We start from the raw sequence: 134441 nt of genomic DNA on the forward strand, positions 1-134441 counted from the left end.
TTTGGGCCTCGCTCGCAGCCGGCACAGAAGTTGCACAATACAACATAGTCCAGCACAAGCCCGGTAAACAGTTCGATGACGGTTCCCACACCAATGTGGGATGTGTGGCCGCGTGTCATCCAAGTGCCGTCGTATGATACTGCAATATTGCCGGGGTTCCCAAGGTCCAATTCATTATAAAGTTCTCGAACCTACCGCGCACACTCTTGTGCAACTTCTTCGGCTGCACGAGCTGCTGCAGGTGTCAACTTTTTTTTCACATAGTCTTGCCACGTTTTATTGTGGAGACCGCGGTGCAAAACGTTCAGCGATGAAAAAATGTCATTTAGAGCTGTCTGCTGGTTGCCAGTGCTCCGCATTGCACGAGCAGCGAGCACATTCACCACAAAAGGGTTGATCTTCTGATCGCCACGTACCCGCGGCGAACTCCATGTAGACGATGCGTCTCCACAGCTCGCACATTGAAGAGAAAGTTTAACGGCAAGGCCGTATTCTCGCTCATCTTTTACGAAGCTCAAGTCATTGCCGCCACACGTTTTACACTTCACAAGTTTCAACAAACTGTTGAGCGATTCCAAACAAACGATCGTGAAGCTTGCCTCGTCGAGCAGACAGTCCGACGCGCTGCCGTCACGTAAACAACGAGACTTCCGCTCCGTTGCTGGAGTTGAGGCGAGTTCTCGCAGTTTTTGTTCAGTCTTCGTCTTATTTTGGAGCACATCTGAGGGCTCCAGCATCACTGTATCACGGCGGATGCGGGCGCTGCCGCTTACAGCTTCCCGTGCTGCGGAGCGCGTTAGGCCTACCTGCGCGGCCTCGCCGACACGATCGTTCAGCGCAGGAGTTTCATCATTGTCGGGGCGCACAGCAGGGCGTCTCTTGAGGTTATCGACCAGCGACTTCTTCCTTTTCTTGCCGAATTTATGCCTTGAGTGCACCTTGCGCGCTGAACCAGGCATCGCTGCGCGTTTCTTGCACTGCACGGTCCGGCACAAAGAGTCGCGTCTCCCCGCGGCTCGGGCGCGTCAAGCAGACGTTGCCAGCCCGCTCCACCAATCGGATGACGACCTGCTGTCACGTGATCCGCGGCAGCCAATAGGATTTTGAATACTACCTTTTCTTTTTTGCTATTTTCTCACCAACCAATGGGCGAACGGAAGTCGTAGTGGCGGGAAATTGAAGGCGAAAGGCGGCTTTTTCAAATGAGACCAAGATGGCTGCGGTGCCGCGCATGAAACGGGAGCTACGCTTTGCGAAATACTGCTGTTTCGGCGCCGATTTCAGCTCAAATTCGGGCGACATGGATTATATAAATTGGTATTGTGAGTAAAATACTGACCTTAGAGGCGAGAAATTTAACAGAAAGGTAGATAAATGGCTGCTGATTTCGAAAATAACATTTTCTAAAAACTGATTTTTTCGAGATTTTTCGGCCCGAAAGACCCGTGTCCCCCCTTAACCGGAAGTTCGAATTAAGCGATTTCGAATTAACGAGGTTTTACTGTAGAAGCTTCCCAACTCGCCCGTGCGGTCAAAGGATCACTGGCGTCATATGAAGCGGAGCAGGAGAGAGACCAATTTTCGTCACTCTAAGAACTAAAGGCGCGCCTGCAAGTGGCCTCAGTGTCAGTGCAGTGGACTGCGATTCATAAAGAAAAGTGTACGATGTTTCCGAACATCACCAAGGATAGCGAACCTTGGTTGAAGGCGTCATTGACAGTGTTCGAAAACCTCCAAGTCTCAGCCTGCTACCAAGGATCTGCGATCAAGAATCTTGATGGCCCTGTCGTACCAGGCTCGGTTTGCAAAGCAAGCTCCTTGTTGGAAATTTTGAACAACCTGTGCATGCTGTCTGACGAGTCTGGCGATCGTTGTAGTTCTCGCCACCTGTCGCTTGCAGTAAATTCCCTTCTATACAAATTGGAAGCAAGCATTAATGAAAACAAGAAAGGGGCTGTGAAATTTTTAAAGGAACAGCTAACACTGCTCTCTGCAGAGCGTATTCAGTACAGCACATAGGTAATGGTGTTTGCATGCATTCTCCACACAATATCGCCGCATGCCTACAAGTATTTGAGAAAAATTACACTAGCTTTGCCCCATCCGAGCACTATTAGGAAAGTGCGCTCATCTGTACAAATAGTAAAAAAAACTTACCGTATTTACTCGAATCTAACGCGCACCTTTTTTCCGATATATCGGGTCCAAAAATTGGGTGCGCGTTAGAATCGAGTACGACACTAAATCTCCGATATCATATCGCCATCGGCATTTCAAAATGGCCGCCTCGTACGCACTTCGAGCCTAGCTGTCTATGCCTAGCCAGCATAGCTGCAGTAGCGTCCTCCTCGTGCTTAGTCTACCCGTTTTCTGCGTTTGATCTACCAGCATGGACGTGCCGACAGCGAAGATACGTCGAGTTCATCATGATGCCGCATTTAAAAGGAAAGTCATCATGCGTGCAGAGACTGACGGAAATCGGGCCGCATCACGCGCACTCGGAGTTCCAGAAACGTGCGTGCGGGACTGGCGCAAGCAGAAGGAAAAGATTTTCGCCAGCAAGGCTACACGAAAGGGTTTCAGTGGACCGAAGCAGGGCCGGTTCGCCGAAATAGAAGAGCGGCTCGCAGAATACGTGCAAGAGCAGCGAGTGGCGCAGCGGCCAGTGACGACTGATCTGCTCAAGGTCCGGGCGATGCAGTTAGCCCTACAAACGGGGCTCACGCGGAGCGACTTCAAAGCGAGCAGGTGCTGGCTGTCAAATTTTATGAAGAGAAAAGGGTTTTCTCTTCGAAGGCGGACGGGGATATGCCAGAAGTTGCCCGAGGAGTTTGAAGAAAAGCTGCACAGTTTTCAGCGGTACGTTTTGAATTTGCGCCGCAGGAACGGCTACCATCTCGGCCAGATTGGAAATGCCGATCAGACACCGCTCTACTTCGACATGCCTGCCACCACAACTGTTGAAAAGAAGGGGGCGAAGCAAGTGCGCGTGTTGTCTTCCGGCCACGAAAAAGCACGCGTCACCGCAATGCTTTGTTGCATCGCGGATGGACACAAGCTGCCCCCGTATCTTATATTCAGATGCAAGACGCTCCCGAAAGATATCGTTTTTCCGAGTGGCGTGATTGTGCGCGCAAATGAAAACGGTTGGATGACGACGGACTTGGTCGCCAACTGGATCGATCATGTCTGGCGCAAGAGACCCGGCGGCAGTTTGGGCCTGCGTGCGATGCTTGTGCTTGACGCGTTCAGGTGCCATCTCGACGAACGCATCAAGGACCAGCTCGCTGCATGCAACACCGACCTTGTCGTGATACCCGGCGGCATGACATCCCAGCTCCAGCCGCTCGATGTTTGTTTAAACAAGCCAGTTAAAGACAGGATTCGGGCGCTCTACACCGAATGGCTTGTGAATGGCAGCCATGAATTCACTCCCAGCAACAGAATTAAGCGTCCCTCGCTGCAAGACTTCATTGGATGGGCGATAGATGCGTGGTGCACGATACCGTCTGCCATGGTCAGCAAGGCCTTTAAAAAATGTGGTATATCGAATGCCATGGACGGCACCGAGGATGAAACACTTTGGTCCGTCGACAGTGATAAGGAGTTGTCTGACAGCCACGACGAGTGAAAACAATCTTGGCAAGATTGGCCATTTCCTTTTGTGTGTGTGTGTGTGTTTTATTATCGCAACTTTAGCGCATCGAGATTAAACCTTTGTTTTTCCAAACGAGACAAAGTTGTATTAATGTATGAAAGCGTGAGGTGCGTGGTACTTTTTTTTTTTTTGCGAAGGAAAACGGGTACGCATCACAATCAAGGGCGCGTTAGATTCGAGTAAATACGGTAGTTTTCTTCGATGGCTGTTTCGAAAACAGCCAACTGTGATAAAAAACTGCGTGCTGCCGCAATGGTTTATGTGGACAGGAAGCTTCAGCGCCGCAACATGGTCCATTTCTGCATCAGCATTCATAATGCTCATACAGTGCCTCCAAGGTTGGGCGACACAGCAGGATTCAGCCAGGTTTAGCTAACCTTGCCTCAAGGTCCAATCTCCGAGACCATGAGTCATAACTCGCACCCATATCATCTACTGAGATATGGTGTTCATTCCCTGTCGTCACCAGTAGTGTGAGTTTATTAATGTTTATGAACATCACATGGCCATCATAGAGTCAAAGGGGCACCAAGTACAAATTGGAGTTGGCCCTTAAGAATAGATTATCATGTTCTAATAATAAAAAAGGCTACTTTCACTGAAAAAAGAGCTTTTTTAAGTTAAAAGGCTTAGTTACAGATTTCAGTGCCATTGGTCATTTTCTTGGGAAAGTTGTGGTACCATCAAGACTGTTATTGCCGCAGATCCGCCATTAAGAAGTGAACAGCAGACACTGCCATTGATTTAAGAAGCCCACCAGATTGAATAAAGTGGCAGGAAAAAAATTGTTTCATTTTGAAATTAATTTTAGTGCAATAAATGCAACTTCTGCCACTGAACAAACACAAGTGTAGCCAAAAGTGCTACACAGCCGATTTTTATTAAGAACAAAAATTGTCCACAAGTGTCACTTTAATATTCTGTGTTACATCCCCCTACTGGAGACCAGAGTTGTCTTTTGCAAGCTTTAGCTAAAACTTCGTAGGCAATACGCCACCGCTAGTGCTTCACGGTTTACATTTGCATGCTGCAAGTCAAATCAGTAAAATATTCACTAAATATAATTCATATTTAATTCATATTTGATGAATTTAATTTCCTATTCTATTCATATTTGATTTGGCAGCAAAGCTATGCTATTTGTTTTTGATTTGGTACTGGAAAAAGAATTATCTACATGCCCCTCATTGAGTCTGACCATGTATCATATTTTTTGTTTCCAGATGTGCATTTCTTAGTTCTAGTTTAAGAAATTTCACAGCCATCTTTTGAACCTTTGAACTTGCACATGTATTGTGTGTTGTTCTTCTGGATCAGGATGAAACAAGGAGCTCGTATAAACCAGAATGCACACTCCACATGTCTACCTGGGCCATGTTATCAGCTGGCATGATTCACGTTCTAACTTCAGAGTTCATGTCTAATACTCATTAAGTATTACTGTTTCATCATGGCTATTGTTCCAAAACAAATCAAATGATATTGTTCTTAGATGTGGCACCAGTGTTTGCTTACTTGACTTAGTATACTGCAGTTGACCCAATAAGGTCTTCAATTACTGCGCCGCCACGGTGGCTCAGTGGTTATGGCACTCGGCTGCTGACCCGAAATGCGCAGGTTTGATCCCGGCCGCGGCGGTCGAATTGCAATGGAGGCGAAATTCTAGAGGCCTGTGTACTGTGTGGTGTCACTGCACGCAGCGGTGGTCCAAGCAGTTAAGGTATTAAAGTGCTAGAGAAATTTTCACACCCAGAGGCAGTTCTGCAGCTGCAAAAGAAGTTTTCTGCCTCTGCTGGTAGTAAAAGCTTCACAAAATGCAGATCACAGTAGCTGCTTTGAGTAATGAGGAATTAGTCAAGGAAACAGTTGAATATTCTGCAGTAGCCTGAATAAAGTCCGCTGGAACAACTCGGGCATCTTAAATTCTGTTTTTGTTAAACGAATTGCAGAAAACTCAAGTTAACATTAGAACCCATGGCCGACGTCAAAAAATTTTTGGCAAGAAAACAAGCTAGACAAATTTTTGACATTCAGCTGCAAATCCATCTTTTAAGGGGAGACGCGGGCCGAAAAATGGCGATTTTCAGTAAAAAAATCACGTGTTTTTGACTGCTTTAGTAAACTTGAACATTCCTCTTTCATATATGCAAAAATCAGAGCCATAAGTCATCTGGAAATTATCGAAAAGCCCTGTTAATGTACTCGCGGTGGCTAGAAAAGGTGCGGATCTGACCCATTTTCAAGCGCGTGAGGCGTCAATTCGGGGAATCGTACTGCCCTGGGCTTGCGTTAGCAGCTAGGCCTATGCTTTTTCTCCCGGAGGCGGGCTTTGCCGCTGCGCAAAATGCCAAGAAATAATAAAAACAGCATTTTCAACCGACAAAACCGAGAGATTCCACATCATGTGGTTCGATCGTGGCCACGCCATTGGCTCCTAGCTCACAAAGCGGCACTACGGCGTCTGATCTTCTACGACGCGCACCTCTCCCTACGTGCTCCGCAAGCTATTCCAAATATTTCTGCTTATCGTTAGTATGGATGCCGAGAAGAAAAGTGTCAAGTTTCGGACGAAGCATAAATTCAAGGGAACCCACAGGAAAGTGAAGCGGCGCGCGACGGAGATGCCCGCGGCAGCTAAGCCTAACCTCAGCCGAGGCGACGCTTCTGACGCTTCGGAGCCGGCTGCATGTTCGAACTTCATCGAAAGCGTTCACAATTTTGTTAGCGCGTCGGAAAAGAAGATAGGGTTCTTCGAAAATGAAGGTAGGGGTGGTGAAGAGCCAGCGAGTACTTTTATCTGCGAGATCGGTGCCGTGAATGACCTTGTGAGCGGCGCAGCGCGCCCGGAGTGCGGACGATGCGAGCTTACGATCAACGAGCTGGCTGGGAAGCGGAAAGGACTCGCGTCGTTTCTGGAGTTGCGTTGCAGCAATGAAGCATGTCCCGCATCCGTTGTTTCGTCGACGTATTCATCGCGGCACGCAACTCCGGCGGGCGACTGCAACGGTGAAGCGCGTCCATCTGCCAGCGCTAGGGAGAGCTTCGCCATGAACATCAAAGCCGTGGTTGCGGCGCGCTCTGTTGGAGTAGGACACAACCAACTGGTCCGATTTTGTGCAATCCTTAGATTACCAAAACCGATGCATCAGAAATCGTTCAACGCCATCACGAAGAAGGTACACCTCGCGGCTATGAAGGCAGTGGCCGAGAACTTGGAGTTGGCTCGCAAAGTGACAGCCCAGGAAGTTGGATCTACCAATATAGCTGTCATGTTTGATGGCACATGGCAAAAGAGAGGAGATAAGAGCCATAATGGTGTAGGCACAGCCATTTCTGTAGAAACAGGGCTTTGCCAATTTTGAAGTTTTATCTAATTACTGTCAGAGCTGCAGTACCCACAAGGAATTTGAAGATAAAGGGGAGGAGGAAATATGGCAAGCCTTCCACATGCCAGTGTGTGAAAAAAATGTTGATTGCTCAGCACATGCCATGGAAACAAATGCTGCTCTGAGGATATGGAATAGAACAGAGTCCTACAGCACTCCCCTGAAATTCACAACCTTCCTAAGTGACGGAGACAGCAAGGCCTTTACAGCTGTGTCAGCGCCTAGTGTGCACAACGGTGTGTGTATCACAAAAGAGGACTGTACTAACCACGTTTCCAAGCGGCTTGGGACTGCACTGCGAAAGCTCAAGATGCCAAGAGGCCAGAAGCTCACAGATGCAGTCATCCAGAAGCTGCAGACCTACTTTCAAGTAGCCATCACTGCCAACAGAGGAAGTGTGCATGGCATGTATCGTGCAATTTGGGCATCCTTCTTCCACTCATGCTCGACGGATGCAGCCAAGAGCCACAAATTTTGCCCAGATGGAGAGGACTCATGGTGCACGTTCAAGAGGGCAGAAGCATTGGGTCAGGCAGCCCCAGCACACCCCCATTCTCACCAACAGCCAGGGCAAGGCAATGCTGCCCACATACAAGAGGCTTACAGACGAACAACTGCTCTCTCGCTGTGTGAAGGGGAAAACACAAAATGCAGCCGAATCACTCAACAGTAAGATTTGGCTGTTGTGCCCCAAGACAAGGTTCGCCTCGCGCACAGTTGTGGAGATGGCAACATCACTTGCTGTCTTATGGTTTAACCAAGGACACAAGGCCTTTGAGAATGTGCTGGAGGAACTGGGTGTTCTTCCTTCAAGAGAACTTCTCACTCTGGGCAAGAATTGTGACAAGTGCAGAATTTCAAGCATGTCCACAAAGCAGACAGCTGAGGCAAGGGCTCGTCGCTGCCGTCTAGCCAAGAAGGCTTGTCTTCAGGATGCTGCTAAGAAAAGCTCTGAGGGACCAACATATGGTGCAGGCCTATTCTAAAGTTGTATGCTCTAGGAGAATGCTCTGGCCTGCATTGTCTCCAATTTTCATGCAAATATACTTAGTAGAACAGTAGTAACCGACATTTGCAACTTTCAATTGCGTTTTTCTCAACTTCTTATTTTGGACCAAAAATGGCTGTTGGATGCAACCTTTTATGTTCTTGTTGTACTCTGATCAAGACCAAATTTGGCATGCATAATCTTTTAGGTAGGTAGAATGCAAGTATCCAGGTTTCAGTACAATTGGTAATGTTTATAAGTATGAAAGGCCCCAAAATAATTATGCGCTGCCTTCTGAAAAGCAAGCATGAGCTTAAATTCCGGTAAAATGGTGCATGACACAGGTCCTTGCTTATTTCCACTTAGTGGAGTATAAGGAACAAGAAAAACTATTTTACACTGCTTTCTCGTGCTCACTGGCGTGTTCAGCAGGTGTCCTAGCAAGCACAGTTTTTCACTTGTGCATGGTACTAGGAACATGACAGCATCAAGCTATCTTGGAAATAAAAACAGATTTCGAAAGAGGAGATCAATCTCTATAACTGGTGCAATTTTCATTTATCTGGCATTAATATTAGAGAAAAAATGTTTCCGAGGAGTGCCTCCCCTTAACCATCAAGTTTATATTGTGTTCTGTACCACTGCTGCTGTTTGTTTATTTTCACTAGTTCCAAGATTAATAGGCTCTAAAAACCACCATTCATACACCATGATAATAGCTCTAAAACAGACAACCTATGATCGTGCTGCGACACTGGTATCGCGGAGCCTCAACCAAAAGACAGGAACATAAGCTGCCAACTAAAACAGCTACCAACAAAGAAAGAAACAAATTCTTCCAAAAAGGTTACTCATTTATGCAAACACAGGCTCTGACTTTTGTGCAATGTAGCAGTTTTCACTGATTTATGTCTCTGGCCACAATCCAACACTGATGAACACATATGATCAAAATATGATAACTGCTGAAGTTGAACCACCACTGCATGCAAGCAAAACTAGAATAGGTGGTACAGCAGCATGTCTAAAAGCCATGGTGGCATCATTAAGCTTAAATATTTAGCTATGCTAATTTAAAGGCATCATATGAAACAGTGCTGTGAAGATAATGTTCAGACACAAGAACTGCTGCACCAACTTGTGTCACCTGATGCTTTGTCGGAACATGATTGAATGAGTTATTTTAAACAGTAAAATTGAGTCTGTAAACAAAGAGCTACAGGTCTTTGGTGGCACCCAAACAGTGGCATTTTCCCTCAGCCAACTATTAGAACCTTCACTCTTTGCTGCTGATATACATTCAAAAGAACACAGTACGGACACACTTCTGCCAAGAATTTGTCAAATGCCTTGAGCTTTCACCCAACCAGGAAAGCGAGAACCACATGGCTACTTCCTGTGCACGCAAGCAAGCGCCCCTTGTGAGCAAGACATTCTGACCAGCAACACTGGTTGTCCTCACTGCTTGGACTTGGAGTGGCGGCTCCCCCGCAGGGCTGACTTGAGGCTGCCCTTAAGGCTGGCCCGGATGGGGGCAGACGAAGTGGTCGGGGCAGCATCGGGGGGCCGGAAGGAGGTACGCTGGTCCTCAATGTGGCCTGCCTCTACGCGCAGGATGAGCGAGAAGTCCTCGTCGGGCACCGTGGGGGTCGATCGCAACTTGGCACCACAGGGGCACTTGGGGCACGCTGCAGAGTGGGCATGCTGCTGCGCTGGTCCTCCAGCCGGCTGCCCTGTAAGCAACAACGCCATCAGCAAGCACCAGGGACATGCACTCTTGTGTGAGTCGCATATTATGCCATTTCTTAGCAAATTAAACTGCTTAGGAAGGCATTCACGCAAAAGACCTCCTACAACATCTTTGCACGAATGATAGGATGACGTATGTTCACGCACAAATGATATGTGACCTAACTGGAGCACTAGTGCTTATCTGCTTACGCACCCGCCATGCCCAGTCAACTGTGCCATGGCATATGCTGCCAGTCATGCTGCACTTTGGATCCAATCCGCACGTAAAAAATGGATATGCCAAAATAGCACAGCTCATAATGGGCCGCAACCTTTCTTTTTGTGGGGACATTACCACATGCTGACCTTTGCCGCATGTTCGCAAATGACCTGACATGAGAAGAGCCAGTTCACTGATGTGGCAAGTGCATGACTATGATGTGATGAGTGCAACACAGTGAGTGAAGTTCAGAACTGCCATATATACTTGGCAGTTCCAAGCTGAAAACACATTCTAAAACTGTTACTCAGAGTTTTTAGGTATTCAAAAACTCAAATACTTTGAACAGTGAAGTTGTGGTGCAAACCGAATTGAATAGAAACACTATTCAGCAATTTTTCCACACCACTGCGCACAAGCCCTAGCCTCCAATGCACTACAGTTTTCATCAGACCCCGCGCGACTCGTGCAAGCGTGCCGGTGATCTGAATTACATCACGTTTACAGGCGTTGCAAGAAGTTGGCCAAGAGAAAAAACACAGCGAAAAAAGACCCAGGAACAGAAGACACACACAGACTGTCACCGGAAAGAAGTTGGTGGCCAGGCTTTTATGAAGCAGCGGTACACAACGTTTCGGCGCAATTTACTTTTTTTATTGCCACTTGCACCTACACAAAAGATATGCACGCGCATGCACCTATGCAAAACATACGTATCAGTCGAGATTTGGTTTTTGTGTTACCCTGGTAGGAAGTGAAAGGTCCATACTGGGTTAACGAAATTTCCGGCTTGCAGGCGCCGCCATGTCACTTCTCTATTAGCTTCTTATCAGGTGGTGGCGCCAGTTTTCTCTTCTGTAGTCTGTAGTTCACAACAATTTCGGAATAGGTTTGCGCGGGCGCGCTCGTCCAGGATCCGACAGTGCGGCGGTTCCACGGTTACCTGGAAGCAGAGAATATGGGAATGCGCCGACTCCCCCGGAGTCGACGCAGATATTGATAACAGAGAAAGCTGGGAAGCCCTGCTGCGCAGCGCAGAAGAACCCGCTCGGCAGAAACAAGCCAATCCGCCTTGCGGCTGATGCCGCGAAGAGATAAAATCTCTTTGTTAGCCTTTAGTCATGACGGCTCCGGCCCCCGCTCTCCCGGCCTGCATGCCGGGGGCGGTGAGTAGTAAAAGGTCTCCATTTCCAGTGGAAATAAAAGCTGTCATCCACCCATCCATCCAGTCGAAATTTCCAACACGTGAAGATGTCGCGACTTGACTTTTGCTGCCGGCGCACTCCACGGCGTCGTTGGTTCCGCCGCTTTCTGAAGCTGCTAATGGCTCGAACATGCATGGCGAAAGTCCAAACTGTTCAACACTGCTTGAATTACCCGTAATTTCCGAAATGTACTCCTTAAAAGCCAGCTGCAGCAACGCGCTACGAAGCAGCGCCATTGGTGCCGGCCGGAGATCGCCGTGGATGACGTCATGACGGTCCCGACTAATCGCGGGCAAGAGCGGCGTTCGCTCGGCGCCCCGAGGCGATGGGGCGCGTTTTCATCTAAAAAACAGCTTTTTCATTTATTACCGCTATTTTTTAATGAGATATTCTTTTTCAGCGGACTAAAAGCTATAAAATGACGTAGAGAACTCATTTTTTTGAAAAAGCACTTCAGCTTCCCTTTAACACAGGAAGGCACCTGCGTCGCAGCGACACTAGCGCCAGAGATGGCGTGAATGCTGCGTCCGTGGGGGAGAACTTTCTCTTTGGGACCTCAGGAACTCGTCCGGTCCAAACGTTTCGACGCGGCACTGTGCTCTCTGCAGTGGCGTGAGGCTTCTCGGGCACGAATCCTGCGAGCTCGTCCTGGCCAGCCTCACCATTTCTTCCCTGCTCTTGTGTCGGTGAACATTCGCTCATAACCTTGCTGGTGAGTCAGACCACCCCAATCCCCTAGTGTATTTTGTTGCTAGCTGGCATTATTGTTGTTGCAGTAATAAATGCCTTTTTGGTGCCAACCCGTGTTCCTTCAGGGCAAGGTCTGCCGTGGACAGTTTGAACTGTCAGCCGCAGTGAAGCGTGGAAGACGCTTTTATTCTCCTATTTGAGCCCCACAACATACATGGATCACCCCGTGATATTCGTCTATGACCGCTAAATAATTTATAACTGAATTCCTTGACGATGTTTTCGTTTCATCAACTGAACAATGGCTGTAATGTGTAGTAGACCTCTAGGTCACGTGAGGCACGAAAAAAACGGCAATGTAACTGCTGACACGTCGTTTGTGGTCATTCCAGCTCTTAAGGTAGGCTGGTTTAAGAGTTGTAGTTAATTAAAACTACACAATAGCGTTTATATTTCAGGTTTTTTTCATGTCTCACGTAACTTAAAGGTACACTACACGTCACAGTCATCGTTCGGATGACGAAACTGAAACCGAAGCAACATGAGAAGAAATGCAATTACAAATTATTTAGCACTTGTTGGCGAATACCACATGGTGACCGATGTATTCTAATGTCAACACATCATTTAAGAAAAGAAAATATGTAACTAAGGTTAGGTGACTATAGTCCTTTAAGCTCGGCAGTGCCTGCTATACACGCTCACTCACCTGGCACCATACAATCATGTCAAAGAAGTCATCCTCGGGCACAGATCCCACGGACGTACGGTGATGGTGATGGAGGCTGTTGTTATGGTTGTTACGGCGCAGACCTGGCAGCTGAGGCAGGCTGGTGCGTTGCTCGTCCATGCGTCTGCTTTGCATGCCTACTATAAGGTCCAGTAGTTCATCCCGCGCACTGGCATTGTCCTCAGCGCCTGAAACAATAAATGAAATAGGCTCAACCCAAGGTGCAGAGCATGCTGCATTGTAATTGACCCACTAAGTACCTATTCCTGCCCTAGCCCCATTGTGGTGAGTTCAGCACAAAAGCCATCTTTACCTGACTCCTTAAAGGGGCCCCGAAACACATTTTCAGTGCATTGTTTTGCCTGTTGGTTGCATAGAATGAGTTATAGTGATGCTATTAGCATCGGTCGTACCGCATATACTGTGGTTTTTAATGTTTTAATTAGCTCGCAAAAACAAATTCGTGGTGCTGACAGTGTCACAGTGTCACCATACAGTGGCGGTTTTTAGCAGCTGATATGACATCACTTTGTGCGAGCTTGATGACTGGACAAAGACTAAATATGCTGCAAATTGGGTTAATAACCAGAGATAAGTTTTGTCAAGTTTTTGTGTTTTATATTACATTAACAAAACCAGCTAGTTTGCCCTAGATGAAAGCACTGCAAATCAAGCAAAACAAAAACACGCCACCAGAGGCACTGGCTACTTTTTGCATCCAAGGACTTTGCGCCTCTCTGTAAACATCCTACGACCAAGCACTAAACACTTATGGCTACTCTCTATGTATCTGAGAGTGGCTTTGCGGAATCGATCCGATCGAGCCATTGCACTCTATAAGCGTTCGTTTCGATTTCAAGGAAGGATGCGTTGGTTTCACATTTAGCAGGCAGTGCGCATCGTCAGTTTGTGGAGAATCACCGGGCGGTGGCGCCAGAATCTGGCGCCACGTTCCCGTCGACAGCGCGCGCTCCTTGCTCGCCGTGGCCAACCAGAGCGCTAAGAGCGACGGGCGATGGTTGGCGGTAAGCAGTAGCAGTACGTACTATGCTAAATGTGTCTGATATCTTGCGCAGACTGTCACACCGTCGAAGTCTATCGCGCTCGAGTTCGGATCCATAAGTAAGAGAACGTCACTGATCAGTGTTCCCTTCTGCGCCGTCGACGTCATGGTGAAGCATCGCTGGGTCAGTTGGGCGTTCACATGGTTGTTCTAACCATGCAAATGGCGCTGCCAGCCTTGGCATGAACGAGTTACAGAGAACAGGCAACCATGGAGTGCAAACTTCCGCCACGTGCTAAGATAGGCTGTTTTGATTGGTCGCCCTCAGTGTCGTCATTGGGAGAGTGAAATGGGGATGGGAAGCTACACGAAAATCGAGTTGAGGGCAGCATTTTGTTTGCTTGTATTTTGAAATTTCTTGTTTGAATAACTCATGTTTCTATGCATAGATTCTCGTAATTCTTTGAGTCAGCATCTGTGTGACATGAAGAATCTATTTGAAGCATAACCGGCATCCGTTCAAGCGGTGTTTCGCAGCCCCTTTAGAGGGCAACCCGCATGAAGCTAACCTTCACGGTGAACTTCGCGCAGCAAGCACAATGAAACGCCGACGTACCGTTGGCATGCCGCACCAAATACAGCAAAAAACAGGTGGCTGCCACTGACCGCTCCTGCCATGATTTCGGTGTTGCTAGAAACGGCGCGATTCTATATACTCAGTAAAATTCTGAAAAGAACAGCTTTGCGTTGACACTTAAACCATTATTATTTACTCGGCGACAACGAGAATGAGTTATCCTTTGTGACCTCTTTCTGGACCAAAATCGTTAACATGTTTGAACCTCCTGTGCTTTCCGACATTAAACGATGCGTACTGGCTAAGTCTAACAGCTTTGAAATTCTATAAGCAATCAGAAAATTTGGCGCACTTCACCGCTAAAATTTTGTGCTGCGGGCATCTTCAGACAAAGCAAAACCTTAGTGCGCCTTTTGTTTGCCGTGAACATGAGGCACTGTAACAGCAACGACGAGCTGGTAGTGAAGTGAGAGGCACCGCTTCAGCGGGTGCCGTCATTTTGTAGACGCGGGCGGAGGTCAGACGTAGTCGGCCCTGATTGGTCTGCGCTTCTCAATCCACGCCGGGCAGCCGTTCACCACTTTTTAACAAAAAAAAAAATCGCCTCATGCGGGCTGGCCTTAAGAGGGAAAGTGGGGATCAGATCGCAAAAATCACCAAAAGTCATTTTTGAGAGGTACAGTTTTTGGCATCTACAACACCCTTTCTATGTTGTACTGAAAATACCTCACCCAAAAACAAACTCCAAGTGATTCAAAACAATATATTTGTCGGCATCTACACACAACACGGATAGTATGTGCTAGTTTGAATTTTCAGGATTTTCTTCTCAAAAGTTTGTTGCCAGCTTATCACCTTGTTCATGTAAAGCATACCACAGCAATTGGTGTATTGCTTTCTATACTGTTTATTTTGTTATAACTGCTCAAATGTGGTTTGCATCAAGACACTCAGATTTACAGTTTAGGATCATGTTTTTACTACACGATAATTAGATCATGATATATTCTAACCATAAATAGAGGGTGCACACTGTGTTCTTCAAAAAAAAGAGCACATAAATTTTTTTAGTTAAGAGAGTCTTGATTTACACCACACTTCTTAACAAATATTAAAGTATTTACAGACCCGCAGCCCATTTTGTTGTCATGCTTAGCTTTCCACGAGAAAGTATCATGTGAACAACATGCTATAAATAATGATAAAACAGAACCTACTGAAGATATCATTGTGAAACTATTTCCAACTGTTTGATGCCATTTCAGCCAGTCTGCCAAATTTCATCGCTCAAAGTCGAAAAAGAGAAAAGTTCACCTTCGATCCCCTCTTCCCCCGTCAAGGGTCTGCAGAGAAGTACTGCAGAGAAGCCACTATAGCAGGTTGCTGCCGCCCCAGCTTATGTCGTGTGTCCCTGTATTCAGCCCACTTTTATTTTGCACATGTGCGGTTGTTCATTAAATGTATTACATGACAAGAATTTGTGGAAATTTTAATTGTAGCAGCCGGGAAATCATGTTATCTGGAAATGTGCTAACCAGGAGAAAAATAGTGCAATTTTATGGGACATTTTCAATGTCCGAGATTCTGAGCTCATGAAGCGGGAAATTGTAGAAACCAGCAACGCATGAACCCGGTTTTACTGCAGTAGTTCAGTAAAATATCATAAAAAAACTGCAGTAGTTCAGTAAAATATGACATGAAAAACCTACTCAGAAAAATATGTGCATTTTTATTCCTGCAAGAAGCAGCCGAAAAGCAAGTGCTTAATATTTATTGTGAAAAAAAAAAAAGGAGCATTAAAAAGAAACAGGTACCATGAACTTTTTGTAATATGGGTGATCTCTGGATTGACAATCTCAAAATTAACGGAAGAAAACAAATTGGCAAGAAATGCAAATGTTGACTTAGCATGTCAAAAATCCATCAGACATGGACCCTTGCGGTAATGTGAAATGCCAATGCCGGTCGGAGTTTTTAGACCCCCTGGATAGGGGTGTGGGATGTTTGTTGCATTTATTTCGCTACACTTGTGTTAGCTCCATGGGCAGGCTCTAGTAAATACTTTTTGATAAGAGTTTTAGAGTAACCGGGTGCCGCAACTAGTCGTAGGGTATAGGCTTTTTATTGGTGGAAAGGTGGGTGCACTTGTGCGGGATGCGTGGCTACTTTCTATTTAGCCAGTTTCTCTCACTGCACCTGCCATGGCGATGATGAACGACATATTGTGTTAGATGAGGCTGGCGTACGGCATGCAAGAACACCCACACCAGCACCGCCGCCGTGATTTCGCCGAACGTGCCATTTACAGTTGTCACCTTAAAATGAGCGTGTCTATATGGATAAGAATTTTCTCCTTGCAATTCGCATAAAAATAAAAGGCAAGCACATTTTCTTTCAGCATCTGCAACATCAGAAACACGAAGGTGCCAGTGAAAAGTGCAGCATCAAAATTCCGCTGAGTTTCTTCTGCTGGAGGAGAACGCGGGCGTCGTACGGCGCAGCGTTTATGACTACATGTCAGCCGAGAAGGCAACAAGTGGCTACAACTTCTCACCTTGCTCACCTTCTCCCTGCAACACTTGTAACCGTTTTTGCAATTTTGAACAAAACACCTCGGTCCCATCTTAGTCGAGCAAATTCTGAAGGAGGCCGCACTGCACGTAGCAGCGCTGTTAGTATTACGGCCCTCGAACAGACACCGACAAGAACTGTTGCTGTTTGGCTTAAGGGCGCAGAAATACGTCACGCCGTGCCCGCTGCAGCAAACACCCGTATCGTCTGCTTGTCGTCTGCATTGAGCGCACGCAGCCGGAGAGCACGCCAAAGCCGCCTGCCCGGGCGGCATTTTTTTTTTTGCGCTGCGGCCTGTACGACGCGCCGCATGGCGCCGCCACTGCATACAGCCTCGTCGGCGCATACAATTGTGACTCCATCGCCTGCGCTCGCTTGCGCTGACGGGAGTTTCACTTCCTAAATAGTCTTGCTCCGTGACTTCAGCCCACGCTCCGAATGCATGCCCACTTTACGTGTAGAAGAGATCAGTTGCATACATGGCTGAGTTGAGGGATCACAAGGAAGCCGAGCGGCGAGGACGTGCGTCGCATGCGCTCCCGCTAAGAAGCTGTTTTTCGGCATTCAACTTGGGCCTGTGGGCCGAAAACCACCACGAAAGGATCCGGTTTCGTCACTCCGTGCAAGAGGACACCGGAGTTTGGCCAATCAGTGGGCTATTTCGAATTTCATCGAACCTTTCAGTTTTCGAACGTGTGGAAGCTAGATAGGCCTAACGGCCTGACTTAGCGTAGCCTACCCTGCATCAATGGGAGCCGGAATCTGGACTGGCCCCGAGACCACCACGATGAAAAACGTCGTCGACGGACACGAACTGGACCCTTCGGAATTCGAGAACGGTGAGTGGGAGACTGTTCTCGGCATGCACGACCGCATGAGGGAAAAGGAGGGGAAACCTGCGGACAAAGGGAAGGCCGGAGAGCACAGCGCCGGGGCCAAGAAATCTAATAACAATCAGAAAAACAGGCAGGACCTGAACATCCGCAAAAGGGCACCGATGCCGAAGCTTCCGGAGAGTGACTATAAAATAATCTTGAGGCCCAGAGGCCGGAATTTGAACAACTACGTGCCACGTCACCTACTGCAGGCCGTGTGCACGGCCGCAAACCTACCATACGCCACGACGAAGACATTTCAAGAATCAACTCTGGTAACAACACGTACACGATCAGCACACCGAATCGTCAACGCGCGAGCACTTACATGAGGATCAAGGCAATAGTTATCGGGGAAAAGACCCTCGGCATGGCACCCTACGTCGCGGCTCCCAACGACGCCATTAAGGGCATGGTATACGACGCCTACGACATCGGAACCCCGGAAGAAGTCCGTCAAGGCTTCAATAAGCGCAACCCAAACATCGCCGTGCTCAACGCCCGGAGAATCGGAAAGTGAATATCTATTTTGATCGCCTTCGGACAGAAAAAGCTCCCAGACAAGTCTTCTACTGGGGATTAGTATTCATCGTCTACCCGTACAGAGAGCGGGTAGAGACCTGCTACAGTTGCAGAAAGATGGGACACAGGATGGATGTATGCTACAAGCCACGGCTAAAGCATTCCCACAGATGCGGCGAAGACCACCCGGACCAACCAGAGGGAGAACTACCGACATGCAAGCCCAAATGCATTGTATGCGGGGGGCCACTAAACACCGGCAGCCGGAATTGCAAGTACAGGCTGGCCAAGAAAGTACCCTACAGACCCAAGAATGACCCGGGGCAACATGACTACGACCACCAACCAAGATTGAGGACCAGGGACGACAGCGGAAACCGCCAAGGCTAGCGGGGACCGGAGACAGAAGTGGCAGCTCGGGTCTGGGCAGAGGCAGAAGCTCGAGCAAAGGAAGAGGTTCAAGCAAGAGCAGAGACACAGGCAAAAAGGTGGGCTGGCCAGGTAAGACCTTCCTTTGGGAAACCGCTCGGGAGAAGGAACTGGTAGAGCAGCTCACTAAGAGAGACAGAGAGCTCGATAACATAAAGAAGGAAATGGCGGAGATGAGGAAACTTAATGGTAACACACAACAGCCGAAGGTGATCGAAAAGCCACCTTTGCAGCAGTCACAATACACGAGTCAGGCGCCTCCACATAACACAAACAAAGGGGGAGATAAAGAAAACGCAATGGATATGGACACCCGAGTTCCTGCAAAAAGACCTCTACCCAGAGAGGAAAACACTGAAGACAGTAAGCCCAAAAAACAGCAGATAGTCCAATCGACGACGCATCGACCAGAACTTACAGTAAGCTTAGGTCGGACATGAACACGCTCATGAAGCGGGTTTAAGCTCAAGACGCTAGAATAGATGCCGTTACGGCTAGGGTTTACAAACTAACCGAACGTGTCGATAATCTGACTGCAGAATTTGTCATGGTCAGAGAACAAACCATGGCTTGCTTCCAGCAAATTATGGAACAACTAACAAACATAGAAGCCAGGCTTCTCCTTGTTGCCGGCAGCACCCTCTCCCAGCTGCAACCGCAACAACAGCCCTAGGACATCATGGCCCCTCGGCAACAAATTACAATCTGGCAGTGGAACTGCAGAGGCTTCCATTCGAAGAGAGGGAACCTGCAGGCACGCATTCAAAAAAGCGAGAACACACTGGACATAATCACGCTACAAGAGGCAAGCGGCACGGTTAAATTAACCGGATACGCCGCGCCGCGTACACCCCGCTAGAAACACAAGGGGAGCACAAACCCAAGTCGTTCACGGCCACGTTGGTGCAGGGATAGGTCTGCAATACAACATGAATTCGAAAACACGTGCGAAGACTACGTGATGATAGAACTAATCCCAAACACAAAAGGTTTGGTTTAGGTTTATGGGGGTTTAACGTCCCAAAGCGACTCAGGCTATGAGAGACGCCGTAGTGAAGGGCTCCAGAAATTTCGACCACCTGGGGTTCTTTAACATGCACTGACATCACACAGTACACGGGCCTCTAGGATTTCACCTCCATCGAAATTCGACTGCCGCCAAACACAAAAGGGGACAACAGCCTCTTTATTCTGAATACATATAATTCACCCAGAAACCGCTTGACAGGGAGGAACTCACTCACTATTAAACCGCTTCCAAAAAACATGCACCCTGCTTTTCACGAAGGCAGGAGGCAAGCACGAGCAGAGGCCCTTGAAGCCAAGTTAGAAGGCTCGGAATACACTGCCTACGTAGACGCTCGGCAGAATACGGGGAAGGCGACTCCTTTGTGGTCGTGGGCGTGAACGACTCGGTTGAAACCTTAATGGCCGGTTCGGTTAAAACAAAGAACTCAGGACAACGGAGGAGGTGGCTATCGCCATGGCAATGGTCAACACCAAAGCAGTCACCATAATTAGAGACTCCAAAGTCGCTATAAACAATTTCGCGAGTGGTTTGATCTCCACGGAGACAGAACGAATCCTAAGGCATAAAGATTGGAACCAGAGAGAGGTGGAACTAATATGGGTGCCGGCACACTCGGGAAACAGGGGAAACGAGTTGGCTCACAGTATAGCTCGAGGTTATGTCAGCCGATCAGTGAGCCAAGTTGAATCCCCCAATTTCACGAGAGATACATTCATATCCTTTCACGACTACACTAATCACTTTTAAACTGGAAAGGAGGATATATCCGGAACCAGACAAGAAGCTTGACAAAAGGCAGGAGGTAATGTGGCATCGGCTCCAGACGCAAGCCTTCTTTAGCCCGTCAAAACTAGCTCACATGTACCCAACACAATACAATGCAACTTGCGAAGAATGCGGCGAGATAGCCGGATACGATCACATTCTATGGATGGATGGATACGGCTGAACCCTTTAAATCGGGCGGTGGCTCAAGCCACCTAGCCATGTCTTGTGAAATTTTACTCCCGTCTTGCTTTTAGCCACCAATCAGATAACCTTCGCTTGGTTACTTCTAACCTCTTAAAATCCACTTTCCCTTCACTATCCCTAAATCCCAATGCCTTGGGTAAGCCAGCCCCGCTGCTTTCCACTGTAGGGTGAAGCCCTTTACAGAAAAGTATCAAGTGTTCCGCCGTTTCCTCCTCCTCTCCGCACGCAATGCACAAAGTGTCTATCTCATGGTACCTGACTATATGTCTTAGTCCGCAAAACTCCAGTCCTGGCCTCAAACAACAAAGAGCTTCCCCTACAATTATCATAGATATTTTCTCTGACAATTTCCAGTTTAAAGGTCCGGTATGTTCCCAGTGCCGATTTCGTCGGCATCCCTGTTTTCCTCAGAACTCTGTTTCTTTAACCTTTTTCTTAACCGATAATTGCTGATTTGCCCCCTTACTGCTATCCAAATATTTGCTTGTCAATTTTCTAGTTCGCTTTCTCCATTTCGTGTCAACATTCTTTATATACAGGTATCTGAAAACTTTCCTAGCCCACTGCTTTTCCTCCATCTTTCTCAATCGTTCCTCAAATGCTATCTTACTGCTAGCCTCTCTGCTCTCGAAAGACGCCCATCCCATATCACCCTGTACCCCGATTTGGTGTATTGCCATGTGCTCCCAAAGCTAACCTCCCTACTCCCCGTTGTTTAATTTCTAGCCTTGCTTGAACATCTGGCCTCATACACAGGACATTACCGAAGGTCAGGCTAGGGACCATCACCCCTTTCCAGATCCCTCTTACCATCTCATACCTATTGTAATTCCACAGTGCCCTATTTTTCATGACAGCTGCATTCCTACTAGCTTTATTCATTACATATTTTTCATGCTCTGTCAGATACTCAGCACTGTTATTTATCCACACCCCAAGATACTTGTACTCATTCACTACATTTAGCACGAACTCCTGTATTCTATGCTTCGTCGCCGTCTTCATTAAATATCATGACTGCAGATTTTTCCTTACTATACTTGAAGCCTAATCTATCTCCCTCTGTACTGCATATGTCTAACAACTTCTGCAGTCCTTCCTTGTTGTCAGCCATTATCACTATATCGTCCGCGTATATTAGTCCCAGTAATGTCTGTTTAATCCATTCCCCTTGCTTGAAAAAAGATAGGTTGAAGCCTAGTCCGCTCCCCTCTAGCTTGGTCTCCAACCCTTGCAAGTACAACATGAACAACAAAGGGGACAGAGGACATCCTTGCCTAAGCCCCCGCTGTATCTCTACAGGCCCTGATACATTTTATTCCCATTTTATGAGCACTCTGTTACCTCTATATATATCTTATAAAAGATTAATTATTCCATTTTCCACATCCAATGTGCCCAGTATGTCCCACAAATGCTCCTGAGTAACGTCATAGGCTCCCCTAATATCCAGATATGCTAGCCATAAAGGCCTGTGTTCCTTTTCCGCAATTTCTATACACTGTGTCAATGAAAATAGATTGTCCTCCAACCTCCTTTGTTTCCGGAACCCATTCTGTAGTTCCCCTAACACCCCCTCGTTCTCCACCCAAGCCTGCAGTCTATCCTTTATAATCTGCATCACCATCCTGTAAACAACATATGTCACTTTTATGGGACGATAGTTACTTACGTCTGCTTTGTCCCCCTTTCCCTTATATATCATGTTCATTCTACTTAATCGCCATTCATCGGGGACTTTCTCATCCACTATCATTTTGTTCACTACCTGTATTAATGTTTGCTTGGATTTTGGTCCTAACTTCTTTATCAACATAATCGGGATACCATCTGGTCCTGTTGATGTGCCACTAGGAACCTTCTTCTCTACCCTGCTCAAGTGAAGCTATTGCTGTAACCGGTCTATCCTCCTTCGATAAATTATGTACCACGTGCTTTGCTGAGAATTTTTCCGTCATCCTTGTTCCTATGTGTTTTATTGCTTCATCCCCTTCTAGTAGAATACCCTCATCTGTAACAACAAACCTTTGTTCTAGCCTAGTCTTATTACTCATTGCATTTAGATGTTTCCAGAATTTTTGGGCTGCTTTTCTACCCTTTTTATTTACTTTTGACATCCATTGGGCACCCTTTCTTCTAATTTTCTCATTAATCAAATAGGACGCGTCCCTTCTACACTTTATGAAGGTATCCCATTTTCTGTCTACTTCGGGTTTTGGTTCCCCCCTCTTCTTGGAATATCTGTGTTCCCTGGATGCTTCCTGGCACTTCTCTATTGCCCTCTTGACCTCATCATCCCACCAATTCTTGGGTTTGCATCTTTTCCCTTTTAACTCTACTCGCACCTTAGCTAGCTCTAGCTCCAGTAATCGAGTTAATTTGGTATAAGTCCATTCTGTTTCACTATCCTCAAAGATTACTTTCCCGATTTGTTTGGCTGCTGCTTCCAATTGCTTTTCTGAGTAAAAATTGCCCTCTGATTGTTCATCGCGCTTCAGTCCTACATTGGTTTCTCTTCTGAAGCTCAACTTGATACGCTTGGGGTCACTACCTAGACTTCTGGAACCATCTTCATCTATGTCATTACCCCTGATCTATAATACATCCTCTGTGACATTAGTGCATAATCTATCGTCGAGTGCAGACTCCCTGCCTCCCATGTTATGAGCCCTTCACACTTCTCGGTGCTGTTGCATACAACTAAATCATGCCTGTCACCCATGTCCTGCAGCATGCTTCCTGTCGAATCCGTGTACCCATCCAGGTCTTCTATGTGTGCATTCATGTCGCCTAATATAATTATCTCGCCCTGTCCTCCTAGCTCATCAATGTCGCTTGCAATACATTCTAACATTTTCCTGTTTTCCTCTTTGGCAATAGCTCCTGTCTGCAGGTAAAGCCAAGGAGTGTTTGCTCCCCCGCCACTTTTCCTTTTAGCCATAAATGTTCCTTGCATCCCAGTTTAACCCTTTGAAAATTCTCACTTTTATGAATGAATTCCCCAATTCCACCCCCCTTTCTGCTGCCCTCTGTTTTATTGCAATATTCCCATGCGTAATCTGGATTACAGGGTGGTTGCTCCATGTCTCTAAGATGCGTTTCCACTGAACCATGTACCATTAATTCCTCCTGCCTTAATAGACCCCTTGCAAAAATACGTCACCTGCCGGTGAATTTCGGTTCCGGTTTCGGTTCGAAAAGCACACTGGGAAGACATACGCCATCTTAGGGGAAGCCGCCTCTCCGCCACAAGCTGACTACTGCTGTGATTCTCTGTAGCCTGACTGCCTTTGTTCCGTTGGCGTGGGCACGCACCACTTGCTAAGCTGCGATTTTGCTGCTGTAGTGCTGAGCCACCGTTGGTACAGAGGCATTGTTTGAACGGAAATGAGTGATATCGTGTATCCGGTGCGTTTATGGGAGAGCGACTTGACCAAGTTGCCGCCGCTTCGGAGGGCACACATCGATGCATACGTGTCGCGGTTGACAGCGACCACGAAATGTCAGCGGAAAGCATACAAGCTCGTCACCGAAAGCTACGTCGTCACGTCATCTGTGTTAGCGAATTATTCCTGCGCAACGTAAGTAGCCATACTTCGTTTGGGCGCTTAAATGTTGTTAAACCGAACTGATTAAGCGCAAGCGGAGTGACGGAGAAAGGCGCCCGATGTGATGTGCTCGCTTTGTTTTACACTGCCGGGTTGACGTGTAGGTCTGCCCCATTAAACTGATTTGCCTATTTTTATTTGTACGCGCTGCTTCGAAAGATCGAATTAAGTACGCGTGCAATAAAGAACGCACGTTAGAATCTTGTGTTGACGTCTCGTGTTGCTCGTATTCGTGCTATCCTGTTTTGTGCATGTGTTCGCATCGCGCACAGTGGCTTCGCAGTATTCCTTTCACTACGTAGATAAGACCTACTACTGCAGAGCGTTGCAACACCCAGATATTTATTCATTATAAAGTAAGACGGCGGTACTATTTCAGGTTTGCATACATTGCAGTACACGGGATAAATCAACCCGACAAGATGAGGGCGAAGTGACAGTGTTACGAAGCGCAGTGTCGCTTCTTCGTTTTCATCCTGCTATGCTGTTCTCTCCCCTTAAAGACCCTTGGGGACGAGACTGCAGTGGTCATGCAACAAATGCTGATGCCAGTACTTTTGTCTTTATTTCAGCGACAATATGGTATTTGTGAAGGCTAACTGCCTCAGAAGCCAGAGGAAGACGAAGCCACCATATGCAGTTTCAGTGGCCTTGTCTCTGCAAGGTGACGTGCTTGGCGGACAATGTGAATGTGCTGCTGGAAAGTATGTGTGTAACCACTTACAAGCAGTGCTAAGGATTGTCGCGCTGCTTCAGGAAAAAGGATTCTCTGAGGCACCAGCTCATATGTCATCCACTGACTTGCCTCAGCGGTGGCGGTGGAAAGCCCGCAATTCTTAGCCTCTGAACCTGCTGATTAAAACTTGTGCTGATACCATGCACGCATGACTTGGCAATGGCAGCACCTAGGCAAGAAAGAACCTGCAATGCCACATTTAACCACCTTCGAATGCGCCGAACGAAAACTGAGCAAAGGCTTTTCTGATCTCTGTAGGAAGGACCAGCACACGTGATCTGGCTTCGTTGCCAATCTTATATCTAAAAATTGTAACTCATTCCCTTGAGGTTTTTCACAGGTGAAAGTTAGGCTGTGTCCGCTTTCGTCAAAAATCTTTAACACCTTATCGACCTGCCTATTGAAGTCGTGTTCCACAAAAACAAGATAATCATCCACATATCTGAAGATGCGTTTTGTATTGGCACCCAAATTACTCTTAACAGCTTTATCTACATAACTGAGAAAGATGTTACTTAGTACAGGAGCCACTTTTGAACCAATGCACACCCCCTGTTTTTGAGTGTACAACCTCCCCTCCCATTCAACAAAGGTGGACTTAAGATAAAACGATAAAGGCTCCAAAAAGGCCCCCACAGAGATCCCGCATTTTGAAATGAAATCGCTTTCATCATTCTCATCTTCTATACACTTGCGAACATATCGTAGCAGACTATTGTGCGGAAGTGAATAAAATAAGTCCTGAACATCTATGCTGAACATACTGCACGAACCCGGATTATGACACTTCAAATAGTCGACAACAGCCAGGGAATTAGACACAAGAAACGGACCATCAATTGTTAGTGAACCAAGGTTTTTCTGTAAGAAACTTGAAACCTCATATTGCCATGTTGCACGCTCTGTAACAATACAGCGGAAAGGAACATCGGGCTTATGCGTTTTTGCTGAAAAAAATATGTCCAGACAGTCTTCTTTAGCATTCTTAACAGACGAGTGGAGCCATTGTAGATTCATTTCGCCCAGTAACCTCAAGGCTTCTCGCTTTTGCTGTTTAACATTGGCAGGCAATGGTTTAAAGTTCTTTGCGATGGCTACTTGGGCTTTTTCAGTAAACAGTTTCTCCGGGAGAATGACAAAATGCCCCTCTTTATCTGAGACAGTCAGCCTCAACTTTTCAGATAGCAGGAAATTAATCAAGGGCGCGAAGTTACAACTTTTCCCCCGCCCATCCTGAGTTCTTTTCAAGGCATCAACACATTCAATGACGCACCTAGGCCGCTCCTCTTGACGGACATGACGCGAGATGGACCTTCCAAGAGCCAATTTTTCCTCTTTGTCAAGCGTCGGCTGGATGCAAAACTTCGGCCCGAACTTCAGCACTCCCTGGAACCTCTCTGGCACTCGCTGCTCACCCAACACCAGTAGCTTCCCTTCAGGATTTGTGGGCTTCTTCTTCCTAGGCAACCAAGGGCGGGACGAGTACCAAAGGAAATCCGTGTGCCTGTTTGCCACTTCACACCACTCACGGAAACGTCGGCCGTGAAGCACATCCTGGCCGCATGCTACCCAAAGGCAGTCCTTGTAAAAGCGATGCTGTCGCCACCACTCCGAAGATATTATCCGGCACATCCTGCGGCTGTGGCCTTTTGAAGGAAGCATCCCTCCGCACAACACCTGAATCTCAACTGGGCACAGCGCACGTCTTGCATGCCAAGAGGCTAGCCGTGCCTTGAAAGCACACAGAGCGATTAGTGAAGCCAAAGCGGCCGGGTTTGACGATTTTTGATTTTTGACGAAAGCGGACACGGCCTAACTTTCACCTGTGAAAAACCTCAAGGGAATGAGTTACAATTTTTAGATATAAGATTGGCAACGAAGCCAGATCACGTGTGCTGGTCCTTCCTACAGAGATCAGAAAAGCCTTTGCTCAGTTTTCGTTCGGCGCATTCGAAGGTGGTTAAATGTGGCATTGCAGGTTCTTGCCTAGGTGCTGCCATTGCCAAGTCATGCGTGCATGGTATCAGCACAAGTTTTAATCAGCAGGTTCAGAGGCTAAGAATTGCGGGCTTTCCAGATGATGTCTTAGTACTTGCTTGTAGTAAGATAATTAAAAAGTCAAAAGGGGAGAATCTCAGGATCATTCGCAAAAAGATAAAAAGAAAATTGCTGTTCTTCCGTACATTCATCAAACTTCACACCGTTTGAAGCAAGTGGGCAGCAGGTATGGAGTTGATGTTTTATTTTCTGCACCTAACAAGCTCGGCAAATTGTGTGCCATTGTAGAAAGAAAGGCCAGGGAAGAGGAAAAGAAACGAAGAAAAACAAAAAGAGGGTGCCAGATAAAGCATGGCCTGAGGTTTGTCCCTTGTGCTGAAGGGGTTGTGTATGAAGTGCCGTTCACGTGCGGGAAGACCTACATAGGTCAAACAGGAAGGTGCTTAAATACCCGCCTACGAGACCACAACACTTCTCTGAAAGGGGCTCCGTCCTCAAATCTGGCTTTACATTATAGGAACTGTCCCCGGAATAACCAGTCTTCTGAAAAATCATGTACACCCATCTTTAATAAAACTAGAATCCTGTACAAACACAAAGATAAACTAACAAGAGAAATCAGTGAAGCGTTTCATATTCATAAAAACATTGACTCATGCGTGAGCACCCCCTCTGTAACAGTTCATGACTGTGAACTAATGTATCTGGATTTAAGTGATTGATTTATCACTGTGGCTTTTGGTGTTGCGCACGCGCCCGTGGTTGTCAAATGAGTATATTTTGCGTGTTTTTTCTAATAAACTTTCAGTTGTTAGTCAGCGCCGGTCCTGTCGTCTTCTTTCTTTGTCCCTCGTCTACGCGCTGTTATTCCCAGCAGTTTTTATACACCTTTTAGGGGATAGTTGTTACACCTGCTGAAGCCCAACAACTGGAGAGGGCCTCCAGAAAACAAAGGAACAGCACAGCCTGGTTTCACGCCCACAGCCATCGATTGACGGCGTCCCACTTTGGCGTAGTCATGAGCCGCAAAAAATGGACGGAGAAAGGGCTAGCAAACCTAACAGCTATGAAGGACCTTTCCCGTGTGAGGGCTATCAGGTATGTGTATTTGCTACTGACACAGATACATCTCCGAAAAAAAACAAAAAACTCATTCCTAACGTTACCCCCCCCCCCCCCCCCCTTTTTTCAGATATGGAATTGCGAATGAAAGTGATGCAATCCTGCGATATAAGGACACCATGATCGCTGCAGGCCATCCTGTTGAAATAATTAACTGTGGAATCTTTGTGAACCCCACAAAACCATGGCTGGGTGCATCACCAGATGCAATTGCCTTTGACCCCTGTGAGCCCTTCCAGTGGGGTACCGTGGAAGTGAAGTGCCCCTATTCTCTGAAGGATGCTACAAAAGAAGACCTTCTGTCTCAAGACTTTTTCGTCGAGTTTGACAAGAACTGCCTGTCAACACTCAAGAAGGACCATGAACACTATATGCAGGTGCTCGGCCAGATGGGCGTTACCCAGACACAGTGGGCAGACTTCGTAGTGTTCGGGCCGCACTTCCTCATTGTCCAGAGGTTGCGTTTCTGTGAAGAAGAATGGAGCAACATGGAAGCCGTATTGAACAGCTTTTATTTCAACACACTGTTGCCTTTTATGGTGAAGCAGCTCAAGGACAATGAAATGTTAGGCTTGATTCAGCAGACCACACAAGTTGAAAAATGTTTCTATTCGGATTCTAGAATTAAAGGGCTTTGCATGTTGCTGAGCACTGCACAGACTGACCTATCTGGTTAATAAGCGGGCCAAGAGACAGTGGTATGGGGCGGTCAAAGATGTGATAGCACTTGATGCGTTGTATTCGTCGCTCTACATGGATTCGACAAGATGCGATATCTTGCGTTTCCTGCACGTCCTCTTTTTCGAACTGGTCCTGTCTGAGAAATAGTGGCATGTTGAGGCCAACTTTTTTTTTCTTCAAGCAGGTCCCTGATTTTGAAACCCTTGTCAGCCATGACAGTGTCTCCAGAAGAAAATGTCTGGTTTAGAAATCCACTTCGAATCACAATTTCTCTGTCGGAGAGTGACCCCATGAAAAGTTCTGAAGCGAAAGTCAGCAGACCATCTGGTGATACACCAACAAGTGCCTTGAAAGTGTTGGCTGATTTATAATTTGAATATGTACCTGACTGCATTACAAGAGAGCTAGGTACCTCGCACCTTATCTCTGTGGCATCAATAATCACTCTTGTGGAGGGGTAGAGCTCTCGGAACACAGCAGGCATATTGCGGTTGATCACACTTCTGGGCGCCCACCACAAAGGTAGTTTCCCTAGCTGGACATACATAAAGCTCACCCAACTAGAGAATATCCTTGACACCGTACTAGGCGAGATACCAAAAATGTGGCCAAGGTGCGGGTGAAAGAATCCTGTTCTGAGCTTAACCAGTGTCAGAAATAGCTCTTCCTCTTGTGAAAGCTTGCGAGGTCGACCTCTGGCATCATCATTGGGCAGGCAGTGTTTCTTGCTATACACATTACATGCATTTTCACCTGGTTTTAACAGCAGCAGCAGCTTCTGGAAATCCTGGTAGTTGAGCAGCCCTGTGTAAAACTGCATGCTGCTATCGTCATTCTTGAATTTGTCTAGTGAGAACACTCTCTGTTGCTGTTTTTCATTAACAGCTTGTGCTTCTTGCAGCTGCTGAGTGGTCACTGCAAGCTGTTGCTGGAGATTTCCATTATGTGCTGCAAGCTCGGCATTCTTCTGTTTTTCTACTTCAAGGTCATCTTTTACCTTCTGTACAGAACTTCTCAGATTTGTTACATAAGTATAGAGGCCTTTAAGTTCCTCATATTTGGCCTGAAGCTCTGCCTTCACGTTAGTGCACACAGAACAATCTTGAAGCTCAAATTGCTTCTCAGTAGGAGAGTCTGGTTGGTCTGCCAAGTCTGCGGGCTGGTAGTCGCAAACTGCAATGTTGGGGCTTGCAGGAGGCTCGTCATCTTGAGTGCTGCATTGGTGAGATGTTTCTTCAGACCCTGCTGTGCTTGTGTTGGTTGTTGGAGTCCTGTTGATGCAGTGTGTTAGTCTCTGCTTTGGTGGTCGACGTTTGGTCACCGGTTTCGAAAATGGGAACTGTGACGGAACAGCATTTTCTTTGAGGAAACGTCTTCCACTTGCTACATTGCTGACGAAGTCATCTAGCTTGAAATGTTTGCTGCATACTTTATTTGATTGGTCAATTACAAAATTAGGACCTGGGTCTCTCTTTATAGCAATAATTCACTTCTTGAGCTGTAGACTATCTCTGGGAAACTTGTGATAAAACACCTGCAAAAGATGTAATTGGCATTGACAGCATGATGACTGTTTTTTTCCTACTTTCTAGTCTGTTATCCTAAATGTAAAAATGGTTACTCTACTGATTGAGTTGATCAACGTCACAAATAAAATTTTACATAAACTCACTCCCTGTGTTTTTTTTTTTTTAGTCAGTGAGTACTTCAATAAAAAGGTGGTTTTCTGTGTTATATTCTCCAGTGCTTTGGTTTTAAAAAGGTTCGCTGTGTTACAAGCGAACCAAATGAAATCGCTCGCGCGAGCACATGTGTCGTAGCGGTGTTTTGGTCAAAGCACACTGCTGCAGATGGCGAGGTGGCCTGTATTATACTTCGTCTGGTGACCGAATTTATAAGCGAGAACGACGCAAACAAGCGTGTTGTGTGATGCTAGTGAGAAACTGTATTCTAAGCTTTGGTCTAAATGTATCACCAACAGGGAATCTCTTGCTTCTCTCATGCAGCTCCGGGGCACTAAATCATAGGCAATACGAAAGCTCACATCCTACCATAGCGCATACTCGTGCAGCCAACGAATGCAAAGTGCACGAGTAGGTGTGCGCACACAGCTTAGATTCGACCGACTTCATCAACACCGTCGTTCACTTCGGCTGCACAAGCACAAGCGAACGACGCATTTCGTCAGCGCATTTTACACAAAATCGCAACTATCTATCAAGCTGGGAGGCTGTCGGTATTCACCACATCGTTTCTTTCTAAAAGATAACGTTCCTGCGTAGTCGGGTTATCGTGTGCTGCGGCGCCTTCGCGGAGCAGGCGCAGTAGACTGAGCATTTCGTCTGCATGCGATAAACTGTGCGTCCTTTTCGAAATACATACTTCAGGAACAAAATACAGTCGATTAGGAAAAAAAAAGTTGAATTCATGGTCCGCGACAAAGCGCGTACCAGAAAACTTGCATCCACTGCGGACGTACTGCTTACAGTACGTACTTAAGTACATACCTTTCTGCCATTCGCGTCGCGATATCCGTGTTGGTGGCATTGTGGAACACAGCAGGAGTTCACCATCCTGAAGTGCTTCAGATGACGTCAGAATCAGTACTGCCAGTGTTTTAGGCAGGCTAGTACGGCGTACCGCGGTAAATTCGTGCGGCGACCGAATCGGGTGTCTTTGCGGTCTTCCCCCAACATGGCGCCGGCGCGCTATGGTTCCGGTGGTCTCCCAAAGGTGGCGTATTTTTGCAAGGGGCTCATTGTCCTATTTCCTCCCATTTCAGTCTAACCTTGCATGGTAATGAAACCTATGTCTGAATTAACTGGGCCCTGGCGCTTGTGTCTATTTCTTCTCCTATGGTTATATCGTCCCTTTGATCTTGGTTCTTCCTCCTCTACACTGATTCCGTCAGAGCTCTTGGTACCCCCAAAAAAGCTTTTGCCTGGCAGCCTATCCTACTACCCACCCTCTTGCCAGTGGCACCATCGTAGTGAATGTCATCCTGTGCAAAAGGGTGGGGCCTGACCTCGTACACTTCCCTGATAACTTCCATTACCCCGTATCTTAGTCGTCGACTCAATAGCCTAATTACACGGTTAGCCTCAACGACCCTCCATTCTGTTTCGCTGGCCTGCCTCTGGACCTCTGGGATTGTGCACATGGTCACATGCACACTCTCAGAGGCCTCTCTAAGCCTACGCATCCCCACCTCCAACTGCGTCTCAAGATTCTGGCTCCTCCCCTGCAGCACATCATTGAGACCAGCATGGATAATGACAAGGTGTTCGCCATCCATGCTGCCCACCACCACCTCCCGGGCTTTGGCCATTGCATCCACCATGCACTTCCCCGACTGAGCCTCCACCTGCACCCGCCTGTCTGCCTTCACTGCCGTCAGAACGCCTCCCTCAACCCTCGCTACATTCGAGTCCCCGACCACCAGAACCCTCCTGCGCCCTAACCGTTCGCTTCCTAACTCCATCTGTTGGCCTCCGGATCGCTCTAGCTGACTCTCCTGCCGCTGTACGCTATTGTCGCGAGTCTCCATGCCCGCTTTAACCTCTTTCATCTTTCTCATTTTTCTCACTCAATGCTCGCTGCGCTACAGCACTGTAGGATCGACGAGCCTCGTCCTCCACCTGACACTTCTCCGAACTGGGGTGCCCAGCCGGCCGCGACCTGAGCGCTTCAACCTGTTTTTCTAGCTAAGTCCGCTTTTCCCGCTCTTCTTTCATCTCGCCCACAATTCGCTTCAACAAGGCGGCATCATCCTCCTTTTTAATCAAATCGGCGACCTGAGCCAGTGTTTTAGGCAGGCTAGTACGGCTAGTACAGCTTAATCCGTGCCTCTCGTTCTACCTTCAGGTCCGCACTAAGTGCATTAAACCCAGCTTCCCATTCCCCTTTTAACGTATGAACGGCGTCCTCAAACCGCTTACACATCTTACACGCGAAGCTAGCCTCATCCGCCTCGGCTAAGCTCCTGAACCCAGTCTCATCTAAATAACACCAACGCTCGCACTCCTGGCACTGTACTAACTCCCCGTCCCCGTCCACCTTAACCAGTGCTGCCAACCTCGAAAGCCACTTCTCCCCCAAATTTTCACTCAAACTTCCCTAGATTTCCCTAGATCAGAAAAAAATATTCAGGCATGGAAAAAAGGTGCGTAGTTGAATTGTGAACTCTTTTATTTCGCAGAGACCCTCTTACCACACTTTGGTAGCAACTTTGAATACAATAACACATTAATTTCCCATGCAAACTCGCGTACCACGTGATCACGGGTAAAGAAACATTAGTTAATATCAAAGCCTAATAAATCCTGGCCTAAGCCCTGAAATGACCGAAAATCTCGCAGTGAACACTTACGCTCACCGGCTGCAGTCAAAGAGCTAGGGAAAATCCACTTTGTGCCCAAATGTTGGTGTGAACAAACAAACGCTAAAACATAGGACACGTCATTCGGGTGGCATCCCGACTGAGTTTCACTCCTGCATATACATTTCTTTTTCATGAGGCCAATTAAGCGTTCTTTCACTGCAAAGTCATAACAGTTGGTCCCTCTTAGAACCCGCTTGGCGTGAAGCGTAGCTGCCAGGGTTTGCGTCACCAAGCTGTTTCTGGTCTTTGTTTTCATCAGGTTGATCTGAGAGAAAACTCTCTCTACTGTTGCACTGGAGTGCGGCAAACAGAGAAGCTTGTAGACGAAGTCGCTCAAGAGAGGGAACATTGGGCTCCCATCTCCTTGCCTGGCGTCTCACTCGTTTCCAAAAGCGTTGAACGCTCGCATCTGCCGGCAGGTCCATTTCTCTATTGCGGAGCAGTCTCCATTCTGCGTCAATTTTGTTCATTTCTCTTTCTGGCACCAGAGAAGGGAATGATGTGGCAAGTGGGGCTATTGAAGAAATCCGCTTTTCGATGACAACTTGCGGGTCGATTGCCTCCAGTCTGTTCATCTGGACGCTGTCCAATGGGATTCTGGTTAATATCTGGCTTACCGCTTCAATATAAAATTCCAAACATCTGAGGCGAAAGTTATGAGTAATGGTTCGGTCTATGCCGTGAGGTTCCGACAGTGCCGACATCACTTTTCCGCCGAGGTATATCTCCTCAAGAGGTATGAAGTTCTTTGGGTCTCTGTACGGTACACGCTCCAACGGTACATCCCGCAAACAGATCGGCTTTATGTCACGCTGAGTCGAGGGCATCTCCTTTGTGACCGAGACCGCTACCCCCACACGCTCTAAGGGTGTCCGGGAGTGCACGCAAAAGTGCGCGAAGTGGTGACACACGCCTGCGAGACTTCATATGAAGTCGCCTAAGCTGTTGTGAAAGAGCAACGACTCTTTCTGCTTGCATCCGGGTCGAGTTGGTCCTCAAAAAGACTAACCACTTCACCTTCAACTGGCGAGTCACGGGGACTGGTTCTAAGGAGACTCGTCACGAATTTTTCGAAGGAATTTCACCGGAACCCAGCCAAGAGAGTCCAACCTAGACCAGCCCTTCCAACAAGCAGCTCACCCTTAGTTTGAAGTGCTGGAACAATTCGTTTGTAGTTTCCTCTCTCTGCTCGATTGAATTTTTTTAACTGTTATAATTGTGTTCTCAGTTGATGTTACTGCTTGTATCATTGTCCTAATTGCCCTCTTTGTATGTTTATATATGTTTTACTAGATCTGTTTTTTTTTCAACCTCTTTGGCTTTGTTCTTGGATTTTCCTATGTACGAAGCCCTCCCCTCCTTATGTAATACCCTGTGAAGGGGCGGGGCCTTAAGGGAAAAATAAATGATGATGATGATGATGATGACGACGTGGTGACGAAGAATGTGCGGTGCAGAATGACTGGAGTAGCAAAGTCAGTCTGCTCCTCTGAAGCGGAGAAAAAAGCAGAATCCACCGTTCTCGCCGGCCTACAGAAGAATGGCTACACACGTGGCTTTATTGAGCGCGTTGGTCGCCAGTCAAGCTCAGAGGACAGGGGGACCAGCTAACAATGAGACAACGAAACGCGCGCGTTGTGCTTCTATATGTGAGAGGAACCAGCGAGGCACTCGCACGCATTCTGAGAAAACATTGAATCTACATAGGCTCACGAACCTGTTTCGACAACAAGCCTCTTCTAGCCACGACCGAAAAACCGCGTCTCAGAGAAAAACAACCAGGTGTCGTTTACAAAATCTTATGCTCAAAGTGCCCGGCACCATACATTGGCGAAGCAAAAAACCTCCACCAAAGAATAAGGCAACACAAAAATGACATCCGGCAAATGAATTCAGAATCTAACTCCCTCGCCGAACACTGCGAGCGCGCCGACCACAGGATAGCCTTCGAGGAGGTGAGCGTCTTGGCCGTGGAGCCAAACCGGTTCAAGAGGCGACTGCGGAGTCACGGCACATCCGGCTCACAAAGGTGTCGATGAATAGCAGTCCAGCAACACTCTCCTCCGCGTACGTTAGTGCATGGACTGCGCACGCGCTAACAAACGGAGAGCGAAGGCAGCAACCCGCTGCTGCTGGCACACTTTAGTCACCCCTGAAGAAGAGACCGCGTTGGTCCAGAAACCTTGGCTTAAAGTTAAAAATATTGGTTGGCGTCAGTTTCCTCTAAACACACCCAACTACCTTTAGCCGTGATTTCGAGGAATCGTGCTTCTTGGACAGCGTGCTTTTGGTACTGCTAAAGCTAGACTGTTCCAGGAACCGACCAGGAAATTCGAAGCAAAGGAAGCGTCCCAACTTTTGCCTGGGCAGATGCGCCATCTACTCTGTTCAAGGGTGGTGGCCAGACTTATTTCTTAACGGGTAAAGAAGGCGGGAACCGCAGGCAAACCCTATTTCAGGGCGCCCGTCCGCCTTACCCATCGACTCTCTACCAGCGCTTCCCTCATCAACTCTGTACAGTCCGTGCATTTCCTTCGCCATGTAAATAGAATGTCTTGTTGTCCCCCCAAAGTCTCCCTGAGTCCCGTCATCCTCGTACCTCCTCCCGGCCAGACCACGCCACCCCGATCTCAAAAACGCTTTCCCCTCGTGCACATGGCGCATAGCCAGATTCTCAAAATCAAGGTGGTGAAGAAACAGTCAATAAGGAACCGATTCACATCGGAAAATAAAAAAGACCCATGCGGAAAGTAAAATTTCCCTAGATTGCAACAAATATCTCTTTTCCCCTAAACAAAGTTCAAATTCTCTAGATCTAGGGGAAAATCCCTAGGGTTGGCAGCACTGACCTTAACTTTCCTAGCTTGCCGACCCATCGTCCGGCCGACTACGCCTTGTGAAAGCCCGCCAAAATTCCTATGCAGATAGCCCTCGGCACTGCGCAACGTAAAAGCCCGCCAAAAATTATTCTCACACCTCCGCTGGCCTCCCTACCCTTAACTCGGTCTAAAACTACCGCCCGACAGCATGTATACAAGCGCAAATACCAAAGGCACTTACCTTCGGACGTAGTCGCTGCAGCTCCCAGAAAAGCGTCCACCTCCGACGGCCATGTCCACCCACCTGCATGTCCACCCACCCGGCTGCAAAAGGGCGCCGCCACCGGCGGTCCTACCGCCTTGCAATCTGCAGCAAACACGTTTTCCGCCCTGGACGCGGCCATCTTCCTAGCCAACAGCACCAACAAGGCAACCAACAAAGCAAGTTCTGCCAAATTTAGCGGAATAACAACAGGCAGTTTTGAAACAACCAATTTGCAAAAAAATGCACGCAAAGTAGTGCCTTATTTTGTGAAATGAGTATAAAATAAAAATAAAATACTTTACAAAAATGTTGTGCCAGTCTTTTGTCGATCTCGAAATTGGCAGGGCAGCAGCATCGTGATTGCCACGAAGTCAGATGGGCTACTGCTCGGTGCTGCGTGAAGTTGTCTAAATTGATTCGATTCCGTCTTTATTTTTTCGAAGGTATTCAGTATGTAAGTTAATGAAACGCTTACGCATACCACGCTTTGACCCTCGGCAACTGGAATCAGCGAGTCGAGCTACGTAGGCTCGATGTGCCCCACACAGCGCTGTTCAAAGAATACCGTCACTGCAAGAGGTGGCCAGAACGAAGCGTAGTTCTTCGCTTCGAACGATATTTGAGTGTCATCGCCGGAACGCCGCGACAGCTTTCATAAACCTCAAACCGCAGTTCATGACCAACTTGGGTGCACTCGTCCGGTGACAACGCTGCGGCAATAACCCAACCAGCGAAAAGGTAAGCTATCAGAAAACCCAAAACATTAGCGTGTGGAAATCTAAAGTATTAAATTTCCTGCAAACTGGGAAGCGTTTCTTACAACGTTAAAAACTTAAATATACGGTGTCTCTTCAACAATGGGTGCCAACTAAGTGGGACAGTCATAACTTGCACGTCAGAAATAAGATGTTGAAGCACTAGCTGTGGCAATCGTTTGGTCGCGGATGGGATTGAAACGAAAGAATGCAAGCACTGGCCTTAAATGAATTAAGAGCTTGAGATGTTCGGCTCCCATACAGAAGCGTTGTTCACAATGATACAGCGACACGGCACAAGCGTGCGGAATGGCGCCGTTGCTTGCTACTGTGAATGTGCTGAAAAAAAATTACAAGTCAGTTTTCTTTTCGTAGCTTTGGCTTCAAAAGGGAGCAGGTGATCGGTCTCCACGGTGCATACGAACACGGCTCTTAAAGGCCTGCTGCCTCTCAGTGCTTTCCTGTCGACAATTTTGTTCATTACATCCTTCATAGCAACTCCAATTCACAGGGAATCAATTTTAGGCAACCGCAACTACACAAAGGCAGTGTACTGCTTTAACCGACATTGCCAGAAAAAAAAAAAAAAGAAGCTTATTCCTTCAGTTTCATGCGTTTCACGGCAACCTTATTGTGTCGCAGTTGTTTGGTACGGATGTTTTACACTTGCAGTCCATTCTCATCTCAAACAAAAACCCGTCTCTTTGTTCCCATTGCAATTACAAAAATGTGAAGTGAATGGCAATAATTTTACATTTACATTTTCATTCCTTACAAGGAATGAGCAAAATGCCTGCGTAACCTACTAATGTGGTTTTGAGAACTGGCATGGGGTCACTCGATCATAAGGTGCCATACATATCTGGTACTAGTCAAAAAAGCAATATTATGATTGTTAATATTCTGCCCCATGAAACTTGAAATATTCTTCAGCAGCCGTTCGGAACAATAAGATATATTGCCTCCTCTATTACCACTTGCTTGACCAACATACGCTGCTGATAGACTAGCAGTTGCTGTGCCTGGTATAACGCCAGCATTCTCTAAATAAAATTCAGTGCTCCTTGTGAACACGCCGCAAAAAATAAAAGCGATTTGATACACATCTCTACGGCAATTTAGCTCAAGCCTATAATGTTGACCAACTGACCTTTTAAGTAGTTTATTACCTCTGATAGTGATTTACTGCTGCTTATCTATCCACTAAATTTCTGACAAAAGGTATTCCCTATTCAGATGTACTCTTTAGCAGCAGCACTATCACTGCCTCGTCCGCCATGCCATACTGCCGCTGCACCTCCTGTAAAAGGTGCAACGACCGAATACTGAACTTTGACATCACAGTCATTGATCACCTGTTGAAGCTGAAAATGAAATAATGTGAAAGCAGAAATAGGATTGTAAATTATTCAGCAGTTGTACGCAAATACCACATGGCAATTCATGTATATTATTGTCTTATGTATTATTACAAAGAAGAAAACATGCAACCAGGATTTGGTGTCTATAGTCATTGAACTTCTGCACAGGCGTAATTGATGGCTCATTGCCCTAAAGCATAGATGTAAGCCAGCGACTTGCTGTACATGAGGCGCAGTCACGTGCTACTTGATGGAAGGGCTACTCTCCAATTGCGCAAGGCATGTTTGCTTTTCTTGTGACTTGTCGTGTTAGCTTTCATGTCTTGTGCATATTGCATATGCATTTTTCTAAAGGGGGAGGGGGGGGGGGATGAGCCAACAACTTATCTTTTTGGGAGACCAGCTGGGTGGTGCTTAAAGGGACCCTGAAATGATTTCAGTGGTCATATTCTAGTGCAGCAGATCTGCAGAGGTGGTCTTTGTGGGTATTCGAGTCAAATTTGAAAGCTCTGCGTGGACCCTACAATTTAGAAATCATTTTAAAAAATCACTACTCGCAGTAGCTTGCAAACCGATTAGGGTGACATATCAACCCGCGCATGTCCCCTACCCCTATTTATTACATCAGTGGGCAGTCTGGGCTAGCTGGTTTGCCCACACTGTGAACGATTGTTTCAAGGTGAGTGACCCTTTGTTGGCACTGCATGATTCTGCCATTTGCACTCGCAGGCACACTCACACTGACGCAGCAGTCCACAGTCACTTTGCAGCTGGGACGTTGTCCTCCACACTGCAGCACAGCGAGTAACTGCGCTTGGCCTTCTTTGATGGCCTGCCTGGGGGGACACGTTTTGAACCTTTGTTCAGGCCAGGTCGTCTCCTTGAGATGCTTTTTGGCTGCACACTTATCTTGCCTCGGCACCTTGAAACCCTGCTGACTGCAGCTGACATGTTTATCATTGCCGTGACAAAACTTTGCTTGCTTGGAAGGCTTTTCAGTTTTTTTGCCAGTCTGGCTGTATGCTTCATGCATGTCGGGTCATTTCCAACTTCAGCCTTCAGATGTTGAAAGGCTTCTATGAGGGCTTCGAAAGGGTCCTCCGCCAGTTCCTAAAGCAAACACACACAAAAAAGACTCTGTGCTTAAATGCTGCTGTTGGCCTACCGATGGGCTGCTTGTCTCAATCTGTTCTATGCGAAGAGAAAACTGAGCTCTATGAACCTGATGCTCGTCAAAGGTACAGCACGGCAGGCTTCGTTAAACTTCCTCCCATTGAAAATGAGCCAAGTTTTTTGATGCACATGTGGCTAAAATGTAAGAAGGAAAAGTGAGGAGAAGCACCATGTATCCCAGACGTATTTTGAAAAAAGTGGCAGAACTAACATATTATTCCTAAGCCTACTTTACGCTTCAGAATCATGGTTGCTAAGAGGCAGAATGCCAGTCGGCATGTGCAGGCTGTTGCTGCTGTGGGCAACAGAGAGGCATGATTCAGTAAAACGAGCTCTTGGGCGTGTTGGTTACTTGTCTTAGGCACAGTAGTAGCGTAAAAAAACACACAAAAGAAGAACTAAACACGCAGCGTCTGTGCGTGTCTCTTGGTGTCTAGTTCTTCTTTTGTGTGTGTTTTTTTGCACTGCTACTGTGCCTAAGAGAGGAATGAGAGGAGGATGATGCGTCATGCATATGGGGAGAGCGCATTTTCTGATCGTGGGGCGGCTCCTCTGCTCTCCTCTATATTTAAATTTACTTCCTCCATGGTCTAAAATATGCATGAACCGTTGTTAGGTCTTCTTGCTTTTGGGGGAAAATTGCATAATTAAGCATTTCTGCAGAATTCTTGTTAGGAACGACAATTTCGTTTTTTGTTATTACAGACACCAATCAGAGTGTGAGAGTAATAAAAGTGAGACTGGTTTGTTTTGAATTCTCATAAAAGTCAGCATATTGTTACACAGTTTTGTTGATGCCTTGATATGCTTAACCTCTCCATCTATATAAGCAAGTGAACGTCTCGAGCTTGGCGGCTGCAGTAACAGTGCATTCACATTCTTTCAGAGGAAAAGCCACGATACTGTCATATTTTGAAAGGAGCCTTAATGGTAGTGACGAAGTTTCTAGTTTTGAATAACGCTCAGCATCCAATCATGGGTTTTTATCTTTTATGGTACCAGGCTGTCCAGGAATGAATGAGTGACAGTCCGATGCCAGACTAATATATGGCTTTGTCCGGCTTGCATGCATGGCCACGACAGCAGGTGCAGGATTGCGTACCATGGCACTGGGAGTCATTGTCTTACCAGCACCTTCCTTCAAGTGAAGGGAATACCAAGTATTGCCTGATGCTGAACTGCAACCAGCACATGCTGCTTTACTGAAGGTACATTTGGAGTATGTCTCAGAAATAAGCATGTATTTATTTTATGTGCGTTATGGTTTCTGCAAAATGTTGCATATTTTTCTTTATGAATTCGCAGCATTTTAAATTCTCCACCACAGAAAATAATGGGCCTTAGTCATCATAGGGTGCCTATTGTCACTGACTATGGTTTATAATGACTATGGTTTATAATGACTGCAGCCAACATAGAGTTGCTGTAATTCATCTTATTAATGTATAGCACCATAACTTACCTGGTTCATTAGTTGAGCAGTGGAAGTTTCCCTACTTTCTGGAGGACTGTACTGGGTCGTTGGAGCTGTTGAAGTGGAGGGAGTGTCCCAACAGTCTAGAGCATCGGTGGGAGCCTTGCTGCACGCAGCATTTTGCAGCACTTGTGTCTCGTGGAGGCCTTCAAAGAAATCAATGCCAGGACAGTTGTCTCCGAGCGCAAGCTTTCCAAGGTTGTAGCGAGCTTCTGTAGTCAGCAGAGGTGCATTTGGGAAGATCCCACCAAACACTTTGTGCACGAGTGCCTGGTGTTTACAAAATGCGCCCTGCTGACCAGAGCGGCAGGTGCACAGGCCGACGTCAAAGTACACAGTGTAAAGCTTGCTATCTGGACTGCTGCCACTTGGGGCGACATAATGCCCATCTCCGTTGCACCTAATGTTTTTTTTTGGTGTCTTTTGGCAGCTTCTTTAAAAGCCTCTCATAGAGGAGCATGTGCCCAGTCACACGTGAGTATGCATGGTCTGCTATTCTGTGGAAAAAATATTTCTCCCACACAACAGAGAGGAATTCAGCTAGGGCCACAACATTAAACGCTTTTGTCCTGTGCAAGATTATGTCTTTTAGGACCCTAATCGAGGCCTCTGAATAATTATTTGTGTTGTGGCCTCGTGTCTTCGCTGACAGTGGGAAGAGAAGCACCCATTCTTCTTCTCTCTCCAGTAGAGTGTCGACGTGGGGGATGAAACCCTTGTGCTTGTGGGAGTTAAGGTCTTACTTGGCGGCCTCCAGTGTGTCTTTGCTATCAGCGTACATGATCTGCAAGGTTTCCAGCAAAAAAAAAAAAAAAGAATAGCTCCAAGCAGAAGCATTTAAACACTAGTGCAATACATAAAAAAACTAAATATTTCAATTCTGAACCACGTTATATGAAGTACATTCCAAACATTTACATGTAGTCTGAGAGCTTAGCTTTGAATTAGTCAGTGTCCAAAATTTTTAGCACTGGTGCTGCCATCTCAAGAGCATCTGCTGTATTGAAGTGCAGTAGCAGGTGGAAACACTAGTATAGCTTCAACGGCATTGTAAAAATCCCCACTTAATTATGAGCTAGAACAAAGTTGCTACAACGATTTATACATATGCTGAGTTTGTCAATTCAGTCTACAGGTCCCTGGAAGAATGAGCAGGTGCGTTAATTTTGGGTGCACATTGGGAAAAGTTTCATGAAAGCCTTGGCAGTGATTAAGCAAGCATTCTTGCAGGTTTGCAAGGCCTGTATGAAATGCTGTTACCAAAATTAAACTTCTTGAATTGGTTACAGACACGGCAGCAGATTTAACTCTTGTTGTGCATCATTTTATTGCCGTATTTGTGGTTGAGATCCTGACCACTCTTCGGAACGAGGAGTGCATTGACACCTGCATGGAGCTACATAGGATTGTCGTAAATGTGCAAACATTTTGTTCCAGGTCACTGTTGCGGCTACCTGGTGTTACAATTATGACTGAAAGAAAGCAACCATCCTCCCAGGGAAGAGCCTGCACTTGTAATGAATGGTGAGACAAGTGTAAAGTCGGGTGCATGTTCAGGACTATCCTTGGCATCCATGGCATTGTGCACGAAAAGCGGACACCATAACGACAAAGGAGTCAATTCCATCTGCTACTGTACCATCTTGCAGCACCTGGAGACGTCCCCTTAATCGGCCTACAGAATGCTTTCAAGGCACCCTTTTCCAAATTTGCTGCTTTTGTTAAAAAAGAGGTGGAGCTACCTTCAGAAAAATGTATCAGGGCTATGACATTGCATCTCACATAAAGCGAACAACCTTGGCTATATCACTCTGTTACAACTAATGAGGAAGCGCTGTAAGCTCACTCCCACAGTCTCCTAGCTACTGTGATCCCCGTAAAAAAAAATGTAGCTACCCCCTCCCCTGAAATAAATAAATTAAAGTGGATTTGAAGCTTTAACTGCTGGCCAGGTTTGCTCCAACAGGCTACAACAAGGTCAGGTGGCGCTTGCGTGTGCGCCAGCCAGGTTAAGCGTCTAAAGTGGAAGCAGAAGCACGGTAAGCACTAGACAGGTGCAGCGTTGGAAGTGAACTGCTGCACACGGCTGGTGCTCAGCCAATGGCAGGAATTTGAAAAGCTTGAAAGCCAGTCACAAGGTATGCCTTGCAGGCCCACCTGGTCACGTGATGCGTCACCTGTCCAATCTGATCTCTGCCCTCTGTGCGACTGCCGTGTCCAAGAAACTCGTAAACAGCAGATTTCCTGTGTCACCCATGTTTAGAGCGCTCGAACAGTGTGCACCAATCACTGAAATATGAAATCATTAGCAGCCATTGTTTTTTCGCAAAGGGCTATTTCCCACCTGGTTTATAGGCCTACTCGACTATTCCTGTGGAAAGGTTGGTCAAGAGCCTAATAGTCACGGCAAGGTATAGCTTTATTTGAAACTCTATGCATTACTTGGAAAGTTTACAGAAGGGTCATGCATACTGTACGTTATGAGTGCACTTGTGCTGCAGTAGCTTTGCACCCTGACAACTTTGTTGAGTATTGAAGTCGAGGATAGCGACTTTCACCGGTTGCCATGGCCATGAGCACCTCATTCACGACGGTATTATTATGTCCCTGAAACGCTAAGGTCTTGGCCAGGAGCACATGACCATTCTAGAGAGCTTGGAAAGCATTTTGATAGGGTCCGCTTTGAAGAAACAGGCACACACAGCCGACCTTTTGAACAAATAACTGCCACTTTTCTCTGACTATTTTTAGGCTGTAATAGGGCAAGTCCAGTGACTACAAACTTTAGATACAACGAACCTAATCCGTGTGACCGTCAAGTTTATTATAAGTCGGCTCAACTGTTTAACCTTGTCCATGATCACGAGGTTGCGTACAGCTCTTTATCTGAACAGTATTGTCTCATTCCACAGTCGCAAATGGTTCCTTGTTATGCCTGCTTGCCGCTGACACCTGTGCTGCCCCTGCTGTGCTGCATAAGTAGTCCCACAATCTTTGTGATGATGAATTGGGAGGTGAAAACTCTCCTATGCTAGGCAGTACTTTTTACAATTATGTGTGTATGGTGCCTACAAACTGAAACACGAGCGGTCAGTGCTTTGGCTGCATCATCATGTACCAGACATGCTATAGTAGCACCCATTCTTCAACCAAATACCATAGGCCTGCACAGCACGCATACAATCTATGACTTGTGAGACATTGTCTTGTGACATAGTATCAACAGCACAATACCTGGCCTTTCCACCGCAGTGGCTCAGTGCTTATGGCGCTTGGCTGCTGACCCGAAAGACGCGGGTTCAGTCCCAACCACAGCGGTCTCATTTTGATGGAAGCGAGATGCTAGAGGCCTGTGTACTGTGCGATGTCAGTGCATGTAGAGCCCCATGGGGCCGACATTATCCAGAGACCCTCACTACGGCATCTCTCATAGCCTGAGTCGCTTTGGGTGATTAAACGCCCATAAAACATCAAAACTCTTTCTTCTGAATCGGTCGCTCATTGCTGTTTCTGCATGCATTCAGATTTTTATATCGCTGATAATGAATAAATTCCATACCTTTTGAAAAATGGCCATCAGTGACTTCCTTTCACTTGGGCTGACACCATGCTTGGCAAGCGTCAGCCACCGCCACTCAGCCTGCGCTACATGAAAGTGGCATAGCAGCTGCCTGGCTTCTGGCCAATGTTCAAGAATTGCTGCTTTCTCAGCAGCACTGTTATGAGTCATAAAAGTCTCTGGTGCCTGCAACAAGAAAAGGCCACATATTGACAGCTATGGAACAGCTGAGTTATTCCCATGACAGACATTTACGGGTGCAGGGTAACATGATTAGAACGAACCTTGGGAGGCAGTAGTTTAGCTGCATTGTATGTCAGTTCAGCTGACCTTGCTACATTACCCTGTGTTGCTATGAGGGTATTTTTCACTTCGGCTTTGATAGCATTACTTAAAGGATCCTAACACTATGCAACTATAATTTCTATCCTTGCCAAACATTGCTTGATATTTCAATGTAGAGGTGACATTTACACAGCATAGTTCAGCGTGTCAGGCAGGCTATACCAAAGAAAGCTTAACCTAACCACTTCAATTCTATAGCTTGTTCATTTGTGGTTGAAGTCTTATATATGACAGGCTGGGCATGACAGGCTGACATGACAGGCTGGGCAAGCAGGAATTTAGGAAGCATTGGGATAGGCTTGCGTTAACTCAGATTTTTTTTTTTATCAAAGTGCAGGTCATATATTTTAAAATTCGCAGATTGTCACACCGCCTCTTGCAGCAAACTGTTCAAGCTTAGAAGTTGCAGGCATGGCCTGCGGCCAATGCTGGTATTGTTAAGCAGTGGCTCTGTCTCTGCTGCTTTCAAAAAGTACAGGCTGGCGCAGATCCATATTCTGAATTAATGTTGCCTAACTCATGTATTCTAGCATTACCTGGCATTTCTTCAAACAACATGCAGTATAATTTACAATTTACATGTGCCCACCTCACAGCCTCCAAAGGAAAAGGGGTAGTTGTGCTTCAGGAGCTCGAAGCCTGCTGAGTAGCCCTCAGTAGTCTGACTGCTGTGCACAATGACTGCTATGGGTATGGCACCAGCTGATGTTGCTGTCAGCATAATTGTTATGCTGCTCCTTTTGGGGCTAGCGTTCGTTCAACGTATTCTGCCCTAGCCTTGCGTCGGTTTGCGTGGAGATTAGGGTCCATGTTCTTTGGCATAGCCCCAAAAGACAACACTGTCTACACAGACGCTGCCGTCTATCCATGCGGAGCAGAACATGCAGCCGCAATGGTGGTAGTAGACAACGAAGGAAACCTAGTGACCAGCGCCACGGCGAAAGTCGCTGGCGCAGCGGAGGCCGAGGAAATTGCCGTCGCGCTGGCGGCAGCAGAAGGCTATAGGACCGGCCGCCCCCTAAATGTTCTAACAGATTCAAAAGAAACGTGCGAAAACTACACGAAGGGCAGAATTAGCAAAACGGCCCTCAGGATACTCAGCGGGGTAGCCCTTACCGAGTTAAACAAATCCAGACACAATCTGATTTGGATCCCAGGCCACGGAGGGGTATAGGGAAACGAAAGGGCAGACAGCCTAGCTCGAGGCGAAGCAATCCGAGCAGGACAGTCTAACGCCCCGGAGTTCCATCTGCAAGCCTGCGAGAGGGGATACGCAGAACTTTTAAACTTACGCAGGGGGATCAGAATCAAATATCCACCACCACACAAAGCTCTGACAAAGGAGGCCACCATCTGGCGTAGACTACAGACAAACACCTTCTCCAACCTACACATACTCAACAAAATGTTCCCATCACAATACAGGGCCACCTGCCCGTGGTGCAGAGCCACACCCACACTTTATCACATTACTTGAGAGTGCGAACGCAACAAAGCATTCCACAAACACGAACACCCAAGTGTGGAGCAATGGGAGAGCCGTCTCACCAGCAGCGAGCTCAAGGCCCAACGGGCCTTAGTGAGGCACGCGGGCGATGCAGCACGGCTCAGTGGAGCCCTGGAATAGGGGCCCACCCATGCTGAAGAGAAGACTCCGATCGCCAGCGCCAAGAACGAAGACGACGGAGCTTTCGAATCCGCGAATCTCTTGAATCGATCAATAAAAGTTTTCACTGACTCACTCACGCTGCTCCTTGTTGAGTCACATGACGGCGTGGAATCAACGAAGATGACTTCGGAGGATGATTCCAGCTGCTGGGCACGCCTCATGATTGGAGTTACCAGGAGCACTGCCCAGCTGCCTGCCCCTCCCTCTGAGTGCACCTTCACATCAACTCCTGCATAAAAAGTTTTTCATGTTTCAGTATGGCATAACATGAAAGCATAGTTTGTGTGGCAACACAGATTATCTTATGAGGCACTGAGAACAAATTGATTCCTACATCGATTCCTACTCTTATATGGACGAAGAGCACATTTTCACTGAAAGGAATTTTTATATGGTAGGAAGGACATTAAAATGGAAGAAGGGTATCGCCATCGCTGCCCATTTTCACAGCTACATTTTAGTGATTTCAGGCGAGATTTCTTGTTCCATGCAACAAAGAACAAAGTATGATGTGCCTGCATAATGTAACTTTATGTATTGCTACTGGCAGTCCACTTTCATCTCGCCTGGGAAATGAAACAGCTAAATGTGCAAAATATAACTAAACAAACTCGCAACACAATGTCATCACTGCCATTGCAAGTTTTCATTAAAATAGGGCAAAAATATTGCAGTGTTAACTCCTAATTTTTTCAGCAAAAACATACTTATACTGTATGTTTTTCTCTGAGTTTGGTGGCTATGCAATATTCCATTCCGGCGCAAATAAGTTTTGAAGTTTGTCATTTTCGTGGCATCTGTTAAGGTGATTGCTTTAAGCAAGACTGCATTTTCGGCATCACAAGCATTCCCCATGCATTTATACTTTCTAGCTGCTTCACTAACAAAATTTTCATGCTGTTTTAGGTTATCGTAACATTTTATGAAAGGACTCATTGTTTTCAGTCGCTGCTTCAGCCATGCAAGACGAATATGCATATTTTTCAATGATGCTGTGATGGCATTTCAGCATCACGCAAAGCACGCCCCTGGCCACAGGCTGAATTTCAGGTTCGGCTTGCTGTTCTTGCTTTTTTTAAAATGGGTTCACTAAATAACTTGAAAAATGGTTTTTTTGTTGTGTAGAGTGGACTCTAAAGAAGATGTGATGCAACTGTCAACTTTAAATGTTTGATAAACCTCAGGAGTAGCACTCACTTTAGCAGTCCTTGAAGTATTACTGCTAGTCAGACCTCAGAACTTCACCAAGCTCTTTTTTTTTTCTTATTCTATTGAGTAGTCCTTTATAAGTCCTGGCCTTATGATCCACTTATTGCAAGTCCTTTATCTTCGTTGTATGCTGTTCTGTGTTTTGACGATTTCTCTAAAAATGGGATTTGGTGGGATTTTTCTTTCACTCGGAGCATAAAGTGCTTCATAGACCTGTGTTACACAAAGGGGTGCAATTCTTTCAATACATATCACATGTTAGTACCTCCGTGTGCAGATGTTTACGCTCACTGCCTGCTTGGTGGGTGTGCTACATTGTAGTTTTGTGTAGGCACAATATTTGGCTGAAAAGGGTTAGGGCATATTGCTTTCTTAGTAAGCAGAACAAATATTTGTCACTAACTTGTGTTAAGGAAAGCTATCTCCTGGCATTAGGCCTGAATAAATTTTTGGCATTACAAAGAAAGCTAAAGGTGCAGTGGGGTAGGCAACATTTTTGGTATCTTTGAGTAAACAAAGTTAAAGCTGACAAATTTTTCCCTTATTGAGTAATTTGTTCTTGGCATTGCTAAGCGAGTATCTCTCTGTCTCAATACTTGATAGCGATCATGCTTAGTGTATTGTTTCTGTTAATTGTCCACCCTCATCAGTACATTGAACAGGCTAATGAGACACATATTTGAACTTGCTTCACTTCTTCCAGAGCAATAATAATGCATTTAGCTTTAAGTATGTTACTGCTTACAACACAACCTTGCAAAATTGACGGCTTTCTCAAAACAGTTTTCTCGGTGGCAGATGGTCCAGTCTAGTGTCCATAAATATTGGTTTGCAACTCAGCTGTGCACCTGTGCATAGCGCGCGAGTTTGTGTTGAAGTGGCATAGAAAAATAGACTGCTAGAGGACATCACAACTCAGACTGTTTTTGTGGCGAGAGACTAGAGGCCATGCTGTGTTGCTGTTTTAGCAGCATTGTGCATGGATGCTTCCCTGCTGTGGTGGTCACTGAGCAAGGCAACCAGACTGGGAGCACATGCAAAAACTGGTTTAGCCTTCATACTGACATGGCTGCTTGTTAGCCACAGAACGATGTACAGAAAGGAACCCTTATGAAAGAAGTAAACTTCTGAAGGCAGTACATTTTATTCCCACTGGCAGCTCTAGCAAGTGGCAAGCAACAAAAAAAAAAAATGTTCCCTTTAACACGTTGTACAAAGGTTTGTGGCATGCACACTTAGCTGTCATCAAGCCTTTCTTTTTTTGCTTACCTTGTTCTGCATACTCGGGGATTTTCTCCTGCAGCCTCATCAGTGGTTCCGAAACTGTGCCATAATGTGTCTCCCGCCAGGCCTCGTACATATAATAAACAGTCCTTTTCGTTGGGTTTAGTGCACCACTGGCAAGTTTCAGCAGGCTTCAAGTGTCGCCTTCAACACACAAAGACCCTTCGTGCAGGCGTATCGCATCAGCCGGAGTAAGTCCATCAGCGAAGTACTGATGAAAAAGTTTTGTTTCCTCACTGCATTGCAGAAGGCGGAGAGCGGCTGCACTCTCCGTTGCATGGTTGTGCTGGGTGTGCAACTTGATCAATGCACACAGCGGAGGGTTTCTTTGGAGATACGCATCATTCTTTTGGGTGTTGTAGTTGACTTTTTTATCTTTATATCGATCATTGCATTGCAGTTTGTTGTGCGTTTGGTGTTTTTTTTGTTGTTGTTGAGGCAGTGGAGGTGGCACCTCAAAACTTTGTGACACACCATTTGTGACACACCCCGAACTGCCTTGTCAGAGCCAACGACCTTTTCTCGCTGAAGAAATTCCTTTTCCTGTCAGCGGAGACGGCAAAGCCTATGCATGGAAGCTTCTATGGGGCATCAATGGAATGCACATGCAGCGAGCTGCGTACGCGGAACCACGCGCCCAGCACACTCCAAGACGTGCGGGGTCCACAGTGTTCAGGCCGGTGAGCCCTGGGCTCCGTCCACTTGTACATACGGTGCCATTGCACTGCTATTAGTTCAAATTGGGCAATAGCTGGTTTAGTAAAGCTCTGCCCAATTATCGAATGGGTTAAAACCCGCTGCAAACAAAGACTTAGGAGGAGCGCGCCGAGTCTCAGTCTCGACCGCTTTTAAACAGCCTTTTCGTTAAACTGCATTATTCTCACTGCCTTGTATTTCAATCCCGTCTTAAATAAATAAGTTTTGTCTTGAGAAGTTGGAATTGCTGCCCCAACCGGCAACGTGCCGCCAGACGAGCGGACGAAGGCCTGAAGGCTCTTTGTACTGCTAACCGCCGTGTATATTCGATCACCGGCCAGTGTGCCGCCATCATTCACCGCCCGCGACGTGCAACCGATCGACCAGCCCAATCCGGCCATCCCATCAAAGAAGGATTCGGATAGTTTAACTGGTACTGTGACCTGGATTGATTGGAACTTCTCAACTCATCCCATAGGTGAAAGGCGTGACATGGCCGCTTGATGCAAAGCGCGATTTTCTTTGCATCAAGCAGTCGTCTAACCCGTGCAGGAGGCTTCTACTCGAGTCGTGGCGCGTCCAACAGACACGGAAGAATGTGAATCGCTTTCTGGGGACACTTCCCTCTTCCTAAATCCATGGTTTGCGGCCACTGACCCGAGGTCTTCCACACAATCGCAAAGACGGGTTCGATCCCGGCCGCGGCGGTCGAATTTCGATGGAGGCGAAATTCTAGAGGCCTGTGTGCTGTGCGATGTCAGTGCACGTTAAAGAACCCCAGGTGGTCGAAATTATTCCGGAGCCCTCCACTGCGGCGTCCCTCATAGCCGGAGTCTCTTTGGGACGCTAAACCCCCGTAAACCATAACCTTTTCAGGCTCATTTCTGCATAAAAAGAAAAATTTCGTCTTCATTGTGCATGTGTAGGAATCCAGTGGTTGTCTTACTGCAACCCAAAACGCATAGGTCATTTATGCTAAATTTCAGTTATGGTTGGAGAGAGAGAGAAAGACAGAAAGGCAGTGAGGTTTACTAGGCAGCGCCCAGTATGCTACCCTACACGTGGGAAGGGGAACGGAGGGAGAGGGGGGATGGTTGGAAATTCTCATCTGTCAGGTGGGCTCTACCTGAGGGATTAGCGGATCTCATTAACACATAAATGTAGATATTATGGGCAATGAGCCTGCAGCCTTCACAAGTGCATCGAAAACGTGCTACAAGGTACGTAATGCTTTCGGAAATGGAAGCACATGAACGTGAAAATATGAAACGTTATTTTCATTGGCATTTACTATTAAAAACAGCGATACCTGGCAGTCAGATTTGGCAGGGGCTACCGGGCGGCGCGTTTAAACAAAAATTGCCGGAAAATTTTTCTCGTTTTACACCGTAACTATCCAGGCAGTCGTTCGTTAACAGTTGGCAAGTGCTTTAGAGAAAAAAATTACAAAGTATGCTGCGTCATTTCGACGCTATCGCTTATAAAACGTCACAATAAATGTGTGTTGCGAATGCGGGCATGCTCCCGACAGGCGCTCCAACAGCAGGGTGTTGCACCAAGTTCTCGAGGAGTCCGATGTGCTGCAGCGTGCACTACATTTACTTGTTAATGTTAGCAATCGTTCAAATTAGTCAACACAACCATACGTGAAAAGTTCAGAAACGGCGCGACCGAAAGCGAAACGCACTCGACAGCGTAGAGAACTCTAAGACGCCCCGTATGTTTGTAAGTAAACACTGATTTCTTGCTGTTTTCACCTTTGTTCTGAAAAAAAAAGTTCTCTAGCAATAGTAAAAGTAGCTTATTTGTCAACAGAAAGTGCCAATAATGCAGACGTGCACACGCGGCACAAGCTAAAGCGGTAGATGGCGCGTTATGCGGAGCCGATGTAGGCGGCGGATTGCTGTTGAGAAGTTTTAATGCAGCAGACCATTTTATTAACAGTGCATTTCAGTTTGTGCAATATGTGGTATGCTCGAACAAACGTAAGCGGCGTAATCGTTTTGTTTTGCTTGTGTTTTTGTGTTTAGTGACGTCACCGGAACTTCCGCTGCTGTACTTTTGGGTCTTTGGAAACACGCGTCGCCGACCCGCTGCCAATTAAAGGCGCCGGGCTGTTAGTGGCCTTTTGTCCGCTCTCTTCGGGACGCCGCCGTTCGGGTGTCTCCAAAGGCGCCCAGGCTTCTGTTGCCGTCTGTTTCTGCTTTGTAGCACTTTACCCAAGCTTGGCGCTTCTTTCCGGGGAACTGCTGTTTTCTGCTTCCCTGTTTCCTTGTTTCTTTACACCTCCTTCTGTCGGGAGTTCGGGAGCCACTCGCACGGCTCTTCGTGGGCACGCATAGGGCTCGATGCCCATCACGGCCGTAAGAGCGAGCAGTCGCACCTCGATGTCCGGGTTTATTACTGCTAACTATAACAGACGACAAGCAAAGAAACCCAACGCGCGCCGCAATCCAGGAAGGCGAGTTCACACTTGGACTTTCGGCGGCGAGAGCGAGCGGAATCTCGTCAGCCAATAGGAAGGCGAGTACCCGCGCCGACAAACATTGCAGCGCCCTTCGATGCAGGACGCTTCGCTTCGGACTGAATTCGTCGCTATTACTGCCTTTTTCAACGCGTTCACTGGCCATAAAAGAGCCAGCGGTCTTTCGCTTTGTCTTATCTCGCCCATAAGAAAACGTTTGAGCGATAAATTTGCTTTAATTTTTATTTCGGGTGACGATTCTTCCCCTTTTAGGCTTAAGAGGGGCGTCGGTTTGTTGAAATAATGATTCCTCTCCTAACCACCAGATGGCGCCACTAGGCGTTTAAAAAGTGAGAATGTTAGAAATAGCGTAACGTCCGACAAAATAGCTGCATTTAGCGTACGCAAGCGTGCATACGGTTTTGGTATGTAGGCAGCATCGATTAACCTCTTGCCACATCTGTGTACGCCGTGAGCAGACGACACACAGACGATCAGCGACGACGCGGTGGCCGGGAAGTGTGAACGAGACAGCATTTCGGCGGCCACGGATTCCGATCCATCTCGCCGCCGAATGTCCAAGTGTGAACGCGCCAGAAGAGAGACCGGAGAGATGCCGCCACGCCGCCGACGCTGCTGCTGGGGGGCTAGGAGCGACAACCGGAAGTTGCAAACCGAACGTCATCTGATGACGTATTCAAAGGCGGGGCCCAGTCCCAGACCTGTTTTCTTTATTTTTGTCTGGTGCTCCGCGTGTACGAGTTGAGGGGAGAGAGAGGAGGAGCGTAACTTTTAATCGTCTATACCTTAGTTGTTATGGATGCTAGCTTAAAAATCCTTGCGTTGGGGTGACGAGTGATGAAATGCCCATCTCTCGTCTGCTTTACGCAATCTCAATTAATTTATTGCATAGTTCCTTTAAGATCGGCATCGCAGTTGCTATGGCAACGAGCGATGCACAACCGCGTGCCCGTTAGGTCCGGCCTTCTATGATGGCACGAGCCACCATGCTGGCTACCTTGCTAGTGTGTCGTCATCGGCAGAGAGCACACTTTTTCTCAGTATTTACTGAAATTTCTAGCGCGCTTTAGCGCGCTTCGCCACGCTTGGCGCTTTTGCAATAAACAATCATGTTTTGTGATGAGAGCTGTTCATTGTGTGCCCCATGGCATAAAAATTTTCTGTTAAATTGGCTTGGAAAACGTTTAGTTATGTCTAAGAACACTTGCGCATATCGTTAGTCTTTTCTGCTAAACTTGGCCGGCACAACCAATTTTTCGTTGGCTTTTCAGCAGTACCTGCTGGTACTTATAGGATAATTGCCAAATTGGCATGGTGCAAGGGCGTTCAATTGGTAATTAATGCAGAGAAAACATATCGTCCTCCCACTGTTTTAACCTGAATGCACGAGCGTCGACGATGGATGGATACGGCTGAACCCTTTAAATCGGGCGGTGGCTCAAGCCACCTAGCCATGTCTTGTGAAATTTTACTCCTGTCTTAGCCACCAATCAGATAACCTTCGCTTGGTACCTTCTAACCTCTTAAAATCCACTTTCCCTTCACTATCCCTAAACCCCAATGCCTTGGGTAAGACAGCCCCGCTGCTTTCCACTGTAGGGTGAAGCCCTTTACAGAAAAGTATCAAGTGTTCAGCCGTTTCCTCCTCCTCTCCGCACGCAATGCACAAAGTGTCTATCTCATGGTACCTGACTCTCTATACGTCTTAGTCCGCAAAACTTCTGTCCTGGCCTAAAACAACAAAGAGCTTCCCCTACAATTATCATAGATATTTTCTTTGACAATTTCCTGTTTAAAGGTCCGGTATGTTCCCAGTGCCGATTTCGTCAGCATCCCTGTTTTCCACAGAGCTCTCTCTATTTCTTTAACCTTTTTCTTAACCGATAATTGCTGATTTGCCCCCTTACTGCTGTCCAGATATTTGCTTGTCAATTTTCTAGTTCGCTTTCTCCATTTCGTGTCAACATTCTTTATATACAGGTATCTGAAAACTTTCCTAGCCCACTGCTTTTCCTCCATATTTCTCAATCGTTCCTCAAATGCTATCTTACTGCTAGCCTCTCTGCTCTCGAAAGACACCCATCCCATATCACCCTGTACCCCCTGATTTGGTGTATTTCCATGTGCTCCCAAAGCTAACCTCCCTACTCCTCGTTGTTTAATTTCTAGACTTGCTTGAACATCTGGCCTCATACACAGGACCGCATTACCGAAGGTCAGGCTAGGGACCATCACCCCTTTCCAGATCCCTCTTACCATCTCATACCTATTGTAATTCCACAGTGCCCTATTTTTCATGACAGCTGCATTCCTACTAGCTTTATTCATTACATATTTTTCATGCTCTGTCAGATACTCAGCACTGTTATTTATCCACACCCCAAGATACTTGTACTCATTCACTACTTTTAGCACGAACTCCTGTATTCTATGCTTCGTCGCCGTCTTCATTAAATATCATGACTGCAGATTTTTCCTTACTATACTCGAAGCCTAATCGATCTCCCTCTGTACTGCATATGTCTAACAACTTCTGCAGGTCTTCCTTGTTGTCAGCCATTATCACTATATCGTCCGCGTATATTAGTCCCGGTAATGTCTGTTTAATCCATTCCCCTTGCTTGAAAAAAGAAAGGTTGAAGCCTAGTCCGCTCCCCTCTAGCTTGGTCTCCAACCCTTGCAGGTACAACATGAACAACAAAGGGGACAGAGGACATCCTTGCCTAAGCCCCCGCTGTATCTCTACAGGCCCTGATACATTTTATTCCCATTTTATGAGCACTCTGTTACCTCTATATATATCTTATAAAAGATTAATTATTCCATTTTCCACATCCAATGTGCCCAGTATGTCCCACAAATGCTCCTGAGTAACGTTGTCATAGGCTCCCTTAATATCCAGAAATGCGCCATAAGGGCCTGTGTTCCTTTTCCGCAATTTCTATACACTGTGTCAATGAAAATAGATTTTCCTCCAACCTCATTTGTTTCCGGAACCCATTCTGTAGTTCCCCTAACACCCCCTCGTTCTCCACCCAAGCCTGCAGTCTATCCTTTATAATCTGCATCACCATCCTGTAAACAACATATGTCACTTTTATGGGACGATAGTTACTTACGTCTGCTTTGTCCCCCTTTCCCTTATATATCATGTTCATTCTACTTAATCGCCATTCATCGGGGACTTTCTCATCCACTATCATTTTGTTCACTACCTGTATTAATGTTTGCTTGGATTTTGGTCCTAACTTCTTTATCAACATAATCGGGATACCATCTGGTCCTGTTGATGTGCCACTAGGAACCTTCTTCTCTACCCTGCTCAAGTGAAGCTATTGCTGTAACCGGTCTATCCTCCTTCGATAAATTATGTACCACGTGCTTTGCTGTAAATTTTTCCGTCATCCTTGTTCCTATGTGTTTTATTGCTTCATCCCCTTCTAGTCGAATACCCTCATCTGTAACTATAGACCTTTGTTCTAGCCTAGTCTTGTTACTCATTGCAGTTAGATGTTTCCAGTATTTTTGGGCTGCTTTTCTATCCTCTTTATTTACTTTTGACATCTATTGGGCACCCTTTCTTCTAATTTTCTCATTAATCAAATAGGATGCGTCCCTTCTACACTTTATGAAGGTATCCCATTTTCTGTCTACTTCGGGTTTTAGTTCCCCCCTCTTCTTGGAATATCTGTGTTCCCTGGACGCTTCCTGGCGCTTTTCTATTGCTCTCTTGACCTCCTCATCCCACCAACTCTTGGGTTTGCATCTTTTCCCTTTTAGCTTTTCTCGCACCTTAGTTAGCTCTATCTCCAGTAATCGAGTTAATTTGGTATAAGTCCATTCTGTTTCACTGTCCTAAAAAATTACTTTCTCGATTTGTTTGGCTGCTGCTTCCAATTGCTTTTCTGAGTAAAAATTCCCCCCTGGTTGTTCATCTCGCTTCAGTCCTACATTGCTTTTTCTTCTGAAGCTCAACTTGATACGCTTGGGGTCACTACCTAGACTTCTGGAACCATCTTCATCTATGTCATTACCCCTGATCTATAATACATCCTCTGTGACATTAGTGCATAATCTATCGTCGAGTGCAGACTCCCTGCCTCCCATGTTATGAGCCCTTCACACTTCTCGGTGCTGTTGCATACAACTAAATCATGCCTGTCACACATGTCCTGCAGCATGCTTCCCGTCGAATCCGTGTGCCCATCCAGGTCTTCTATGTGTGCATTCATGTCGCCTAATATAATTATCTCGCCCTGTCCTCCTAGCTCATCAATGTCGCTTGCAATACATTCTAACATTTTCCTGTTTTCCTCTTTGACATTAACCCCTGTCCACAGGTATACAAAGCCAAGGAGTGTTTGCTTGCCTGCCACTGTTCCTTTTAGCCATAAATGTTCCCTGCATCCCAATCTAACCCTTTGAAAATTCATACTTTTATGAATGAATGCCCCAATTCCACCTCCCTTTCTGCTGCCCTCTGTTCTATTGCAATATTCCCATGCGTAGTCTGGGTTACAGGGTGGTTGCTCCATGTCTCTTAAGATGTGTTTCCATTAAACCATATACCATTAATTCCTCCTGCCTTAACTGTTCTTCTATTTCCTCCCATTTCAGTCTATTCCTGCCACCTTGCATGTTAATGAAACCTATATCTGAATTAACTTGGCCCTGGCGCTTGCGTCTCTTCCTTCCCCTATGGTTCCATTGTCCGTTTGATCTTAATTCTTCCTTCTCTACACTGGTTCCTTCAGAGCTCTGGGTCCCCCCAAAAAAGCTGTTGCCTGGCGACCTATCCTACTACCCACCCTCTTTCCAGTGGCACCACCGTAGTGGATGCCATCCTGTGCAAAAGGGTGGAGCCTAACCTCGTACACTTCCCTGTTGACTTCCATCACCCCGTATCTTAGTCGTCAACTCAATAGCCTAATTACACGGTTAGCCTCAACGACCCTCCTTTCCGTTTCGCGAAGTGTAGAAAGCGCCCCTGGCGGGCACTGATGGTAGCAGTTATCGAGCATCAAGTTATCGAGATGTGTCAGCTGGATGTGCCGACGTACCCTCGCTCTTTGCCGCGCATCTGCTGTTAGAGCGCGCTAGCATGCAGTTTTTTCTAAAGTCACTGGAACGGGATAAGTACCGCATTCGTTTTCTCGCCGCCGCGCCGGCCGGCCGGCGCGCGGGCGTTCCCGATTCGTTCTCCGCGGTGACGCGGTCATTCCCCGCCATAAATGGTCCGCTCGCTTCTTTCTCGCGGCCGCCGGCACACAGATAATCCGGAGCATTACGCAGCACTTGCTCTTATGGGCCGAGATAAGAGTGCGCAGCAAGCGGCGCTGGACCAAATATGGCGGCTGGTTGCGGTACTTTTCCCGTTCCAGTGACTTTAGTTTTTTCCAGTTCGGCCACCGCTCGCGTGCTCCGTATTACTTTTGGGGCACCTGTACTTATCTCACCAAGTCAACCCCACAAGGTCCGATGCAAAACCTCAAAATATGTGCTCAAGGCTCTGTGCATGGAGCTGTTCGCGCCAGGCTGCTAGCCGGCGGCCTTGCGTTCTTGAGGAAATGCACGTGCAGTGGCCTGGGGTCGCATTATGGATCGCTCTCAAAAAATAATCTCAATCAGCTCGCATAATTAGGTGAGCAATGTCAACACTTTCTAGAACAAATCATAGTCGGATAATTCAGCCGTACTACGCCCGTGGTGAAACTTTCGGACATTCCTTCTTCCCCCATGTAATTGAAATGAGGAATGACGACAATGAGTGTTGTGGAACAAAGTTATCTGCATGCATTCGAGCGATCTCTGGGTAACCATCTGCTTGAAAGTGCCATTTGATGCTTGACTGAATGTACCGTTTTATGCTGATGTATAGTACGTGCTTGTGAAGAATGCTGTTTTTCTATGAAGTTTTCATACCCTCTCTGTAAGGACCCTCGCACGAGGGTCGACAGTATTGTTAAATAAATAATAACGTCAACACTTCTGGCACGTTTATGACGTCAGCCAGTGATGCAAGAGTCAATGTCTTCAAACCCAACCAGACAGGTAAATCTGTCAAAATGTTTAGTTTTCAAAAATCAATATGGCCGCCGGTCACGGCCGAGCAATAGGAGCGGGGCAATGAGAGCGTTTTTGATACCCCTGTCACACTAGCAAATTTAAGAATCGAATGTCATTCGATGCCTCGAATGTCATTCGGTGTCTTTCGGTGCTACACGCTAAAAAATAATGTCATTCGAAAATGATGCCAGTGACGATCAGCGAAGAAAAAAAATAGTACAATTCCAACACATCAACGCGCATAAAATATGTTACAAATTGTTGTGTAGTGTTTTAAAAGCGGGTGAGAACATTTCTATGCAATGTTATAAGCTTAAAGTATCATTTCTGGCCATTCTGCGGCACTTCAGCTATCAAAAGCCAAGCCAATTACAAAGTCAAACACAAATCCGAAAAATGTAAATAAACGAAATGGCTGACACGGTGGCGCGCGGCGACGCGTGGAGCGTGGAAATGACTTCTGAAAGGTGAAGTGCTCAGCGACATCTTTAAGTACTTCCGAGCTAAACGAACATGTAACGCCAACCAGAAAGAAACACGCAACCCAAAATGATCGGCGGTCGCGGGAAAGGCCCTGCTTCACGGTCGGCTGCTGCCGTTGGCTGCTGCTGGGACCGAGAGTAATAGCTATCCACGATTGCTACAAATGTGGAGAAGTTCGCACCAAAATTAACATTTTTTAGCAGAACTAAAATACAATTTCTAACTTTACAGTGCGCACACTATTTTTTCGCGTCGCTTGTTTCTGCTGCGCGTATGGTGTCCAGAGTACACATTCGGTTCGACATCGAATGCGAATGAGTTTCGTGAACTCATTCGATAGCGAATGTCATTCGAACTTAATGACATTAAATGTTCCCGTGTAGCAGCAGGTTAATCGCATTAGGTGCGAATGTCATTCGAAACGAATGACATTAAATTTGCTAGTGTGACAGGGGTTCCGTAATTCGGCCCCTGGCGGGGACGCGCATTCACCACTTGACATGCGCAGCAGGCAGCAGTGGTTGGTCGCCTCCGCTATGAATATATCTCAAGAGAAAAACGGCAAATGCCCGTCGATCTGCCGTGGGGGCTCGGTGGGTGGAGCGTTCGGCTGCCGATCGCAAGGACGCAGGATGAAATCCTGGCCACGGCGACCGCGTTTTGTACAGGGGAGACGCAAAAGACACCAGTGCGCTGTGCGATGTCTGTGCAAGAACCTCGGGTGGTCAAAATAATTCGGAGCCCTCCTAACATGCCAAAAGCGAAACGTTGCTGGTGGCTGTGTGGTTATGGCGCTCGGCTGCTGGCCCGCAATACGCGGGTTAGATTCCGGCCGCGGCAGTGCAATTTCGATGGAGGCTAAATTCCAGAGGCCCGTGTGCTGTGCAGTGTTAGTGCACATTAAAGAACAGCAGGTGGTCGAAATTTCCGGAGCCCTTCACTACGGCGTCCCTCATTGCCTGAGTCGCTTTGGGACGTTAAAACCCCATAAACCAAACCAAACTTTGCTAATGCTTGTTACCCCCAAACGTTATAAACCGCCTTGGTTTGGTTTGTGGTGGTTTAACGTACGTACCAAAGAGACTCGGGCTATGAGGGACGCCGTAGTGAAGGGCTCCAGAAATTTCAACCACCTGGGGTTCTTTAACGTGCACCGACATCACACAGTGCACGGGCCTCTAGAGTTTCGCCTCCATCGAAATTCGACCGCTGCGGTCGGGATCGAACCCATGTCTTTAACCACTGAGCCACCCCGGCGGCCGTAAACCGCCTTCCACTTGCCTGAATGCCCCTAAATGTAGGTATTGCAAGGCAGTTGACCAGGTGACCACGACGTCATCACACCATTGGCGGAGGGGTAATTTCGAAGGACTTTACCGTTTCATTAAGGTGTGTCTCGCTCATGTATGTCAAAGACCTTCTCCTTGGACTGTTGCCAAAAGGTTCAGAAACCTAGCGCTACCATTTTATGTGATTGTGCCAAGTGCACACAACAGTACATCCAGGAAGCGCTTTTTGGGAGGTTATAAAAATGTTCTCGCTGCCAGACGTTCACATTCACTACACACGTTGTTCCGTCACAGCATCGAGGTGCTCAGTGACTGCTCTGGGCTTTACGCTTCCTTAATCCTTCCCACCCTTCATTTCCCGAGCACCTGTTGCGGCAGGAGCGACACGGATGTGATGCCGGCACGCGTAGGAGATTGGTCATACTAGATTCGCTTGTCAGTATTGAGCTGAGTGCGAGCCGACAAGTCTCCAGTACAGTTGCTTGTGCAGTGCAGGGCACCAGCCCTTCGATCCTATTGGGCTCCCTTTTGTTCTTTGGAATGCGTTAAGGAAACAAGGTCACCAACTCCGTAAAAGATATATGACTCAAAGAACACCATGGGCGAGTGTTGTATGCCGCTAAGTGTGAAGCGCTGGAGGATGCCGAGCAGTGTTGGTCAGGCACCAGTGTAGTGAAGACAGTCCCGCTTCAGCCAGTGTGCGGTCACTGTGCCACATGCGCTGAACGTGGGCTTTCAAAAATTAACATGCGGATTTTGCTAACTTGAGCTTCTAGTTCTTCTAAGCTAATGCTTTGGTCAGCAACGAGGGCAACAATGAGTCACTCAAGAGTGTTCGCGTAAGGGCTTTAGCTTTGTCTTGACATGATTGAAATGTAGCAAACCATGTTTGAGATTTGATGCCATGCTCACTGCCCTGGCCCTCTCCCTATTTTACTTGTTTAGGTGCATCTAGCATGCTGACATCGACAACAGGCACTGTGCCCTCGGAGAGAGTAGGAGGATTGGGTTGGGTAAGGCATCTTTTCTTAATTTTGGTGCATGAAAACAAAAATAAACTGACTTTCTCATCTAAAATTTTAACAGCGCTGAACTGGGGACGTCAGTGCCACATATATTTGGTGTAGAACTAAAGAACTCCTTCATGGCATTACAGCTTACCATCCAGCAATGGCAGTATGCATGTTGTTTTAATGTTCGCTGCTTGTTTAGTGGCGTTAGGCCTGACACATGGTGGTGATGCTAACAATTGCCAATATGTTCACTTTTATCTGCTTGGTTCTAAAATTCACTCGCATCTGCTGCTAATGCGTGAGGTTTACTGCATGAATGCTGCCACTCCTTCAGGTCGATGCACTAGTTGTTTTTCGTTGTCATTGTTTGGAGGCAGACTTTTTTTCTTTAGTGCAAGAGGACTATTCCAATGGGTAAACCCCAAGGAACATTTCTGTTGTCCTTTGCTTATAAACTTTGCCTCACTGCTATGGAGAGGTTATGTCTCGCACTCATTAGGTTTCGGCCAGCTATGGAGAGGTTTTGTCTCGCACTCATTAGGTTTTGGCCACGTGGTTTAGTACAGTCAGTCCTGGATGTAAATCTGAGTTGAAGGGGACTGGAGGTTAGTTAGAATTAATGCGGGCCTATTTAAACCATTATTTATTTATTTAATGGCGACAATGAGAATGAGTTATCCTTTGTGACCTCTTTCTGGACCAAAATTGTTAACGTATTTGAACTTCCTGTGCTTTCCGACATCAAACGATGCGCACTGGCTAAGTCTAGCAGCTTTGAAACTCTAGAAGCAATCAGAAAATTTGGTGTACTTCATCGCTAAAATTTTGTGCTGCGGGCACCTTCAGACAAAGCAACACCATACTGCACCTTTTGTTTTCCGTGAACATGAGGCACTGTGTAGCAGCAACGACGAGCTGGTAGTGAAGCGAGAGGCCCCGCTTTAACTGGTGCCGTCATTTTGTAGACGCGGGCGGAGGTCAGACGTAGTCGGTCCTGATTGGTCCGCGCTGACAACCCACGCCGGGCAGCCGTTCACCAGTTTTTCGCAAAAAAAATTGCCTCATGCGGGTTGGCCTTAAGAGGGAAAGTGGGGATCAGATTGCGAAAATCGCCAAAAGTCATTTTTGAGAGGTACACTTTTTGGCATCTACAACACCCTTTCTACGTTGCACTAAAAATATTTCACCCCAAAAAAAGCTCCCAAGTGATTCAAATCAATATATTTGTCGGCATCTATACACAAAACAAATAGTATGTGCTAGTTTGAACTTTTTCACGATTGTTTTCTCAAAAGTTTATTTCCAGCTTATCACCTTGCTCATGTAAAGCATACCACAGCAATTGGTGTATGGCTTTTTATTCTGTTTATTTTGTTGTAACTGCTCAAATGTGGTTTGCATCAAGACAGACTCAGATTTACCGTTTAGGATCATGTTTTTACTGCATGATAATTAGATCATGATATATTCTAACCATAAATAGAAGGTGCACACTGTGTTCTTAAAAAAAAAAAGAGCAGAGAAATTTTTTTTTTAGTTAAGAGAGTCTTGATTTACAGCACACTTCTTAGTAAATACTAAAGTATTTACAGACCCGCAGCCCATTTTGTTGTCATCCTTGGCTTTCCACGAGCATCATGTGAACAACATACTATAAATAATGATAAAACAAATTGGAGTAACACGGATAATTGAGCTAATTGGTACATTTTTGAAAACTTTCGAAACCGCTGCGAATGGGGACACAAAGAAAAAGACACGAAGGATAAGGGCTACTATCAACTGAAGTTTATTGGAAAAAACACAAGGTTAAATAGCCCACACAAGGCAGCCAGCAGCGCATGTGCCTACCCCCGAAATGACAAAACGAATCACTGTGTTGAATTAAGATACCGAATTTCACAATCATGGATTACAACAGATGGTGTGCTGATGCACATGTCGGAGTTTTTGTGAATATGATATGCCTCAGATAATTCCCTTGTTTGCTGATTAGAATGCCTATACGGAATATTTGTACTATTGAACAGAGGTACACGTGCATTTTTGTCCAACGGGTTAGAATTGATAAGTTTGCAGTCTCTCTAATGCAGGGCCAATTTAGAAGTAGGAGCCCCCTTTAAAGACGAATTATGTTGGCGTAGCCGTGTGCTTATACATTTACCAGTTTGGCCTATATAACTCTTGCCGCATGTGAACGGTACATCATATACCACTCCCTCGGCACAAGGTGCAAACAGCAACTCATGTTTTATATTGCACTGTTTTTTACTTTCTCTTGACTTTTTTTTTTCTGACCTGTCTCTCCTATCGACCATAGCACAGATTTTTAGTCTTTAAAGTCTTTAAAGGGGGCTCCTACCTCTAATTTGGCCCTGCATTACAGAGACTGCGAACTTAACAATTCTAGCCCGTTGGACAAAAATGCATGTATACCTCTGTTCAATAGTATAAACATTCTGTATAGGGATTCCAATCAGCTAACAAGGGAATTATCTGAGGCATATCATATTCACAAAAACTCTGACATCTGCGTCAGCACACCATCTGTTGTAATTCATGATTGTGAAATTCGATATCTTAATTCAACACAGTGATTCGTTTTGTCATTTTGGGGGTAGGCACATGCGCTGCTGGCTGCCTTGTGTGAGCTATTTAACCTTGTGTGTTTTCCAATAAACTTCAGTTGATAGTAGCGCTTGTGCTTCGTGTCTTTCTCTTTGTGTCCCCTGTCGCAGCGCTTTCGAAAGTTTTCAATGATAAAACGAAACCTACTGAAGATATCCTTGTGAAATTTTATTTCCAACTGTTTGATGCCATTTCAGCCAGTCTGACAAATTTCATCGCTCAAAGTCGAAAAAGAGAAAAGTTCACCTTCGATCCCCTCTTCACCGTTAAGGGTCTGCAGAGAAGTACTGCAGAGAAGCCACTATAGCAGGTTGCTGTCGCCCCTGCTTATGCTGTGTGTCCCTGTATTCAGCCCACTTTTATGTTTTCACGTGTGCGATTGGTCATTAAATGTATTATATGACTATAATTTGTGGAAATTTTAAACGTAGTAGCCGGGAAATCATGTTATCTGGAAATGTGCTAACCAGGGGAAAAACTGCAATTTTATGAGACATTTTTAATGCCTGCGATTTTGAGCGCATGAACCGGGAAATTGTAGAAACCAGGAACGCATGAACGCGGTTTTACTGCAGTAGTTCAATGAAATATCACATGAAAAACCTACTCAGAAAAATATGTGCATTTTTATTCCTGCAAGAAGTTCTTAATATTTATTGTGAAAAAAAAGACATTAAAAAGAAACAGATGCCATGAACGTTTTGTAACATGGGTGATCTCTGGATTGACAATCTAAAAATTAACAGGAGAAAACAGATTGGCAAGAAATGCGAATGTTGTCTTAGCATGTCAAAAATCCATCAGACGTGTACCCTTGTGGTAATGTGAAATGCCAATGCCGGTCGGAGTTTTTAGACCCCCTGGATAGAGGCATGGGATGTTTGTTGCATTTATTTCGCTACACTTGTGTTAGATCCATGGGCAGGCTCTAGTAAATAGAGTTTTAGAGTAACCAGGTGCTGCAACTAGTTGTAGGGTATAGGCTTTTTATTGGTGGAAAGGTGGGTGCACTTGTGTGGGACGCGTGGTTGCTTTCTGTTTAGCCAGTTTCCCTCACTGCACCTGCCATGGCGATGATGAATGGCCTATTGTGTTAGATGAGGCTGGCGTACGGCATGCAAGAACACCCACACCAGCACCGCCGCAGTGATTTCGCCGAACGTGCCATTTACAGTTGTCACCTTAAAATGAGCGTGTCAGTATGCATAAGAATTTTCTCCTTGTAATTCGCATGAAAATAAAAGGCAAGCACATTTTCATTCCAGCATCTGCAACATCAGAAACACGAACGTGCCAGTGACTAGTGCGGCATCAAAATTCCGGTCATCTCACCCCCCCAATGCTGCTGCTGCACCCCTTCTCAGCACTGCAACCAGAACAATCTGCACCCCTTAGTGACACCACAGTACGTTAGTGAAGAATGACTGCAAAAGAAAGCAATGAAGAGCACAGTGAAGTATTAGGGCTTTACGTCTCCATGGTGCCAGCAATGCCAATCCAAAAAGGTGCTCAACCTCCATATTGTGATGGCAGTTATGCTGAGGATGTTTGTAGTGCGGTTTCGGTTTTGTATACAATTGTTACACACATGCTGTTTCGAGGGTTGATTTTCGTGAAAAAAATCTATGTACTATCAGAATTGGGTAAATATGGTAACTCAACAGATTACTGGTGCCCTTCAAGCCTAAATTGAGATTTGACTGTATTACGTATGCACTGACAATATGCAGACCACTTCTTCAGAAAAGAACTGCACTTTGACACAGCTCTTGCCAGTAGTGTGTTTGCAGTATTTGTGCTAACAGTGTGCTGAATGCTTCAAGTGAATTCATGTGTATATATCTTAGTGCAATTGCTTACTCGTGTATTATGTGTCATGTATCGAAATTTTCATTCTATAAAGCTGTTTAGATATGTGTTATTGTTCTTTTCACAAAATGCTGTACCCCTTTGCTTTATTTTTCTTTCTTTTTCATCTTCTGTGATCATGTTCATGTTTTCATCAGCCCCCCACCCCATGTAATGCCCTGCAGGGCCCTTAGGGTATCTGAAATAAAATAAATAAATAAAGTAACAAAAAATAAGAGCTTTGTTCACACCCGTGAAGTAATCGCAGGCCGCATGCTAATAAGGCTTTCTCTTTCTTGTTGCGTGTATTCGTACAGCCACTAAAGCTACTTTTTGTGCTCACAAAGCAATTCCGCTAAGTATCATCATGCAACTGAGTATGTAATTGCACCAGTGAATCACAAACACAGGGCGTTTGAAATTCAGATTAAACATCCTGCCATAATTTTCTGAGGCTGTTATGGATCACTCATAATGACTGCAGCTGTTGCTAGCAGAAAATTTCATGCACAGACCAACAAACTCAATTACCACATACAAGCCATGTCTAAATGACAGTAATATATTAAAACCATTTTGATTCGACTCCCGTTTAATTTGGACTATTGGTGTGGTCCCTACAAATGCCCATGTAAGTCTATGGCATCGACCACTTGTCAATTTGATAATTTGGGTGCTGCTGTCCTCTTAAGCGTGTTTATACTCCGACGTCAACGCGCGGGAGAGCGCCGGTGGTGGTCAGTCACGTCAGGTTGGTCATGCCACGCCAGGCGCAAATCCGGCCCTCTTACAGTCCGACGCGACACAGCGGCTGCACCTGGAGAAGCGCATGTGCAGATGATGCGCAGTACGCTCAACGCGCCATCTGTTGTAGATTCGCGAAGCAGTGCCGCCCCAATGAGAGGCGGAACCGGTCTGGCCGGGCCGGCGGAGGCTGACACGCTCGGCGCAAAATATACACATGCTCCAAGTTACCCCCGGTGTGGTCGGGGTGCGCCAAAGCCGCTGAACACGTCGGCGGTCAAGTGCTGTTGGAGTGTACACGGTCTCGCTTTGGCCAACATGACGTCGTCGGGCCGCGCGCGCGCATGTTACCTCAGAGTATAAACGCGCCTTTACTGGTTAATTTCGACAGGCTCCCGAAGAGGGGCTATGTCAAGGTATGACCAGCATGGCAAGTGATTGTCCGAATGTCCCTCATGAGGCCTGAAGTTCATGGCACTTGTGAACCTCTGCTGTGATGATCATCAGAGGGGCCCATTGCAAGGCCAAAAACAGTTCAGCCATATAACTTCATTTTCTGAGCTTCGCCATCAGCCCAAGGCGACGACGGCTGTCTACAACACCTGAGCCCTCTGAGCCAAGCTCAGCTGCACACATTAATTTGGGACACTGATTGGCGTGTCACTGGTCTCTCTTTTCTTTTCAGAAGGTGTCTTGCTGTTCTAGTGCAAATGTGTGTTTCCCTCACTTCCATCTGTATGTTTCTTCCGTTATTCACGCTGTTCACGTAGCAAAGCCTATGCACATGCAATGTCAATACCCTTGCCATCATAGAGCAGTTCTGCTTCGGCACTCCCGAAAGCGAGCATGCATTCAATCATTTCATGGAACTGCAAAAAACTGTTCTGTTGTGCAGTTTTCATCTCGAAAGCAGACGACCGTCGCCCAGTTTTTCACCAGATATATAATTACTGTCGGGCAGAAAGTCTTTCGCAGGTCCTTGGGTGCCATTCGTTAATCCAACCTACTCAAGCAAAGCATAACCGCTGGATCCTTCCACAACCAAGCAAAAGTTTACTCTAAAAATGGCCCTTCTAGTAAGCAACACAACAAAGTTAGTGTGTGCATTCAAGCTAATCAAACACAGTATCTTATTAGAATGCAAGTTTCAAAGTGTCACCACAGTTCTGAAACTGAGACAGCCCTTCTGTGAACACCATGCATTGTCTGCTTCAAGACATGTGCTTGGAACAGTCAGTCAGCTAGCACTCGGGCTATCATTGCACTCATACATTTTTACGTAAAAATTGGAGGGAACCCTTAAGCTCCGCCTTAATTAAGGATATGATGGGATAGCATTAATGAGTTAATGCTCATATAGTAAGTGGAATTGGTCACTCTCGACTTTACATTCATAGGTCCCTGGGAGTCCTCACACCACTCCTTCCGCAATGGTGCAGCAGTTAAGGGTTGCGCCACTGCACTGCGATGGCAGGCACTGCCACCGGTGGGGTTTGTGTGACCTAAGTTGCTCTTCCCGAGCAACCTCTCGCGATCAATCATTGATTTAACAGCCACCTGTCACGGTGGTCAGCCTGCTCACAATCTGGTGGGCAGGTTGTGGCGACACCACAAGGTCATGTGACCTAGGTGGCCCAGGTATGCCACCGTATTTTTCGCTCGCAACGCTAGCAATGCCAACGCCGGATTTTCTGGGTAATGGGGCCTTTAACGATATCGCATTAAAAACTAATCATGGCACATAACATGTGGATGCTACAAGGGCATGCATATTTCTTCCAGGTAATTGCTTATGGCGTCAGTTAACAAGCTTTTCTAAATGTACACTGGTTTGTGTACAGCAGCCATGGCTGTGGATTAAACCAATAAAGACAGCTTAAAACTCATGTCAGACTCGGGATCCAGCTTGTCTATTGGATATTAACTTGCGTTCGCAACTTTTGCAATGACGCAAAGAGGCCATAGTTTCAAATTTGACACCAACTTGTTTAGCATCTGTCTAGCTCTATAACTTGCCTAAACAGTGTCACAACAAATTGGGAGTTCCCTATATGATGTAGCTGAAATACCAACTGATATCCGCTTTCCGAGAATGACGCCTTTCATTACCATCGCGACTCACTGCTCTGGGCTTTACGCTTCCTTAATCCTTCCCACCCTTCATTTCCCGAGCACCTGTCGTGGCAGGAGCAACACGGATGTGATGCCGGCACGCGTAGGAGATTGGTCATACTAGATTCGCTTGTCAGTGTTGAGCTGAGTGCGAGCCGACAAGTCTCCAGTACAGTTGCTTGTGCAATGCAGGGCACCAGCCCTTCGATCCAATTGGGCTCCCTTTTGTTCTTTGGAATGCGTTAAGGAAACAAGGTCACCAACTCCGTAAAAGATATATGACACAAAGAACACCATGGGCTCCCATTCAGTTGGAACTAAGATTAATTCGGGCAAATTTTCTGTCTCCATTGAGTTTGAATTATGCATATTCGACTGTATTGCTGTAATGAGTGCTTACCGAGCACCAGACTCACTGTGCCAAATATAGCTGCGATTGTGTAGGAAGCCCCTTTACCAGTTTAAAAAACTGATATCCCATTTGATTAACATCTGGTTCACTACAGCCTGCACAATCTTGTCGCATTCAGGTCAGCATATAACGAGACACGATTGAACCTTAGTAAATAGCAATCTTGCTATTTGGAACCTCGGGGAATATCAACTGTTGCAGCTCCATTGCGAAGAAAGCAACGCAGACCCACCAGAGCACGTCTCAAATACAAATGTGCAGGTATGAAAAGAATGTGCAAGTTATCCATATACCATGGGTAAAGAAAAAGGGAGTGAGTTCAGTAACTTTCTCATATCAGACAACTCTTGGTGCACGAAAGTACCTTTTTATATACTTTATTTCTGCTTGTGTATGGGCAGTTTACATTTCACTTCTGAAGTACTGTTGCAATGGCTATTAAATACTAGAAATAATGAAGGCAGTTGAATACAGGTACTCACATTGTTCACACTGTAGTAGCTTGGAAGAATTTTAGTTTGGGATAATGGCAGCTCCCTCACCAGCTGACAACATAGTGTCTACAGTGTAATGACAGTTTCCAAGTAGACAATATTTCATCTTATCACTGGGAACTGCTGACAGTTGCAATAACAGCTATGGTGCAAACACATTTGCACGCACGGGCATCTGACAAATGCATTTTTCTGGATGAAAGTTCACACACTGCAGCATGTTGAAGTTCTTGAAAGAATGACATTTTCTTACACAGGAACCAACAGTTTCACTCGGCATAGCAGGCTTTCGGAACACGATTACACAGAGCAAACAACGATGATTACAACAATCATTACACACTTCTCCAATTCAAAGAAAGCAGGGAAAAAAAAAAAAGACCGAGCAATGCCCATCTTATTCACTGGCAGACGCTAGTTTATACATGAAGTAACAACATTTGTTCTAACATGAACTGTTCTCTTCATGCAACAACTGCATAACAAGCAGAAAATGCTAAACAGATGCAGTCTGCTCTAGTGTGGCTGCATGAAAAGATGATCACTAGTCTTTTTTTTGTTTGCTTTTTCTTCTAAAAAATATACTTTATGTGAAGCATGAACAATTTTACTGAGCTCCTATATGTGGCAGGGCTATATTTATATTGTATTTCGAGATACCTGTACGAGATGAACGCTAAGTGAGAATTTTTGAATAAACACAGTTCACGGCTATGACAACACAGAACATCGGGATCTAAATGCCTCCCAAGCCAATACATAGACACATATATAATATATATATATATATATATAATACACGCACACACACACAAATGCGCACACGAATCCACGCAGACCAACACGGTGTGTCGTGGTGTGACGGAACATTGGCATCAGCCTTTGGTAGGCTGATTAAAACTAGCAATGACTCTGGGTCATCATGGCTGCAACACTAGTTCGAGCCCTTAACTGCTCCAGCTTACCAACACCACCACATGCTGCACAGGTAGGTTTGCTTTTGATTTCCTTTTCCTCAAGGAAAAAAGAAACCATTTAAACCTGCACAACTTCAACACGTAAAGCACCTTAAGCACTGCATTAATCATAAGGATACGCACGCATTGCAGGTTACATGGATAAAAAAAAAATTTTTCCTTTCATGGATGCCTTCCTTGCCAAGCTGACTGCACTAAGGTAGATTCTTGTAACTGTGTGATTGTCTCACTAGTCGCAACAGGATTTTTCTACTACCAATAGACAAATCTTTCGGATATCAAACTTTGAAATAACCTTGCTGCATCTACTACAAGCATTAGTTTTCATAACTTGTGATTTTCCATCATGGTCAACTGCCCTTAGCAAACACTTTCTTGAAGAAACAGCAAAACATCTCATTCATAAATAACCTACATATTACATAGTGTATATCTGTAACTCTGTCATGCTGGTGCAGCTGGCACCTTTTCTCGAAAGGCTTCCAACAATGTCAATTGCTGCCTAAAGGGTAGGAACTGGCCAAAGGTCCTGTTTCATATTCCCAACGGATGCAGCACAGCTGGACTGGTATCGTATAACAATTCGTTTGTTTTATCTGCAATGTCGAGCGGCTAACTTTAGCGATATCAGCCGTGCGGTGTTGCTCAAACCTCTGAAGGACAAAAAGAATTAGATGGGATGGAATAGGGACAGAACTATACTACATTCTGGCCCGTGCTATATGAGTGTCACACAAATTAGTAAAGGATCATGCCAGATACAAAGCACATGACAACACAAGATAACAGGGAAAGGCGGGCTAGTTGGTTGTTCAAACTTGTATGGATATTGTAACCGCGCGAACGACAAGGGACATGTTCCTCCGTCCTGTCTGTTTCTTTCTTCATTCCTTGTCGTTTGCGTGGTTACAATATGCATACAAGACAATGTAAGCACAGAAAAAAAAATTGCAAATGCATTGTTGAAATTGCCTAAATAATTTCGTGTAGTTTACCCTGCAATGAACATAGACTATCCCAAGAGCCGAAGGGAATGACAGCAATCACAGGTGCATTTATGATGCAATGTCTGTACAACATCACTGTACAACGTATACCCTGGCCAAAAATCTGCCAGTAAATTAAAAAAATGAACACAGTGACAAACGAAACAGTTCTAATTCAATGCAGTTCCACTATGAAGTAACTGCTAACGGCATCACAACCCATCAAGGCATCGAACTCTCACAGAAGTACTGGCCAACTATAAAGTGCAAGTAGCATTGTTTGCAAGCACTTAATTTCATGCTTTTTTTTTCTTGTGCACCAGTGCTACAGCTTGCATATTGATTACTGTGGTGTTGGTCGCTCCCTACAGCAGACCTACCCTCGAGTACATGCTAATAACGGCCACTATGAGACGTGTGCCATATTTCACCAATACGTGTTCAGAACTGCAAGCTGTATGTGCACGTGTGTTGTGTGTGTGCTTCATAAATGCAAATTCGGCAACACCCACCCTGACCTTCCATAATGGCAACGGTTTCCACAACACAACGGTTAGGTACACTGAAGGACAGACAGCCACACCTTCGAGGTTAGTTAACTGGCAGAAAACACGAAAGGCAGGCATGCATTTAACATGCAGCAGGCGTCTCGTGTGGTCAATAGACGACCGGAATGTGCCAGACAAAGAAGCCTTTTCAGAGGGACGCTTTACAAACCTTAAAAGACAAGCAGTTCAGGTACCTGCTGAAGCATGCCTGGCAAGGCTGCTTCAAAGACTTGATAAGGCAGGCAACTCTGCCCTATGGCTCAGAACTACAAGCCAGGTATTCAACTGAAGTCCTGTACTTCACAAACACAATTTAGCCCTCGCCCCACCAGTCACGGACTTTCCTCGACAATTTTCACGTTGCAGCCACAATTCTGAATTTTGCTTTTAACATTTCTACATAGTAACCAGCACATTTATATAAACACAAATTAAAAGCTTTTTCTCCCACACTGCTCACTTTTTTGCACTCGGATTTTGCACAGAGATCACGTATTAAGGTCTTCATTATGTAGCACCACATGTGGCATCAATACCTGCCTTCTAAATGTTGGGGAATTAGAAAATTGCCACTCTCTGTAAACCCAGCTTCCAGAATGGTCGCTTCATTGAGCTGAGTGAATGGTGTTGCTATTTCTTCAGAAAAATGAACAAGCCTCAGAAGACTGAGCAAGCTTGCTGAAATCTCTGCAAGCTCTGTTTTTCCGAGAGAAAACAGTGACACCATTTCACTCAGCTTGGTAAGCTTGCTCCAACAATTGGGCTTGCAAAAAACAAACAAATGCAGTAATGCCAAATGTGTTACGTTACAAAGCAAACTTCAAGACACAATTTGTACGCAAAATCTGGACACAAACAAACAATCGGTACACGAGACTGACATTTTTACAGGTGGTAAGATAGATGTGCAGGCTACTTGCTGTACACAGCACAAATGCCAATATGATGAGCACGCCTTTACACTGAACACAGTCATTCCTAACAGTTCGTGCTTGTTAGTCGTGGCATCACAAACAGAAACAAGCAACGTGATTGAACTCATATGTAAACAATTAACATAAGTGTCAACGTCACTAAAGATATTACCGAACTTTTTAAAAAGCCTCATAACACCAATCAGCTACTGCAATGAGCTGCTGGTTGTTGCAGCAAAATAACCTAACAGAATAGCTTCAACATCTGATTTCTAGCTGTGAAAAAATTCCCAAACGCTCAACTATTCAATCAGTAGCAAACCTCAACCAAAAACTTCAAGCCAGTGTTCAAGAAGTGTGCACGTTTATGAGATCAAATGCAATCAGTCAAAACATTGATGTTAATTATGCCAAACTATTCAATCAGTATCTGCAATAAGATTCAAACAAGAGCTTGAAACAAAACCTCAGGGACTGCACAAATATTGTCATGTGGTCAAATATTAGTGTAAAAAAAAAAGAAAAGGTGAAGGTATGTGTATAAAGTTTTTTTTGGCGTGTGCGTCAGTTAACAACTTGCTTTCAATAATTTCAACTAGCCTTCCAAGTTTCTCTGTGTTGTCAGTAGAATCCTTGCTTGTTTGTTAAGCTTGTATAATTCAGATTTAACTTAATTTGAAAATGCAAAGCCTGCGCTTTTAGTATCTATGCTAGAAGAACCGTATGCTTCATATAACCACAAGGCATTCAAAGGATGTCGGCAATAAAAAAACTCAAAGCCATCATTTATTCAAATGTGCATATATTAAATAAAAACTGTGCTGGCATTCTGAGGCAGGAATACATAAGGAACTTCAAGCCCCAACAAATTGGCTGCAATAACACACCACTACCTTGGCCAGGCCAAAGCACGAACATAACCTTTGATAGTGCAATATTTCTTTTTGGCATACATATTTTGTTCTCTTTCTTAATGGCACACTTGTGTTAAAATGCAGGCTCAACACCCTACCAAGATTTAGACCGAGCAAGACTACGTTTAGCTGCCTAGCAATTTACAATGTCTCTTGAAGTTCTTAAATATATTTTAAAAGCATGAGCCTTCAAATTTCATTAAAACGACTACACTGCAGAAACCTCTCCTCTATTTCTTTCTTTTCTCCAGCAATTCTCTCGCCCACCCTATTCCACTATCAGTTTGCAGCCACACGCTTACATTTGCACAGCCAGAAAAGTACAGTACTATAACGAATTCCATTAAAAGATCACCAACAGCACGAGAAACCTGTATACAGTATTGACTTCATATGCAAGCATTAGGGTACTCATGACAGGAGAAATGTTATTATTAAAGGGGCAATTCTTTTCTCAGATACTAAACTTGGGCAGTGCCGCCTGCACGTTTAAAATGCTCACACAAAGATAGAAGCCTCTCCAGTGTACATTAAACATCATGCAATGCTGAAAATCTGTTACAATGACTTCCCAAAATGTTGACATTTCTGTCTTTATTCTGAAAAAAAGATACTCATTGCATTAAAAATGACCACGTTTAAAAGTGAAAATAATCTTCAATTTTGGCACAAACAAAATTAGCAGAAAGTAACCCATTGCATATTTAATGAAGATTTGCATAAAAAGCGGGTGAACAAGAATTAAGACCTAATAAATGGGTGCGCTAGCCCAGTCGGAACATTCACAGCTGGTTTTTCTCAAACTGACAGATCTATCTCCTGGCAAAGGCTCCACCGACAAATTCGAACTAGTGTTCACAGCTATGACACCGCCGTTGGCATTTGGCACCGCACTGGGAATCGTATGTGGCTTCACTTCTTCCTGAATTTTTCTGCACTCCCAGAGTGAAAGATCAGCACCTCAGTTGCAAAAGAAGACGTTTTGCGTGCCACTTTCCAAGATAGGAACACATGGTAATGCAGACTTCATGGACAGCCATGCATGCAAGGAAGTGCCAGATGAATCTACTTCCCTGGCAAGGGCACACTGACAGATCTGACAGCCAAACTTTGCAGGAAAAAGTTTCACGTCCAAAAAAGGTCTCCCTGGCAGAGGCAGCCACATTAGTCACGAGAAAATTCACACACAAAGCTGCATTTGCTGGGTTGTGCCGATGAGCCCATTCTTCCACCAACACTAGCTGTGCAAGTGCATCTCCGAAACAATGCAGTCACACAATCGTGCGATCACCTACAAGTGATACGGTCAAGTGTTTCAGCCCCTAGAAATGTGCCTCTGATACTGTGTGCACTGCCTGTCTGGAGCACTGCTATACCATTCCAGAAAACTCGGTAAACTGGCACTATTCTGTTCCAGCAACATGAAATGCAACCTGGTCTGTTCCAGAGGCATCTATGTTTGGTTTGGTTTATGGGGGTTTAACGTCCCAAAGCGACTCAGGCTATGAGGGACTACGTAGTGAAGGGCTCCAGAAATTTTGACCACCTGGGGTTCTTTAACGTGCACTGACATCGCACAGTACACGGGCCTCTAGAATTTCGCCTCCATCGAAATTCGACCGCCGCGTCTTTTGGGCCAGCAGCCAAGCGCCCTAACCACTCAGCCACAGCGGCGGCTTAGAGGCATCTATGAATAGGAATGCAAAATGCTGGTGCTGAAACTATTCGATTTTTGTGCAGGACACAACATAGAAATTCAGACTGCATTTACCGCACCAAAACGATGCAATAAAAAAAAAGTTTCTTGCTATGAAAGAGTGTTTGTTAGGGCAGACGGGTGCATGGTCATAAAATGAAAACTAGCACAAAAATACAAGACAGAATGAACAGACGAAGACGAATGATCTGATCTGGATTTCTGCAGTGGTTTCTGCTTTATGTCTTTACCTTGAATTACTTAATGCGTGTGGATACCCCCTCACCCAACTCTCCAAAAAGACAACTACAAATTACCCATGCCTCATAGTCACTTAATAACGGTTCTACATGGATGTGGCATCAGACTCATGGCTTTGCTGTGCATTACATGAGATACCAGGAAAATATGTATTTTACTGACACTAAATTTTTTTTTTTAAGTTGCTTTTTTCCACTTATATGTCCCCATTACTGCAGGTGGTTTTCCTATTAGTACATGTGACAAATATTTAAATCAGAAGAAACATAGGGATTGTGAACACAGAAAAAGGCTGAAGTTTAGTGCAACAGTGTTTTATCAAAGAGCATGAACTGCTAGTTCAGTAGTTAGTCGAGTCGCTGTCAAAACTACACACACTATGACATGCATAACTGGAAAAGTCACCAAGTCATGCACAAGGTCCCTTTTCTAATCCTGGCACCTTGAACCTCTGCAGAATACAACTGAACATCCTCTAAGCACTGGCCTATGCAGTTTAGACAGGGACTACACAAAATGGGTCACACTACACAGGTACAGCACACAACGATATAAGTCCAGTCATACCAGCACATGATTAGGGCCAGTGATGGCATGTAAATTGTCAGTACTTACAATTACACATTGCCGAAAAGCTACAACACAAATGCACAATGTTTATTCATGCACTGCAGCTTGAACAATGAAAATTGTTGCACTGTGAAATGAACAAGTGTACAGAAATCAGAACAGCTACTTAGAAGTGCCCAGCATGCAGCAGACCAAGAGGTTTGCTTAATAACACTGATGACATTGTATAAGTTTGCTGCTGCCGCAGCAGTAAACATAGCATGCAAGCAATTATTGTATCTGGAATGTCTTACACCAATTTATTTTAATAAGTTTAGTAGTTCATATGAGCCTGCACACAAAGAACACAAGTGTTTAGTGAAGAAGACAAAATAGTTAACCTGTTCCCAGTGCAGTTATGTGTCATTAATCTTTAAGCACGCGCCAGTCTATTCAAGTAGTTCTCCATGCAAAATTAATAGCAGTTTTGCTGCATTAAGCTAAAAAACAGAAGACATTCTGGCAACATATGGAAAAAAATAAATAAAAAACAGTGTGCAATGCCAAGTACATTTATATACATGGATCTTCCTGTACAAATACATAGCATTACAGGTGGTGGCACCAATGCTCAATGCAAGTGGCCAGTGCTCAAAGCTGGAACAGCTATGAATGGTACTAAAGGTGCAAGCTGCCCAAGTTGTAACCACATCAGCTGCAGCCAAATAAAGTTAGCTTAAAGTGCTGCGATTCTGCTGCAAACAGCAGCAGTGGGACCAGGCAGACTCCAGCAGGTTAAGCTTAATTGCTTAATGTTATATCAGCCATACAGCAATAGAGGCAACAGAGATACACAGAGCAGCTGTTTTAGGCATTTAATACGCTAGAGAAGGTAAAAAAATTTAGCACGGGTGTCGCCAACATGGCTTATTTTTGCCACTCACTCGGAGACATTGACCACAGAGTCCTTTACGGCCTTCACACCCTTCACACACAGGAAAGTTTTTAAGTCCAATTTTCTCAGCTATAGATACATCTTTTGCTGCCAGACAAAGATCGGCATAGCTAGAAAGAGCCACTGAGTCAGTTTTTAGTGTGGTAGCACTGCTAGGTGCATTTTTCGATTTCGGGCACACGTACGTCCCTGAAGCTTGCTGTGCGGCAGGCGGCCAACTTGCCCACCGGGTTGTGGACAACGCGCCAGGTGTGAACACCTGGCAGGCCTTCACCTGGGAGGTAAAGGCCTTTAGGGTGAAGGTCGCCATGGTAATTCCGGGTAAAGGCTTTTATGGTAAAGGCCTTTTGGGGCTTAGCCATGCTAAACCATTCACGAGGCTTTTTTTGCTGAGGATGTAAGTAGGCTGAAGTTGTCCTCCGTGTCCTGCGAGGGTATTGAATTTTGGAGATGTTGAGGAAGTGGGAGAAGGAGTAATGGACTCTGCGTGGTTCATGTGACACAAAATGCCTTTAACTTGCCGTGTCTCATCTCAGCTGAAATGTATGTTTACATTGTTTAGCATGCCTTGTGAAACTAATGCTCTGAAGAATGCTTGTCATATGGCATTATAGATGGCAAACAAGAGAGCACTTCCTTTAGATATTTTAACAGTTAATGATAGAGTTAGCAAGCTTATTGGCTAGGCTGGCTTGTCATTATAGCTAGATACAAAGTTCCCACATGTTGACAACGCAAGTTTCAAAACTGTCGTTCACCTGTGTACTCTCAAAAGAGCTGTTTGGCATGCTGTGGATAGAGATTAAAGAATCCATATATTTTTAGCAACATCGATCTGCAACAGCAGCAGCAATGGGGCTAGTTGCTGCGATCATGTCTCTGGGCATGCAGAGCATGAAAGACAAATATACTTAGGCAAGAAACGGAAGGCTGAGACAGTGGGCGGATGCCCTGTTATTTCCTGCTTTTATTTACTTTTGTATTTCGTGCAGTGTGTTCCCTAAGAAATACTAGTCTGACACGAGTAGCAGTCTCTCATGACATCCAAAGACTGCAAAGCTCTTTTTCAACTGCAATACTTTTGAGAACTAAAACATTGGCCTATTTTTATTTGTAAACTAAAGTGCTCTTCTTGAGTATTGCATGCTAGATAAATTGTGGAGATGCTGAAACAGTTTATATAATAACTGTTTGATTTGCGAGGCATCAAAGCTTCAGTGCGGCTTATGTGTGCCTTTTTGTTGCATTTGTATATCATGCTCAATTACGTGTTGTGCTGTGTGTGTAAAATTGCAATGTGGTTGCTGTCAAGCTTTCAAGCGTACCACGTCACTCTGTGGGCGACTGCAGTTTCATCCAGGGACGAAGCGGCTGGCACACACACCACTGAGAGCTGTTGCCTTGTTCGATGCAATATCTGACCTTTCTGGTGTGCAGCCAGGAAAACAACGAGGTGGCAACTTCAACAAGCCCATCGCTCATTACCAGCAAATGGTGTGTTGCACTCTCACTTCTTTGTTAGCCCTTTCGGTTTCGGTGTCGTCATACGTGCACATAACTTGTTCGGTGTCTCTCTCAGTAACTGCTGGGACAATATGTGCTGCGATTGGCCGAGTCATATATTATTTGGAGCCATTTGCGACAAGCCATAAAAAAACATCTCAAGCCAGGCATATGCAAAATGAACGCATAAGATCATTTTAAAATATGGGTGCCTGTGTGTTTTACGACAGCTGTGATATGGCTCCAATAGTGCTGTTTTTCATTTGCTTGATTTTAAAATGCAAATGCTTTAGGTTAAAATGTGCCCAGCTGTTTACATAACCTCTTATGACAGGAATGAGTTAACTAAGACCCCGAAAGTAATGTTGAGTGTTCATGTGAAGATATGAGAACCTGACAGAAATTGCACAATTAATCTCATCTGGGAGGCAGGCCATGGTGGCAATGCTGGCATTAATGATGATGATTCTAGTGATGGTTGTGATTTTATGCTTTTAAGGGTGATGAAGTCTTTGGAATGTATGTAAAATGACCGTTATTCACTACAAACTTTTTCGTGATCACTGACAGCTTGCAGCTATACCGTATGTCTAGGGGCGTGCGAATGTTCTAAATTCTCACATAGTGAACGGAAATATAACTCGTGTTTGATTCACTGAACGAATAAAACAATCCGCACTTTCAATTATTTGAAACAAATTTAACATGTTTCGAAATATTTGAATAGTTTTCAGATAATAGCAAAAAAACAAACTTAGTTTTCTTCGATGGCTGTTTCGAAAACAGCCCACTGTGATCACAAACTGCGTGCTGCCGCAATGGTTTATGTGGACAGGAAGCTTCAGCGCCGCAACATGGTCCATTTCTGCATCAGCATTCATAATGCTCATACAGGGCCTCCAAGGTTGGGCGACACAGCAGGATTCAGCCAGGATTAGCTAACCCTGCCTCAAGGTCCAATCTCTGAGACCATGAGTCATAATTCGCACCCGTATCATCTACTGAGATATGGTGTTAGTTCATTCACTGTCGTCACCAGTAGTGCAAGTTTATTAATGCTTATGAACATCACACAGCGATCATAGAGTCAAAGGGACACCAAGTACAAATTGGAGTTGGCCCTTATGGATAGATTATCATGTTCTAATAATAAAAAAGGCTACTTTCACTGAAAAGAGAGCTTTATTAAGTTAAAAAGCTTAGTTACATATTTCAGCGCCATTGGTCATTTTCTTAGGAAAGCTGTGGTACCATCAAGACTGTTATTGCTGCAGATCCGCCATTAGCAAGTGAATAGCAGACACTGCCATTGACTTAAGAAGCCCACCAGATTGAATGAAGTGGCAGGAAAAAAATTTTCATTTTGAAATTAATTTTAGTGCAATAAATGCGACTTCTGCCGCTGAACAAACACAAGTGTAGCCAAAAGTGCTACACAGCCGATTTTTATTGAGAACAAAAATTGTCCACAAGTGTCACTTTAATATTCTGTGTTACATCCCCCTACTGGAGACCAGAGTTGTCTTTTGCAAGCTTTAGCTAAAACTTCGTAGGCGATACGCCACCGCTAGTGCTTCACGGTTTACATTTGCATGCTGCAAGTCAAATCAGTTAAATATTCACTAAATATAATTCATATTTAATTCATATTTGATGAATTTAATTTCCTATTCTATTCATATTTGATTTGGCAGCAAAGCTATGCTATTTGTTTTTGATTTGGTATTGAAAAAGTATTATCTACATGCCCCTCATTGAGTCTGATCATGTATCATATATTTTTTGTTTCCAGATGTGCATTTCTTAGTTCTAGTTTAAGAAATTTCACAGCCATCTTTTGAGCCTTTGAACTTGCACATGTATTGTGTGTTGTTCTTTTGGATCAGGATGAAACAAGGAGCTCATATAAACCAGAATGCACACTCCACATTTCTACCTGGGCCATGTTATCAGCTGGCATGATTCACATTCTAACTTCAGAGTTCATGTCTAATACTCATTAAGTATTACTGTTTCATCATGGCTATTGTTCCAAAACAAAACGAATGATATTGTTCTTAGATGTGGCACCAGTGTTTGCTTACCTGACTTAATGTACTGCAGTTGACCCAATAAGGTCTTTAATTAGTGCGCCGCCACGGTGGCTCAGTGGTTATGGCACTCGGCTGCTGACCCGAAATGCGCGGGTTTTATCCCGGCCGCGGCAGTCGAATTTCAATGGAGGCAAAATTCTAGAGGCCTGTGTATTGTGTGGTGTCGTTGCACGGAGCGGTGGTCCAAACAGTTAAGGTTTTAAAGTTCTAGAGGAATTTTCACACCCAGAGGCAGTTCTGCAGCTGCAACAGAAGTTTTCAGCCTGTGCTGATAGTAAAAGCTTCACAAAATGCAGACCACGGTAGCTGTTTTGAGTAATGAGGAATTAGTCAAGGAAACAGTTGAAAATTCTGCAGCAGCCTGAAAAAAGTCCGCTGGAACAACTCAGGCATCTTAAACTCTCTTTTGTTAAATGAATTGCAGAAAACTCAAGTAAACTTTAGAAGCCATGGCCGAAGTCAACAAATTTTTGGCAAGAAAACAAGCTAGACAAATTTTTGACATTCAGCTGCAAATCCATCTTTTAACCATCAAGTTTATATTGTGTTCTATACCACTGCTGTAGTTTGTTTATTTTCACTAGTTCCAAGATTAATATGCTCTAAAAACCACCATTCATACACCATGATAATAGCTCTAAAACAGACAACCTATGATCGTGCTGCGGCACTGGTATCGCGGAGCCTCAACCAAAAGACAGGAACATAAGCTGCCAACTAAAACAGCTACCAACAAAGAAAGGAACAAATTCTTCCAAAAAGGTTACTCATTTATGCAAACACAGGCTCTGACTTTAGTGCAATGTAGCAGTTTTCACTGATTAATGTCTTTGGCCACAATTCAACACTGATGAACACACATGATCAAAATATGATAACTGCTGAAATTGAACCACCACTGCATGCAAGCAAAACTAGAATAGGTGGTACAGCAGCATGCCTAAAAGCCATGGTGGCATCATTAAGCTTAAATATTTAGCTATGCTAATTTAAAGGCATCATATGAAACAGTGCTGTGAAGATAATGTTCAGACACAAGAACTGCTGCACCAACTTGTGTCACCTGATGCTTTGTCGGAACATGATTGAATGAGTTATTTTAAACAGTAAAATTGAGTCTGTAAACAAAGAGCTACAGGTCTTTGGTGGCACCCAAACAGTGGCATTTTCCCTCAGCCAACTATTAGAACCTTCACTGTTTGCTGCTGATATACATTCAAAAGAACACAGTACGGACACACTTCTGCCAAGAATTTGTCAAATGCCTTGAGCTTTCACTCAACCAGGAAAGCCAGAACCACATGGCTACTTCCTGTGCACGCAAGCAAGCGCCCCTTGTGAGCAAGACCTTCTGACCAGCAACACTGGTTGTCCTCACTGCTTGGACTTGGAGTGGCGGCTCCCCCGCAGGGCTGACTTGAGGCTGCCCTTAAGGCTGGCCCGGACGGGGGCAGACGAAGTGGTCGGGGCGGCATCGGGGGGCCGGAAGGAGGTACGCTGGTCCTCAATGCGGCCTGCCTGTACGCGCAGGATGAGCGAGAAGAAGTCCTCGTCGGGCACCGTGGGGGCCGATCGCGAACTTGGCACCACAGGGGCGCTTGGGGCACGCTGCAGAGTGGGCATGCTGCTGCGCTGGTCCTCCAGCCGGCTGCCCTGTAAGCAACAACGCCATCAGCAAGCACCAGGGACATGCACTCTTGTGTGAGTCGCATATTATGCCATTTCTTAGCAAATTAAACTGTTTAGGAAGGCATTCAAGCAAAAGACCTCCTACAACATCTTTGCACGAATGATAGGATGACGTATGTTCACGCACAAATGATATGTGACCTAACTGGAGCACTAGTGCTTATCTGCTTACGCACCCGCCATGCCCAGTCAACTGTGCCATGGCATATGCTGCCAGTCATGCTGCACTTTGGATCCAATCCACGCGTAAAAAATGGCCATGCCAAAATAGCACAGCTCATAACGGCCCGCAACCTTTCTTTTTGTGGGGACATTACCACATGCGGACCTTTGCCACATGTTCGCAAATGACCTGACATGAGAAGAGTCAGTTCACTGATGTGGCAAGTGCATGACTATGATGTGATGAGTGCAACACAGTGAGTGAAGTTCAGAACTGCCATATATACTTGGCAGTTCCAAGCTGAAATGACATTCTAAAACTGTTACTCAGAGTTTTTAGGTATTCAAAAACTCAAATACTTTGAACAGTGAAGTTGCGGTGCAAACCGAATTGAATAGAAACACTATTCAGCAATTTTTCCACACCACTGCGCACAAGCCCTAGCCTCCAATGCACTACAGTTTTCATCAGACAGTAGCAGAGACGATGACAACCAAGGTGCCAAGAAATTGCGACTGATAAAGGCTGAGGTGGATCCTGCACTACAGCAACATTTTTCAGCGTATATCACCACAGCAAGGTAAATGGATGGAAGCCTGGGAATGTGGAAAAAAGAAGCCCAATCTGCTACCAAAAGATATTTCAAGTTAACGAAACTTTAAAAAGAAACGAGCAAATTTCGAATGCAGCCTATAATTCTGATTTTGCATCGGCCCATGCAAAATCCTGGACTAATGGAAGGCAATTGCAAACTTCTACTCAGTTAACTTCCGCAATCTTTAAGAGCGAAAGCTCTGCTACTCGAGGTACAATTGAGTTTGCCTGGCTTTGCGCATCTGACCTTGAAGGCCAACTAAGGTCAAACCAAGCATACACCTCCAAGACTAACAATGTATGACTATGTGTCTTGCTAAGCATAGCCATGATATGAATGTATGGTATGGTCATAGCTAATGACCAGCAAGCACGTGACCAATGGCCAGTGGTCGCTTGACCTCCAACATTGACTTTTGACCGCCTTTAAAGCTGAGATTTGCATCGCCAGAAGTGACATCATGCGATGATGTAGCAATGATGTCACACCATTTTTCACTATAAATACCGCCGGCTTTGCTTTCGCTTGTCTACTAGGTTCAGCCGGGCTGAACCTCAGCGAATTTTTTAAAACTATGCCTGCCTTCCTTAGGCCACCACCAATCTGCCAAAGGACTATAGATACCAATTTTTTGTGTACGTGTTTTCTTCTTTCAAATGATGCGTTCGACATTAATACATGTATTGTGGAGATTCGCCCTACTCTGTCCCCTTGGGTTTGCTTCCACGCGATGCGTCCTCCCTACTCAACACAGGAGGGCACCTGCGTCGCAGCGACACTAGCACCAGAGATGACGTGCTTGCTGCGTCCGTGGGGGAGAACTTTCTCTTTAGTACCTCAGGAACTCGTCCGGTTCAGACGTTTCGACGCGGCACTGTGCTCTCTGCAGTGGCGTGAGGCTTCTCGAGAACGAATCCTGCGAGCTTGTCCTGGCCGGCCTCACCATTTCTTCCCTGCTCTTGTGTGGGTGAACATTTGCTCATAACTTTGCTGGTGAGTCAGACCACCACAATCCCCCAGTGTATTTTGTTGCTAGCTGGTATTATTGTTGTTGCAGTAATAAATGCCTTTTTGGTGTCAGCCCGTGTTCCTTCAGGGCAAGGCCTGCCGTGGACGGTTTGAACTGCCAGCCGCAGTGAAGTGTGGAAGACGCTCTTATTCTCCTATTTGAACCCCACAACATACATGGATCACCACGTGATATTCGCCTATGACCGCTAAATAATTTATAACTGAATTTCTTCCTGATGATGTTTTCTTTTTGGTTTCATCAACTGAACAATGGCTGTAATGTGTAGTTGACCTCTAGCTGTATTGTGTAGTTGACCTCTAGGTCACGTGAGGCACGAAAGAAACGGCAATGTAACTGCTGACACGTCGTTTGTTGTCATTCCTGCTCTTGAAGTACGCTGGTTTAAGTGTTGTAGTGAATTAAAACTACACATTAGCATTTATATTGCAGGTTTTTTTCATGTCTCACGTGACTTAAAGGTCAACTACATGTCACAGTCATCGTACGGATGACAAAACTGAAACCGAAGCAGCATGAGAGAAGAAATGCAATTACAAATTATTTAGCACTTGTTGGCGAATACCACATGGTGACCGATGTATTCTAATGCCAACGCATCATTTAAGAAAAGAAAATATGTAACTAAGGTTAGCTGACTGTAGTCATTTAAGCTCGGCAGTGCCTGCTATACACACTCACTCACCTGGCACCGTACAATCATGTCAAAGAAGTCGTCCTCGGGCACAGATCCCACGGACATACGGTGATGGTGATGGAGGCTGTTGTTGTTATGGTTGTTACGGCGCAGACCTGGCAGCTGAGGCAGGCTGGTGCGTTGCTCGTCCATGCGTCTGCTTTGCATCCCTACTATAAGGTCCAGTAGTTCATCCCGCACACTGGCACTGTCCTCAGCGCCTGAAACAATAAATGAAATAGGCTCAATGCAAGGTGCAGAGCATGATGCATTGTAATTGACCCACTAAGTACCTATTCCTACCCTAACCCCATTGTGGTAGTTCAGCACAAAAGCTATCTTTATCTGATTCCTTAAAGGGCAACCCACATGAAGCAAACCTTCACGGTGAACTTCGCGCAGCAAGCACCAGCACAATGGAACGCCGACGTACCGTTGGCATGCCGCACCAAATACAGCAAAAAACGGGTGGCTGCCACTGACCGCTCCTGCCATGATTTCGGTGTTGCTAGAAACGGCGCGATTCTATATACTCAGTAAAATTCTGAAAAGAACAGTTTTGCATTTACACTTAAACCATTATTTATTTATTCAATGGCGACAATGAGAATGAGTTATCCTTTGTACCCTCTTTCTGGACCAAAATTGTTAACGTGTTTGAACCTCCTGTGCTTTCTGACATCAAACGATGCGCACTGGCTAAGTCTAGCAGCTTTGAAACTCTAGAAGCAATCAGAAAATTTGGTGTACTTCATCGCTAAAATTTTGTGCTGCGGGCACCTTCAGACAAAGTAACACCATACTGCGCCTTTTGTTTTCCGTGAACATGAGGCACTGTGTAGCAGCAACGATGAGCTGGTAGTGAAGTGAGAGGCCCCGCTTTAACTGGTGCCGTCATTTTGTAGACGCGGGCGGAGGTCAGACGTAGTCGGTCCTGATTGGTCCGCGCTGACAACCCACGCCGGGCAGCCGTTCACCAGTTTTTCACAAAAAAAAAATTGCCTCATGCGGGTTGGCCTTAAGAGGGAAAGTGGGGATCAGATTGCGAAAATCGCCAAAAGTCATTTTTGAGAGGTACACTTTTTGGCATCTACAACACCCTTTCTACGTTGTACTAAAAATATTTCACCCCAAAAAAAAGCTCCAAGTGATTCAAATCAATATATTTGTCGGCATCTATACACAAAACAAATAGTATGTGCTAGTTTGAACTTTTTCACGATTGTTTTCTCAAAAGTTTATTTCCAGCTTATCACCTTGCTCATGTAAAGCATACCACAGCAATTGGTGTATGGCTTTTTATCCTGTTTATTTTGTTGTAACTGCTCAAATGTGGTTCGCATCAAGACAGACTCAGATTTACCGTTTAGGATCATGTTTTTACTGCATGATAATTAGATCATGATATATTCTAACCATAAATAGAAGGTGCACACTGTGTTCTTAAAAAAAAAAAAAAGAGCAGAGAAATTTTTTTTTAGTTAAGAGAGTCTTGATTTACAGCACTCTTCTTAGTAAATACTAAAGTATTTACAGACCCGCAGCCCATTTTGTTGTCATGCTTGGCTTTCCACGAGCAAGCATCATGTGAACAACATACTATAAATAATGATAAAACAAATTGGAGTAACACGGATAATTGAGCTAATTGGTACATCTTTGAAAACTTTCGAAACCGCTGCGACTGGGGACAGAAAGAAAAAGACACGAAGGATAAGGGCTACTATCAACTGAAGTTTATTGGAAAAAACACAAGGTTAAATAGCTCACACAAGGCAGCCAGCAGCGCATGTGCCTACCCCCGAAATGACAAAACGAATCACTGTGTTGAATTAAGATACCGAATTTCACAATCATGGATTACAACAGATGGTGTGCTGATGCACATGTCGGAGTTTTTGTGAATATGATATGCCTCAGATAATTCCCTTGTTTGCTGATTAGAATGCCTATACGGAATATTTGTACTATTGAACAGAGGTACACGTGCATTTTTGTCCAACGGGTTAGAATTGTTAAGTTTGCAGTCTCTCTAATGCAGGGCCAATTTAGAAGTAGGAGCCCCCTTTAAAGACGAATTATGTTGGCGTAGCCATGTGCTTATACATTTACCAGTTTGGCCTATATAACTCTTGCCGCATGTGAACGGTACATCATATACCACTCCCTCGGCACAAGGTGCAAACAGCAACTCATGTTTTATATTGCACTGTTTTTTACTTTCTCTTGACTTTTTTTTTTCTGACCTGTCTCTCCTATCGACCATAGCACAGATTTTTAGTCTTTAAAATCTTTAAAGGGGGCTCCTACCTCAAATTGTCCCTGCATTACCGAGACTGCGAAGTTAACAATTCTAGCCCGTTGGACAAAAATGCATGTATACCTCTGTTCAATAGTATAAACATTCTGTATAGGCATTCCAATCAGCTAACAAGGGAATTATCCGAGGCATATCATATTCACAAAAACTCCGACATGTGCGTCAGCACACCATCTGTTGTAATTCATGATTGTGAAATTCGATATTTTAATTCAACACAGTGATTCGTTTCGTCATTTTGGGGGTAGGCACATGCGCTGCTGGCTGCCTTGTGTGAGCTATTTAACCTTGTGTGTTTTCCAATAAACTTCAGATGATAGTAGCGCTTGTCCTTCGTGTCATTCTCTTTGTGTCCCCTGTCGCAGCGCTTTCAAAAGTTTTCAATGATAAAACAAAACCTACTGAAGATATCCTTGTGAAACTTTATTTCCAACTGTTTGATGCCATTTCAGCCAGTCTGACAAATTTCATCACTCAAAGTCGAAAAAGAGAAAAGTTCACCTTCGATCCCCTCTTCCCCGTTAAGGGTCTGCAGAGAAGTACTGCAGAGAAGCCACTATAGCAGGTTGCTGTCGCCCCTGCTTATGCTGTGTGTCCCTGTATTCAGCCCACTTTTATGTTTTCACGTGTGCGATTGGTCATTAAATGTATTATATGACTATAATTTGTGGAAATTTTAAACGTAGCCGGGAAATCATGTTATCTGGAAATGTGCTAACCAGGGAAAAAACTGCAATTTTATGAGACATTTTTAATGCCTGCGATTTTGAGCGCATGAACCGGGAAATTGTAGAAACCAGGAACGCATGAACGCGGTTTTACTGCAGTAGTTCAATGAAATATCACATGAAAAACCTACTCAGAAAAATATGTGCATTTTTATTCCTGCAAGTTCTTAATATTTATTGTGAAAAAAAAAAACATTAAAAAGAAACAGACGCCATGAACGTTTTGTAACATGGGTGATCTCTGGATTGACAATCTAAAAATTAACAGGAGAAAACAGATTGGCAAGAAATGCGAATGTTGTCTTAGCATGTCAAAAATCCATCAGACATGTACCCTTGTGGTAATGTGAAATGCCAATGCCGGTCCGAGTTTTTAGACCCCCTGGATAGAGGCATGGGATGTTTGTTGCATTTATTTCGCTACACTTGTGTTAGATCCATGGGCAGGCTCTAGTAAATAGAGTTTTAGAGTAACCAGGTGCTGCAACTAGTTGTAGGGTATAGGCTTTTTATTGGTGGAAAGGTGGGTGCACTTGTGTGGGACGCGTGGTTGCTTTCTGTTTAGCCAGTTTCCCTCACTGCACCTGCCATGGCGATGATGAATGGCCTATTGTGTTAGATGAGGCTGGCGTACGGCATGCAAGAACACCCACACCAGCACCGCCGCAGTGATTTCGCCGAACGTGCGATTTACAGTTGTCACCTTAAAATGAGCGTGTCAGTATGCATAAGAATTTTCTCCTTGTAATTCGCATGAAAATAAAAGGCAAGCACATTTTCATTCCAGCATCTGCAACATCAGAAACACGAACGTGCCAGTGACTAGTGCGGCATCAAAATTCCGGTCATCTCACCCCCCCAATGCTGCTGCTGCACCCCTTCTCAGCACTGCAACCAGAACAATCTGCACCCCTTAGTGACACCACAGTACGTTAGTGAAGAATGACTGCAAAAGAAAGCAATGAAGAGCACAGTGAAGTATTAGGGCTTTACGTCTCCATGGTGCCAGCAATGCCAATCCAAAAAGGTGCTCAACCTCCATATTGTGATGGCAGTTATGCTGAGGATGTTTGTAGTGCGGTTTCAGTTTTGTATACAATTGTTACACACATGCTGTTTCGAGGCTTGATTTTCGTGAAAAAAATCTATGTACTATCAGAATTGGGTAAATATGGTAACTCAACAGATTACTGGTGCCCTTCAAGCCTAAATTGAGATTTGACTGTATTACGTATGCACTGACAATATGCAGACCACTTCTTCAGAAAAGAACTGCACTTTGACACAGCTCTTGCCAGTAGTGTGTTTGCAGTATTTGTGCCAACAGTGTGCTGAATGCTTCAAGTGAATTCATGTGTATATATCTTAGTGCAATTGCTTACTCGTGTATTATGTGTCATGTATCGAAATTTTCATTCTATAAAGCTGTTTAGATATGTGTTATTGTTCTTTTCGCAAAATGCTGTACCCCTTTGCTTTATTTTTCTTTCTTTTTCATCTTCTGTGATCATGTTCATGTTTTCATCAGCCCCCCACCCCATGTAATGCCCTGCAGGGCCCTTAGGGTATCTGAAATAAAATAAATAAATAAAATAACAAAAAATAGAGCTTTGTTCACACCCGTGAAGTAATCGCAGGCCGCATGCTAATAAGGCTTTCTCTTTCTTGTTGCGTGTATTCGTACAGCCACTAAAGCTACTTTTTGCGCTCACAAAGCAATTCCGCTAAGTATCATCATGCAACTGAGTATGTAATTGCACCAGTGAATCACAAACACAGGGCGTTTGAAATTCAGATTAAGCATCCTGCCATAATTTAAAGAGGCTGTTATGGATCACTCATAATGACTGCAGCTGTTGCTAGCAGAAAATTTCATGCACAGACCAACAAACTCAGTTACCGCTTAGAAGCCATGTCTAAATGACAGGCATATATTAAAACCATTTTGATTTGACTGCCGTTTAATTTGGACTATTGGTGTGGTCCCTACAAATGCCCATGTAAGTCTATGGCATCGAACACTTGTCAATTTGATAATTTGGGTGCTGCTGTCCTCTTAAAGCGTGTTTATACTCCGACGTCCTCAACGCGCGGGAGAGCGCTGGTGGTGGTCAGTCACGTCAGGTTGGTCATGCCACGCCAGGCGCAAATCCGGCCCTCCTACAGTCCGACGCGACACAGCGGCTGCACCTGGAGAAGCGCATGTGCAGATGATGCGCAGTACGCTCAACGCGCCATCTGTTGTAGATTCGCGAAGCAGCGCCGCCCCAATGAGAGGCGGAACTGGTCTGGCCGGGCCGGCGGAGGCTGACACGCTCGGCGCAAAATATACACATGCTCCAAGTTACCCCCGGTGTGGTAGGGGTGCGCCAAAGCCGCTGAACACGTCGGCGGTCAAGTGCTGTTGGAGTGTACAGGGTCTCGCTTTGGCCAACATGACGTCGTCGGGCCGCGCGCGCGCATGTTACCTCAGAGTATAAACGTGCCTTTACTGGTTAATTTCGACAGGCTCCCGAAGAGGGGCTATGTCAAGGTATGACCAGCATGGCAAGTGATTGTCCGAATGTCCCTCATGAGGCCTGAAGTTCAAGGCACTTGTGAACCTCTGCTGTGATGATCATCAGAGGGGCCCATTGCAAGGCCAAAAACAGTTCAGCCATATAACTTCATTTTCTGAGCTTCGCCATCAGCCCAAGGTGACGACGGCTGTCTACAACACCTGAGCCCTCTGAGCCAAGCTCAGCTGCACACATTAATTTGGGACACTGATTGGCGTGTCACTGGTCTCTTTTTTCTTTTCAGAAGGTGCCTTGCTGTTCTAGTGCAAATGTGTGTTTCCCTCACTTCCATCAGTATGTTTCTTCCGTTATTCACGCTGTTCATGTAGCAAAGCCTATGCACATGCAATGTCAATACCCTTGCCATCATAGAGCAGTTCTGCTTCGGCACTCCCGAAAGCGAGCATGCATTCAATCATTTCATGGAACTGGAAAAAACTGTTCTGTTGTGCAGTTTTCATCTCAAAAGCAGACGACCGTCGCCCAGTTTTTCACCAGATATATAATTACTGTCGGGCAGAAAGTCTTTCGCAGGTCCTTGGGTGCCATTCGTTAATGCAACCTACTCAAGCAAAGCATAACCGCTGGATCCTTCCACAACCAAGCAAAAGTTTACTCTAAAAATGGCCCTTCTAGTAAGCAACACAACAAAGTTAGTGTGTGCATTCAAGCTAATCAAACACAGTATCTTATTAGAATGCAAGTTTCAAAGTGTCACCACAGTTCTGAAACTGAGACAGCCCTTCTGTGAACACCATGCATTGTCTGCTTCAAGACATGTGCTTGGAACAGTCAGTCAGCTAGCACTCGGGCTATCATTGCACTCATACATTTTTACGTAAAAATTGGAGGGAACCCTTAAGCTCCGCCTTAATTAAGGATATGATGGGATAGCATTAATGAGTTAATGCTCATATAGTAAGTGGAATTTGTCACTCTCGACTTTACATTCATAGGTCCCTGGGAGTCCTCACACCACTCCTTCCGCAATGGTGCAGCAGTTAAGGGTTGCGCCACTGCACTGCGATGGCAGGCACTGCCACCGGTGGGGCTTGTGCGACCTAAGTTGCTCTTCCCGAGCAACCTCTCGCGATCAATCATTGATTTAACAGCCACCTGTCACGGTGGTCAGCCTGCTCACAATCTGGTGGGCAGGTTGTGGCGACACCACAAGGTCACGTGACCTAGGTGGCCCAGGTATGCCACCGTATTTTTCGCTCGCAACGCTCGCAATGCCAACGCCGGATTTTCTGGGTAATGGGGCCTTTAACGATATCGCATTAAAAACTAATCATGGCACATAACATGTGGATGCTACAAGGGCATGCATATTTCTTCCAGGTAATTGCTTACGGCGTCAGTTAACAAGCTTTTCTAAAAGTACACTGGTTTGTGTACAGCAGCCATGGCTGTGGCTTAAACCAATAAAGACAGCTTAAAACACATGTCAGACTCGGGATCCAGCTTGTCTATTGGATATTAACTTGCGTTCGCAACTTTTGCAATGATGCAAAGAGGCCATAGTTTCAAATTTGACACCAACTTGTTTAGCATCTGTCTAGCTCTATAACTTGCCTAAACAGTGTCACAACAAATTGGGAGTTCCCTATATGATGTAGCCGAAATACCAACTGATATCCGCTTTCCGAGAATGACGCCTTTCATTAGCATCGCGACTCACCAGTAATTAGAAAATAAAAGCTTAACAAAATAGCATTCCCCGAAGGCATCTTTCTTGAACTGCATAATGAATACTCTGTAGAAAAGTACCTAGTAAGCTGAGTGGTAATGGCAGGTTCAGCCTGATATGAAGGCATTTAAGGCCTGAAGCGAGCACATGGAAGCATGCAAAAAGGGAAGATACAAGAATATACAGCTGTTCAGTCACAAAAGAGCACAGTACAAAGCATTGTACAGTAAGAGACAAGAGACGAGGATTTCACACAATTCACATATCGAACAGCAGCTACAGTGTAACCACGATCTAACGAACTCGGATATTACGAATTACTGGCTATATTGAAATCTTCCTAAATATTTTTAACAAACACATGGAACTTTTAGTTTATATCGAACGCGGCTGACCGTGAAAAAGATATACCATAACCATATATACTCGCGTAATGAACCCACTTTTTTTCCAGAAAAGCTGACATCAGTTTGAGGGGAGTGTTCATTACGCAGGAAAAGAAGTTTCAAAACATTTTTTTGGAAGGGTCAAAATTTCATATCACACCGCCTTCCGTCCTTCCGTCATCAAATAACGCAAGTGGTCAGATGCGTTCGTGCCGCTGGTGTTCGGCATCGTTCACTATGATGCAATCCGACAATTCTGTGGTACCCTGCGGCACTGGCTAATTGCGATGAGATAGCGCGAACACACCAGCGGCATGAGCACCCCCCCCCCCAATTACTTCTCTGGCAGGAGCTCTCCTCAAAAGATAAACACGCAAGTGGTGATGTTATCAGCAGGCAGCATTTGAACGCGCTGCCAAGGTCTGCGCTGTGGTCGGCGCAAAAACTGAGGAACCCGCTACAAAAAGCTAGACAAAAAATAAATAAATTCTGGACAACAAAAGTGGGAGGCGGGTTCATTACGCGAGTATATACGGCATCGAACCCCCCAGCACAAAGCAATGCCCACTCAGATGGAAGGCTGCAGGCTTTGCTGCACTATACACTTGACTGATGGTGGTGCCACAAGCGTTCAAGCCAAGGTTTGCACTTTTATTGAGCACTAGTGTTCTTATCTCGCACTCGCCAACAGCACCATGAAGGATACCGCAGCGTGAAGGGTTGGTAGCCTGACCGTCAGCATGCATTCACACCTCCTGTACCCATCAGCAGCACCACGGAAGCAGCGGCATGGACAGTTGCTGCCTTGCAGTAACTATCCCCCTATCATGTCGGATGTCACAGAGGTGGTGAAAGCGATGTTACCTTTCCCTCTGATGTACCAGTTTCCATGTGACACAGCTGTAAAGCAGGGAAGCCACTCTAGCTGATGTTTGGCCTGCCACTGTTGCAAGCTGGCGGTGCTGTGTGGAGAAGCCAACCTAACCGGCACTCGTCTTTTTGCAGCCTTCGTTACCGCCGCAAGCACCTTCAAAACAGCACTAAAACTTCAGAAATAGTCTCCTGTTTTTAGTAAGGTTTGACTCAATTGTCATCCCTTCACTGACTACATTGCACTGCTCCTGCACGCGCTTCTAACGAAATTTTACATTGCGAATTTCAGCTATATCTAACTATTTTCGATTTTATCACTTCCTCACTGTAACAAGGTTTGACTGCGTTTAGTGAAAAAATATTGAGATTCGCCTTAGTTCAGTCAACCATCAGCCTAGGCTGGAAATATTGGCACACCTGAGCTTGTTGGGCTGGGGTATGGAGGAGACCCATTGGGCAGTACATTCTCTTTGTTTTCCAACGGTGTGATGGAGCAACGCTGGTCATCCATACGCTTGCTCTGGAACTCGCTTAGCAGCTCAAAGAAGGCATCTTGGTCCATGTCACTCCCAGACCGTTGCTGTTTTTGGGCATCAGTGGGCGTTTCCTGCTTTGCTGGCTCCCTGTCCTGCACAGTGTGGAAAAGAGGCAATTTGTTTCTCAAACCCTTTACCCTAGAGGCTAGTACTAAATCAGTGTAAATAAGTCAACAGTATGCGTAAATATCAAATCAGAAATAAAAACCGCTGGAAGTTACATACTGACTCCTCTTTTCTTCTTGTAATCAATGCTCCATTCGATTAACAGCCTACAAGTCAAACTAAGCAACATTTCCTCAGGCAATTTTAGTAACGGATGATTAGCACAGCAAAACGGCACATTAAAGTGTTTGCATTCTAAAACCAGAACTGCAAAATATTAGAAAACAGGAAGAAGATAGAAAGCTCACTAACATTGTTTGGGGAAAAAATGCACAAATGGGGACACTTGTATGCCTGTGTAGGCAGAAAAACAAAAAAGAAAAAGAAAAACAATTACTTAAAACAATGTCACTATACAAAATGTGATTAAATGGTAGACTAACTTTTAATAAGGCTTACATAGAAATGCTGTTTTATTTAAATGTTTTGCTCATTTTATAACTTTCTGCTACAAATTATTTCCCATCTAGTCACATAAAAAGATAAGATATAAACAGCATTCCTACCAGTTTTTATTTTGTAACATTGAGCAACATAGGAGCTGGGACCGCAGGGCTTTACAGAGAGGCACAAAACAGATATGAAGCTGCAAAGTTAGACAACTCTGGCACAAGATTCAAACAAAATGGTTACCTCAGCATTGGAAGCTGTTTGTGGTGTATTCACATCATCCATGGCACCTTTCTGAGCTTCACTAGCATCACCTGCAACATAACATCTCTTCAGACACTTGCAATGATAAGGGAAACCTGCCCTAACAACTGACTCTACCCCGGATTAGTCTTTTCAATGAATCTGCTGCTGGTATCACATAGAGTCCGTGATAAAAGTTTGTAGCATCATTGTTGTTTGTAAATTTCGTAGCATCATTGTTTGTTGCAGCATCACTACTAAGCAGTGCCCCTGCTTTGGCCACAGTTGCAGTAGACTACAACCTGCCAACAAAGACTGTGCACGTGTTTTGGAGTTATTTCTCACAGCTGCACGGTGTCAGGGGAAAGCTTCTCACCCTGGCACCCTGAACTGTTGGCAAGGCTGTATGTAAAGCTGTATAAGCATTGAATAGTACGACCAGAGTGGGACGCATTTGTAATGCTAATCATAAAACTGAAATGCATATATCTTCTTGCGAATGGCCATTGCATATAACCTAAATTTAGATCCATAAAATATTGGCGCACATTTGTCTAGGCATAAGGTTACTACAAGATAAGCAACAAAAACAACAAAATTCATCTTTGCCATGTAAACAAACGAAAAAGGAAATGAGAAAGTAACATTTCTTGTTATATGCTCAGCTTACTACTATTCACCAGTGGTAAGCATCACAATCTTCTACAGGTGTGCTAACAATTTACAAATGAGCCCTTAATGCAGAAGAAAACACCAACAGTTAAAGGAGTATAGGCGCCTAATTTTGGTGGCATGTTTTCTTCTCTACAATGATGCGGAAGAAACTACTATGCATGAATCGCCATGAGGTATTCGCCTATGACCACTAAATAATTTATAACTGAATTTTTCTGTCATGCTGTTTCGGTTTCAAAAGCCAAATGTTGGCTGTGACGTCAGTGTGGTTATATGTCACGTGAGGCATGGCAAAACTGCGATATAATCGCTGCTTCATCGTTTTAATTCACTACAGTGTTGAAGCCAGCATTCCTCAAGAGCCCGAATGACAATGACAATGCAGAAGCAGAGATTATATTGCAATTTTTTCATGCCTCACATGACCTATAACCACACCTTGATGTCACAGCCATCGTTCGGCTGTTGAAACCGAAATAGAAACAGCCCAAGAAATTCGATTATAAATTATTTAGCAGTCGCAGGAGAATAACACGTGGCAATCCATGTATAATAATGCCTTGCACATCATTACAAACAAGAAAGCAAACACCCAAAAGTTAGGTGTCTATACTCCTTGGACATTTCTTAACAAAGAGGTACTACCTTCAAGAACTTGCTTCAGGTCTGCAATGCTCATCTGTGCTGTTGCTTGGCCTACTTTGTCTCCAAGCTGTCAAATGAATAGAAGCCATTATGCTTCATAAAGTAATAAAGAGGCTGTTCATGCAGCTAACAGTAACCAGGAAGAACAAAAAGCAGAATTATTTAGCAGCACTATGCCGCAGAAGTGGCAGAACCTAATGTGCACATATACTCCCATACAAACGTAAACATAACGCAGGAGCAGTTGTCAAATTGCACTGTCATGCACTACAGCAAAAACCCATTTGAACCAGGATGGTTTGGTTTATGGGGGTTTAATGTCCCAAAGCGACTCAGGCTATGAGGGATGCCGTAGTGAAGGGCTCTGGAAATTTCGACCACCGGGGGTTCTTTAACGTGCACTGACATCGCACAATACACAGGGCTCTAGACTTTCACCTTCATCGTAATTCGACCGCCGCGGGCAGGATCGAACCTGTATCTTTCGGGTCAGCAGCTGAGCGCCATAGCCACTGAGCGACCGCTGCAGCCATTTGAACCAGGAAGCCAGGCTACATGCTTATGCACTCATGATCACACCTGGCCACTGCTCTTAAATTTGTACCATTTTCAGTCAAAATGAGAAAGTGACTATTTTTCAAATGCAAGGTATTTTTAGGCACCATAAGATTCAATTTTCCATTGCTAGAAGAGTGCAGTGGGGGGCTTGTTGGTTCAATATTCTACAAACATTCTATCAACTCATGCGCTTATTTTCTGTGTCCCATCCTTTGCAGTTTTTGCTTATAGAATCTCCATTGCTGTTTGTAGATTCCACGACACTCCTTCAACATCCTAAAAAAGCCCTGAACCACCTCTCTATCAATCACAGAAACACCTCAGAGACTGTACAGTATCTTATGTATAGAGGTTGGACTTTCCGGTTAAAAAAAAAAAACAGAGTATGCCGAACTGAATTTTTAAAATTTGGTTTTAACCAAAAGAAGTCAGTATACTTGACAAGCGTGCCGCAGCTGCTTGAACGTTGAATAGGAGTTACACTCAGTCAAAGCAGAAAATTAACGAAGTGCGGGAACCAGGGGCATGGTGCGGTGTATAACTAAATAGCACAGTTGTGCATTTTTAGGTATAGCTACGTTACCTTAGACGCCTCTTGCAGAAAGGCAGGCTCTACCCAGTCATTATACAGACTTCTAGCGCAGCATTCATAGTCTCCACAGCACGCGAGGACACTCGAAACCATGCATAGTGTCGTGAATAAGTGCCATGTTCTGGCTACCATGATGGTTAAGCAGCAGTTGTTTCACCGTCACCAACACGGAGACCACATGAGGCCCCACCTTCTCGCTCAAGCTAGCACAACCCAGATGACATGGCAACTCCCCTCTTGAAAATTAACTTGCACTTGCATTTTTGTTTAGAATTTCCACCATTTACCTTCTGTTACATTTCTTTTTGTTTACAGGCGATAGAATTTCCGTCTGCTACACAGCTATAAATGCTTTACCAGTAATAAACAACTATTTGTACATTAGTTACAGTAAATCAAATGCTCAGGCTGATAAAAAATGCCAAGATAAACTCTAAGTGACTTTTCACCGCACATGAATACCACATTACATCACCAGAAAAAAAAAAAAAAAACAGCAGTTCGTTTGTAGAACACAATATTCGCCAAAATATTGTTCTTAAATAAACACCACAGGAGTCAGCTAAATTTTCAAAAAATAAAAACCAAAAAGCTTAACGTCTACTTATAGGCAATGTCATCCCCCAAAAGTATTTAATGTGTGACAAGAACAAAGAAATTATTTGTAAAACATTTAGCTTTTGCTGTTTCTTTCAACTTGATTTCACTCCCCCCATTTTTCTTTCAGTTGCACCTCTGAAAGTCACTCTGCTTCCCAAGACCGCAGCCAGTACTACTGCTCATGACAATCTGGTGGCTCCCGCTGTTTTGAGTAGTGGCGCTGGTAACGGGGTGGATTATGTCAAGTGCTGACCCCCTTCCTTGCCCCTTCCATTAACAGTTGCAGTATTACACCATAATGATGCAAGAAGGAATTGCGTTTGGGCGAGTTGGTGATCCATTGTCAAGTGGAGATCATAGCGCAGCAAGAAACAAAAATGTGACCAGACAAGACAACGCAGGACAAGTGCTTGTCCTCTTATTTTTCATCATAATTTCATTTTGTGCACCATGATTTCCTCATAATAATGTGATTAAGAATACTTTACTTTTACTTTACTTCTGCATACTGTTTACGAGTGCTACACACTGGGTCTGACCAATGAAATTGGCTCGGAGTGGTGCAGTCTACCCATTATATGTGATAACTAATGTCATTGCTGGCTGTCAGTTCGATAGAGACAAAGCTAAATACACATGCTGGCGTTTGACAGGTGCAGAGTGTGTCATTGTGGGAACCACGACAGCACCTTCTCCATTATTAAACGCAGTGACTGCACCTGTATTTCCTGCTTGCTCTCAAAATAGGCTATTATGCCATTAGGTGGGCCCACAGCACTAAGTGGCATAATATAGCTAATCAGGAAAAAGGTCTACTCTTCGCGTGCCCCATGAATACAACACTGAAATTTTACTGCAAGTCATTAGGAATGCATGTGACAACACCAAAACCAACTTAAGATCTATCTGCTAACATGACAGCTTTCAAAGCTCAGCTGTACAAGCAAGGCAACTTACTAATTTTTCCAAGATGTACATCCGCACTTGTCAAAAGTAGCTACGATGCACAGCATCTACAGTACACAAGCTGATGCAGTACACTGCAATGACCAACCCAACCTCTCACTCCTATAAGATATCCAGCCAACTAAGAAGTGCCTGTATTGAAGCCAGTACTTCACAAGCCAAGTCATTTGAAACAGCGCATAATACAGACCAATCAAAAGAGCTAATACGTATAAGCACCATAATCACCTCTATCACTGTCACAGAAAGGCAGTGATGCAAAATCAATTCCACTCATCAGCTGACACTACTTGATGGCACAAAAGTGCATGTGTGCACTGCTCCTGTGCTCTGTTTTCTTTTTATTGCTGCCAACAACACAAAACAAAGCACTAACAACTTAGGCTTTACCTAACACTACGTTTTTTGTTTTGTGTTTTCTCATTGCACATCACAGTATATTATTTGATCTGATTACAACAGTCCGGCTTAGTTGGCAACTACAAGCCACACATCTTTCCAATGCCTTTATCTGGTTACAATGGCTCATCACAAACATCCACTGCACGCATTAGCTATAGGAAAAAAAGGCAAAGCAAAGGTTTCAGAGTCGCTTACCTCTTGGGAAACATGCAGATGCTGAACGGCATAGTGCAGAGCCTCCTTGTGATCACCCAGAGAACAATGTGCATTGCACAGGCTCCAGTATGCACGCCCTTCACCAACTCTGTCCGTGAGTTCCTGAGCAATCTGAAGGTGCCTCAAGTGGTACTCTATGGCCCGCTCAAAGTCACGTAGTAAGGTGTAAGTGTTTCCCAAGCTATAGCAGGCCTGGGCTTCCACAGCTCGATCACCCAGTTCCTTGGCCAAATGGTAGGTCTTCCTGTCAAAGGTAGCACTTACAATGCAGCTGCTCACAATAAAACACTACTCCACATGGCACTGCAGAGTATAAGCCATCTACATCTGAAATGCACTCAAGCCCACTTACAATGGCCATAATGCTCACTCACTTGCTTAATTTAATTAACAGGTTTAACGCTCATGAGTTAACACATGCTCCTCCTGAGACATGATGCCATAGTCCATATGAAAACTATAATGCTTCCAATGTCTTTATTTGTAAGAGGGGATGCTGATAAGTCTTGAGCTTTACTCAGGAAATTTACTGGCACAGGAATGAAACCTGCCAGTTATTGAATACTTTTTCCTCGAAGGTTAATGCACTTTTGACGTCTGCCCTGCAACCTCTCTAGGTCATTCAGGAAAATGGAGTATGGCTGCGCATCAAACTACCCCTTTGCAGCAGCTATGACATCTTCACGGTGGGCCCTGCAAGTGTTTCTTAAGATCTTGAAACAGATGATAGTCCCTAGGACCTCAACTCTGTGACCAAAGTGGATATTGAACTATCTGAAAAATTTAATATTGGCCGGTTCCCGATTGGCTTTGGAGGCTTTATGTGCTGGGGCACTGCCATGCAATAACAGCAGACCTTTTGACAGCTTTCCCTGACGTTTTTTGACCAGCTCCTGCCCGACTTTCCAGAACAGGGCAGTGCAATAGGCTCCTGTAACCATGACACCACGTTGTGGGCGATCTTTAAGTTTTTAATTTTTTTCTTTCTTTCTTTGATCATGGTGAACCCGGGTCTCCCCACTCCTTCCGACTGCTCTTTGGTCTCCGAATCAAACAAATAGAACCTTATTTGATTCTTTGTAAGAACCCTACCCAAGAAATGTGTTTTATCTGCCTAAAAATACTGTAGAATGGGCTAGGAAGTTGACACAAATTCATGCTTCTGCTCAGCAGTAAGCCATTCGATGATCCGCTTTGCTGAAACTTTTGTAATGTCTAGAACATCAGTTTGTATGTAACCTAGAGGCTCTTGTGAAATGTGTCAGGTCTCCGCTATGCAGTTAGCCCCGATATCCCTCTGTTTTCCAAAACACTTTCGTGAACTGTGTCCACATTTTCCCAAGAGGATGCATCCATAGGCCTCCCAGGACGTTTTTCATCTTATGCGCTGAACTAGCCTGCCTGGGATCTGGCAACCCATCATTTCACTGTGGCATAAGAACTGACGCTGTCCAGTACAGCAGCTGACAGAGTATCAAAAATATATCCCTTGCAGGCTTTCATTGAAGATTAATCATAGCAATTGACAGAAAATTAATCACAGCACACAACCAAAAAAAAGTTGGTTAGCAGGATGAAATTTGGCCCAGAATGTTATAATAGGTTTTCTCCAAGACTTATCAGCACCCACTCATAATAACTGAGCACTTTTTATACTAGTACATGGGATCGTTACAAATAAGGTCACTAGATGTGAGCTTACCTGTACTTATGATAGCTCAAGAAAACACTAGGACACAGCACTATCTCAACTCCTGCATGTTTTGCTAATTCAATGCATGGCAACCAATTCTTCACATGGCTGATATTGCTTGCATTGCTTATAGTTGCTCAAATAGGCTGCATCAAGACATATTAAACAGACCACCAAAAACAGGACAGAGAAAGGGAAACACACACAAGCGCGCCTTCTCTATCTTTTCATTTCTTTTTTACACACAATTTGCCACACCGTTGAGCTATGGAGCAGTTGAGCAGACTTGTGGAACCAGTTCTCACATGTCTGCAGCCAAATGCATAGCCCACTTCCGCTATTTTGACGGTAGCCTCTAGAATCCACAGCAGGGTAGCAACCCAACCTTATGCTATGTAATGAATCTAGCAAGTCACTACAAGAACAGCTGAAGCATGGCATGCATTTACCACTAAGCTGCAAACTAAACCTCATGCCATGCAAACAATCCCTGGACCTGTATTTTCACTGTGTCACAATGGGAAAGTGCAGATATCAAAAAACACAAGCTTCACAAGAAATGCACAAAGTAAGCTCAAAGTAAACTTTGTGCTCCATCGTGCCAATAGGGAACTAACCAACCATTCTTTGCTAACTTAGCACATACCAGTCAATGCGAGGAGTTGCAGATGAGGTTTCAAACCTTGCAATCACTGCCAACACATTGTGCAGGTATGTACAGCAGTTCAATCCTACTGGACCCGCAACTTTTTGACAACAGATTTTTTTCTTTCTGTACAAAATATTTCTGGATTCATTTTCTTCAGTCATCAAATGGAAACATAAAACTATGGTAAATTAAGATGCCAACAAGGCATCACTTTATTCTAACTCATCTGCAATTGAACTGTGGTAAATACCCCCATTAGGGCCTTCAGGATGTAACAATGAAATGACACCCAAGAGTCACACAACAAGGTATAGCTGCAGGACAAAAAGTTGGGCGAGTTGGTTCGATTCCATAGTATGGACGGGTATAGTGTGGAAGGGTATAAGCTTTGCCAATATTTTTATAAAGTTAGTAATTTAAAGTGTAGTAGTACATATGCAGAATATCTTCAAATTTAAGGTTTAAAAAGTTTCATAAAAAAAAACTCACTCCCACAAACACTGTTTTAGATGTACATGAATTATGCTCGCAGGAGGTTCCCATCAGAAATACTTGCCGTGTGAAGTACTAGGTCTATTCTTTTCAGCTTGCAATTAATTATGGATGTGTCTGCAGAACACTGTCACAGTAACGAAGCAAACCAGATGCCAAAAACCATTTCATGAAAGGAATTCTCATGGAAAGCGCATGTTTCAAGATATTTGTCGCCACTGTTACATTAATCCAGCTATTAGTGCTTTCAGTGGCATGAATGTTGCCGCACATGCACTTCCTCTACACTGATTTAGACTGTTGAATATGGCATGACTGTTTGACAAAGTGCAGTGCTGATAACAATTCTTCGCCTTCATGCCTTTGTAGCTGCATTCACACCCTTAATATGATATAAGGTGGATAGAGTGCCAACTAAGGCAATAAATATCTCGGAACACAAGCTTTCTAAATTTCAACAAGATTGTCTTGAACACAGCTGCCCACAAGTTTTCAAAACAAATAGCCAAGTTGCAAAACTTAAGTTAACAAGTTCTAATGCATTATATAGCTCACAACTATATTTATGCATATGATGTCCGCATGAGAATGTCCCCAAGGTGTAAAACCAGCATTTCTATAGTACTTGCGACTTCACAAATAAAATTTCTGACATTGTATAGCAATAGACCCTTTTACAAACAAACAGGTTCACAGGTGCCGCCATATTGGGCACTGGACTGTGCTTGTAGTACAGGAAAGAGTTGAGAATATAGCTCCCCCACGTTCTCCCCACACTCCAGAAAACCAGTTTTCCCGAGGGTCGTGAAAAGGTCTATATACTCGTGTAAGCGCTGCACTTTTTTTTTTGCGGTACTGATGGGGCGCGGCCCTTACACAGGACTGAGATTTTTCCGTTAAATTTTTCCGATTGTAGCAGAGCCCCAATTTGTGTCTCCCTTAAAAGCTGCGACATGCATTTTTAAGACAAATTAGCACTGCTTCGGCGCATCCTTGAAATACATAATGCACTGAAAGCATGGATGATAGGACGCGCAACTGATGACTAGCTCAGAACAACAGCCCGGAGTAAAACAGGTTGCTAGATTCATTTACAAACAAACGTCAAGCGTTTCTAAATTAAGATCAAGAACCTCTGAAGATGTGGCGCTCAAATGACAGTGATACTTTGGCCTACGGTTCGGTGTGGTGCTTTACGTGTGCGACCTGCAACCGTCAGTATGAGGTGGCCTTCGCCTGGCCTGCCCTCCCACGCACTTCACTGTCAAAGACTTTATGAAAATCAATTATAAGTTCAACTTAATTTCAGGTTATTGTGAGATGGTAAACTAGTAACAAGGATAGACCTTTTACGATAAACTGTGACTAGATTCAAGCCCTTTCGCTGCGACTTTGATGCAAAGCACGCTAGGCCTATCGACGGCGTGTATTCCGACGGCGGCAGAGCCTGACAAGCGCCGCGTCGCTGCAAGGAAATGCACCGTTAGCGTGGGTGCACCCCATTCTAGCTTTTGTGCAGCATAACGTTTTGCCCTTTCTAGTGCGAACGCCTATTGCAAAAGACGAATTAGCAGCCCTGAGGCACCGTGTGTTCGCAGCTCCAGGCGGAGTCAGAAGTGCGGGACGACACGTCCACGGTCGTGCCAAGTGCGGCAGGCACTTATTGTCTGTTAGCTCGCAGTGGAACATAACACATGGGCAAAATTATGCACAGATAAAACAATTCTTTTGGCTGACTTTTTATACAGGGGACAAATGGGCCGTTTCTAAAACAGATTCTGAATTACGTTCCATGCTGCGGCCAGGCAAACCTCTCCAGATTTCTTGATGGAGCATCTCCTCCTCCCTTTTGCAAGGTATTGACCAAGTGCTGCTTGGTCCAGTGGCATAGTCGAATGGTATATTTCCTACTTATGCAGGCGACAGTCATCAAAGAACAGAAAACATCATATAAAGGAAGTTTTCAAGTTCTCGTGTTTTTCTAATTCTTCAGAATTTTGTTAACATAAGTTCTTTTCCCTTGATCAACCTCTTCCCACGCTGTGTCCGTGATCTTGAAACATATGTGAGAGCAGTGAAATTTTTCATCAAAAAATCACACATGATCTATATTAAATAAACAGTTTCATTTGAAAGTCATGTACCCCATTCATGCAACAAAAGATGAGAAATAAAGCAGAGTCTCTTTGTCTTACGTGTAATGCTCAGCTGCAACACCAAACTCTCCTAGAAATATGTGCGCGTTTCCAAGATTGCTGTTCGCTCTCCTTTGTGCTGCCTTGTCTCCAAATTCTTTTGCCAACTTCAGCCTCTAGAATGTCAGTACAAGAAGAGCGATACAACATAAAACATAACTTTCACATAACACAAAATGCAGAGAACACAATTTTTGGTGCAGAGTTAAAGGACTTTAAAGACTAGAAATTCACAACCTTAATTCCTTCATAAGTGATTTTTGCAGCCAAGGTCATTTGCACAATACAACAATGCAATGCATAAAGCATCTACCTGCACCCACCTGAAGTTCTGGCACGCACCTCAATGCAGACAAAATGTACTCGGATGAGTAACACGAGACTTTAGTGCAAGTGCCAGAATATGTGCCCAAGTCACATGCGATTTAAATAATTCAATGAATTGGTAAAAAACGCTAGCAGAGTCAGTCTGCACATTGCAGTAAAATACAGTCAAACCTTGATATAACGAACAAGGATATTATGAATTACTGGCTATATCGAACTCTTTGTTAATATTTTTAACAAACACTTCTACTTTACATATTGAACACGGGTGGCTATGATACAGATATATTGAATTTCCCAGCACCAAACGGTGGCTGTTCGAATGACAGGCAGCAAGTTTTGCCGCACTACACAAGTGACAGGCGGTGATGCGGCAAGTGTTTGCACCAAGGTTTGCGCTTTTATATCACACTCGTCAACAGTGGCAGGTAGGGCTGTAGTCTGGCAGTCAGCATGCATCCACACCTCTGGCATCTGTCGACAGCTGCTTCCAAGCAGCAGTGCAGGCGGTTGCAAGCTTGCAGCAACAATCCTGCACTCATGTTGGCTGCCGCGGAGACGACGAAAAAAGCAGTAGCTTTTGTTCTGATATACCGCTTTCCATGCGACACGGCCGTGACGCGGGGAAGCCACCATAGCTGGCACTTAACCTGCGTTTGCAGTGCTGTGTGGAAAAGCCAACCTAACTCGCTCAGTTTTTTGCGGCCTCTGGAATAGCCGTGAGCGCCTTCGAAACACTGCTGAAACCTTGGAAAACATCTTTCCATTTCTCTAGTACTGACTAAATTTCGCCGCTACTGTGAGCGTTTCTGATTAAATTTTATATTATGAATTTCAGCTATATCAAACTATTTTACGATTTTTTACCTGTTCACTATAACGAGGTTTCACTGTACATTCAGAATAATCTCTCTTCCACCAAGGATTCCTTGGGGACCTCTTTTGGGTTTTATTTACTACATTTAAATTTTTCCTAGAAATGGGCCTTTGCCAATTGACCAGCATGTCTTACCACTTATACTGAATCATGAACTGTGAATTTAAAATGTGTTTAGCGCACTGGGCATGTTCAGAGCAATGACGGTCATTTCCAAAAAAAAAGAAAACTGCACATGTGCTAACAATGCATTATCACAAGGTCACATCCTCTTAAAATGGTAATGTCTGTTTCACTCTTCCTTATTTTACTCACAATCTGACGATCATAATACAATATTCAATATTTTAGTTCTAATTACAGTGGCTGTGGAGAGCTGATACATTACACAGGTCTTGCTAAGCACAGATTTGGCACAATTTGATTTCTCATTAAAATGCCACACTGGTGAAAGGTGATAAAGGGTGGTATTCTTGAAGAATCTGGCACATTTGCTGAAACACTTTAATCACTGCATCAAACTTTACAGACCATTGTAGATTAGTCAAGAAATACTCGTTATGTAAAGCATTTTTTTATTAATAGGCATAGCTTGGCAAGGCTACTAACATCTACAAGTTCTTGTTTTTTTTGTAAAGGATACAAGAATGCCAGATAAACGTTCGCAAATGAGAAAAACCAACTCTCTCCGAAATAAAGGAAAGCAGAGGGGAATATACCCATTTTCTTATGGTTGTTTTGATGAAAACGAAATAAGCACAGGCCAGTAAGTAGAGCACTGCACGTGACATGAGGAGGTCATGGGCTCAGATCCCACCTGTGGCAGCTGTCTTTTTTTCTAATTTCCATAAAATTATTTTCTACGTAAAATAATTAATTTTCTTCTTTGAATAACACAACCAAAAAGAATAGGGACATCCCCATAGGCTTCCCTTGGTTTCAAAGATTTAACTTGTCACATTCAGGTATCCTACAGAGGCTCTCATGAGCCCCTACTCGTCTGCTCAGTGATAAACATTTGTGCTGCTTCCTCCACCCTACACATTAAAAAGCCTTGAAAAATTCAAAACAAGCTAACTCACAAGTGGAAAATCACAAATTTACAAGAGCTTAGCACAAGCAAGCACAATCATGCAGCAACGTAAAGTTTCAAAATCAGCCTTAGACATGAACAAAGTTTAAACTGTGCACCTGCTCGTGGTAGGCAATAGCCTTCTTGAAGTTTCCAAGCAGGTAGTATGTATTTCCCAAGTTCCCGTAGGCTCGTCCTTGAGCTGATCGGTCACCCAGAGCCACCATTAACTTGAGGTTCTCCCTTGCAAGGAAAAACAAAATGCAATATTTAAAAAAAACTATCAAGAATATTTGTCAAGAGCAAAATCAGGCACTAACAACCTTCTGAAATGTTCTGAGTAATCAATACCTGGTCGAAATGTGCCACAATATCAGCATGCTAAGGTGTAGTCACTAGATTATGTAGCTGCCAAGGGCAATCACCCTGCAAAGGCAGTGGCCTGCTGCCGTTGGCACATAGCAAGGAACTGCTAAAGGTCTGGGCTCACTCATAGCAGTCGATTGCCTTCCGCAGGCAGTCCTGAACATCAGATGGCAGCTCTCCAGGCTCTTGTCGACTGGCACGGGCTATGTGCTTGCCCTTGGCATGGTACACATTGCCCAAGTTGTACAAGGCACGCGCCTCTCCTATCTGCAGAAACCAAGACGGGGAATGATAAGAATATTCTTTTGTGGTGTGTGCAAAAAAGACAATATAAAAGGCACCAACACTGCTGTATCACAGCAATGCTCGGAAGATCCACAAGCTGCAGTACCCATTCAAGAACAGAAGAGGAGTGCACAGGTACAACACACTTCTCTACTATTTTAAAGTATTTCCTCAGTGTACTGTAGGTGGGTCTAAAATCAGACAACTACACAGCATTCTTTTACTGCATATCTCCACCATCTGTCCCCACTATCACTCACCACTTCATCTTGACGTTGGATAACAAACCACATCTTCTTCTTACCTCTTGATTTTTTTTAACACCTTCCTTACCTTGTATGATGCCAACAGACCCCTTTCACCAACCATAAATGAATATAAAATCCAAACCCACTTCTGAAATCGCCTTCCATGAAGTCAGTAGCAAATCAGTTAACATCGATCAGACCCTCTCTCACTTTCTCCTCAGACCATGTCCACCATTATCAGCCCACTTAAATCACTGCAGGAAAAAGGCCTCCCCAGTGATCTCCAAGTTCCCCTGTCTAATGCCAGTCACAGCCTTCTCATAGTGACCATACGAAGGCCTCATTCCTCCTGCTTTCACACTATTCGAAGCATGACACCCTAACCTTAATATCCACTCAGTATTTCCAAAAGACAGTTATCTGTTGTATTAAATGCATATCCAGTCCAAGTCAATCCCTCCATATTAATTTTAGTTAGGATATATTCAATTTCCATATGCTCTCCGATCCATGCTGCTGACCTGTCGCTTGATAATACACTTATTTTCCTTTCCACAACATAATGCACTTCAATCAGTCTCATGTGAAGTTTTCACATTAGCCTGCAAACTTTAGCCCCAACATTACCTTTGGGCTATTCACATACAAGAGACACTGCACTAAGCATAACAGGAAAGCTAGCTGCACTATGTGATGCATGGAATATATATCAGGTGTTTCAGGGAAGGTGATTACTAATTTTTAAAAATGAGGTTTTTGAGGTAACAAGAAGCAATTTGCGGCATAGTAACATGAGTGCTGGCTGTTATTAACAGCCAGCTACCAGCTACAAATATCTAATTGCAATCAGGTGCCTATTGGTAATAGTTAAAAAGTTAACTATTAGAATTTAGTTAATCACTTAGCCAGTTAATATGATTCGCCTGTTTTTTGATGTCCGCCAACGCTGGCATTACTATGCCGAAAAAAGCTTCTGTTTACCTCAAAAACCCTTATTTCAAACACGAGTGATCACCTTCCCTGAAACATCTGGTATACATAATTTTTGACACAGCTTTATTAAAAAATGATAATGGTCAGGTGGATGCTGCCTTCACTGGGTGTACACAGACCTCAGTGAACACAGGACGTAGAGACAGCAGTCATAGCAACCATATGCATTACCAAAATCTGCTAATTATTTTAACAACTAGTTTTACACTTCATGTTGCAACTGCACACTGGGACACTTATTTGATTACAGACTATTCTTGTTTACAGAACTTGGCAAAGTGCAATAGGTCTAGAGATATTCATCGATCAATTCTTTTCTTTTTCCTGGGTGCTCACAGAATTCCACAAATCCTGCCCACAATAATGTGCCAGGGATAGACAAGCTTGTGGAGACAGCCATTCACGATTTACATACTAGCACTGTCACTGCTACCATCAGCAATGCACACTTATATTTCATTGCCTTGTAAGGTCACCAATGTGTGGCCCGGCAGTAATGTTTTCTTGCTAAGAAGAAAGGCGGCTGACAACACACCAGCCACATTCACATGAAAATGAAACATCATAAGCATATGCTGCACATGGTATCAATGACAGCGAAGATTTCTGCCACTCACAGCTTGCCACTACCATAAAGATGTGGGCAGGCTCAGGCAAAAAGCGAACAAATTTCGCTTGAAGACCACCCGAGCCCATGGTACATGGTATGCAACCGTGAATGGGTGTTTCGCAAGCATCAGTCACCGACACATTATTGTCAGTGGGAGCTCCAGAGATCTCTGACTCAGGTGGAGAAATCACATGCAGAATCAGGTGGGAAAAGGCAGAAAATTTACCGATGAATACTTTAAGAATTATTGCACTTTTATACGTCCTGCAAACTGGATTAGCCTCTAAACAATACAGTTTTCCAGACTAACTGCAAGAAAGTGGATAAGATCAATAATAATAAAAATTTTAAAATCTGGCTAATTGGTCAGGTAGCCATGACTGCTATATCCTTATCTTGTGTGAGCCAAGCCCACCATGCACTCAGTGAAGGCAGCAACCACCTGCCCATCATAACCATCCTTTTTCAATAAATTTGGACACCTTCCCTAAAAAATCACAATTTATACTTATCTGTTCATTAAATTCAATTTTCATCATACAACTGTGACAATATAAAAGGCCAAGGTTTTCAATCAGGTGCAGGTGAAAAGAAAAGGTAGCTGTGCATGTCTTCTACTACACAGCACTGTCTATGCACAAACACGTTACAGAGGGTAGTTAATTACAATGCTTGCAGTCCAATATCATACTTCTGTAATAGTACCCAGCATGAAGCTTACTAATAAGTGTTTCTTTCAATTTAATTACAAATGAAAAACACATGCACCCCACTGCCACAAAACTGTTTGAGGCAAAGCTAGCAAGGCTGATTGGTCGTGATACATCAGGTAAGCAATACTGATGAGCAAGCAAAAAAGCCAATTCAAACCAGTGCACTTCAATGTTAGGTTGTTTTATCAGCCCCCCTAATCAGCACAGCTGCATTTGCACCATATTCTCTTGCACAATTCTCAAGCATCACAAGGACACACACAATGTGAAAGGTAAAGATGCTACACTCTCACTCAGGCACTGTTGAAGTTATTAGCACTCCGTTCCTACAGACTGGAGTACCATAATTTAGCAGCTCGCAATAATCAGATCTGTGACACACAATGACAACTCCAATATTAAAAGAAGCTGAAGCTGAAAAAAAACAACCATATCATGCACATCTGATTTATATTTTAAGACAAGTGACATCTGAACTGAAGTGAACTTCACAACACATTCTCCAAATGCAGTGCCTGCCCAGCTTCTTAACCGGGTGCAGGTAAAAAGAAAAGGTGGTCGTGCCAGTGCTCTCGACACAATTGATGCTTGTGAAGTGCAAAACCACATGCTTGAAAAGTGTACACGAGGCAAAAAGCCCCTTGCCCAGTATGAAGTGAAAATCAACACAATTTCTTGCCTTCATACAACTTCAAGAGAAAATTAAGAAACGGATCACCACCACTGCTTTAACTATCAAGGTCTTGTAGGTGAGCTAATAAATATGATAATGGATCACAACTAACCATGCTGCAGCCAACTATACTCCTAAAGGTTAATTTCTGAGGTTTAATCCCAAATATGAACAAACCATCACCACCATACACACATGAAAAAAGGGAAGCTCTAGTTCACCTTCAAAGCCAGGTGTTACACTACGACCAAAGCCACCAACAGCACTTCTGGCCTCACCATACACTTCAGTCCATTAAAGGAATAAAGACAAAAAATTCAGGCCCCCCACCCCCCCTTTTTTTGCTGACAACGGTGCCCATGATCTTGGGAATGATGGAACTGCTGGAGAGATGCTCCAGTGTACTTTAAATGATTTACTACACCACATTTTTTTTTTTCTGCAGTTTCAGTTTTGGTTTCTGTGAGCTGCGACATAGCAAGCGTTCACACAAAACTGCTACAAGTCCTGTGCATTCACATAGCAATGCATTCGCTATTTCACTGTTTCTGCAAAGATTATGGACATGGATACCACTTTGCGTTTGTTGTTCTCGCCTGCTCACCCCGTCTTGGCTATGCAGAAATTAAGCATACAACAGAGCGGTGCCCTGCTTAGGTCAGCAATCACCGCACATGCAACAGTTCTCTGGCGTCCGCTTGCAACTACAGCGAGCACACGCCAGACATGTCCAACATTCTGGACTCCTATAAGCTTGCGCTCGCAATTAAGAGTTCAGATGAATCTAAAGCTCAGAGGATTGATGAATTCGCAAAGGCACGCCGCACAAAAGCCCGATGAGATGCACGGAAAAGCCAGACAAACCACTCATAGGCTTCAGAGCTCTTTGGTCATACCATTTGCAAAAAACACTATAGGACCCAGGCAATTTGTAGGTTAGCAGAATATCTATCACTTGTGTCATTTAGATGAGCTTCCCCAAGCTATTTAAAAGAAAAACTGCAGAGCATCACTGGTACCTGACTGCTATGATCACAGGCAGCCTCGCAATCTGCTAGCATCCAGAACCTGGCCACTGGTTCTGGACAGATTCTGATCCAGACTATCATAACTGGTAAGATTATGAAACTGTGGAAAAGCTTGCTGGATGACATCACTGCTCCTTGCTTTCCCGGCGTAACACGAAATGTATCGGCAGAGCTGCTGGCTGTTTCAAACTATAATATCAATTTAAAACAACTTTTTACGCCTCAGCTGTGACTAATACGCAGTGGAAGCAATGTTTGCATTACCAGGAACAGTACAGCAGGTTTTGCAGCAGCATCGAAATTTGATATCTCTACTCCTATAATGTGCAACTACTCCGCACCAACTAGCTTAACTGACAAGCCCTTTGTGACGTCTCTGGCCCCGAGAGCCATAATAAATAACTGATACAATCACGCTGATCATATCTTCAACACATGAATTTTCCAGGCCAATTCTGTCTGATCAACAGCATACTCTATAAAACACAAGCCAAGATGAGTTAGGTAGTCCACCACAGAAAGAATGCGGAAGCAAAGATAGAAGTGGAGGTGAATATTTGAGTGCTGTGCTGTTTGCCTACACCTCCCTCTTTACCAACTTTTTTTTTAACAACGGATGCTAACAAGCTTTCCCCATTTTCTTTTTATTATAGTTAAGCCAATCCATCGATTGAACAGCTTTAACTTTGTTACATAAGCTGAAATGCAACTAGACAACCGAGCCAGTAACTTTGCTGCCTGTACCCCGAACAGTTCATTGCTGGCCAATGGCCATCTTTTGGTTTACAAAAGCTGCAGTGCACTACACTTTTCTGTTTTATCTGCATAATCTGTGACAAACAGATCCTTACTTTGTCCAGTTTAGAATTTCAGAACACAAAACTACGGCACCAATTTCGGCACATAAGAAATAATAAACCACTCAGGACTTAATAATCTGGTCAACATTCCACCCAGGTAGCCCCCCCAGGTAGCCCTTGTGCACTGCATTAAACTGCACAAATACTGTGCTATTATCTCATAGCTTGATGTATCAGGTAAAAGTTATTTGATATGTATTTTGCAATTTCCCATAGCATCCACTTAACACTACTATCTGCAGTTAGACGCTAGTTTCAAAAGCAGATAATACTGACAATGTTGCACGATGTTTTACGGAGAAATCACTGAGGCAATTCATTTTTCTGTCCTGAATACTCTGCAAAATGTACGCAATCCGCAGAACAAAAATGCAGCTAAGAGTATGAGCATAGTTGATTTACTGCATACATCTAAACCAACTACAGTAATCAAGGTTTTTAACTGCTGCATTTCTATGGCTAGAGATTCATAAGTCCTTTTGCATTTTAAAACATTCCACGGACTATGGCAATATCCTCTAAAACGTAGAAGGTAGTGCAATATGAATTGCACAGCAACAAAAAATCCTCTAATTACAAAACCTAACCAATATTGGACAAAAGTTTCTTAAAAAATTTGCATTAAACAACATATTAAAGCCCTATGAAGGAAGCCAACTGCGCATGTTCAACCAATATTAATACAGTTTTGAAATTTCGGATGTCACTATGACAAATAACCCAAAATATGTCAAGCGATGCAGGATGCCCAGGAGGTGTCCCAATTGGCCAGACCACTGAAGACCTCCTGAGTATCCCATCACTCAGATGGGTTTAGACAGTGAATTAGTAGATTGTGAAAAAATATCTGTAGCCCCACAGTATCTGCTTGATTCAACACGGAACATAAAAAAAGAGCCCAGTAGGAGAAACATACTGTAGAAGCGTTTTAAGGCGTGCTAGTACACCAAATGCGCCACAGAAGTTATCTATAAAGTTCCGGTCTACGCTTGTGTTGTTGTGTGTGTGTGTATCCTTTGCTCTGTGGTTGTTCTTTGCGCAGTTCGAAAATGAACTTCAACCACCAACTAGCCCGGCAGAAAACGCTTCTAGAGTACATTTCCCCCATAGTATCATTTTTCTATTTTTATTTTTGTAATTAATGAGACAGGGCAAATGATAATATGCATACTTGCATTTTAGCCTTGCACTACATATATCTGGGAAAAGTTTTCTCAACTATTATTCTATTAGTATTAGTGTTATTAGTCGATGCAATAAGTTAAAAATTACTTAAAACTGAGTCGCATGTAATTTGGAGGTTTCACAATGCCTGCAAACGGAGCTTCCCTCGAAGGTTGGTTGTTACGAACTACAGTGGGGAATTGATAGCAAGTTGAAGCATAATGCTATCACAGAGGTTGCAGAATTTCGCCTCTTAATGCAGAGGCTTGTGGTGTGCATGAAAGAAGGCAGAAAAAAAAATGCCTAAGACTTAGATTTTCGTGCGTTACAAAAACGCCAGCTGGTTTACAGTCGTACCATCTCAATGTTGCTTCAGAACTAAGACATTATGTGAAGTTTATCATGGCTGAGCAGAAAAGATGGGTTCCTGGTAAATGCCAGACCACTATTTCATACGAAAGAGCCAGTGAGTACCACTGGAATTGGTCTGTCATGAAATAATCGTACTAACTCAAGCAGTTGCACCAAGGAATGCATCCCACATATTGATGCATATGCAGTGGATTAACAGAGGCCTTGACTTTTCTGAAACTGGAGCCAACCAATTACTGCTTTGATAAGAGTAGCATGCATGTGAGGCCAACAGCAGCATTCTTCAAAACAGTGCAAAGAATGTCGCCATGCATATGTGTATGTATATATACATACACAAACACCTTTTCTGTATGCAGAACTATAGTCACTTGTTGCCACCTTCAAAGTCCATCCTAAGTGAAATGCTTTTAACAAATATGCTTGACAGCGGAAAACAGTGTGCACGTACAGTGGAGTGCAATGCCTGCCCTTTACGATTTTTGCAGTAAACCATATGTAACATAGCTTAGTGCATCCAGTCCAGAGTCCACTCCCCTTTCTTCCAACTTGAAGCTATAAAAACAACCCCTTGTCATAAAGTGCAAAAGAAATAGAAACGAACACAATGCAAGCTAAAAAATGGCAAAACAAACAAGTGCCAGAATGCAGTTGCACAAATGTGATGCTTGGTGAATAAAACCACACATCACAGTTTAGTGCTGCAACACAAAAGTAATAAATAAGCAACAAAACAAGCAATACAAATAGAAACGGAACAGAAAAACGTACTCTGTCGCCTTTCTCCCTGGATATGCTTAGGTGCCTTTCGCAATTAGCGACTGCTTCATCAAACTTGCCCATCATTTTGAGTGTGTTGCCCAAATTTCCGCTCGCCTTTGCTTCCCCCAATAAGTCGCCGGCCGCCCTAGAGAAACGGAGGAGAAAGGTTCCAAACGTAGTACGAGAAATCTCTGCAGCATCCGTAAACAGTCCGCGTAACCCAAAGTAAAAACAGTTACGCTGGAACTACATCAAACGCAGAAAACAAACGAACAAGTATTTAAAGTGCAAAATTACAAATTAGCATCATGTGCGCATTCAATCACAGAAAACTAAAAAAGGCAAATAAGGCTGACACATCCGTTCACAAAACGGACGCATTTGACACCATGGTAATTTGATGCCATATTTTTCTCTAAAAGTAATAAGCGGAAGTGCGAAATAAAAATAACCTTCATTGCACTTACTTGGCTGTATTGAGATCAAGCAGGTGGTACTGAAGGGCTTTATTATAATCTCCAAGGTAAAAAGAAGCATTTCCCAGCTGACTGTATACGGCGCTAAGCACTCTCGAATCATCCGTTCCTACGTTGATCGCCGCGCTTAAATACTCGACACCCGAGTGGAAATCGCCTGCCTTGCACAAGCGTTCACCCTCAAGCGCAAGCTCTAAACATGTACTGGACTCCATGCTAAGAGTGAACCTGCAAGAGAAAGGAGAAAGCCGACTGAACGGCGCACGCCGAATGCCCACTGCCGCAGTTCCCGTGCCGCTGACCGTTGCGCCGCGCGCGCTGGCCGCCCTGCTAGCACCTACGCCACATACGCTTTGCTTTACATAATTCCCCGAGGCGATTAGTCACAAAGAACTGCCACGGTGCATAAATACTGCGCTAAAATATTTAAAGAATAGGCTATCTCTACCGTAGGCTTAATGACCAACAAAAGTTATGCAGGGCCGCTTGTGTGATAAAATCTGCTACAATACGTTGGAGGTAGATGCACAAGATTATCCGCGAAGGTGCTCCGAGACTCACTTACTGAAGGCTTGCAACGGTTAGACGTAGATCAACATTGCGATCCCACCGGGATATCAGCAGACTTTACATTAAATCCAGAAGAGGAGCGAAGATGCTGGAATTAATCTGCTGCGGTGGTCATGAGACAACGTGCTTGAGCAGGGCTCGGCACCGCGTACGTAAGTGCGGGCTTCGGCTTGCTGCGAGCGTGAAGCAAAAGGCGGAGAAAGGACGATGGGAAGGGGAGGCAGGACGCAAACCGACGCCGCTGACGCCGCCGACGCGAACCGTACGCACTGACGTAAGGCGTTGCTATAGCAACTACAGACGGGAGCGGCGCCGAATGCGCAGAAGAGAACGAAGTTCGGACAGTTCAGGCTGCGGGTACTTCGAGGTTGTTACCGCGTTCAGGCTCGGTAATGGGGTTGGATGAGGTTGGTGGGTTGCGAAACAACCTACTGGGAGATGAAATGCATTAGATAGGAAATTGAGCAGCCTACTCTTGTTCGAGTAGGGAAGCTAGGGATTACATTCGTTCTGATTACTGAATTGCGCAGCTGCGGTAAAATTCGTACACAAAACAGTAGTCAATTACGAGTGACTGATTGCGTGCATGCAATGCATTTTATATGCTGACATCAATCTGCCGCACAGGAAATTAAAATTCTTACGTTTGAGACTCGACGCAAAAAGGGTATATAAAGCAAAAATAGCAACGGCATTGGGAGACAACGCGTTTGAACCATCTGTTTACCACAGTAGTTCGAACTGTACCGGGACAATGTCACGTGACCAGAACCGGCTCTCGAAAAGTTGACGCTGCTCTCGTAGCGCCATAGGCATCATTTGCTTCTTCCAAGGGCCGTAGGATCTCTTGTAGTTGTGCCCTAATACTGACCGCTACAATTTTGCCAGCTGGTATACCACTGCAGGTAATAGCCTGCAGAATACGGGAGTGAGCTTAAGTTTCTGAAAACTGTCAGCGTGGTGAGCGTACCTGAGGCATATTGCTTGCTATTTTAGACAGTTGACATTGCCTGTGGCGTCCGCGGTCAACTACCGCGACGTTCCTGCAGTCCCTACTCCCTACAGAGACGATCCGAAACTGCGGCACTCAGCAGGACTGCAGTTGTTGCCGAGTTTGTCACTGTCGTTCGTACTGTTGTGTACTCTTGTGTTATGTACTACTTGTGTGCTGCGACTAGTACACCGACCAAAACATTTGCACTCTGTCATTATCGGTCGCTTCTTGATTATCTCCTGTACGTACGTACATGCTGAGGACAGTATACTGAATTCCAGCGTGGGTGTTTTTCGGTTCAGCGGCAAGATGCCGTGTACTGTTAAAGGTATTACGAAGGTTGAACTCGCTGTTCGAGAATGCGCTGTGTTGTGCGTACTGTGACAGTCCACCTCCGTAGATGACGTCTGTAAAGAAAGGGGCTGCACTTGTCAATCCGCACTCCGGACGGCCTAGAGGAAGACGAAGGTAAATACTTGTGTAATCCAGCGTCATTTTCGTGTTAAGCTGTCGTCGAGCGCGTTACTGTGAAAATAGCAGAATGTCGCTCGACGTGTATTTAGCTTGCGTACAGCTTAATGTTTTGTATTTCGTGACGTACGACTTGTGGTGGTGGTGGTGGCGTACGTACGACTGTATTCGCGGACGAGTGAGCAGGTTCCCGTGCTTTCTGTTGCGCTTCCTTTCTCTCCTTTGGCTTTATTAGCATTATCCGTTTTCCGGCTGCGTACAACGCGTGCGCGCGCTGTTGATTGTGTGATTTAGCAGATTTACCGACTGAATAAATGAATTTATTTGAATTTGTTTGTTAATGTTGCAACTAATGTTGCCGGGCTCGGCCTCTTCTCAAAAGCTGGAAGCGCGAGGTTTCTGTACACAAGCAGTTTTTCTTTTAGGGAGCTCGAAGTCTGGTGCGGTCCCGTTTCGTCGTGCTACTGCGGCCGCCGTAGTATAAACAAGTACGCGAGATACTTCTATTTCCTATTTTAGACTGGGGAACATATGGTCTAGCAACTCTTTCTTACCTGTGCCAGTCAAGATGTAAGCCGTGATAGTGACAGAAGATGCCGCTGAATCGGAACAGATGTTCGATTTCGCACTTTTGATTGACAGTTTATTTCGTGACGACAGCAGAATGCATTTCGTGCAGTGCCAATCCTAGATGTTGCCTCAAATTGTTTTAGTTGCATAACTAGTGTTCAGAGAATTAAACATGGGATGAAAACTTCACATGTTTATGGTGAGCCTATTGGGAGATAGAGAGAAAGGCCCATCGGGAGAAAATCAAGCATACATAATATCCAGCTGTTATGACAGGGTCGAAGGAACTACATATGTCTTTTTCAGGCCAGCATACGTGACAAACAGCAGCAGAATTTTAATGTGATAGCATTAGCTAGGAGGGCCATGAAGGTGAAAACTGTCCAGCAGCGTCTGTAGGAAGCCTCCACCTTCCAACCATGACAGGTGGTGTTTAGGGGTATTTCCCTCTCATCCTTCCCCTTTCCACTTGTAGAGGAGAGGAGGGAGACGCCAGATGAAGAATGACTCAGCAGAAATGACTATAGTCAGATACAACTCGGGCACCAAGCAGAAGATGAGGACCACCAGGCAATGGCGTCGACCGGTTTTCGTGACTCCACGGTTAGTCCAGTTAAGCAATGGTTATTCCCCTTCCACCTGCCTCCCCCTGGGATTTCCCACTAGCAGGTTTAAAGGGATCAGTGAAGGCCGGGGGAGAGGGGACGAATCGGTCGATGCCATTTCTAGAGGGGCTCTGAGGGCCGTTTGCCGCTTCGTTCTCGAGTTTCATCCGACTGTGAGAAGAAAATGACTCGGACAACAACAGGCCTACATGCAAAATAGACTGCCTCCCGAAGAACTGTCTGCAAAAATGAGGCTTGCGGGAGCTAGTCCTCGCATTGCTTGGGAAGAGCAACCGGGATCTCACAAGTAGTTACAAACCCCACCAGTGGCTTTGAAACAGCCACCTGCCGGTGCAGTGGTATGAGGACTCGCCGCGATCTAACACTGTGACACATTTGGTGTAGTTGCATTGTCGGAATTGGAATAGATTGGCGAGTGAAAGACGATGGTCTTAAAATTGGAATAGAATCATAGATTAGCAAATTAAAGAAGAATGGTCTGAATCCAATTTATCACCTCTAATTTTGTCTGATTTGTCATCTTTGCACTGCAACACAGTAAAGTACTTGTTGGCTCTCTCTGGCAGCTAGGAAAAGGCAGGCAAGCTTAATAATGCTTACCTTACTGCAGGAAAATATGGTGTCATATTGCTTGCATTAGTGCGCATAGTGTCTTGAATTTGGATCATCTCAGATAGGAAGAGAAAGAAAAAGAAATTATGCCTTACGGCCCCCAATTCTGGGGCTGGCACGTGGAATGAGGGCAGTGGAAGAGGTGTCAAGTTTGCAAGCACTGCCTCATGCTTCATATTACCCAAACACAGCAGAGTTTCATTAACTGTACTCACAAAAAAAAGAAAGACGCAATGCCAGGAGTGAAGCGTCACAGGGCAGATACACCCAACTTCTGTTCATCGACATAGGTTGTAATTAGTTTTGCAATGGCGGAAAAGGCTGTAATTGCAAACTTCAAGTGCCAGATATGGTGTAACTCATCAGTCGTTCTGAAGACATTGAATAGAAATATTTGGTTCAATGTGTGGGACCTGCACCAATAGACAGAACATTTGAACATGGCAGCCTACACGTACAGTACAAAGTGACCAACTGGGGCTGCAGTGCATTTTGCATGGCTGACTCACAACAGTTCGTCATGCTCAAGGCACTTTTTTCAGTAAATACTGAGTGCCTGTTTATGGGTGTGTGTGTGCAGATTGCTACAGATGACTATGATCACAGGATATTTCGAGCGAATTTAATTTTCTACAGATTTCAGGTGCGTGTTTTTATTCAAACATGAAATGAATAAAGCATGCAGGTGTTGAATGTACTGATGATCAGCATTTGAAACATCACAGAAAAACAACAACTGCTATTAGCATTGTAATAGGTGAAATGTGGTTTGAGTGTATTGAAAATATACCTGAACATGAGGTGGAGCGGGAAGCTGTTGAAGAAGGCAGAAGTAGTCTTCATTATGGAAGAGCAGGGAGAGGGAAGTAAATTAAAGAGATGAATAGCAAAAATAATTTTGTTATGTTGCAAATGTGCGTGCCTCACAAGTAACACGTTTTGACTCTGCTGACTTGTCATTAAAGGGATAGTAAAATAATTTTCCGCTGATATTTCTGGCCCAAATGATATAGACAAGCGTCAGGCCGTGACGTCAAAGAGATGCGGCGGCGCTGGCGTAAGCAGTGGCTTTCGTTGTGTATAGGCAAAAAGCGGGACCTTTCGCATTGGGTGCGCCACGCTTGCGTGTTTTTGGGCACAATTCACGACGTGCCAACAAATCATGGTGCGGTTGGTTGAACCGCAGTGCAGAAGAAAGGAAGTGGCATAAGTCTCCACGAGTTCATTGCAGTCAGATAGGCGCGAAAGCGACGGGCAAGGGCGCCAGGGCCGGATTAAGAAAGATGGGGGCCCTGGGCTAATGCGCATGCAGGCCCTCTTTCCCTATGGACCTCCTGCATGTTTGTAAACAAACGAGGTGGCGCTGCAGTCGCTAGCGAGCTCGTGGTAGGCAAAAGGTCGGGGAGTGGCGTCGCGGATAGGTGTTGAGCGCGGGTTTTCAAGGCTTGTAGGCGCGTTTCCAGTTTCTTTGAATCATAGCAATGGCCGATGCTTCCAACTTAGTAATTTGTTGAAGTACACGAGCTCGCGTTGGCCACGTGCGGCCTATAAAGAGATAGTTTGCCACTGTATTGTATATAATGGTTAGTAGTAAACATGTAGAAAGCGTTCCTGCCGTTTATTTATGCGCTAGGCATTGAATAAAACAAGTTTTGACACTATGCACTAGCCGGAATGATTTTACTTCGGGACAATAGTGAGGGGAAGTGCTGGCCTTGTTTCGTCGGAGCAGACATGCGCTCATCGTCTGCTCACATACGTACGTGTTGCGCTGTGCGAAAAGTGGGGACAGCGTCGTGTCCCTGATCTCCTGTCTCGCTTAGCGCTGTTTTTAGCCGCATGACCACGCACCAGCCAGGCCGATTTGTCCTCTTGTTAAGCTGGTCGATTTGGTGAAAATTTTTGATTTCTAGAATTATTTTCTTTCCTAGCCCTAAAGTCTTGTTTCGTGACGAAAAATTATAGCAAAATATTGAATACAAATTTATAAATTACGCTTTTTAGAAGTGTAGTCGTAAAAAATTGTGAGGTAATTTCTTTGATTTCAGTGCCGCATTTCTTTGACCAAAGCGAAAGCGAAGATGCCATAAACGAGGGAATAAACTTTAAGGTTCGTTTTGTGACCTCTCACATTTTCTGCGACTGGATCACTCACCTTCGTAATTCGCATGAAAATAAAATGATTCCATTTGTCGCAAACAATTCCTGAGACGTTGAGGAGCGTAATAAATCTCTCGATTTTTTCCCCTACACGTGCAGTACTGTGTTAGTTATTTCTTGTAAGAAACGTTTTCATGTAACTATGCATGCATAAGTACTGATCATATAGAAAAAGAACTAATCGCGTCATCGTACAGAACAGGGCTTTATGTACATGCTGGCATAAAAAAAAAAACTGCGCACTATATATACTCAATTATTTGAGACCTTGGGGGGACTTGGCGACGGTGTTAATTATAATTACCCAGAACTGCACCAGGTATAGCTATAAATAAAAGGAATGACTGAAACTAGCGTAGGAATTTCATATTTGCACCAAGTTTAGTTACATATCGCATGCATGAATAACGAAAACACTTTTCATTGCCGCGTCCCCTCTCAATCTCGCCACGTGTCTGTTAGTAGCACGCCTGCGGCTGCTTCTTAATTTCCAAACAAGCTTCGCGATCATGTACTACCTCATGAAACATGACACATGCATGATGCAATGAAAAAGCATATGGCGTTTAGCGCACTTAAGGTACGCTATTCTAAGCACACCAACGCGACCGCGCAAGATTGACACATCTTACCAGACTTCTTACTACTCGAATGAAATAATTACGTCGTCATATCAAGAAACAGTTTCAAGTAAGTATTAAATGTCATAAAACGCGCCATTAAAACATGGTGTGCTATTAACAAAAAAAAAACGCATTCCTTGGGGGCGAGTGAACCTGTCGGCGCCCCGTGCACTCCGGCTTAAGGTGATAAGTACGTGTGCAGCTGCATATGTCTTTTTTTTTTCCTTGAGCAATTATCAGCCTACTATCCTGAAGTTCAGGTGAATGGATGCAGTAACTTGCATGCTATTAAGTGCATTGAGTGGCAATGCCTATCGACTCCCAGACTTCGCGCTTTACTACCGCGGCCCAATGCCTGTTAGCCAGTTTCCGAATGCGGCATTTATGCGCGAGAAACCTATCGAGGCTAATTAAATATTTTTATGCTACTACGCGGATCCAGCAGTGACGCAGCTGGTCAATACATGCTGCTTCTGCAGTGCACAGGCTTGAAGCAGCCGCCGGTAGCTGCGGCAGCTGCGGTAGGCACGGGCAAGCGGAACCTGTTTTGCCTACCATGCGAAAGTCGCTGCTAACATCAGCGCCACCGCATCTTCGTGACGTCGCGGGGTGAAGGAGGTCCATACTGAACCCCCCCCGTCTCCTTCTACGCTACTGGAAATATGCCCATGTTTCATTTTCATTCCACCAAATTAAAAAGAACGAAGTGCGATCAACGGGATTATTATTGTTATTATTATAAGGAAAACAACAAAACTTGCTTGAAACGCGTGCTGTTGTAAACACCAACACACATGTTCACTTTGTGATTAATCTGCATTCTGTTTTCAGCAAAAGTTAGGCTTTAAGAAAAAGTTTAGTGCACTCAAGACGGACAAGAACGTAGAAAAGACGCTCAGATGTCGATCCTTCTGAAGCTAGGCTTTGTTTGCATCACTAAGTTTAATCCAGTGAGGAGACGCATGGTTGTATCCAAAGCATATACAGGAACACTAGTGAAACGAGAGGGCCCGCTTCGACGGACGCCGCCGTTGTTGCCTGAACGTCGAGCTTTTCTTGCACTAAGGTGCCCCCGCAGAAGCGCACTTATCACCGCCGGAGCCATGCGCTCCGTTCGTGATTTGGCAGGCGCGCTCGCGATCTGCCATTGGAATTCAACACTACTTTGCTCCGCTCGCGGCTGCAAAGGCGCTGTTTCTGCAGCGCAGGGAGAAAGTGGGGACGGGTCTGAGTCACGAAGCAAGCAACTGTTTCTGCCCGTCAACGACCGCGGATCCGGTTGCGGCCACTGCAATGCAAAACACTCCGTGCACGCTCAGAGGTATCTGGACGTCCGAGGCATGTGTCGATCGTATGGTGTAGACGGCGTACCGCGAAGCACGCTGCCTAAGCGTTCAAGGACGTGGACGTGTGTACTAAGCTGGTTTAGTCATAGTATTCAGTACATTAAATAACTATTTTTTAACCAAGCGCGATAAACAAAATTTACTCGAATTGAAATTTATATCTTACAAGCAACGAAGCTGGTGCGTATTATAAGCCATCTCGCGCATTTTTATCTGGAGGGCCTTGATCCTTAACTTAGGTCAGAATCTCAATAAAAAGTTGCTTTTCGCGAACTTTGCAACTAATTTTCTTAAAAATTACGTTGTCTAATGCTTTTAAATTCTTTTAGCATAAACTACAGCAACAGGTGAAAACATAAAAAATTACTCTGGCTGCAATGTTAACGATGTTTATGAAAAAAAATTGTTGAAACGCCTATTTTTTTTTTGCTTTTTTACTGAACCAAGAAAACGTGGAAAATTCTTTCTTGGCGTCATTGATGAAGTCAGATGAAAAACAATGCAAGCGAAATATTCTACAGTAAGATTTGTCACTGTAGCCTGTTTCGCATTTTATTAAAAAAAAAATTTAACTCCGACCAACTTTCAGCTTCTTCGCGGAAACTTCAAAGAGCGCTCGCGTGAGCAATTTTTTTTTTTTACACAAATAATTCGTTGAAACTTTATTCACATAATCGCCAGTTTTTCACAAAAGAATCGGCGGTGGTCGCTTTTGGGTACTGGGACGCTTCGCGTGGAATGACCCTGTTTGTATAATTGTGAAGCCCGTCGAACTGAGTGGCGGCAGCTCACTTGGACGCGGTCAGCGCGCACTTTTTGTTCATATTTCGCGGGCTTTCTTTAAATGCAGGAAAATGAAAGAAGACCGCGCAGGAGATATGTCACAAAGAAGTGAATCGGTTATTTCTGAACACCCGCTACAAATTAACGAAACGCACTTCACTCTAAAGTGGATATTAACAATCGAATAATTAAGTTCATTAACTAATTAAGCGGAATATAATAATGTTGCAGAAATGTGTACGCTGGTTATCTATGAAGTGCGAGAGAATTCCGCATAGCCACGACGCCTGTCAGTACAACGACGCAATTTCTTGATTTTGAGTTTTCTTTAGTCATCCATACTCTCGATGTTGTTGTCATGTTCGGTATTCTTTGGCTGTCGATGCCGAATTGCCATCCGTGCATGAGGCGTCTGATGCGCATGAAGGGGATACGCGGTGAGACAACGCTCGGTGACGTCGTTGAGCGATGGTAAATGCGTTGGCCTTTCCGGGTAAGCGAAGCCGTTACTTCGCGGGAGTCTGGGAATCTGCCCTTCCATAAGCTTCTCTTGCACGTAGAGCGAAGTACGAAGGTGCTTGCACCTGTTGAGAACGCACCCCAGCAAACCACAAAGCTACCAGCGACATCCCGATTGAGTCTAAACACCAGCCTTTCTTGAGAAAAAACTAAAATCATACGACGTCTTTCCTAGATCAGTGTTATAATATGTATAAATAATATTCAGTGACTTCCAAGCGAAGTGAGACCTCCCACACCTACCCGTTTTTCGTCAGTCATATTTTCAAGACACGACTTCGGAACTAAATCGGTTCGACCGCGTGACGTATGCCTTGATTTTTTTTTTTCATGCGCTCAAATTTCCGAACGAGAACAGCTGCTCGGAGTAGCAATTCTGAAAAAAAAAAAAAATATTAATTGGAGTTGGTTGGTGGGCAAAGCTGAGATTTTTTAAAGGGGCTCTGAAACACCTTCCGAAGAGAGCACATCAACTCGTTCAATCACTGCACTGTGTTTTCATGAAAACGAGAGCCAAATAATGCACTTCTACACGCAGCAGAGAACCCAGAATCACGCGCGAAAGTTGGCGAGTCCTTCCTGGCGACTTTTTCATGCTCGCACCCTTCTCCGTCGCTCCCACGTGCGTATACAATTTGAGAGGGGTCTATTGGTTAGATCCTTTCAGACATCAGGCAGCTTCCTTGGCCGCGGCCAATAAGCTCCGGCGGGTCAGGAAGCTACGCCCCTGGAGGCGGGGCCGGCGGAGGAGCGCCGACCTTCCAGCGCGCAAAAAGTGACAAGGGGAGAGGTAACGGTGCGAAGACCCTGAAATTCAAATTTTAACTACAGATAACTCAGCTTCTACAAAGCGCATTAAAAAAAAATTCTTGCTCGACAATACTCGTGAAGCGGCGTGCTTTAACATCCCAGGCATACCTAGACTTTATTAGAGCCCCTTTCAGAGCCCATTTAAGTTAGGCCCATACCCATACTATATTTTGCACCACTATCGATCCAAGGTACACTGCACTGATGTATATATTGATGTATATACTCGTTTATTACACAACGTTTTGCTAAGCAACGTAATCTAATCATAACTGATACTGTTAATTGATAATGAAAAGTTATCTCATGAGGACACCTACATAGCGTAATGTGAAGATGTTTTCGTATCGGGTGAGTGAAGAGATGTGTGAAGTGCTTGTGCTATAAACTATTGCAGTGTTGTTAAAGGGACACTGAGGGCAACTGTAGGATTTTTTTTGTTTTTGTAAAATCCGATAGTTCGGTATTTCGCGGCTTTGTTGACGCTTGCACGTCCGGAAGCGAAAGGTGCATTTATAGCTAAGAGATTTGGATTCCAAGTTGAAAAACTTTTGCCGGCCGTTCTGGTGCAAACCCGGGACGGACTCTCTGATGACGAAACTCGAAAAGTGACGTAAATTCGCATAAACGGGGACTCCGCGATTGCTGGTGGCGAGCGGTGCAACCTAGCAGCATCCGAAATGAAAACTGCCGTCGTCGCTTCGTTTACGTTTGCACCAGCGTTACGATGGATCCCGTTCCCGATTCCGACAACGGCACTTCAGCGACCTCAACCCCACACAACGTGCGATGCTTTTCAGGGCAGAGGCTGCGGGTCGCGCAGGAGAGTCGGCAGCGTCGCTGTCACCGCCGAGCCACCGTCACGGCAGATGAGCAGAGACTAGTACGCACGGACATGTTTAAATTCTGTAATAATAGTCCTCGTAGTGCTATCGTTATGCAGCCCAGCGTCTTGGTACGTTGACGATGCGTTTGCTAACGTGGAGGCTGGTGCAGAATTAGCTATCCACAGGTGTTTTCCTTGTCGCAGGTGCGTTCCGCAGCATGAACTTCATCCCAGGAGCCCTTAGAGGGGAATTTGCGGGTCCTCTGTTGTTCCGCACTTGTAAATCGAGGCGTGTCAAAAACGAAAACACATGGGCACGCAAAGCGCATATATCGCGAGGAGCCAAAACATACGGAAACTCAGCTAGCCGCCTGTTTCGCCGCCAAGTACAGGTTTTCTTTGGCTCCTAACATTCCGGCCGTATTTTTTTTTCGTCTTTCTCAAGTGATAAAATTTCATTAGCGGTTTCAAAACAAAACTTATCTACTTCAATATCGATCAAACGCGTAACCTTCATGCACGTTTGTCGGCCTCAGATATCCGTAGACCTGTTCGGCTACTACGTCACCGCGCTTGTACTTGCGAGATTGGGCCGGTGGAGGCGATACCCGTATTTTGGTACTTGCTGTTTTCTTTCTTACAAGAGTTTTGTTTTCATCAAGAGTGGTTTTTTTTTTTTTGTGGTTAGACGCTGCTATTCTATTGATGCAAGCCAATTGACTTCAGTTTCTCCTCAGTGTCCATTTAGAAAATGTTGCGCTGTAAAATGGCATGATGGTGAGGTTATGTACGATTCTAGGTACAGGCATTCTTATCGGGCGAGAAGGATGTTGAAACGCCTTCTCTCCGGGCTGCTGCAAACCGGTTTCGTCACCGCGGTTCAGTCCGCCACACTAGCGCGGGTTGCAGTCCAGCGAGCAATGTGGCGGTGACCAGGGAGCCCTCATTCGAATGGCAATTCAAATTAATCGAAAATATAACCAAACTATTAGTGTATGAAAGGTTCTTGCAGGTATGCGTGCTTTTTTCACCCCAAGTGTTATAAATACCCAAGTTGAGTTGAGGTGTTGAATGCTACAGGTGGGATTAGCCTTGCTTATTCTGCCGGCAATTGCTCCACCGTAGCATCCCTTCTATGTTAATAATGTCCTAAAACCTGTCGCATCTACCCCGCTATGCGCACAGTCTCTTGTAATAGCACACGTTCTCTCCCACAGTCACCATCTATGCACACAATCAATCCACACAGTACACATCACAGTCCACTCCAGAAGTCACCATCTATGCACATATTCAGTCACAGTAGAACACAGTCCATTGTAGTGCCACAATCCATACACACATTCACTCACAGTCACCATTTAGAAACCAGATCAGTGTCCTGCAGAAATATTAAAAGAAGGCGTGCAGCCTCCCTTCTGCGTGTCTGGTTTCCACTCGGGTAGGCAATGTCCTGAACTGTACTGTGAAGGATTCCTGTCTTCTTGAAGGAAGCGAACATCACATGCCTTTCCACGTTGTACTCTGGGCAGTACATAATATAATGTTCGATATCCCCGCACACGCCACATAAAGAACATAGCGGAGACGATGCTATGCCCGTCTTATGCATCCAGTCAGGAGTGCGAGCAGAGGCCGTGCGAATTCGATGTATAGTAGAGTCGTCTGGGATCTTCTCAGTCCCTTGGTCACGCATAGCTTGTGGGGCGCACTCCACAGGGTACTGAAATGACCGAGCACCGTTTTCCTGTATAGAGACTTTTTCCATCTTGAGGTACTTTTTTCGATGGATTCCCTTAAAGAGCTTTATGGGCGAGATTGTCTGCCACCTCATTGCCGTTGACTCCTATGTGAGAGGGCACCCATTGGAAATTAGAGTAAAGCCTCTGCTGTGCAGATTCTGCAACAAGCGCAGAGAGCTTAGAGACAAGGCGTCAGTAGGGAACCCGCGCTCTAACCTCTGAAGGGCAGATTTAGAATCAGTTAGGATGACAACAGGTTGAGCCGGACAAGGCCCTAACTTCCGTAAAGCCGCCTCAATAGCAACGCTTTCGGCCGTTGTGGAGGATACGACAGTAGTAAAGCGCGCAGACCACTTACAGTTCAAAGGAGGAATGTAAAAAGCCGCTGCGCTAGCTTGTTTGACCTTGTCCACAGAACCATCCGTGAAAATTTGAAGATGGCGGGCATACTCTGTTTCCAAATGTTCAAGTACGAGCGAACGCGTTGCTGCCAAAGGAGAGCTGCGCTTTGCGCTCACATGGGGAATTGTGACCTTCCAGTCGAAAGTCGGAAAAGACCAGGGGGGTTTCAACCGTTTCCTTTGCCTTGGGACATTAATGCCTAAAGAACTAAGAGTACTGAGTGCCAAGTAAGCCTTCGACTCATATCTCTTGCAGAGCCGCTGGAGAAGGGATCGCCCAGCTACCGTCTCTAGTACGCGGTCAAGATGCATTAGTAGTCTCTGAGAAGCGACAAGGCTAAGAGCTTCCGATAGGGACTCATGAAGTACTGCCTTATTCGCAGCCGCCTGGGGAACTCCAATGGCTCTTCTTAGACCCTTTCTGTGGACAACTTCGAGACGTTCATGCTGTGATGCCTAGGGGGAAATTAAAGGTAATTAACACATTATGCGACTGACCACCAGCGCTTCATGAAGTTTGACCATTGAAGAAGGATGGTTTTTCCATTGCTCACGTGCAATTCTACGGATCACATTGAGACGAGAAGATATAGATGAAACAATCGCGTCTACAGCTTTTCGCCACTGTAGACGGGAGTCAATAATGACCTCAGCGTCCCTGTACTGTGTACACAATCATGAGGCTGAATGATACGACGGCTTTCGTGTGTGCGCTTCCGACCATGGTACATTACATATCGCTTGACCATATTTTCATGTTTCATTTCCTCTAAATATTTATGCGCTTGTCCGAGAGGTGCCTCTGATTCATCTTGCTTTCTTTTTCTTTGTCAGTTTCTCTGTATGTAAGGCTATAGTTTCAAGACAGCCTCTTAGCCGTTCTTCTGTGGTCTGTTATCAGCCTTTCTGAATATAAAGATTCTAGCTTGGATGTCATTTTCTTGTTTACTTGTGGGGATGCCGCGCAGTCGCGCTTTCCTCTGCTGTAGCGTGCGAATTTTGTTTGTGGCGCCCGTCTTGTCTAAGCACGTCGTTCCGCTGGCTTCCTCTGTCTTCACATGATTCATGCCGGTAGCTGCGAAATGAATCACTTGTGTCGTCGTCGGCGGTGGGCAGAGCGCTGATTGCAGTGCACGATCGCAATGGAATGAAAGGATTTCGACACCTGTCGGGACTGAAAATACAGAGTGAAAGCGGTGTCCTGTTCGTCCCTGGGCCCACGTCAAGCGCCCCATTGTGTTTGCACTCGTTTTTCGGTGAGGCTGTCATTGGCATTGCCTGTAGAACTTTAGATCTCGTATTTCTATTCTCTCTTGTTGATGAGCGTGCATGGGCCGTCATGTTTTATTCACGGAGAATGAGCGCAGCATCGTTTCATGTGCAGCCCCCGTCAAAAGTATGCAGCCCAAGGGGGTTTGCTTCTAAGCTGTTTAGCGTGGCTCCCTAGCACGTCAAGCTGTCCAAACCTTGGGAGGATTGAGGACGCAAAGCCATTCCTCTTTCGAGAGATTGCGGTCGCTGAGGATCCATAACGAGGCACGCTGAAGCAAACCCCTTGAGCTGTGTACTTTTGACGGAGGGTACATATATAGTCTCAAGCGTTTTGCGCTGCGAAAACAACTCGTAAGCCCTGAGCAGTTGTAAAATAAGTTTTACAACTTAAAGCTTGGACGAAAAAAAATGCAGTCTTGTCATGCCGCTGGACGAGACTACTGCAGAAATATACGCGCCTTGCCCTCTGTTCAGAACGCTAAGCGCTACGGAGCTCGGTTGCCCGGTGCGCAGCTTGCGCTTTGCGCGACATTGCCTTGCCTGTCCTCACAGCCTCCTTTTGGCAACGCTCAACGCGACCAGTGCTACCGCACCTTCTCTCATAACCCCCCTGCAGCGCTCAGCTCATCAGTGGTATCTTGCAAGTGGACGTTCACGGAGGCCCCATAATGTACGTACGTGGAAACGACGAGGACGACGCGTTGTGTTGCTGTCGTGTGTGTGTGTGTTGTTAGTCATATGTGGCGAACGACTGTCGCGCGATGTACCGTCGGCGTGAAATGAAACGCGGAGGGGATGACCGAAACGTGAAAACATGTGTACCGAAGTAATAGCTGCTGGAAAGAAGGTGGGGTCCAATAACGCAGAGGTCTTCGTGACATGGAAGTGAAAATAAAGTGAGGGGGTGAAACTTCCTCCCAGCGGCCACGAATTACAGACGATAGCGCCGATTCCACCTTCGTTTACGTTCGTAGCGAATGTGTGTGCAGGGGTGTGTGCAGGGCAGCCTGCACACACCCCCACGAGCCCCACGAGTGAACTTGTTGGAGGATGGTTCTGCCCCCTCCACTCGTTTAACGTGCCGGAGATATATGGTCTCATACTTGCACGACGTACTTTTGAGCAACGGGAAGGAAGTGTTCAGCGAAGGCATGCACTTTCATACCTAAGTTGAACAGAATTAGAATATCTGCGAAACATTTGTAGCAATACCACTAAGTGAAGAGATTCAATGTCCCTCGAGAGTCTCATTAACATTTTCGTATAGTAAAGAAGATTAGCACTTATGACTGGCGACGGGAGCGGCGGCATCGCACCGCGATAGCGAGAGTGCCGTGTCGTTCGCATGTTCGTATAGCGCTGGAAAGGCCGCGAGGGAGTAACCTTTGTGCCACTGTGCTGAGTCAGGCGTTGTCCAGCTGTGCGTCTGCTGAACTTCCCTTGGACTAAACAGCCGGAACATGCATTTCTCTCGTTATCTTCGTGTTCCCTAACCGCAGCGCCGTGCGTTGCCATTCCAGCGCTCCGGTGATCGGCCACTTGTGCTAACCTTTACTCGCCACTGTATGTCTTTGTTTTGAAACAGCGACCTTGCGAGGTAAAAAGAAAAAGACATTGCACAAATAACCAGTGTTAGGGCTGAAGCGAGACACTTCCGCTAAATGCTCGCGTCTACACATCTTCCCGATTTGCCGCGAAACCTCACTACAAATGCTTCGCTTACTAGGCAATTGCGCTTCGAATTCGTGACGCGACCGCAAATAAAACTGCGCGGCATTTATGTGGAATGAGTTATGTAACAGAACAGCAGCGCTTTCCGCTCACGAAAGAGCAAGCCTTGAACGTGCGCCATGAAATCGCTTCCGAATGAATATTTTCTGCGGTGCTCAGCTCTGTTCTAGATTGTCGCTTTACTTACCGAGCTGTGCAAGCTATATATGCGGCAGCGAACTGTGACCACTTTGATCGCTGTACTTCTCGAAATGCATTCAGGGACAAGCCGCGGTAGTCAAACTGCAGCATATGCCGTAATTACACGATTATAATGCGTGCCCGATTGTCATTATCGAGAAAATGTAACAAGCAGTTTGCGCAGAAGCCTAAATCGGCGTTCATGTCTGCTTCTGCGCTACTTGTCTCTGGCTTGACGGCTCTTCGTTGTCGGCTATAGGCACATCAAAGCAACAGATTCGCAACAACGCATTTGCGCGCTGGCTCAGTGTCTTGGGCGTTCGGTTGCTGATCCCAAGGTCGCGGGTTCGATCCCGACCGCAGCGGTCGTATTTCGAAGGCTAAATACAAAAGCGCCCGTGTGCTGTGCGAAGTCAGCGCACGTTAAAGGACCCCAGGTAGTCGAAATTAATCCAGAACCCTCCATTATGGCGTCTCTCATATAGCTCATATATGTGACTCTTGGGGACGTTAAACCTCACAATTTACACTTAGGCCAGCAGTCGGAGGCACACAGCACGCCCTTCGACTCTCGCGTGCGGCCCGGCTGACTAGCCTGGTAAGCGGCAAACCGAACTGCAAACGGCCCTTTTGAATTCTGGTGCGAGGCAGGCTGTGGAGGTTGCCGGAAGTGAAGTCACAGGTCCCAAGCTTTCTCTCGCTTCCTACCGCTCGTGTGCAAAAACGACCGCCACAGCGAGCGAGCCGGGTAAATAACGCGCAGTTTGAATTTTCGTTAGCGGAACTGATTTGCATACAAATCCACGATTTTTGTTCTTCTCACAGATAGAGCTCCATCTTGGCGGGAACGGGCCCCGGCACGGGGCGCATGCAACCCGCGCGCCTCGGCCCCGCAATTTCACTTTGGTCATGTTGGGCTCAGCGCACTAATCAGCCAAAGCTTATTGGCATTAGCGGCCGTGAGTTTCGGAGTGGTAGGCCCGGTTTGACCTGTCGCCGGCGACTGGCATGTCTATACGCTCGCGTGCGTACTCGGACTTCTTCCGCTTGCGGTCTTCGGTTCGATCGCGTCCCTGGTACACTTCACGGACTCCAGGGCCAAATTGCACGAAGCAAATTTGACAGCTTCCAGTGTTGTCTTATTCGCAGTCTAAAGGCTCTGTTGGTCTTGGGGAAAGGAAAGGCTCATAACTGGTTTATTGGGTCAGGTGGCGGTGGGGCCCACCTGCACAGTGAGGCAGCTATGCGCCTATCCTTATCTCAAAACCAACTGAAGGTTTAGACTGAGAATAATAAGACAAAGGCTAGAACTATCCGCGTCCGCAGCGCCGGGCTTCCTCCTTTCCACTTGCAACTTCGTTACGCGTAACTGTGACATCGATTGCCGTTGTGCCCCCTATGTTTGGCTCTTTAACTAAGCCGTTACAGTTTTCCAGCCAACTTATACGCGGCAGTATACGTAGTTCCGTCTATAACGTCTTCAAGATGCCAACCATGCCAACTGCCAGTGCAGAAAGGCTTCACCGGCACAATGGGATGTAATAACGCTGGAGCTGCTCGTAGCGTGTTTTTTTTTTATTCCGATTGTAAGACACATGCAGTTTCGGGGCTCGATTTGCGTTTTAAAAAAATTGGCAGTGGCTTAGCTCGGCTATGCCAGGATATACGTAGCGAGAGGTACGTTTCCCTGGCTGAGCTTGTGTTCGCTGTATGTTTAGCAATGAGAGACATATAGGCTATGCGCCGTCTATTACGCTCGGCAGTCTGGCATCTCCGTTTGGCAAGCCGCTCCTCTCTCTGTTCGGGCGTCTCTGCTTTTCTCTTCGCCTTCTTATACGCTCATTCTCTCTTTGTTGAGTAGCCAAGTGCCAGGCGACAACCTCAGGATCGGAAGAGTTAATCTTCTCTTGTCTATACCGCCGTTTAGCAGCGGCTGGACTTTCCTTCTCTGCATGCATGTCAAACGTTGTGATGCAGACGTCCGCTACATCTCCGCCTTTTATACGCATTGGCGCGCTTCGTTCCGACGGTGGAGCGGGCGCACTCCGTGCCTCCTGCTCTGCTCCTGTCCGGTTGCCAAGGCAACGGCGCATGCGCACAACTTTCCTCTCCCATGTACCGCGAAATGCTCGACTGGTAGCCCAGTGTAGCTCTCGCTACAAAAAGTGTGCGTTAGAATCGTGTAGATACGGCATATATCATTTTGTGAGCAGTGGCATCTGTCCCAGCGGTATTCGAGAGTTAAAGGTGTTCTGAAACACTTTCTGAGGAGAGTACATAAACTTGCTCAATTACTACATTCTCGCGCCATCAACACGTGAGCCAAATAATACATTTCTACACGCAGCAGAGAACCCACAATCGCGCGTGAAAGATGCGAGTCCTTTACGGCGACTTTCTCATACTCGCGCCCTTCTCTATACGTATATCGCACGTTCCTGCGTAATTCTGTTCGCAGTGATGTGATTTCTGCGCCGTTTGCGCCAAACTGCGCCAAACGGAAAAGCCTGCGCATGCTGCTACATTACGACAAATTAGGAGTAACTTGCCCTTACGAACAAAATTCACGGGCGCCGCCTGTTATCATGCAGCACTAGCGGAAAACGCAATTTCTTCGAGAATCCTTCAATCGGTCCTTATGATATATATATATATATATATATATATATATATATATATATATATATATATATATATATATATATATATATATATATATATATATATATATATATATATATATACGGGCGGGCATCATGCTGGCCGGGCACGTTGTCAAGCGGATCGCACTGCGGTAAAACTGTAATAACTCGATTTTTTCTCCTTTGCTAGTCGATTTCCTTTTCAAACATATTTGCGAGGAATGGCAAAAGGTGGCGAGTGGTTGCGAGTAATTTCTCGCCGTATATAAGTCGCACCGACAAAAAGTCTTTAAAAAAAAACGCGACTTATACACCGGAAA

At 45.1% G+C, this 134441-nt stretch overlaps 3 protein-coding genes and 3 long non-coding RNA genes across 13 annotated transcripts; 2 read left to right on the plus strand and 4 right to left on the minus strand.

Moving 5' to 3' along the window:
• Positions 1-3665: 3665 nt before the first annotated feature.
• Positions 3666-36351, minus strand: LOC144115140 (uncharacterized). 5 transcript variants are annotated; one of them, XR_013311266.1, is made up of 4 exons: positions 36174-36351; positions 12588-12796; positions 10753-10926; positions 3795-9765 (listed from the first exon to the last, which is right to left on the minus strand). XR_013311266.1 is itself a non-coding variant. In XM_077649316.1 (3 exons), the coding sequence occupies exons 1-3, from the start codon at positions 36334-36336 to the stop codon at positions 9637-9639; spliced, it is 501 nt and encodes a 166-aa protein (XP_077505442.1). In that variant the 5' UTR covers positions 36337-36351; the 3' UTR covers positions 3666-9636. The 5 variants fall into 5 exon arrangements, 1 of the variants encoding a protein (XP_077505442.1); XR_013311267.1 differs by having other exon boundaries at positions 4200-9765; positions 10727-10926; XR_013311264.1 differs by having other exon boundaries at positions 9625-9765; positions 10753-10956.
• LOC144115138 (uncharacterized) lies at positions 30273-36154 on the minus strand. Its single transcript, XM_077649313.1, has 2 exons — positions 35963-36154; positions 30273-32788 (listed from the first exon to the last, which is right to left on the minus strand). Exon 2 carries the CDS (start codon positions 32307-32309, stop codon positions 31626-31628), a length of 684 nt encoding a protein of 227 aa, XP_077505439.1. The 5' UTR covers positions 32310-32788; positions 35963-36154; the 3' UTR covers positions 30273-31625.
• A 5089-nt stretch (positions 36352-41440) lies between the features above and the next one.
• LOC144115141 (uncharacterized) lies at positions 41441-51814 on the minus strand. 3 transcript variants are annotated; one of them, XR_013311268.1, is made up of 4 exons: positions 49012-51814; positions 46603-46762; positions 44520-44705; positions 41441-41744 (listed from the first exon to the last, which is right to left on the minus strand). It is a non-coding gene; the product is annotated as an uncharacterized LOC144115141 (long non-coding RNA). The 3 variants fall into 3 exon arrangements; XR_013311270.1 differs by lacking the exon at positions 49012-51814 and adding an exon at positions 47241-47347; XR_013311269.1 differs by lacking the exon at positions 49012-51814 and adding an exon at positions 46868-47111.
• A 6842-nt stretch (positions 51815-58656) lies between these two features.
• Positions 58657-65770, plus strand: LOC144115135 (uncharacterized). The gene is made up of 3 exons (XR_013311262.1): positions 58657-58740; positions 60991-61058; positions 64952-65770. It is a non-coding gene; the product is annotated as an uncharacterized LOC144115135 (long non-coding RNA).
• Positions 65771-69163: 3393 nt separating this feature from the next.
• Positions 69164-116065, minus strand: LOC144115134 (G-protein-signaling modulator 2-like). Of its 2 annotated transcripts, XM_077649311.1 has the most exons (12): positions 115809-116065; positions 115235-115471; positions 114777-114912; positions 107184-107326; positions 106813-106936; positions 104418-104533; positions 99368-99632; positions 96055-96121; positions 94735-94805; positions 93818-94028; positions 84855-85066; positions 69164-82345 (listed from the first exon to the last, which is right to left on the minus strand). In XM_077649311.1, the coding sequence occupies exons 2-12, from the start codon at positions 115456-115458 to the stop codon at positions 82067-82069; spliced, it is 1848 nt and encodes a 615-aa protein (XP_077505437.1). In that variant the 5' UTR covers positions 115459-115471; positions 115809-116065; the 3' UTR covers positions 69164-82066. The 2 variants fall into 2 exon arrangements, with proteins under 2 accessions (XP_077505437.1, XP_077505438.1); XM_077649312.1 differs by lacking the exon at positions 115235-115471 and having other exon boundaries at positions 115809-116021.
• Positions 82264-93805, plus strand: LOC144115136 (uncharacterized). Its single transcript, XR_013311263.1, has 3 exons — positions 82264-82393; positions 84029-84132; positions 88681-93805. It is a non-coding gene; the product is annotated as an uncharacterized LOC144115136 (long non-coding RNA).
• Positions 116066-134441: the final 18376 nt, after the last annotated feature.

Source organism: Amblyomma americanum, chromosome 1, assembly GCF_052857255.1.
Source record: "Amblyomma americanum isolate KBUSLIRL-KWMA chromosome 1, ASM5285725v1, whole genome shotgun sequence".
NCBI lineage: Eukaryota > Metazoa > Arthropoda > Arachnida > Ixodida > Ixodidae > Amblyomma > Amblyomma americanum.

What these genes read in the sequence shown, in the direction of transcription:
- LOC144115138 (XM_077649313.1), bottom strand. Translation starts at nt 32,309, where the DNA reads ATGAGAAAGATGAAAGAGGTTAAAGCGGGCATGGAGACTCGCGACAAT.
- LOC144115140 (XM_077649316.1), bottom strand. Translation starts at nt 36,336, where the DNA reads ATGGCCGCGTCCAGGGCGGAAAACGTGTTTGCTGCAGATTGCAAGGCG. An exon ending in TGCAGCGACTACGTCCGAAG is followed by an intron (nt 12,797 to 36,173) that starts GTAAGTGCCTTT and finishes TTATTGTTTCAG; the next exon opens with GCGCTGAGGACAATGCCAGT. An exon ending in ACATGATTGTATGGTGCCAG is followed by an intron (nt 9,766 to 12,587) that starts GTGAGTGAGCGT and finishes TGTTGCTTACAG; the next exon opens with GGCAGCCGGCTGGAGGACCA.
- LOC144115134 (XM_077649311.1), bottom strand. Translation starts at nt 115,458, where the DNA reads ATGGAGTCCAGTACATGTTTAGAGCTTGCGCTTGAGGGTGAACGCTTG. An exon ending in AAACAGCTTCCAATGCTGAG is followed by an intron (nt 94,029 to 94,734) that starts GTAACCATTTTG and finishes CACACTGTGCAG; the next exon opens with GACAGGGAGCCAGCAAAGCA. An exon ending in ACATGATTGTACGGTGCCAG is followed by an intron (nt 82,346 to 84,854) that starts GTGAGTGAGTGT and finishes TGTTGCTTACAG; the next exon opens with GGCAGCCGGCTGGAGGACCA.